The sequence below is a fragment of the Mauremys mutica genome, chromosome 1 (genome assembly GCF_020497125.1).
Source record: "Mauremys mutica isolate MM-2020 ecotype Southern chromosome 1, ASM2049712v1, whole genome shotgun sequence".
NCBI lineage: Eukaryota > Metazoa > Chordata > Testudines > Geoemydidae > Mauremys > Mauremys mutica.
The window spans coordinates 58,395,699-58,539,877 of NC_059072.1; the positions used below are offsets into that span (position 1 = coordinate 58,395,699).

Sequence of the window (144,179 nt, forward strand, 5' to 3'; positions counted from 1 at the left end):
CCCCCAGCCCTTCTGAACAACAGACTGTGACCCCCCAGCAGACCCATGTGCCCCATTCTGTGTGTCCTAACCTGACTCTGCAGGTAAGGTGCTGTGATGAATGCAGATGGCTGCTGGCTGTTCTGGTGTCACAGCAGCCTCTGGTGGGTGAAAGGCGGAACTGCAGCACTTCTTGGGCAGAATGTATTTTCTGCTGGGGAAAAATTATGTGCCAGTCGTGAATTCTGTGCCTGCACAGTGGTGCAGAATTCCCCCAGGAGTGTAAGGGCAAAAGGGAATTTAAATAATCTACTCTGACTTCCTGCATATCACAGTGTTGCCGGCACAGAGGGCCCGAGGGGGCAACAGCGGGGTTCGTTGCCCGGTGTGCTTCGCGCCAATGAACACACCAGGGTGGAGAAGCAGACAAAGTTTATTTGAGATCTCAAAGCGGGTGCAAGGAGGCTAATACGTCTCAAATCAAGCACACAGATACAAGCAGCTTTCCCTTCTTATACTCAAGGCGTTAGCTTCAGCTTAGATTCTCCCCCCTTTCTCCCCCCCGCTTACCTCCCTGCCCCCGTAGCGGCTACAGTAAGCAATCCTTGGCTGTAACATTCGCAGCTTGTTAGCAAACTCTCTCAGACTTGTTATCATGTCCTTCACAGAGGCATGTAGACTTTTCTTATCACTACTGCTTTCAGACTGCCTTGAGCTGTAAGCTGACTGTTACACATTCTGTTTTGCAGCACTTAGGTTGGTTAAAGTTCATCATGGGGGGGGGGGAGGGGGCCTTGGTTTACTTAGGCCTAGAGCAGGGGGGCTTCATCGACACTCATGGTCTTCCACCCGCCCTACCCGAGTTACCTAGAGTAGGCCTAGAGCAGGGGGGCTTTGTCGACACTCGTGGTCTTCCCCCCCCCCCCCGAGTTACCTAGGGTTATGCCTAGTGACACCAACAACAGGCTATTATATTTCACCCAGTTACCCCTGTACTGAGCTCAAAAACTTGTGTTTGGCTAATACATATCATCCAGAAAGGCATCCAGTCGTGATTTGAAGACATTGAGGGATGAAGAATCTACCACTTCCTTTGATAGTTTGTTTCAGTGGTTAATGACTTACTGTTAAAAATGTATACCTTATTTCTTATTTGAAATTGTCTGGCTTCAGCTTCCAGCCATTGATTCTTGTTATGCCATTTTTCTGCTATATTAAAGAGTCCTTTGTTTTGATTTATTCCTCTTTATTCCATGCAGAGCAGAGACCTTTCACCATTGTCTTCCATCTTTGACAGTCTCTTGGTGCAGTCTTAGCTTCTTCCCGTGCCATTCTGATGGTTTTCAATTCTGCTTCTATTGTGCATTTCCATGTTATACCTCATTGCCTCTTGCCCTAGGGGTTCCATTCCAATGCCTGTTTTATGTTGTTCAGGCCCTTCCTTCATGTATATCCTACCCCTCTGATACTCATCTCCATTTTTGTTCCATAATGTCCTGTTTCACCCTCCTCCAGAGTTATTTGTTGTTTGTTTTTCCTGGCTATCTGATATTGCGGAATTGTCTAAGGCAGCTGTTTATGAAAATGTGGAGTTTATTGACATCTTAATAAACCTCTAAGTTTCAGCACCATATAGTAAGATCAATTTTACAATTGTGTTAAATAGTTGAAGTTTCATCTGAAGGGCAAAATTTCTGTTTCTCCAGATTAGCTTTAGAGTTATGAAGGCATGCTTGGTTTTTGCTATTCTGACTTTAATGTCTTTGTCTGTTTCACCTGTCATACTTACAGTGCTGCCAAAATATGTGAAATATCAGACCACTTCTATGTCAGCCCCAGAAAGTGTTATTGGTGGTGTCCTCCAAGTAATTGGAGACATGAATGCTAAAGTAGGGAGCAACAACACTGGCAGGGAAGTAATTATGGGGAAATAAGGCACAGTGAAATGTTTGCTGATTGTTGTGGAACGAACTACCTGGTCATTGGAGGAACTATCTTCTCTCACCATACTATTCATAAGATAACGTGGAGGTCACCAGATCACAGAAGAGGGTACCAAATTGATCACACTACAATTCAGCACAAATGGAGAAGAACTTTAGATGTACATAGCAGGAATGAGGCATATGTGGGAACAGACCACATATTAGTGGTAGCTAAATTGAGAATAAGAATAAGAACAGAAAAGAAATCTGAACCACAGAGATGCCCATGTTATAACATCTGCAAGCTAAAACAGATGACAATGCAATAAAAGTCCAGAATTGCTTTAGCAAATAGATACTAGATGCTTGAAGATGATGGAACAGTAGAAGGCAAATAGAAACAGGAAAATGAAACTTGTGAAGTGGTGGGATTCAAGAAGAAACACTACAACAAACGATGATCTGAGAATACATGGCAGAAAGTAGAGATGCAAAATTAACTGAAACTAAATCAAGCAAGAACACAGATAAAGCAACTCCAGGGGGAATATACTATAAAGAACAAAGAAGCCAAAAGGAGTGCTAGGAATGCAATAAGATTTAATAGACGAAATGGCAATAGATGCACAAACTGCGGCAGCACAAAATGACATGAAGATACTGTACGACATTATTAGACAGTCAGGGGGAAAAACAATATCAACCAATCAGTTCAAGACAACGAGGGCAACTTAACAAGGAAGACTCTGAAACATAGATGGAGGCAGTATTTTAGTCAACTACTGAATGGTGAGCCAGTAGCCAATCCCCCAGACAGAGGAAAAAAATCTGGATGTGAAAATAGGTCCTATCGCCGGAGTAGAAGTAGAAAGGGCAGTCAATTGGTTAAAAAATGGAAAGGCACCAGGTTTAGATAACATCCCAATGGAGATTCTTAAGGCAGACTTGAAGAACACAGTAGACATTCTGATATCAAAATATATGGGACGAAGAAAAAATACCAAATGAGTAGAAAAAGGTCATAATGAAGCTGAGAAATAAAGGAGACCTCAGTCAGTGCAAAAACTGGATGGGCATTCAATTGCTGTCTATCCCAAGTAAGGTATTTACAGGTATTATTTTCTATAGAATAAAGAAAGCAGTAGATTCAAGGTTGCAACAAGAACAGGCAAGGTTCAGACAGGAGAAATCATGTACAGATCAAAGAGTAATATTACATATCAGCATAAAACTGTTGATTGAATGGCAGTCACTACTTTCCATGAATTTTATAGATTTTTCAAAAAGCCTTTGATACAGTGGGTACAACAGTTTTATGGAAGTTGCTACACCACTGTGGAATCTCTCAGAAATTTCTGAACATCATTCAGAGCTTCTATGAAAATGACATGCTAAGTAATGCGTAGCAGTGAACTGACTAAGACATTCGAGGCTACTATTGGCATCAGGATGTCATATGTCACCCATGATCTTTTTACTGGTAATGGATTGGGTGAAGAGAGAGACCACAGCACAACCAAGGATCATACAATGGCCTTTCACACAAGTTAGAAGACCTTAACTTTACAGATGACATCTACTTGCTATACCCATAGAGATGTGCAAGCCAAAACAAATGTTCTCAAAGCCTAGGCATAATTAGTATAGTTGAAAATCAACACAGAGAAAACTGGAACCATGAGATTTATTGCACAAAGCCCTTTACTACCCAGTATTTTCTCCTGATGAAGGCACTTGTATAGTGCAATCCAATCACCTCTCAATCTTCTATTTGATAAACTGAACAGCTTGAGCTCGTTAAGTCTCTCTCTCTCTCTCTCTCTCTCTCTGAAAGGCATATTCTCCAGACCTTGAATAATTTTGTGGCTCTTTTTTCACCCTCTCTAATTTTTCAACATTCTTTTAAAAATGTATGCAGTATTCGTCTCACCAATGAGTGAGTCACTGTTCTCCAGGATGTCACTGTTTTTTCAGAGCCACTGTTCTCCAGGATGCAGTCCCCTATTCTGTATTCCTGCATTCCTTCTTCCTAGATGTCTGACTTAGTAGTTGGCTGTATTAAAACACATATTGTTTGAGTGGGCCTGTAACAGGGGAGCCTGTGGCTAAGCCAAGCTTGATTACAAGATGATTCACCGCCTGAGAGGAATCAGGGATTCCAATAGAAAAGGCTGCAGGAAGTTTCAGGGAAGGGGGTTGTTGAGAGAGGAGCTGAGACTGCCAGAGGCAGGAAGCTCAGTGGCAGAAGGAGTAGCTATGGGGATTAAGTTTGGCTCCTGCAGAGCCCTACCTAGATAAAGCCTGTAAGTTAAAGAAGTGAAGATAAAATGAAAAACTCTGTATGTTTTTGATTTTGAGTTCTGTTTTTGTGACAAACTGTTGCCAGCCTGAGGAAAACTGGTGGAATTAAAGGATTGATCTTAGAAGAAGCCTGAGAGTTGTTGAAGAGGCCCAGATGAAGGGGAGAAAGAGGCAGGATGGCCACAGAGGAAACCTTAGTCACGAGGGAGCACACAGGAGGCAGTAAATGGCCATCAAGCTATAGGGCCCAACTTATCAAGCAATCCAGTTCACTCTGTATGACTGTCATGTCCTGCTCATTATTTACCACTCTGCCAATTTTTGTGATCCACAATTTTATCAGTAATGATTTTATATTTATTTCCAGATCACTAATTAAATTGTTGAGTAGTACTGGGCCTAGTACTGATCCCTGTGGAACCCCACTAGCAATACCTTCATTTGATGATGATTTCCATTAATTATATTTCTGTCCTTTAATTCTTTATCAATTGAATCCTAGATCAGCTTTACCAATATTTTGCAGGGAATTGATGTCAGGCTGACCTGCCTCTAGTTACCCGCTTGCCATTTTAGAACATTTGCACTCTTGCCGTCTTCTAGAATGTCCTCAGTATTCCAAGATTTATTGAAACTTAGCATCTTAAGAAAGATCAGGAATGGTGTGAGTCCGCTGCTCAATGGAGAAGGTGAGCTGGTAACAGAAGATGATAGGAAGGCAGAGCAGCTCAATGCCTACTTTGCTTCAGTCTTCACACAAAAAATAATGTGACAGGACAACTAACAAAGTTATCATAGACAATAAAAGGGACAGATTAGGATAAGTAAAGAACACATCAGAGGTCTTCTGACTAATTTGAATGAATTTAAGTCAGCGAGGTCTGATGCCATTCATCCCAGAGTGCTTCAGGAATTAGTTGAAGAAATCTTGGCGCCACTGGCAATAATAATTGCAAACTCATGGATGACAGGAGAGGTCCCAGAAGACTAGAGAAGGGTTAACGTAGTGCCCATCTTTAAAAAGGGGGTAAAGGAGGAGCCGGGGAACTTAGACCAGTCAGCCTGACCTCGATACCTGGGAAGCTACTAGAGCAATGTATAAAACATTCAATTTGCAAATACCTGGAGGCTGAAGGGGTGATCATTACCAAGCAGCATGGATTTACTAAGAACAAATCATGCCAAATCAGCTTGATTTCCTTCTTTGTCAAGGTAATTGGTTTGGTGAATAGTGGGAATGAGGTGGACATAATATACCTGGACTTCAGCAAGGTTTTTGACACAGTACCGCATGACATTCTGATAAGTAAGCTGGAGAAATGTGGGCTTAGTGGAACTATCATTAAGTGGATACATAATTGGTTAAAGAACCACAAACAAAGAGTAACTATTAATGGAATGATATCTGATTGGAAGGAGGTCTTAAGTGGGGTTCCACACGGATCTGTTCGGGGTCCTGTGTTATTGAACATCTTTATTAATGACCTGGATATAGGACTAAAGAGCATATTGATCAGATTTTCAGATGACACAAAGCTAGGGATAGAGGATAGAGCTAAAATTGCAAGGGATCTTCATAAATTGGAAAACTGGGCTATAGACAACAAAATGAAATGCAACAAAGACAAATATAAGGTGCCACATTTAGGGAAGAAAAGCCAAATGCACACATACAGAATGGGGAATAGATAACTGGCTTGGCAGCGGCACTGCTGAGAAGGATCTTGGAGTTGTGCTGGGTCACAGCCACAATATAAGTCAACAATGAGATGTTGTTGCAAATGCAATTTTGTGCTGCATTAACAAAGGCATAAAATGGACATCCTGGGAAGTGATAGTACCACTCTATTTGGCACTGGTTAGGCCTCAGCTGGAGTATTGTGTCCAATTTTGGTCACCACTGTATAGAAAGGATGTAGAGAAACTGGACAGGATTCAGAGGCAAGCGACAAAGATGATCAAAGGGATGGAATGCAAGTCACATGAGCAAAGGCTGAAGGGCCTAGGTATGTTTAGTTTAGAAAGGAGGAGATTAAGGGGGGAGGGGCATAACAGTGGTCTTCAAATACTTGAAAGGCTGCCATAAAAAAGTTGGAGAAAAATTGTTCTCGCTTGCCACACAGGCAGGAAAAGAGGCAATGGGTTCAAACTACAGCATAGCAGATTTAGATTAAATCAAAGGAAAACTTCCTAACTGTGAGTGAACAGTAGGACAACGGAACAAACTTTTTAGGGAAGTCATGAAGCTCCTTCACTGGGCATTTTGAAAAAGAGGCTGGATAGTCATCTTTCTTGGATGGTTTAGACACAACAAATCCTGCATCTTGACAGGGGGTTAGACTAGATGACCCTTGCTGTCCCTTCTAACTCTATGGTTCTGTGATTCTATGATCAGCGAGACAGATCTCCTCAGTCAGCTTTTTTAGGACTCTTTGGTGCAAGAAATCTGGGTCTGCTGATTTTAAAATGTTTATCCTAGTAGATGTTATTTAACAATCTCCTTGGTTATTAGAGGACTGGAAAGTACTTCATCATCTTCATATGCTATGAGTACATCATCCTACTTCCTTCCAAATAGAAACAGAAATATTTGTTGAACACTTCTGCCTTTTCTGCATCAGTATTAACATTTTTACCATTTCCTCTACTAACGGGCCTATACCATTGCTAAGATTTCTTTGGTTCCTAATATACTTAAACTCCTCATCCTTAATCCTACCAGACATGGATTTTTCCCTGATGACTTTAGCTTCCATTATCAATCTTCTGCGCTGCAGAACTTACAATTTCTAAAGTAAGAAACTTTCTTTGCTCCAAATAATTTACACCATAAGAAGCACCAAGCCAGGACAGACCACAGGATAGAACTTCAGGTGAGGGAGAGTATGTGGTCACTGGTGATGAGAACAAGCTGGGAAAAATTTCTGCATGAAGTGTGAGGGAGGAATTTGAAAGACAATGATGCCAGAAGACTTGAAAGAGAGAGGATTTTTCATATGGCTTTAATCACACTTGTTTTCTTTTCATTGACTTGAAACTCAATATTTGCCTTAGGTAAGTGGCAAATCACAGTGGGCCACTTATTTTTCTTATGTGTATAACTATTTATGGCCCAAATCCATGGGTACTCTACATGCCAGCAAGAGGCCCAAATAACTGTGAGTAGTTTGCAGTTGTGTATAGTACCAGTAGCAGAGATGTGGAGCTCTGTGCTGTGTGTGGAGGATTAGGGGTGATTTAAAGATGAAGAGAATGAATGTTTGCACTAGGTGAGTCTACTGTGGTTTGTTGTTGTTTTGGTTTTTTTTGACAAGCAGACTGGTGTCAAGGTAAAACCTTTATTACGAATAGAAATGCGTATAGAAATGAGGTAACAAAACTTTCTATTATTCTGTGTAGCTACACCTCCCACTGCCCTGTCCTGGGCTTCTTTTTTTTCTTGCTTCAAGCAGGAAGTGTCACAGGAAACCAAAGAATACATAAAGCATATATAGGAAATGTGGCATCTCTATGCTTCCTGGAGGACTTACTCTATAGCATATCTTTCCTGTTTAAGATCCCTTTACTGAATTAAAATGCTATTAAATTAAAATAACAGCAAACATTAACAAATAGAATAGAATAACTGAACTACCAGCTCTCCAGGTTGCTTTAACACAACTTTAAATGTGTCTCCATCAGTCTCTTAGGGCATTCCCAAACTGCTTTATTGCAAACCTCCCAGGAGACAAGTCCTTGTCTGTGACAAACGCTTCAGTCTCATGGTCAATGACAGGTTCAGTTTGTGAATTGTTTTTGCCTTGTAAGTCTGTTGCATCTCATGCATCTCATGCGGGCCGGGATAAAGCACAACAACCAATATGATTGCAAGCAGAATCATTTATTATTTACAATGCATCATATTATATAGGCTTCTCCATATTAGCAAACGTCAGACACACCAACATCACATTGCTGCTGATTGGTTCTTAGTCCGATACACACGCTTTTCACACGCATGGCCCTTTGCTTACTGATTTCCCATTTCCCATGCAATTCATCTGATTTATGGACTTGTTTATCACCTTGAAACCGATCCCAGCTAGGCCACCTGGCGTCTGCCTCCCTCTGGCAGTTCCCTACTTTCTCACAACAACTTTATCTCACCCCACTGTCCTTGATGTCCGCTGCCGTAACTTTCCACCAAGGCAGCATAGGGAAGATGCAATCCCACATAAGTCTGCTTTCATTTCACTTCTGTTGGCCAAGTTGTCACGTATCTAGAGCAGATGCTTTTGATTTCTTCATAAAAAGACTTCTTTTAAAAAGTGGAAGTCAAATCCTAGTGAGGCAAATAGAAAGGAGCATAAACACTGCCAAATAAAGTGCAAGAATGTATAAGAAAAGCCGAAGAGGAATTTGAAGAACGACTAGCCAAAAACTCCAAAGGTAATAACAAAATGTTTTTTAAGTACATCAGAAGCAGGAAGCCTGCTAAACAACCAGTGGAGCGCCTTGATGATCGAGTTACAAAAGGAGCGCTTAAAGATGATAAAGTCATTGCGGAGAAACTAAATGGATTCTTTGCTTCAGTCTTCATGGCTGAGGATGTTAGGGAAATTCCCAAACCTGAGCCGGCTTTTGTAGGTGACAAATCTGAGGAATTGTCACAGATTGAAGTGTCACTAGAGGAGGTTTTGGAATTAATTGATAAACTTAACATTAACAAGTCACCGGGACCAGATGGCATTCACCCAAGAGTTCTGAAAGAACTCAAATGTGAAGTTGAGGAACTATTAACTAAGGTTTGTAACCTGTCCTTTAAAGCGGCTTCTGTACCCAATGACTGGAAGTTAGCTAATGTAACGCCAATATTTAAAAAGGGCTCTAGAGGTGATCCCGGCAATTACAGACTGGTAAGTCTAATGTCAGTACCGGGCAAATTGGTCGAAACAATAGTTAAGAATAAAATTGTCAGACACATAGAAAAACATAAACTGTTGAGCAATAGTCAACATGGTTTCTGTAAAGGGAAATCGTGTCTTACTAATCTATTAGAGTTCTTTGAAGGAGTCAACAAACATGTGGACAAGGGGGATCCAGTGGATGTAGTGTACTTAGATTTCCAGAAAGCCTTTGACAAGGTCCCTCACCAAAGGCTCTTACATAAATTAAGTTGTCATGGGATAAAAGGGAAGGTCCTTTCATGGATTGAGAACTGGTGAAAAAACAGGGAACAAAGGGTCGGAATTAATGGTAAATTCTCAGAATGGAGAGGGGTAACTAGTGGTGTTCCCCAAGGGTCAGTCCTCAGACCAATCCTATTCAACTTATTCATAAATGATCTGGAGAAAGGGGTAAACAGTGAGGTGGCAAAGTTTGCAGATGATACTAAACTGCTCAAGATAGTTAAGAGCAAGGCAGACTGTGACGAACTTCAAAAAGATCTCACAAAACTAAGTGATTGGGCAACAAAATGACAAATGAAATTTAATGTGGATAAATGTAAAGTAATGCACATTGGAAAAAATAACCCCAACTATACATGCAATATGATGGGGGCTACAAGTCAGGAAAAAGATCTTGGAGTCATTGTGGATAGTTCTTTGAAGATGTCCACGCAGTGTGCAGAGGCAGTCAAAAAAGCAAACAGGATGTTAGGAATCATTAAAAAGGGAATAGAGAATAAGACTGAGAATATATTATTGCCCTTATATAAGTCGATGGTACGCCCACATCTTGAATACTATGTACAGATGTGGTCTCCTCATCTCAAAAAAGATACTGGCACTAGAAAAGGTTCAGAAAAGGGCAACTAAAATGATTAGGGGTTTGGAACGGGTCCCATATGAGGAGCGATTAAAGAGGCTAGAACTCTTCAGCTTGGAAAAGAGGAGACTAAGGGGGGATATGATAGAGGTATATAAAATCATGAGTGATGTGGAGAAAGTGGATAAGGAAAAGTTATTTACTTATTCCCACAATACAAGAACTAAAGGTCACCAAATGAAATGAATAGGCAGCAGGTTTAAAACAGATAAAAGGAAGTTCTTCTTCATGCAGTGCACAGTCAACTTGTGGAACTCCTTACCTGAGGAGGTTGTGAAGGCAAGGACTATAACAGCGTTTAAAAGAGAACTGGATAAATTCATGGTGGTTATGTCTATTAATGGCTATTAGCCAGGATGGGTAAGGAATGGTGTCCCTAGCCTCTGTTTGTCAGAGGATGGAGATGGATGGCAGGAGAGACATCACTTGATCATTGCCTGTTAGGTCCACTCCCTCTGGGGCACCTGGCATTGGCTGCTGTCGGTAGACAGGATGCTGGGCTAGATGGACCTTTGGTCTGACCCGGTACGGCCGTTCTTATGTTCTTATGTTCATAAGATTTTTGCCTTTGTCTGTGAACTAGTGTGTCCATTCAAGTGTCCATTAATCCCTCCACAAGGAAACCCCACTGAAATGGCTCAGATTGTTCCCACACCCCCAATTCCTTTTTCATCTCTTTAGTAACTTTTATAAAATGGTGAGGCCTAGATATTCCTGTGGTGGCCTCTGAAAGCAGGGTGCAAAATGCCCATCCAAGTGCTACCACCCGACAAGCAAAGTTAAGATGACCTATAATAGATTGCAGCTCATTAAATGTAACTTTCTTGGCCTTTGCACAGCCGCTAATCAAGCCCAGTAGCTCCCAAGGCTTATCCTGAGGGAGTTAAGATACACCCATTAGTGTGTCTAGCTGAATGCCCAGGTAGGTCAGCTTACAGGACACCTGGGCTGGGGCTGCTTCTGCTGCCTGTAGCTCCTGCTGCAGCTCTGGGCTGCTGCTCACCCCCCTCCCCCATGGCTCCTGCCAGGGCTGGGGCATCCATTTTTCAAATTGTCCAGGGCCCCTGGGCACAGACCCCATGCATTAATCCACCACTGGCCCTGACTAGCAGCTAGGAGCCACTGTTTGGGGCGCTCCCAGAAGCACTGCGGAGATCGGACCCTCCTCCACCTCTGGTAGCCTCCTCCAGCTGCAGGAAACTCCTGTAGGCAGCACAGAAGTGAGTATGGCAATCCTGAAACCCCCTACAACAGCTTTGAGACCCCCCCCCACCACAATCCCCTTTTTAGATTAGAATCCTCACGGTTACAACACCGTGAAATTTCAGATGTAAACATCTGAAATCATGATATTGGCCCATTTTAGGACCCTCTGGCTATAAAATCGACCAAAGTGAACCCCGTGAATTTGGTAGGGCCCTATACATGACTGAATGGTTCTGATATTCTATTAGCCTTTCCCCTTCACCCTGAACAGCTCTCATAAAAAACATTTTTTCCCCTAGGAACAACACAGTGTTCCTCAAACTTTCATTATTTCTGCAAAACTTTACTCTTTGTCCCCACCACCATCTGCACGGAATGCATTGTGGACATTGAGGGCTTCTGTGCCTGCCATTGTTAGGAGAAGAGCAATCTTTTGCTCATCCTCAAATTGATTTGCCCCAGCGTCGTTCATATACAGCTTGAATTGGAGAACTTACTCTACAGCACGCACTGCAGCACAGCTACAGGAAGTTGGGGAAGCAGGGATCTGTGTCTGCTATTCCTTGCTAGCACTGTGTTAAAAACCATTTGTCATGGTTGAGTCTGAAGATCTGGTGCTTCTGTTCCAACAGTTTGTATGGAGAAATATATTTTGGGCTATGTTCTTCCTCAGACAAACATGCATGGTCAAAAAGAAAGGCTAGCAGCAAATGACATTTTAAAACTCCAGCTCAAATTTAAAAGTTTTTGAACAGAAAATTACCATATGCTATCCACTCCAAATAGCTACTGTATTTAGGATATCCCAATAAGTATCCTGGATGACTCTATCATCGAACACACAACGCATGTAATATACATGCATATAGCCACACAACCTCTTCTAGGTGCTAACTTCTCTTTGCAGTGTAGAAACCGCACAGATCTATGAACAGATGCAAAAGTGGGGATTGTGAAGAAGTTATTTTATGAAGGTGGCACTATTTGCTGCCTTTTTGGTTTGTAATATATGTGGAGATATAAATCTCCCAAGAGAGGGCTGAATTTTTAAGGTTTTAGTGATGCCCCAATGTGCAAATCCGTCTGACCACCAGAGTTTGTAATGCATGCTGGAAATACTGTAGGTATGGAAGCAAACCTGGCTGATTTCTATCCACTAGAGTAATCTTTATTTAATATGAATAGCCCATTAACTTTTAAAAACTTGTATTCAAGCCTTGATTCTCTGAATTTAGATGATCCGTAAGCTTCATTCTATTAAAAAAGAAGCAATATCACCCAATGTTATTAATCACATGAGATCATCTGTCTAGTTGAGTAAGTTCAGCATTCCTGATTCCATCTGGATAATCAGAGTCTGACTTTTATTTCTGAGCACCGTGAGCACTTAAGAGAGATGGATAAATAAAGCATGTGCAAGAAGCAAAGTCAGCAGTCAGAGCAATTTCCCTGAGGTGGCTTAGTGGTGAAGGTAGACAACATCTCTAGCTGAGTGACACATACCCCCAGCCTGATATTAATGTATAATGACACAGTGATCCACTAGGCAAGGCAGTAATATTCTCTATGGGGAATGCAGAGGAAGGAAAGGGCAGTAGCAGCCAGAGTGCTGCAAACAAGAGTAGCAGGCAGAATTTTCCCAGAGCCTGATATAAAAGAATAGAGGCTTTTAATGTGGGAAGGGTATTTTAATTATTATTTATTATTGAATAACAGCTTGAGCTGGTAGTTCAAGGAAAAATTGTTTAGTTTCAGTCTCCATATGTTCCACAAGAGGACAAGTCACGGTAGGCGGCATGGTTATGCTACTGCATTGGATGTTCAGTCACACAATCCATTGGGTTAACTAAGCAGAAAAAGTAAATAAATGATCAACCTTGTATGTGCATCCCAAAGGCCAATAAAGTCATAAATATTTTTTGTATACTATTAGCGGCACAAAGATTCAGTTAAACATATGCCCAAGATTTTAAAAAATGATTAGTGATTTGGGGTGCCCAACGTGAGACACCTGAAAGAAGCCTCATTTTCAGAAAGTGTTAAGCTTCCCAAAATCAGGCCCCTTTAAGGAGTCTCAATTGGGCACCCAAAATCATTAGTCAAAATCACTAGTCTTTTTTGAACAGCATGGCCTGTGATTTTGATAAAATAATACTGTACACTTATATGGTGCCTTTCATCCAAATATCTCAAAGCACTTATCAACAGTTGCTAAGTGTTATCCTTATTTTACATATGGAGGAAACTGATAAATAGCGAAGTTAAATGACTTCCCCAAGGTCACCTAGCAGCACAGTGGAAGAATTAGGAATAGACCCCAAGTTTCCTGACCGCCAGGCTGCTGCTCTAACCACTAGAGAGTGCTGCTTCTAGCTTTGCTCCTTGCCTCATTTAAAAAAAAAACCAAACTAAATCATACCAACTTAAAAAAAATCAGCAGTCTTTTGGAAAAGTTAATTTATTATGCATCAGTATACATTTTTGTCATAAAAATCCTCCCAAGGCCTAAATATTACAAAATGAACAAGAAAATTCAACTTCAGCCATCCCCAAGAGGTGGTAAATAAATTAGTATATAATGCTATGCCTATCCCGCAATATGTGTGGCAGCTAACTCTGCATATAGTGAGAAATATGCTGTAGCTTTAATGGTTGACATTTTATAATTAATTTGAAAACTGTTTCTGAACACAGTTATGGCAGGTTCAAGTTAACCACTCATTTTTCATGTGAAACCAAATACTGTCATGCAGTGAAAAGGCGGCAGATTGCACTATTTCCCTATAGTTTTTCTGGTTGTATCTTTACTGCAGTTCTATTTCAGGAGAGTTAGATTAAATAATTATCAAATATCTGAATGCATTTCCAAGTCCTCAATAAGCAGTCCCTCCAAAACCAAAACACAATTATAATTCAATGCTGCAGTCCTTCTACATGCATAATTTTGACTGATGTCAATGGGAATTTTGTGTGTGTGAAAGGATTATAGCATCAGACATTGATGTTAAAGATGTTCTGTATCAGTGCAATGCACTCCCTTATTTGTATTAATCCCCTTAAAGATCCTACCCAAAATAATATTGCATTTTTTTCTTAATAATGAATACATACATAGAAATGTGCTCCAGGATACCAAGGTTACAGTACTTTTATATAAGAATAAAATAGTACACAAAAAGATATAACTCAATTGGGACCATTTCTCTGAGACACTAATAGCTCTGTGTGTGTGCGCACACACAGACACAGTCACAGTCAATTCTAGATCAAACTAAATAGGTTAGTCAGACAAACCATAACTTTGCATGGCTTTACTAATTAATACACGGCTGAATACACCATCGTTTTTAATTTTCAAATTTAAACAGTTGGCTGAATTGTATCCTAACTTGTGTAATCCCACTGAAATCAGTGAGCCTGATTCTCCACTCAGTCACATTTTGTGTCGATCTAATCTGATTCCACTGACTTGATTTGCACTGGTGAGAATGGAGAGAGCGTGTGGTCTAAATTAGATCAGAACTTACCGCAGACGTCATTAAGTAAACAGCCAGAGCCCCTAGGCTAGTGAGTGCTAACTAACCACCCATGTAATATGTAACTTCTCTTTGTTTTGCTCAACTGCCTAGAATGATAAACTTGCTCTTGAATTAATACCTTTTCCTTTGTATTGAATTATATAGCTTAATTGTATATGTTGACTTAATGCTAACGCATACATATGCAAGCTAAAATATATTAACAGTAGAAACTACCTAGTTTTGTAATCTAGGGCAAAAATACAGAATTGTATAGCATATATTGACAATTCTTAGGAGAAAAGGGGCCTGAATTCTTGCAATTTTTTTATGATACTGTAGTAAACATCAGAGTGTCTTGTTACACAGGTAACAGCTTGGGCTTTCACCGGTATCTGTCAAGCACTGATACATAAAAATGAACTTTTTACAGACCCAACAACCCAATCTGTTTTCTTCAAAATAGTATAAAGTTTGTGGCTATAAAAACAAAGAACTACACATATAAAAAAATCAGAAATAATGTACCATACATTAACATTCTGATAGGTAGAGAAAAAGAATATATACATAAATATATATATAGTAAATCACAGTTTCCTGCACTGAACACATCAAATAAAAATGTATCAAACAATACTGGGTGGTGTGCTTTCAGATGCCTTGTGGTCTCCTTAAATCTCTGAGTTATAATGGAAGACGAGTTTATCGACAGAATACAACTTGTTCAGTGACCCAAATTCACACCTGTTTACAAAAAAACCCAAACCCCATACCAGAACCACCTGCAGCTCCCAGCACAGATATATATATAATAACAGAACAATAGCTATGTAGAAGTCTTATTTAAATACAGACCCCGGCCCTGCAACTGGATCTATGCAGGTGGAACCCTGACTGACAGGGCAGTAACATCCGTGCAGGAGTCCGCTCACTCAGATCTGATTGTAGGACTAGGGCCCATGTTGGCATGTTTTCTTGCTTTATTTTGAATGAGGGTTTAACAGCTGTAACACTCCTGATGACTGACAGTACAGGTAACAACAAATTTAACATTCAGCTTTGTTGACTGGTTGGTCAAAGTTGTCATCTTCCTGACTTGAAAGATCAGTGATACTTAGATTTCAGACCACCTAGGTAGTTCCGGGCCTTTCTCTTACCTTCTGCCCTGCTTTTAAGCTATATCCATGTATTTCAGTTATAAAAAGGCACTAGCTGATTTTTTGGACACTGCTTTGTTTTCCAATACTCTAGGAACTGTAGTTATCAAAATAATGGGGGAAAAATCGATTTTTGAAGACTATATGCACAATTACCCTTATTGTGCTTTTGGGAAAAAATTCACAACACACATTTTAGTATAACCCGGCTAGAAATGTTCAGCACAGGTGTTTAAAGTATAAATAACTATCCCTTGAAAGAAGGATGATTTAGTATTCCATAGGGTTCTAGTGGCATTACTAGTCACAGTCTTTGGAATCTTGCAATTATTAGCTAGGAATAACTCCCATCTAGGTGTCAAGAGTCTTTTGGAGCCTGGTATCCAAGCATTTCCTGTCTGAGATGTACTTTCACGGCTGCACAGGTTAGTGATGTTTGGAACTTGAAGAGTGGTAAATCCAGTCCAATGCAATTAGAGTCATGCTTCCGAGCATAAAGATTATGCCAACTATGAGAAATATCAGAGCCTGCAATTGGGGAAAAAAAACCATATTAATATTGAAAATATGTTAAGTCACGGAATAATTCTACTGAAATCACATTCTATATCTGTCCCCTACTAGGGGCCTGAACCTATGAAGTTCTACTTGCATGAGCAATCTTTGATAGTTCCTCAGGGTACGTCTACACTACCTGACGGATTGGCAGGTAGTGATCGATCTATCGGGGATTGATTTATCGCATGTAGTGTACATGTGATAAATCGATCCCCGATTGCTCTCCCGTCGACTGCTGAACTCCAGCTCGGTGAGAGGCGGAAGCAAAGTTGACGGGGAGTGGTGGTCATCGATTCCGCACCGCGAGGCCGCGAAGTAAGTGATTCTAAGTCGATCTAAGATACGTTGACTTCAGCTATGCTATTCTCGTAGCTGAAGTTGCGTATCTTAGATTGATTCCGCCCCCTCCGCCCCCCCAGTGTAGACCAGGCCTCAGTGAACCTATCTGGGTGAAAGTTACTCCTGTGCAGTGGGCCAGCATGAAGCCAGTTCACAATTTAAGTGCCTCTGCACAGGGGTGAATGTCACCATATGTGAGCAAGGCTTTGCAGAATGGGCCCTAAACAACCACTTGCTAGTATTTACTTGCTTCATCAGTATGAACACTAATATGATTTATGTATCTTCTGGTTTTGTTTTACCTTTAAAAATGGCCACACATGGTCTGATAGCAAGAACAGCTTCTAGTATTAAGCCCTTATGCCTTGATTCAGGAAAGCACTTATGAATGTGCTTCAGTCCATCCCTGTTCAGGACAGCACTTACGTACGTGCTTAAATTTAATTATGTGGTTAAGTCCCAGTGACTTCAATGGGACTTACATTCTCAAATTCTGAATTGGGACCTTTAATGAGCATAATCTTAGGACATTCCAACTCCTCCCACAAAAATTAACATTGTATTCAATCTAAGTGCAGGATGATAAATTCTGAATGTTTCAGACACAAAGAGAAACACCAGTGAATAGACACAACTTTGCTCCAAAAATCTGCAAAAATATATCTTACATAGTAATGCAGTTATTGAAATGTTTATTCTTTTTATCTATTTAATATGTATAGATGAAACTTTTTCCATGTTAAATATTTCAAATAATTATATTTCGGTATATATTATCAAAATCTTTTCTGATTAATTTTCAATCTATACTTTCACAAAAGATACTTGTTTAAAGAAATTATAGATGTTAGTGTTCATAGAATGTTAGCGTTGGAAGGTACCTCAGGAGGTCATCTAGTCCAACCCCCTGCTCAAGGCAGGGCCAATCCTCAGATTTTTACCCCAGTTCCCCAAATGGTTCCCTCAAGGATTAAACTCACAACTGTGGGTTTAGCAGGCCAATGCTCAAGCCATTGAGCTATCCCTCCCCTGTCCATAGGAAAAGAAGACATTGATATCACTGGCTAGAGCCTAGCATGATATGGATACCTGCTGTGGATATATATGCCATGTCTTCTGTATGTTTACTAACCTACCTCAATCAGGATCTTAAATACCTCTATTAATCAGTGTTACAATATCCCTGTTAACTGTGACGTGTAATCTCCCTCCTAGTCCAATGCTCACTACTTCTGTGAGAGACAGTCACTTGTTCTAAAGTATGTGGCAGTTGTTTGTTATGTCTAGATGTTAACTAGGGACTGTTTGAAATGAGTAAATGCCTTTTACATGTGGTTTAAAACAAATGTTAATTCAGCCACATTGCCAATTAGCCCATCACAAAATGATTGTCCATTTAATGTTTCTCAAACAGGTGCCTGTACCAGTTTACAAAGGTAACTTCCACTATGCTATGAATAGATAGATGCAGTATTAACACAAGTAGCATTGGTACAGGGTCCCATGAACTGTTCTACCAGTCCTCCTTATGCCTACATTGATCATTTCTTCTAGCGTAAAAGGTCAGAGACAGACTCATGCATATACAGATAATCTAGTCAAGTTTGCGTGCTTAATTATTCGCCATTCTGGAGCAGATGCTGCCGTGATAAATCTTGTTCTGTTCTAATTTTATGATGCTCATCTAAAGCCAAACTAAAATAATTTCATTTATAATGGCTAGTTTTACCCCAGCCCAGCCAGGATTCCAGCAGCCAAAGGCTGCTTCTTCACTAACCATGTTGCAGGTATTTGCATTGCAATGTGGGTAACATTGTGGGCTACACATTGCCTTCAGCTTGTACATTAGACTCTCAAAAATATGAATAGAAGCACTATGCCCAGATTGGGAGCAATACGTGAGCCCTCTATTTTAAAAATAATACAGGGTATGCAAACACTGCCAAAAAAAAAAGTGTTCTTAACTCAGATTAAAATAGCAGTGATGACAAGACAACTTGGCTTTTACTTGGATTTGCAGCTCGAGGTAAAGCCAATAGAGAAGCCTGGAGTTGCTAACCTGAGTTAAAAGTTGCTATGTCTTCACTGCCATGTTAACTCAAGTTAAGACTACATCTTTTCTTTTTTCAGCAGTGTAGGCATACCCTAAGGGTGAAATCTCAGCCCTATTGAAGTCAATGGGAATTTTGCCCTTGACTTCAATAGGATTTCATCTTTTGTTAATATATTCTATACATTCTCCAGAGCTGTTTTCTCTTTATCCTGCACTGGTCAGCATCCCCAGTTGTGACTCCTCATGGACATCTGCTTAGCAATTTCCACAAAAAGATCTCTATTCTGGTGGCTGAGGCTAGCCACAAGAGCTTGCTGCACTGACCAATGCTTCTCTCCAGATGGCAAACAGCTCAGCACAGCTCCAAGTGGCTGTTTGGGACATATGGTAGGGCTTCTGAAGTAATATTGCAGCAATGCTGATGTACTACCATCCAGCATCAAATGGGCAAATTCTGACCCCAATCCAGTTTCTAAATGGGGGGGAGGACATCCAATTAACTTGACACCAGAGCAGGCGGGGGCACACAGGTAAACAGACAGCTCAGTAATAGTTGCCCACAAAGCAGTGTGAGATAGCAGCATTGCGTGCACATGAAGAATGGACTGAAGTAATTTGATTTGCATTGAACTCAGTTCACTTTGAAGGAGGACTCCACAGTTTGCAATAAATGCGGATTTAGTGTGTTATAATTAGGCGTGGCAGAATTCAATTTCTTTTTATATAATTTTGATGGATTATATCAGTTTATTTTTAAGCATTATTTGATTTTTGTCCATCTACATTTTCACAGTTGTGGGGAATTATGGGGGAATCAAAGAATGGCAGGGTGTCAGACAATAGTTACTTAATGATGGCAGATGTTGTGATTCAAAAAGTTAAAGCTTTATAACCATTAAAACACAAATCGTCAAAATATACAGAGCAAATATCTTTAAATCAAATGTGAATAAGTTCTTAGGTGACATTTTTCTGACTTTGTCTATCTGTAAATTTCAGTTATTATTGATGGAAATTTTTTGTATAGTGGTTTGCGTGTGTGTATGGTGAAACTGATGTTCATTGGCATTTACCAATTAAGAATCGAATCCAGGGGAGGCCAACCTGTGGCTCCAGAGCCACATGTGGCTCTTCAGAGGTTAATATGGGGCTCCTTGCATAGATGCTGACTCTGGGGCTGGAGCTAAAGACACTAACTGTCCAATGTGCCAGGGAGTGCTCACTGCTCAACCCCCTGCTCTGCCCCCACGCCACCGCTTCCCCCTTTCCCTGAGCCTGCGCACACGAAACAAATCACTGGAGCGCGCGGGAGGCATGGGGAGTGAGTGGGAGGGGCTGATTGGTGGGGCTGCTGGTGGGCCGGAGGCTCTGGTGGCTGGAGGGTGGGGAGCTGATGTGGGGGCTGCTGACGTATTACTGTGGCTCTTTGGCAATTTACATTGGTAAATTCTGGCTCCTTCTCAGGCTCAGGTTGGCCATCCCTGATCTAATCCTTTCAAGCCTACCTACAATTAAATGTCTCTTGTGTACACAAGCATTTTCTAACTGGATTAATTTTTCCTAATCTGGTTTAACCTCCCTGTGTAGACAAGCCTGGCGTTTCTCAAGAGCACTAATGTCCTGAATGCTAGTCAAGGACCGTAGGATTCCACTGCTCTTTTGAGGGACTTTAGAACCATCTACTGGTCAGCTCCATCCCTTGTGTAAGAGCCAGTATTGCAGCTCATAATATAGGGCAAAATCCCACAGACCTGGTACTGGTTATTAATTCTAATGAAGCCAATTTGGGCTCATAATTGCAACAATCAATGTGAAAAAGAGCTAATTGTAACAAAAAAAACCCAAAAAACCCCCTCCTCTTGTAATTCCCCCTACTTTACTCACCCCAATCTTCTGGGCAGACCTCCAGGGTTCTTTCTTGACAAGCCGTAGATAGAAGGCAGCAGGAAGAATGAAAATCAACATTGTGGCAGCTGATGCACCTGGAGCAGAAACCATAATTGAGTTCTGGTTAATATATACAGCATTTTACAGAAAAGAAAGTATACCTGGAGTGCTATCTACAGGCTCAGCTATAGTTCAGGTTGTGCAAGGGTTTTCATTATAACATCATGTTTTCGGTTAGTCATAACTTTTTTTACATGTTCACCTTTCAGACTGAAAAAAATATCCCCTTTTGGAGCAAAGGAAAGGGGATAGCAGTGTTATTATTTCTTTGAGAGGCATCATCTGCTTTTTTCCTATAACTATCTGACTTCAAAAATGAGCTGCATATCAGAGAGAGGCCAGTCACTTTGGACTGTCATATTTTCCCCCTTTGTTTTTTAGAACAACTAAAAGACACTCTCTTTATCCTAATAAATTATCAACAATATAGCAGTTTTGTGGTATTTCCCTAAGTCTACATATTTCTGCCTTTGAAAATTACAATAAGTCATTCTCGTTTAAAAAGATTACAATAAACTGTGGGCTTGTGCTATGAATTCCATCAGATAGTTCAATTCAGATTATTTCAGTGAGTAACAGTTCCCAAACTCTGGACAGGAAAGCTGTTCTTTTAATCACTGGCAAGGTTCTATCCACTGTGGTTTAACTTACTACACAATTATTCATATTTATTGTCATTGCATAGTAAGATTCATTCAGAGTAGAAAGTTTTCTAACCAATAATATAATAAAAAAGAGACATAAACTATATTGGCAATTCTGCTGAGTGACATAGACCTTCTTTACAGACCAGGAGTGGGTAAAAAAGAAACAATGAAAAGGAGACCAGTGCTATAAATGCAGGGGAAACTTCCTCCAGGAGTATTTGGATCTCCTGACTCCTCAACCAACACTTTCAAACTGACAGAAAACAAGTGTGTGTGTGTTGGGGGGTCAGGGAGAGAAATCTTTTTCCTAATTCTTTTTTTTTAATCCAAATTTGGAAATTCAATACATCTTGACCAGTTCTATAGATGGTGGAGTTTCTTAACTCTCAAAATTTGAAATGAAACTTGTTGACATTTTTTGTTCTCTGTGACTTACACAGTCTGCCAACTAAAGTCTGGTACCATTTAGCTTGGATGAGTCATTTTCAGGCTCTTTTTTTTCTTTTAACCCTTCCAGTGCAAAATCAGGATAAGTGCACTGAAGCTACTGCTTTGTAAATGAGAAAAAATTCACTTCCTATATATGAAAATGAGGCATTTTGTTTTGATACAGATTAACATAATAAACTGAAAATATTCATGAAACTTACCAATGAATCCAAAGATGTCTTTAATAGCAGGCACAAAAATTACAAGTGTGTTAGTAAATGCAAGAATTACTGCTGCGATCAGGAAATGCCTTATCCAACTGAATGGCCTTTTGGGAAACAACAATGCGACGACTGATGAGCGGATCTGTAACAGGAAAAATAAAAGCAGAAGATAGTGGATTTTGCAACTCATTGCTCTTTTATGATCTGTGCTAGTTTTCCAGTGGGAAAATTTAAACAAAAACATATATTTTAATTCATTTTCTTCCCTTAATGCAATCTCTTTTACCACAGGGATGTAGTTTGAGGCTTGGGTTCACAGTTTATTACAGAAGCTCAAATATTTACCGGGTAGAAGACAAGGAAATAGGGTGTAAAAATTAGGGAGAAAAAAAACTCTTCCACTAAAAGGTGCTGGTATCAGGAAAATACAAAGAAACCCATAACAAATACTAACTAGCAGAGGAAAAATGTATATATGTATGTATGAAATATAATCAGATGAGTTATTTTAGACCTGAACCTGATTCCACTGAATTCTGTGGGAGCTTTACCACTTACTTCAGTGGTAGCAAGATCAAGCTGTAATTTATTTCCATTTCAAAATATATAACAAAATAAAAATTAAACAGATATGAGGATTATAACAGTCAAAACTGTATTTATAAGACTATAGAGAACAGATTCTCTTTGCTCATTGTGACTTTATTTGAACACAGTTTCTTTGCTTTTGTACAAGCAGAGATAAGTAGGTAAAAGGTCAACAGCAAATCCATTTGGCAACAGCAGATAGTGTTACACTGCAATATTGCAAAGCGGTGAAGAGATCCTCAGGGTGGGAGTAGAACAGTATATGTTCATGTACTTTTAAAAAACATATGCTCCAAATCATTCCCATCTTTTAAAATAATAGCTGATTCTGAACTAGTTAGGTAATTCAATAGGAGTATGATTTTGTGTCAAACTTGGAGTCTTTACATTTTAAAAAAATATTGAGAGATCTGCATTTTAGAGTTTCAGGTCTAAGTGTTGTGAAGAGATAAGTGGGTTTAAAATAATAGATTTTGAATTTAATATTGAACAGTTTTAAAAATTCTAGGCCAGGCCCTCATGCTGATTTATACCACTAGTCTCTTTCTCTCTACTCCATTATGTGACGTTTCCAGTATGTTATATCTGGCATGTGGTTCCACTTCAAATTAAACCCGTATTTAACTTTCATTGATGATTAATGCCATACAAAGGTAAATTTAAAAACTCTGATATGTGAAGTATAATTTTTTGTAAAAGAATAAAAATACCAAATACTTCAAATAATTAAAGTTACAAATATTGTTACAATTAAAAATGTAGAGAAAAACTAATTGTTGGTGTAAATTTCATAATTCATTCTACACTGTCCATCTGAAGTAATACTTCAATAATGCTGAGCTGGCTAGGCTGATTGGCCATATAGAATCATTCAGAACACTGGCTTTAGAATATCTGACACTGCTTCTTTGGAGTTACCTTAATGGAGCACTTTATGACCGTGGAATCTAATTGCTAAAACTTTATTTGATAAAAATCTGGCAGATGTGGTTTTTTTTATGCAGTAATCAAAACGGTGTTGCCTTTTAGCCTATTTTCAACTGCAAAATGATCACCGTGGTTAACAGTTTAACTGTGAAAACAAAAGTGATATTTACACCACAGCTTCAAGACTCAATCCAAGCTAACTGAGCTGATCACTTTGTGTGTGTTTTATACTGGAGTTACACCGTAACCTCTCAAAGGTATTTCTAAGGGCATATATTATATTACCTGAGCAGTTATCATGGCTTTTAAATACACATCAGTATGTCTGTAAACAATACATATTCAGGACTTATGATTCAAAATGTAACCTTGCTGTAATGCAAAGGCCATCATGCAGCAGTATCCTGAGAAACCCAGAACTGCTGAGAGGATCAGTCAGCTGCACAGGAGCTGGTAGAGCATGTGATGCAGACCGTCGGAGCTCGATCAATAACAGCGTTGGATTTGGTTCTGTATGGCTGACTGCATTGGCGTCCCAGAAGCTAGTACATCCACTACTTCAAATATGAGCATAAAAAGTAGGGCTGTCGATTAATCACAGTTAACTCGAGCAATTAACTAAAAAAAAATTAATTGTGATTAATCACAGTTTTAATCGCACTGTTAAACAATAATAGAATACTAATTTAAGTATTATAAATATTTTTGGATTTTTTCTACATTTTCAAATATACTGCTTTCAAATACAACACAGAATACAAAGTGTACAGTGCTCACTTTATATTGTTATTTTTTATTACGAATATTTGTTCCAAGAAGGTGCTCAGGATCACTAACACGCCAGCCTAATTTTGCTAATCTTGTTAAATATGGTACACAGGAGACCACAGATATACTTTGGCTTTGATATGCTTCAGTTTTTAAATGTTCAGTACTCCGAGTTGCCCAAAAGTGCAGCTGTTTGTCTCAGGTGAAATATAAATGAGAAAACAGAAAATGTCACAAAATCCCAGGGCATAGTTCTCTTAAATGTTAAAGTATGATAAAATTAATGTAAACATAGATAATTACAGTCCATGTGTATAGGCTGCTCAGATTTAATCTTCAGAAGCTGTATTTACTTACAGGGAAAAGGACTATGGGCACAGTCAAGGTGACCGCTACAAGCACTGCCAGGCGAACCAGCAGAAGCGGGGTGTCGAAGGTGTACACTTTGGTGTATGTATGAAGTAATTCATCTTCAACTTCTCCTACAAAAGAAAATTAAAACAGGCTAAGCTCATACAGGCACAATCTACAGTTTCAAAACTAAGATTTTATAACTTAGCAAGATGAAAGAGGACGTGTCCCTGCAGTTGTGGTCAGACACATGCTACTGATTAGACACAAAAAATGCAGTTTTGCTCAACATCAGTCCCTCTGTGGTAGAAATATTTATATAATGAGTCTCATCCAAGGATCTCAAATTACTTTACAAAATGTGCTATATAAGCCTCAGATGGGGAAACTGAGGCACAGAGAGGCAAACTGTGTAGAACTCCTGGCTTTCAGTCTGGCACTCTAGCCACTGGACAAAACTGCTTCTCTAAAAGGTACAGTGGTCACTTGTGTTTTGAAAATATTCCACATGCAGTAATTATGTGCAGCACTAACTGTTCAGTGCCATATGCTTCCATGTCATAATGGAGGAACTAATAAAGTAAAAAGCAGTGCAAGTTTAAGCTGAGTGCAGCAGCAGCAGCAGTAACATATGGTCTACTATGTCTACAGACTAAGTTATACCAGGTAGTCCCTCCCTATGGCCTTTGGTACACTAGCATGTATTGCATGTGTTTTCAGAAAAGGTGAAGCTGCAACAGTGGTGTAGCAGTGGTGTAAAAGCTAGAGACAGAAGTGCTCCATTGCATTGTGAAAACCTGCTGAGCATTAAGAGCATCGCCAGCTTGGCTTCCTTTGGCCATGTGGAAAGTGTGACATCTACAGCATCTTGTTTACTGAATGCATGCAGTCATGACACACACAGCTGTTCATTCTCACCAGCAGGTACTGATAACCTCTAAAAGAAGAGAAACTTCTACAGAGAATATGGCTTTGACTCACTGACTCACCGTAGAAGGTAAGATAACCAAAGAGAGCAGCAAGCAGATACATGATCAGCATTCCAGCAATGGAGATGTTTGAAACATTCTGCATCCTCTTTCGTGACCGGCTGGGTAAGAAGGGAAGAATAACAGTGTAAATAGTTTATAAAGTTTATATTGTACGGACCTTCTAGTGAAGTAACAGTCCAAGCTGTATTCTGCTAACATTGTCACTAGTTAGTGAATTCACACCTAAATGAATGTTATAACAAACTCAAGTGAATTTCAAAGCTCAGTATCACACTGTACAGAATAGCTCAGAATGATTTGTATATATGAAGGTTTTATGTTCAACTGCTAACTTGATAGTGTTAAAATGTATTATAACTACGTATTTATATAACATCAACTTCAGGCTGAGGCTTTTTAAGTAAAAATGTAGGTGCTAAAATATAAAAGCATTGTTCCTAACTCTAGGCCCCAAGCCTACCATCAGCTTTGCATGAATGCACACTTGTGTCAATGCAGAGCTTCACTGAGGACCAGGGGCCGACTGAAGAATAGGTAAGGTCAATTCTTCTTTAAAATGCACATCAGTTAAATTTTTTTACAAGAAAGTCCTGAATTAGGATTGGCTGGAAATGGGCATTAAGCATCCATAAGTTTACTTCCTCAGAACTCAACAATGCTAAGATATGGAGTAATGTAAACTGGCTAGCATGGACATGTGTGATAAATTACTGCATCTGATTGGCTGTAGCATAAATTTGGAAGAAATAATTACTGACTAATGAGAATTCAATCAGACTGCATGAGAAGATCTTTGCTACATGATACAGTCCTTATTCCTGCAGCCAGATCCTGCAGGGCAGATCCTTGCACCCACCTAGAGTCAATGGGACGCCAGGAGACGTAAAGGTGAGCACTGACAGATACAGGTACAGGACTGGAGCCTCACTCATGAAGATGTTTTTGGTGTTCTGCAACACTTGAATTCATTACCATGATAGAAATGTTTCCAAATATTTCTGGTGATTGATATTTCATAAAATTTCACTTCATTTCAAGGAATACCAAGATTTATGGTCTCTTAAGGTAAATACTGACAAAGGTAAACCTCAGGTCAATAATCCCGATGTATGTTTTATCATCAATGTCTGCTTTTAATGATCTGATAATTGCTACTGGGTTAACTGTGGAAGTGTGTGACAATTGTTTTTAAAAGTAAAGTTAAGAGCCTTACTCTTTAAGTTCACTGTATATTGGTAGCACCTCAGGGTGGCATACGAATGCAAATGCCAGGATAGGTATTGTATAGGCAGTCTGAAAAACAAAGGTGTTTAATATTAGTATTCACTACTGAATCATCTGAATTTATCGTGTTTGGCAGCAGTTTAGTTGTGGAGTTAATGGCTATAGACAGATTCTGTGGAATCTCCCTTACCTGTGAGTTAAATACAAAATATTTGGGTTGGCACATGTCATCACTATGGGCTTCATATTCCACTCCACTTGTGTGTAGGGTGTCTTTTGCCTCCTCAAAACCCGTGGTGTGCCCAGGTGTATTGTCCATCATGAAATTCACTCTGGAATTAACAGACTCATTTGGTAACATCACTAAGTGCATCGGAACTGAGTTGTTGTAGGTCCAGTTTCCAACACTATTTTCCAGGACAGGGAGAGGGCAAGGTATTTGGGATTTCTTGTAGATTACCTAGAATAAGAATAGAAAATGTCAACACAAGTCTATAGCTTTGAAAAGGTGGCTTCTATTTACATCCTTGACTGAAAACATTAGTGGCTGAAAACTTAATGTTTTAAGGTGGCAAGTTGTGATTACTGCCCCTGCTTGGCTAGGAATTGAGCATATCCTATTAGTTTTGTTACTCTGCCTCCACCTTGCTTTTTGTCTCACCCCCCTGTTATGTTTTGCTTTTTAGATTGTAAGCTCTTTGGGATAGCGACTGTCATATACAGTGCCTAGCGCTATAGGGTTTTGACCAGGCTGGCCTCTAAACGCTAGTAATAATAACTAAGTACAGAGAAGACATCTAACATTTCTTAATTATTTACAGATTCTGTATTTCCTACTTTTGGTTATAGCTACTGATATATTTCATATAGTCACATACCACAGTGAGAAAGAAAACCATGCAGGTAAGTGAAAATCCACTCGTATAACCAAGGTAACCTTCAAAGAAAGAATAAAAAAAAAACATGCAGTTAAACCACACATAAATTCAGATGACTAATCAAGATAAGAAACAAAATAATATATTTTAAGTAAGGAAATAGTTTTACCTAAATTTTTTAGAAGGGAAAGTGGAAGAATAATTCCAACTGACACAAATATAACGAGGTAGTTACCATTCAGGTACCAGTCTCTAAAGAGGGAAAAAACAAATCAAACCAATATTAATCATTTCTGCCAAGGTTAACTAGAATATTTTCATTGAAGTCATAGGTTGTGCAAAACAGACATACCCAGAATTCTCTTCAAGATGCAGAAATGCTCGGATTACTTCAGGAAGTTCATATTTAATAATAAAGAGGTAGCTTGACATTGCTGAAAAAACAAACATATCAGCTAAGTAAAGTAGAATAATATAGTCCCAATGCAGGGTCATTACTATTAACATTCTTTAAAAAAATAAGAGAAACAACAAACTATATATTATTTTGAAAATGCAATATATACATTGATTTTAGTCAAACTTGCTTAACTCTATGAACATGTAGATGAAATGAACTACAGAGTCCAGTTTTCAGAATTGGGTGTCTAAGTTATGGTACCTAGACAGTTTTGTATTTTGGTGCTCAAATCACCATTTACGTACCATAATTGGCAGTGCGAATACACAGATGATAACTTGACAGTGCTCCCTATTAATAAGGTAAGAGCCATATTCTGAACTAAAAGTAGCTTTCAGCCTTAGAATGTGATATAGTTATTATTGAATTAACAGTGCACTCGAGTTGCTGTTATTCTGAAATATACATTCTTACCCTATCTCTTTGTTTGCTATGTAAATCCTGCTGCTCTGATGGCCTATTTTCCTTAGAACTCTCCATCTATTACTCATAATAAACTTGGCTGCCTCAACTTCTGACTCCCCTCTTCCCAAACTGTCTAGCTACTTAACCTTTGTTTTCCCTGTGTTACATTTCTCTCTCATCAGCTAAGTATTATTCCTTGTCTAGTTAAACTGTATTTGATATCTGGGCTTCAGAAAGGAAGGACAGAACCTGAGACATGCATGTTTGTAATGCACTCATAGATGGGTCTTTGAAGAGTCATAGTAGCCAATCAGAAGAGAAGGACTGATTGTGCAATTCTCTCTGTTTTGAATGGCTACTATTTTAGTATAATTATTATTAAATTGCTATACGATTGACAGATTCTTTTGCTCTGGATGGCTGATTGTGCTTGGCAGCCAGATTATAGAGGTTTCCAAACAGTGCAAAGTTTTAAAACACTGAGACCATACACATTTACATTTCATTTCCAGTGAGCTAAGGCCAATCCTGCAACTTTTACTCACATGGGAAATAACTTGGGACTGTTATACATGTAATGGGATGTCTCATGTGAGTAAAGTCTACTTGTGTGAATGATGGTTGCAGGATCAAGCTCTTAGGGAGTGGGAGCTAAGGGTGCTCAACATCTCACAGGATCAGGCCCAAAATAAAATGTGATGTCAAGAGATAACTGAGCTGGAAAATCAATTGCTGAGCACCTTTCTCCTATTTTTTTCTGTTACTGTGAAAACTAATGTGTCTGCCTTTTTTTGCTATGCACATCACTGGGAACCATATACTCCACTGTGCTCAATCCATGATGGCATCCACATCAGTCTGAGGACATGTGCTACCAAGGGAGACCAGTGTTTATTTTCATTATGGAGAAAAATATTAAGCTTTAAAATATTTGTTTATAAGAACATTTTGCCCTTACCACCAATATTCTGCATTATAATTGAAAGAAAAGCACCATATTTTCCAGGCCATCCAAATGCCTTTTCACCTAGTTTTTCATATATTAGGGAGCCTAGATGCAAAAAGAAAACATGGTGGGCTGTAAATATGCACATTGTTAAACACAGTTAAAGGAGAAATATGTGCATGCAACATGAACATGGAGTTAACCAACAGTGTCCTCATACCTCCTTCTTTTGAGGTCTTCAGTAAAAGGTGAACTGAATAGAGTGATAATATTGCTATACTGAACAGTAGGATTCTGTAAGGAATAACAGAAATTAGAATCTTGAAGCTGACAACAGAGATAATAAATTGACTTAATAGAACAGATATTGAGTTGCTCTCCATCAGTTTAACATGTACATTGTCCCCAAACCAGTTTGAGTACTGGAGTCATTGGCCATAAGGCAGAGGTAAGCTTAGGCTGTAATTTATTTATAAACCCTCTGGCGACTTGAACATGCATGTTACACCATCTTAGCTTGCCTCTAGAGACTTCCTTAGACTCACTGAGGCTCTGATTCTGCATTGTCCCGCTAAGGCAGATTCCTGCACCCACACAGAGCCCCTGTGAAGTTAACTGGGCTCCGCATAAGCGGACCTTCCAGCATCCAAGGCCTTAGACTCCCACCCATTTACTGACATGTAACTTAACCCTGTCTCCTTACCCAGCACCTCTGAACCATCTGAAAAACCGTAACAACTTCAATGGGAGCCGTTGGCTACCCCCTATGTTTGAAAATCAGAGCATTTGCTTGCTTATGAACCATGGAGCCTGAGCTTTGGAGCTCGTATTTGACACTATAGATATATAGAGAGATCTCATGTAATGATCAGGGATAGCAAAGACCACTGTATGACACTGGAAATCTTGCTTTCTGAAAGCATACAGCACTAGCTTCTAACCCTGGCTGACAGACTGTGAGATACTGATTCTTGAATTCATATCATTCTGACTACCCTCAAGCTTCCTCCACATACTATTTCAATTTTACATGATTTCAATGGCTGGTATTTTGAGAACTACTGATGCAAGAAACTAATGCTTTATGTAACTTTTTCAGGGCAAATATCTACCAGCAAATATCTCCAACAGCTGGTGATGGGATACTAGATGCGGAGGGCTCTGGGTTACTACAGAGAATTCTTTCCCAGGTGTCATTCTAGTGGGTCTTGCCCACATGCTCAGGGTTTAACCGATCGCCATATTTGGGATCTGGAAGGAATTTCCCCCTGGGTCTGATTGGAAGAGATCCTGGGGTTTTTCATCTTCTTCTGCAGCATGAGGCACTGGTCACTTGTAGGTTTAAACTAGTGTAAATGGTGGATTCTCTTGAAATGATCATTTGAGAACTTCAGTCACTCAGCCAAGATTATGGGTTTATTACAGGAGTGGGTGGGTGAGGTTCTGTAGCCTGTAATGTGCAGGAGGTCAGTCTATGAGTCACTATATTCTGGGCAGCATACTGTTCACCACCTTGCCTTCAGCCTGTGAAAAGCTCCTATAAACACTGCATGACTGAGTTGTATATATTTTGGGGGAGATATTCTGGGGTACTCTATGTAGCTACTCTTCTATTAACCAGAAGATTTGGGTGAAAAATCCACACGGGAGTTAATGCTGATTATTGCAGCATTAAGATACCAATCCATGGCCTTCTACCCCATGCAGAAAGGTACGTAAGGAATCGAAGGATAGCAAGGCTCCTGAATTAGCTATAGTACAAGAGAAAAGAGGGACTGGGGTCAGTGTAAAGGTGCTGGTCCACCATGCAGGTCCTTAGGATCCATGTGGGGTTGGGACCTGAGTTTCTTGTGGATTTTGCAGAGCTGTGGAATTTCAAGGCCACATCCCCTTTCTCCTCCATGCAGCTGCAAACCATTCCCCTATGTGGGGAGAATGCAGGGAGGGCACTACAGGGTTACACTTTCTGAACTTTAGGAACATTTCTCCCCTCCTGTGGAAAATCTCACTGAAAGGGAGCATTCGGGCCATCTCTGAACAATACATTAGTGACAGTAAATATAACCTGAATTAGGATTAGTACAGTAGTTTTCATTTGGCAAATTGAATTTTTCAATCCTTTTGAAAGCTAAAGTCACAATCTATAAGTACAGGATCATGTATAGCAAGTAGATGCCTGACACCGAAGTAATGATATCCTCCACAAACTAGTCTGCTTTTAAATGAGACTCTCCCGCACAAGAAGGGAGAATGTTCTCATCCCCAAAGTATGAAACTATGATAGGACAGAAAGTGAGCTGCTGGGTGGAGAAAGGGATTTATGTTTGTTTTTTATTAGATGGCACTATTTAAACATTATCCCAGTCTAAGGGTGACAATTTTTATTTCTGCCAAAGCTAACGTGACTGGCTCATAATAGTGTTTATGTTAAATTTAAGATTTGATAGCCATAGTTTTGAATGTGTGGAACCCTAACAGTTAGGATTTAGAAGATGTAGTAGAATTTTTTTAGCCAGGGCTAATATACAATGGAATAGAGATACTTCATAGCCAGGTTGGTTATTACTGAACACCCTAAGGAAGAAGAGTTTTTGAACTCTAAAGAGTTTTTTAAAAAGCCTTTCAAAGTTTCTTGGCTCTAGAGCACTCCCTTTTAAAACCAGTTTCCATTTCTGCTCTCACTAAGACATTTAACTACCTGATTTGTAGGTGCTGTCAGGTAGTTAGCTGTCAAAGTAGTAGCATCTGCCCTCATAATTAATTTCAGGCAAAAACTCTGCATCCAAAAATAGGAGATGCCATTCTCTCTTGGGAGCTAAGTATACAGTTTCAGAGCCTGCTGCAGTTTTTGTTACACAACTTTCAAAAGTCAATAGGAATCTCACAGAGAAAACTCTGCAAGCTGATCTGAAGGTTTACTTTTTTCCAGTAATGTAAAGCAATCACCCACACTGCATTCTACGCTTCCTACTAAACAAAGGAGGATTAACATTAAGGCCCACATAAACAACCAGATTATAAAACTAAAGCCACTTGCTAAAGTTGGACAACTTTTAAATGTTGTCTCTCAACCTGATAGGGGTAGCCGGGGATGTCTGCACATAGATGTCTGTTGGTGTCTATCAAAGCATATGCTGTGTACATACCGTATGTCAGCGACATGCCATTTCTGTCTTCAGTGGTTCAGACAGACTTTAGAGAGAGTGGCTGACATTAAATATTGGTAAATCTGTAACCATATTTGCATTAAGCCCCCACTTTCTGTTTCAGGGCTAGAGTTATATGGGCACAAAGTATTCTTCCTCCGTCTCTACAAAGTTATAATTATAAACATATAAATAAATGTATACTTTACTGCTTGTGTGGAATTGCCTGTACTGAAATAGTGGGAATGCTGTTGTTATTTTAGGAGAAAGAAGTATACTGTCCTTCCAATTTGGTTTTTGACTAGACAGTATAAATTCCCAGCAATGAATCTAATACAAAACACAGCTGACATTAGGATGGTTTATCATCATTAGACAGAGTCTTGCAATACTGTTAAACAATTTTCATTACTGGAGACCTTAAAAATCTCTTTATCTATAAAATGTTATTCTTCACTTAAGCATTTTTCTCTAATCACAGAAACACTGATGCTAGCTCACTAATTATATTCTCCCCACTTTTCTGAGCCACTTTTTGAATACTTACACAAAAAGTATAATTCCTGTGTTGGCCATGGCATATGACAGCCCTAAGATGCCACTCCCCATGATGGCATTGCTCAGGTTAAATGCTGACATTCCAAAGGAAGTAGTTCCTGGATTCTATTGAAAACAACAAAAAACATGGTAGTTAAGTTGTGGCTTAATGAGTGCAGTGTAAAACTGTGCTTTTTCAAGTTGCTGGCTTTCCCTTTCTCTGTTCTGTTGAGTACTATGGATGTTGTCTTACCACACTGCCCTGATCCTACCAACATTTTTTACCACAGAACTAGTACTTACCATTTATTACTTGTATTACCAGAGTGCCTAGGATCCCTAGCTACCTCAGAGGGCTTACAAGAATAGTACTATTATGAGAATTCCCGTCACTTCAAGTACTGTCACATTAGTATGTGTTTGCAGCATCAACACAATAGCTTTTTTTTGTTCAAATGGGGTATAGAGTTACCACATACTAAAAACCGATCAAAATAAAACTGCCAGCAATGACTACAGTTACCCCGTGTCACTAAGAACCATAAATGTCATCTTTTTTGGTCATAACAGGCCTGAATAAAGAAAAACACCAACATATAAAAATGGAAAAAACTAGCTCTTTGGGCTGTATTCTCATTTACACCAGTGGAGTAACTTCACTGTGCAGTGAATGACTTGGTATTGTTATTAAATATTTATACTATAGTAGGGTTCAGGTTGTTTTATAGACCACAAACCCACATGAAGGAACCCACATGAAGGAAGAATCCTGCCCCCAGAAGTTTACGATACAAGGTCCTGATCCTGTAAAAACTTGGGCTTAGATTCACAAAAGTATTTAGGAGGCTAAACCCCAGATTTAGGCACCTAAGTCTGGGTTTAGCCACCTAAAATCCAGTTTTAGGCTCCACTGTGATTCACAAAGCTCCCACTGAACTCCCTTGGCACCCATGTTGCTCCAGTAAAAGTTCCTGAGTCATCTGTCTTTGGGCATTTGCACTGCAGCCTCCCTCTAGCTGTCCTGTGCCTGTCTCCCAGAATGATTCACAAAGCAGGGAAAGATAAGCATTGCCTGGATAAGTCATGTTCAGGGATTGATCTGGGATCAGGCCTCTCAAGTGAGTTCACACAAACAGCTGGGACCTCTCTCTCTAGCTTTTAGACCAGTAATTAGGGTATTCACCTAGGACAGGGATCGGCAACCTTTGGCATGCGGCCCGTCAGAGAAAGTCCCTAGTGGGCCAGGCCAGTTTGTTTACCTGCCGCATCCGCAGGTTTGGCTGATTGCAGCTCCCACTGGCTGTGATTTGCCGTACCAGGCCAATGGGGGCTGTGGGAAGCAGTGCAGACCAAGAGATGTGCTGGCCGCCCTTTCCGCTGCAATCAGCCGAACCTGCAGACGCGACAGGTAAACAAACTGGCCCGGCCTGCCAGGGGCTTTCCCTGACGGGCCGTGTGCCAAAGGTTGCCGATCCCTGTCCTAGGATGTGGGAGACTCCAGGGGGAAAAGGGATTTGTCACCTCTTGGGTGAGTGTTCTAACCACTGGGCTATAGGATATCCTGATGTAGGGCTCCCTCAGTCTCTCCTGTTGAAGCTGTTCCACTCTGAATAAATGATTAGAGTCAGTGGAGCAGGGGACTGGATCCAGGGTCTACACACATTGTGGGGTGAGTGCTCTGACCACCAGGCTAAAGAGTCATTCTCACTCGCTCGCTCTCTCTACTCTACCTCCACCTCAATGACTCTTTAATTTTTTATCCACATTGGAATAGGTTCAACGGGAGAGACTGAGGGTGTCCCACATCAGAATATCTCATAGCCCAATGAAGGTGATCCCTCCTCCGCGCTCCAGCTTCTTACGAAAACAGGACAGGCGCCTGACTCCAAAGAGGGTTCCCCAGCTCTGAATCACTAGCAGAGAAGGGCCTCCCTGCAGTCTGGATTTAGGCACCTATCTCTGTGAGAGAGGCTGGACTTAGTGCACACCTTTCTGATCAGCATATCCCATTGGCTAGCTTAGATGGCTCCCTGTCTACCATGCTGGATTTTGTGAATCACAGTCTAAGAGCCTAACTCAGTCTTTCTGGATTGCAGTGTGTTCCTGTGATTTTTTAGATGCCTAAAATATAAGTGCTGTGTTCAGCGTCACAATGCCTAACTCCTTTTGTGCATCCAGGCCTTAGACACATTCTTAACTTTGCACATGGGAGAAGTCCTTTAGAGTTCAGTGGGACTATTTGTGTGTAAAGCTAAGCAGGTAAACACTTGCATGATTGGGGCCTAAGACTGGTGTAAATAAGATCACATCTGGCCCCACTGTTTTAAGCTGATCACATTAAAGTCTGGCTGTAAACTGAAATGTGACTAAAATTGGCACTGCTGGGTGCATGTTTATTTGCTTCATCTACAGATTACAAGATTTTTTTCTAACTACCTGAAAGCTTGAACCTTGGATTTAAAATTCAAGCTCCTCTACCATTAGCAGTAATAGCTATTCTGTGGGCCAAACAGTACCCTCAGAGTAACACCTGTGTAAGTCAATGTAAAGCTAATAGTTGTAACTGGAACAATGGGCTGGCACTGAGTTACTGAGGGCAGCATTTAATCAAAGGAACCTTTACTATTGGGGCTGGCAGGGAAGAAAGACCCCAGCTTAATTATCAGATGCTAGAGTGAGTTTGCAGGGCTGACAGTTGGAAAGAAAATGCCTATTTACATGTAAACAGAGCATATTGTATCTAACAATCATTGAGACACAAGCCATGTTGAACCTTGTGATGCCATGTTTATAGTCAGAGTAGAGCCATGACTTCATACTTTAAATGATCCAGGCAGCCAAATTGTAACCACTCTACTAAGGCAGGAATAAACAGAATATGCTGGTTAGATTCTTTGGTGAGTTTTGCAGTAACATTGTTTAGTAGATTGTCCCTACTTTCCAATATTCCTGTTTCTAATACTTAAAAACTAATAATAAACTTACATATTCTTCCTGATAGTCTGCCAATTTCTTTTTGCCCAGAAATCCATTTGGAAGGAACTTCTGACTTTCTGCATCATCGTTAGCAAATTGACTGAACACAAAGAAATAGCAAAATCAGAAAACAATAAAGTTTACTACACACAAGAGACTAATGGTCCAATTCAATGCTCACTGGAACCAATGGAAAGACTCCAACTGCATCAGTCAGGCCCTATATTCAAAACTCCTTACTCAATTTTATTCAGTGTTTCCTCTAGCAAAACTCCCACAGATGTCAATGGGAGTTTTACTGAAGGAAGCACTGCATTAAAACTGAATGAGACACTCAGGATTGGGCCTACAAACTTTGTTTAGTTTTAAAGAAGTCTAAACCACACATGGCAGATTCATAGCTTTCAATACATCTTCCAACTTCTGTCAACAGTGCTGCCTTCCTTAGCAGCATTTTCCTTCCCAATATCACACATCCTGTTCATTTTATTTACATTCTTGCAGGCTACCCCTTATCCTTTATCTCAGAAGCCCTGTATACCAAGTATCCAACTCTCCATTTCTAATCTCTGCTCAAAACACATTTCTGTGAACCTTATCACTGTTAACTCCGCCCCGGAAGAATTACTATTATTTACTCATATAAAATAAAACCACTTCCCACCAACAAAAAGGCCTATTGCACCACAATGTGATAATTCCAACTACTGGTCACTCAGTGCTTTATGTACCATATCTGAACTCTTATGTATTATTTGTCTTTAGACCTTGATCCTGTACTCAGATCTGCTAGCATGGAACCCCTAAAACATTCTGGAGGTGCAGGGATCAACACTAGCAGATTTAATTGCAAGACCAGGGCCTTAAAATGGAAGATATTGATATGAATCTAAATGGAACTACAGGATCCAAGCACACCTGGGGAATATTTGAGTTGACTTTCCAGGTAAACCTTATCTTTACAGAGGATCAGTGTGAAATCCTAATTCTCCCCTGATTGCCAAAGTTTGGATCCAGACCTGAACTTTGGCTCCTGGCTGTGTTTAGGGGCACTGAAGAAATATCATATTATTTTAAGAGTTAAATTGAATTCTGGAGCCATGTGTGTCATCTAAGAGCAATGGCCAGGATTTTCAAATGTGGGTTCCCAAAGTTATGCTCCTAACTCCATATTTAGGCACTTAATGATGCGGCCTGGTTTTCAGTGTTGCTCGGAACCCTCCTGTTCCTATTGATTTTTACTGAAGTTTTGCCTCAGTAAAGCCGGACTTAAAATTGTGATGTTTCTTAACAGTCAATATTAACTTTAGCTCAGAGAATCATTGGATTTCTATTTGATTTCTTGGTCTTAACGGAGACATTCTCCAGAAATTTTTCTATTAATGAGTAAAGTACAAGAAGAAATAAACTGCTTCTCTGTATAAAACTTTCACATTGGAATTGCATGTTTAAAAGGCCATTGCTTAGTCTTGAAATTAGTTTGAAGACTACGGGTTTTAAAACTAAGAGACCTCTGATCATGTAAATTGCAAACAAACAATTCTGAGTGAAAGAACCCTGCAAATGCCTTTATAAATATACAGGTATTATGAGAACTGAATGTTTATGCTATTGGACAGCTTGTGTTCAGAGTCATGAACTGGAGAGTCAGTGATGGCAAATCTCAGCACAGATTTTACCAATGCACCTCATTATTGACCTGGAATATCTCAGCTATTCTACCCACGATGATAATCATGTCAAAGAGTGCAGTGATTTTGTGATTTGGGGAATAGCCGCTAAACAATCAGACTAGTTTTAATTTGTGATCTAATCTGAATTTAATTTCAGGATGCCGTAAGTGAAAGTCTGGTGCATCTGTTAGTCTTTGATTACCTCTTTTTGGTCTGAACATAAAGCCCTCTTTATTTAAGTACATACCTGCTAATAGTAGCCTTTTCTGGATCTATTATATCAGTGTAGCTGTCTTCAATGCTTTCTCCGCTATTGCTCTCCTCATCAAGTTTGATGTTGACATTTTGCAGTTCCATGCGATCCATTTGAGTGGTCAGCGCTTTCTAGCTTCTACAGTGTAAACAATACTGTACCTTCTGCTTACAGGTTCTCTCCACCATGTGTTAACTTTCAGAACACTCTGTTCTGCAAACAGATCACAAAATAACTCATTAGAATTTTCCTCAAATTAGATAAATGAGTGTGATTCACTCTGTTTGTGTTTGTTCTTTGTAATAACATTAAGAGAGGCAACTGCTGCAGATTGGGAAAATTCTGGATAAAAAGAAGCACAATACTCTTTTTTTATACAACATCTTTCCACTCGGAATTTCTCAAAATGTAAGAAGTCAGACCTGCACAATAGATTTCCAACCTCTTCTAGAATAATAATAAATCACAGGTATATATAGTCTCTCTATAAATAACTATCACTGTAAACAGATTTAACGTAAAATCTGGCAACAATTAATTTGTTAAATTCTTTCTCTTTAATTGATACCCTGGATAACCATTAATATGCACCCTTAACCTGAGATTAAATACATCAGGGTTGGGTTGTTGATAAGGAAATGCTATATATAAACTTTACTGACCATTGTATGAAGATTATTTTTCTGAAGGAAACACTTGGCGTCTTGAAACATATATTGCTAGATAAGTATGGCTACATGTTAAAAATAATCAAGCTGCTGCTGGCTGCACTATGCACTTCACCCTATCATATCTCAGTTTAATACTTGTCCATCAAAACTTTTAGATAGTTTATATAATTTAAAACTCTCTATCAAACAAAATTATTACTTATTTACACAGTTTAATATGCCTTTACTCTCACAAGAGGGGGTCTGGATAAATAATAATAAACTGGATAAATAATCATCTTTTTATATGGCCCAATATAAACCATATACTTTATAATATATATAGTATGATGATTTGTCTTTGGCATTAACATAAGTTGATCCTTACAATCTTAGTTTACAGATACACTTTTACATCTGTTTACTCATTCCCATGTTTGATAATAAACCACTAATATTATGCAGTTGTACAGCATTTTTTTCCTTCCGAAAGTACTTTACCAAAATGACTTAATAATAGTACCCCCATTTCACAGATGGAGAAACAAAGGCATAGAGAGATGAAGTGACTTGCCGCAAGTCATATAGCTGGTTACTGAACTATGGACCCCTGACTCTTTATCTTTGTGCCTCCCAGTATAACACATTAAAAGAATCCACCATATATTTCCTGAGTTATGTACCAGAAAATAAAATACTGTATTCTTAATGCTATAAATGCCTAGAAACATTGCAGGATAAAAATTAGTATTAAAAAACCCAGTGCAAGCAAAATTCTGTTTTTGCTTTACTCTAGCCCTATGCCTTCAATTACTTATTTAAAATTCTCCAGTTTTTGCATTCATGAATGTTAGTTCCTCACTTAATTACCAAACTTTCACTAGTCTATATAGCCACTAATATGCCATTCCTAATATCTGCAGTCTCAAACTTATTTTTAGCAGCGCAACATTAAAGTGTGTGTGTAAAATATAAATGTAAACTTTAAACACCAACACTGGAGGCTAAAACTGACCTTGTGTCAAAAACTACAATAAATTTTCTTACTCTAGTAACATTTATTTTTATCTAATAATTGAACTGTAAAAGAATATCAAGGTGTTTTTGCCAGTTTCCTACCAGAGATAGCTGCTCTGTTTATTCCTTTCTGCTGCCACTCCAGGACTTAGACTGAGACTGATTACTGAATCTGGCATTAGGTCAGAGATAGCTAGGCAGGCTTACATTCCAAGGGTCTGATTTTGCCCAATGAGGACATTAATAACTCCAGCTGAAGTAATGAAAAGAACTGGGTCCTTGCTGAGACAATGGTAAACTCATTCATAGCATTATCTCTAAAACCAAACGTTTTTGTGTTCCAAGAAACAGATTCATATAGTATCCAGATGCTTATTTTAAAACTATATCTAAGAAAATCAGACAAATCAGGCAATCGAACACACAGCCTGCCAGTGATGAAGAAAATCTCTGTTGTGAACACTAATAAATGCTCGCTTTAGAAATATTCTTCCAATTGTATCAGCACTGCTATACTGACATTTTTAGTGTTGAGGAACAAAGAGAACAGTGTAGCAGAAACATTACCATGGATTAATTTACAGAGAGATTAGGCTAAGAGAGAAATTCTGTACTGCACAGTCTGTACTATATTTGGAAAGGAAAGAAGAATATGACAGAAAAATATGTATTAGGGTGTAGGTATTATTTTAAAGGCTGATCCTTCAAACACTTACTTAAGTGACTCATTTTACTTCTTGTCTTAAGGACTATAAAATTACTCATGTGTGGAACTGTTTTCAAGATCAGGTGCTTGGTACTGAATCATCAGTAATTTTAGGTCCCAATCCTGTAAACACTTACTAATGAGTGTAGTGCTTATTACCACAAGTAGTTCCCTTGATCTCCATCAGTGTTTGGAGGATTGGGACCTTCATTTGTTGAAATCCTTCTCTCCAGGTCACCAGTCTTGCAAACTCTTGCAGACACATGAGCAACTTTGGTTATGTGAGCAGGGCCATCCCTAGCTATTCTGGGCCCCTATGCACGCCCCCCTGCAGGGGGAGGGGTGTAGGGCCCCAGGCCTCTTCAGGGAGGAGCGGGGGGAGGGGCGGGCTCCAGGCCTCCTGGGGCGGGGGGGAAGAGGGAAGAGACTGACTTGGAGGGCAGGGAGGACCCACCCCCAGCACTCACCAGTGGTGTGGCTGAGGCCGGGTCGCTGCACTCCCGCTGCTGGTGAGTGCAGTGCCCCGGCCCTGCTGCAGAGCTCAGGGGAGCGGAGGTGGGGCTGGGCAGGGGCTGGAAATTTCCTGGTGCCCTATGCAGCTGTGTACTTTGTGTATGGGTAAGGACGGCCCTGCATGTGAGTAGTTCCAGACTCCATGGGAATATGCACATGCCCAAAGCTACTCTCGTGCTTAAGGGCTTGCAGGATCAGGTCATAACTGAAGACTAGCACATTGCTGCACCTCAATTCCACGATCATTTATTTGGAAAAATTTTAATCGGTCACTCTGTCAGGATAGTGTTCCTTACTCTGAACACTTCTCAGACCTAATGAAATCTTAAATTGTAGTTTGCAGTACTGTTGTAGCTGTGTTGGTCCCAGGATAGGAGAGAGACATGGCGGGTGAGGTAATATCTTTTATTGGAGCAGTTTCTGTTGATGGAAGAGACAAGCTTTAGAGCTTTACAGAGCTGAAGAAGAGATTTGTGTAGCTCGACAACTTGTCTCTTTCCCCAAAAGAAGTTGGTCTAATAAAAAATATTACTTCACTCACCTTTTCTCTCTGAAATTGTATACATTTTTATTTAATTAAAAAGACTACTAATTAATATGCATATATATTTTGTTCAGATATTGCTACCATGTATTGTGCAGATTACAGACTTTTTACAATCCAATCCTTAGGTCCCAGTCCTGCAAATATGTATATGTAACTTTACGCATATGAGAAATTTTGTTGAAATCACTGGGACTACTCATGTAAGTAAACTTGGACACTTGCATAAGTATTTGCAGAATCTGTGTCTATATTATTTATTCACATAATTGGAAGCTCGTTTTTTTTCCAGAAATTTATAAATATTTCCAAGGCATATTTTATGCAAGGCAGTGAATGCATTGAAATGTTAGTTAATCTTACCCAAATCTGTGTGGAATCAGTTATTTATTGTGCAAACTTCTGAAATATGATCACCTCAGACAAGTAACTACAGGCAAACCTATTTTTAACTTGTATCTAGGGTGGAAAAAAATCCTGCGTGTTCAAAATCTCTGATGTACTTCATCTTCAAAAGAATCTATTCACATAAAATACACTGTTCACATAAAATTCCAATCTTCCAATAGCTGGCCTATATATCAAAGATGTAATACAGATTTCACATGCTCGGTTGCCAGCCACCACTGGGTATTGCTATTGCTACCCTAAGAAGTACAAGCTACAATGTTTGGAAACAGTCTCTTTTCCCCACAAAGCAATTCTAAAGGCACAAACATAAAAAAAGGGAAGAACTGCAAATGCTATGCTAAATGGCAATATTATACACCAGCTCCTTTTTCTATTTTAGACCACTACTATTTTTTCCCTTAGGTATACATGTCAGAAAAGTCTAATAGCTTAACTGTGTTCCTTAAATTCAGCTATAACATGCCTAGGCTTTCGCTGCTTCTTGTGGAACAAGAAGGCAGGCTGAAACAAAAGGATGACTTTTTCTTTTAAGATATTACATTAAAATGAAAATATTGGATGCACAAAGCATTACCCCTCTAAAACAATATTTCTCTCAAAACCTAGGGCTATGTTCATCTGCTTTGCTTTAGAATAGAACATAATTTTGTAAAAGGGAGTCAGAAAATGTGTTCAAATAACTGTTTTTTATAGGTAATGAAATAATGAAGAAAAACATGAACTTGTTTTTCCATTTTATTTCATAGCAATTTTGATTTACTTTCTGCGCTGCATCTAGGATTCTGAATAAGTTGAGGTTTATCAATTAGGTTTATCTGTGACCCTGCCTTATTTGCCTAACAGTTGCATTTTCAAGCATTTTGCAAAGGCTGGTATTTTTATGTCCTATCACTGTTTATGGATCTGTAGATTTTCCTGACTCTTAGTCTCAATGACAATGCTTTTAAAGGATTAATGTTGTTTTTAAAGCAATTTGAAGACAAAAAGTGCCATAATTGCTACCTTAAAGTAAACACACAATTAAAACAATTTATTTTCATATTCATTTACTTACTTGGATGTTAGCCAGGTAAACCAAGAGTCTTGATAAATATTCTCAGTAGTTAACCAGAGGCCCTAAAAGAACACAAGCATATCATTCCTAATTATCTGGTCAACTTTAGAAACCTCCTGCTATTTCATTTCTTTCTTAGATTTTGATTTTCTGTCCAAAAAAAGGGGACTGAATTTCATGCCTGATGTAAAAACCAATACACCTGCTAATGCCAATTACAACTACGGTATAGCAAATCTTAACTGCCAGTTCTTCACACTTCATTTAAATTTACAAATGAATTACATTTGCACAAAGTTATTTCTCAAATTCTTCAGTTTAAAATGTGTTAAGTGGAAGAAATATACAATAAAATGAAGAGACATTGTAAAGTTACATTTTTAAGTTTACCTCCAAATCAAACACGTAATCTTGCTTGCTTGCTTGCTTTCTAAGCAAGTAATATCTTAACTTGCACCTGTAATAGAAAGTTGGCTCATATGAGACCTTGTGCAGCTGGACAATCATTTAAAGACAAATGGGAGTGTATCGGATGAACCAATCAGCAACAACGATACCCCAACACCTCCCTTTGTCAAACTTGCGTCAGCTCTTTTAAAAAAAAAAGGTAAATCAATTTACTGGTGCAAACATCAGTCATCAGAGGTATTTGCTCTCTGAGCTTGGCGTTCTAACAAAATGCATATCTACAGAAAGTTTTACCTAGACTTGTGTCATAGCCAGGATGATGTAGATTAGTTGCTATCTTAGTTTGCTAATCTGGATGTTCAAGGAAGAGATACAATATTTGTAAACTAATTTTTCCATCAGCATCAAAGTTACAGTAACACAATTTAGTTATGAAAGTGAGTGACAGTATGGTTTAGGACCTATAGCCAGGGCTTCTGTGTTCTCATTCCCAGTCTACCACTGAATTAGGTCCAGATCATTAACTGAGTTCTACCTCGGCAGGATTGGGGCCATGGGGTGTGGTCTTTGACATATTGTTTGGCCTGTGTTTGTGGTAGTTTTCACATCTGGAAAATGGTGACTATTTACTGTAATTATTTACCTCATAGGGCTGTTGCAAGGATTCATTCTAATATATGTAGTGCACTATATATGGGAAGTGTTAAATATTTATTTATTTATTTATTTATTTATTTGAAACACGTACTTGGGGAGAAGCTACATTTCAATGTATCAGTTACATAGTTTAGGATTTGTGCTCCTTTATCTAACTGAATAATAATTATAATAATTCTTAATTAACTATATGGGCATAGTGATTAAAACACTGATTGCATGTTAGAGAAGATGCAAGTTAGGATGGTTTTTCGTTATTTTAATTTTATGCAAAGGAGTACACTCAGTTCAAATTGGCTTTGTAAATACACACACACTCACACTCACACACACAATTTTTTAATGGAGGAGAGCTAATTCATACAAATAAACATTATTGAAAACCTGTCCAAAAGAGCTTGTGTCATAAAAAAATTTAAATAGGCCCCAGTCAACTTAAAAATCACAATTCTTCCCCAAAATGTTGTAACTACTATTTTTGTAAGTAAACCCTAATATTACTGTAACTGAAAGAGATTAGAGGAAAAAAGTATTGATTTTCAGTTTGTTTACTTTGTAAACTGGGTGTAGTCAGTTTCATCATTTCCCCCTATTGTTTGTATGGTGTTTTGTGCAGCAACAGGGGAGAAAAAACATGCTTTAAACAAATGAAAATGTGATCACAAACCACACAAACTGGCAGGGGAATTCAGCGATAAATGTAGTATCAACTCAGGCACAGCTGTAAAAATTACTTTTAATTATTTTTTGACCTAACTGAAAATATATATATATATCAAGATTAGCTTTCATTTATTTTTTAAATACCAAGAACATGAGTTCTACCATTTAGTAATCTGCCATGACCTTCTATTTACAGCCAAGTTAGGCGGACTCAAAAGAGTGACTTTCTTTTCTTTCTCCCACAATCATAGTGATGCTAGCCTGCCCTTATTAATGGGTGCATTGCCATTGGATGGAGCCCCTAGAACAGCATCTGGTCACTTAACTCCAGGACCAACTCCCGGACCTACTCCTGAAAAGATGAGACAAGGTGGGTGAGGTAATACCCTTTATTGGACCAACTTCTTTTGGTAGGAGAGACAAGCTTTTGAGCTTACACAGAGCTCTTCTTCAGGTTTGTCTCTCTGGAATAAACAAACACTGCATACAACCCTGAAAAGATGTCCTTTCAGGGAAAGCTAGTCTGGTGGTCCTGGCATCAACAGTCCAAATATCCATCATAGATCTTATCTGTTCAGAGGTTTGAAGTGGGCCCTCAAACATGGAAAGGCTAGAAGATGGAGGCATCAGCTCAATTGTCTTCTGTATTTGCAAGGTTTTGTATGCAGAAAAGCTCTGTTTCTCTGGCTGAGAACCGAGTTAGTACTAGTGGTGGTAGCCAGTGCCAGTTGGTAAGCCTTAATACTTGACAGCATGTACAGTCTTCAATTGGGTGAAGGATCAGGTGGGTCATCTCAGCCAATGTTAGCAGTACTTGAAGTGAGGAATGGCTTGCAAGTGCAAGCAAAATGCCTCCCACATTCACAACTACCAGGACTTTCAGTTTATGTAGGCCAAACCTCATTAAAGGACCTCACAATAAAACCTAACAGCCATTTTTAATACGATAAAAATTTGTGCCATCATTTGAATGAACCATTGGCCAATCAAAACTTACTTTGATGACAGATGATGCTATATAATATTGATGGGATAAACCACATTGTAGTTTGAGTTTGTGGTGATCCTAATGATGTAGGAGATGTTTTCACCAAAATACAGAACAGTTTGTCCTTGTTTCCAGAACTTTGTATTTTGTTAAATGTTTAACTATTATTTCATTAGCAATTTCACAGGACAATCCACTTTCACCTATAATTTCTTTTTCTTTTTAAATTCAATTACAATATGCCCATTTGGGGCCAATGTTGCACTTCTGACTCACATGAGTAGTCCCATTGCTAAACAGCACTGCTTGTATGTGCAAGGCAAGCAACATTTGACCCAGAATAAAAATCAGTCATTAGTTACTTTAAGTAAGGTACCATTTTGATAAAGACTTAGGTTCCAAGTCTGTGGTTCTTTGCACTAGCAGTATTTCTACTGAAGTCACAGAAGGTTTCACTGGACCACAGAATTGGGCCACCGCTTTCTAACAATTGTCATCACACAAATGACCAAAATAAAACTTTAAAGAAAAAGTAAATTTTAATTTTGTATAATAATTGGTCCTGTTCATTAGTGCACTATAAGCCTGTCTGAATATTAGTACAGATGTAATAAAAGGATCTCTCACATACACACACCACCCCAAGCCACATTTAAAAAGGACTAGAATACATTTTCTCTAGAGATTGGTTCAGTCCTAGATAAATCCCATTCTATACTTTATGTCAAGAAATATACAAAGGGTGGGCCAAATCATGCATTCCTTATTGAGGAATTCAATAGTCCATTGATTTCAGTGGGAGTTTTGCCTGAGAAAGAATCACTGGACACAACAGGTCTTCTGATCTTGATCTATATAGTTATATACATAATGACCCACACAGTGAGAAGGAAATATACTTTTTTAAATGAACCCTGTTAATATTTACAATTTTGCTGAACAAAATCAAGAATACTTGCAGGGCCGGCTCTAGACCCCAGCGCGCCAAGCAGGCGCGTGGGGCGGCCCTTTCCCTGGGGGGCGGCATTTGGCTCCGGCTGAGCTCCCGCAGGCATGCCTGCGGCAGGTCAACCGGAGCCCGGGAGGAGCGGACCTGCCGCAGGCATGACTGCGGCGGGTCCCCTCTTCTCGCGGCTCCGGTTGAGCTCCCGCAGGCATGCCTGCGGCAGGTCCGCTGGTCCCGGGCTCCGGTTGACCTGCCGCAGGCATGCCTGCGGGAGCTCAACCGGAGCCGCGGGAAGAGGGGACCCGCCGCGGGACCGGGTAAGGGGCGGCGCTGCGCACGGCTGCTTGGGGCAGCCTATTTTCTAGAGCCGCCCCTGAATACTTGACAAGGTTCATTAGCTTTTTTGTAGCAGAATGACTCTCAAATATTCTGAGGGAAGCAGCAACATTGCATTTCTCACATCGAAAAAGTGAGAGACTTTGGTGGAACTCAAAGTCTACTGTAGAATATTAGTCTTTTCATCTCCACGTTTACACCAGTACCTTTATAACAGGTCTCACAAAGCAAATGTTAAAAGAAGAAATATCCAGGAATATTCCAAAGTTCATTGAGGAATGTCTACAACAGATAATATAAAACTTGGATGATTCACCTTTACTTAAGAAAGCTGGTTCTTCATATTCAGCACTAATTTCTGAATTGTGCTATTATAGTTATATTTCATATATATTAATGTATTTGCCAATAGACCTTTGGCAGTTAGCTTTCCGTTTTAAGTGGAGATATAGATGGCCTACAATATTTGTTTATGATATTACAGTGTCAATTCATTGTAATGAGCCATGATGTCACCAATTATAAGGATTTATTGTTGCTAGATTTTTCAAGCAGAAGTTAAAAGCAGATAGTGGGGACATATGTTAATAAATGCGAAATATTTAAAAGAATATTCAGAAAATAAATTGTGACTGAATGCAAAACATGTTCTTGTTTGAATGCTTCCAGTAATGGACATAAACATACTCTCTAGGCTTTACCCCAGGGCTTCTTGTTGTTCCATCCCCTAAAATAATAAAGACTACTTCAGTGAAGCCAATTTTTCAGATAACTTGTTACAAAAATATATTCTTTTCCCAACACGCTCAAGAACATCCTACATTGTTAGGATGATTATTATTGGCCCTGATCCTGCACTGAGAACTGCACAGATGCAGGGGGTCCACCCAGGGGATTCTCATTGCAAGCTTCTGGCTATTATATGTATTCTATAAGTGCCCATGATTTTTTAGGTGCTTTACAAAAAAAGCAAGCAAGCAGTGCCTGTTCTACAAAAAAAAAAACAGACATAGCTGTAAGGTATGGGAACAATCAACAAGTAGCATAGCTGGGTGGTAATTGGTCATAGCCCAGCATTTCTGTAATTATTTTATTTACAAAGGAATGTAAATAAAATAATTCCAGAAATACTGGGATATGATGTGTAGGGAACCTCAAATTACCCTATAGCCATGACATGATCATTACTTGCAGATATTACAGGACTTTTACATCTATCTACTTTGAATTGATGCTCTTGCTCCCCATTCACCAAACTTCACACTACACCATGTATTTGTTCCAGAGAGCTCCCTTTTGTTGTAACGAGAGAACAAACACCTAAATTTTTCCCTTAACCCCTTTCCCAAACTCATGCAATAGTTATGGCTGAAAGCTAACTTGAAGTAATGATTTCAGCAGTTGAAGGGAAAGGACTATTAGATAAATGAATTTGTTTGTAATGACATTTTGGGCTAAATGGTGGCTTTTAATCAGTGTCCTTGGTAGTGAGTCGTGTACAGGCCCAGTAACTCTGCAGGAGCAATTTGGGGCATTGTGTCTCATGCAAGTGTCACGCTGACAGAGCCTGGTCATCAGCGGGCGGGATCAAACCTGGGACCTCTGGAGCTTAGTGCATGAGCCTCTACCACATGAGCTAAAAGTCAATTGGTTGTTAGCCAAGGCTGTAGAGCAGACTCATTAATTGCTTTCTCTCTCTCTAAATCAGGGATGGGCAAACTATGGCCCGGAGGCCACATCTGGTCTTTCAGATGTTTTAATCCAGCCCTTGAGCTGCTGCTGGGGAGTGGGGTCCAGGGCTTGCCCTGCTCTGTGCATGCGGAGGCTCTGCGTGGCTCCTGGAAGCAGCGGCATGTCCCTCCTTTGGCTCCTATGTGTAGGGGCAGTCAGGGGGTTCTGCATGCTGCCCCCGTCCCAAGCACCGCCCCCACAGCTCCCATTGGCCAGGAACCTCATTTCTGGCTCCACCCCAGAGCTCTCACCCCCTCCCACACCCCAGCTCCCAGTTTTGTGAGCATGTATGGTCTGACATACAATTTCCATATCCAGATGTGGCCCTCAGGCCAAAAAGTTTGCCCATCCCTGATCTAAATAGTCTCAGTGCCACTAGAGGGGACAGAACACCACATCCAGGAGGTGTGTGGGTTACACAAGCCCTGTGTCTTTGAGAGCAGAAGGGAAATTGCTGTTATGCCTGTTGAAAGGGTGCAGCTTGCATTCCTATCCAGGTGGGGCAAAGTCTGCTGGCTGGTAGAGAAGTGACAAGGGGTACATCTACACTACGGGATTATTCCGATTTTACATAAACCAGTTTTGTAAAACAGATTGTATAAAGTCGAGTGCACGTGGCCACACTAAGCACATTAATTCGGCGGTGTGCGTCCATGTACCAAGGCTAGTGTCAATTTCCGGAGCGTTGCACTGTGGGTAGCTATCCCGTAGCTATCCCATAGTTCATGCAGTCTCCCCTGCCCATTGGAATTCTGGGTTGAGATCCCAATGCAAAAACAGTGTCGCGGGTGATTCTGGGTAAATGTCGTCACTCAATCTTTCCTCCAGGAAAGCAACTGCAGACAATCATTTTGCACCCTTTTCCCCTGGATTGCCCTGGCAGACGCCATAGCATGGCAATCATGGAGCCCGTTTTCCTTTTGTCATTGTCACCGTATGTGTACTGGATGCTGCTGACAGACGCGGTACTGCACTGCTACGCAGCAGCATTCATTTGCCTTTGCAAGATAGCAGAGATGGTTACCAGTCATATTGTGCCGTCTACCATGCCATTGTAAATTGGCAATGAGATGACGGTTATCAGTCATTCTGTACCGTCTGCTGCTATCATGGGTGCTCCTGGCTGGCCTCGCTGAGGTCGGCCGGGGGCGCATAGGCAAAAATGGGAATGACCCCCTAGGACATTCCCTTCCTATGTTTTGTCTAAAAATAGAGTCAGTCCTGCCTAGAATATGGGGCAAGTGTACTAGAGAACCAGAGAACACAGTTGCTCCGTGTCAGAGCCCCAGAAATCCCGCAGAAATGATGAGGTGCATGCCAGTCTAGGGGGTGCCCCTGCAACAACCCCACCCGTTGCTTCCCTCCTCCCCCAACCCTCCTGGGCTACCATGGCAGTGCCCCCCCATTTGTGTGATGAAGTAATAAAGAATGCAGGAATAAGAAACACTGACTTTTTAATGAGATAAAATGAGGGGGAGGAAGCCTCCAGCTGCCATGATAGTCCAGGCAGGACATTAAAGGGTAGGGGGGGAGAGGAGAACAGCCTTCCACTGCTATGATAGTCCAGGCAGTACAGAATCTTTTCTTTATACATGATGGCGGGGGGGAGGCTGATGGAGCTCAGCCCCCAGTTGCTATGATGAGGACGGTTACCAGCCGTTCTGTACCATCTGCTGGGAATGACCAGGAGTCATTCCTATTTTTACCCAGGTGCCCCTGGCCGACCTCACCGAGGCCAGCCAGGCGCACTCACGGGCTGATGACGAGAACGGATACCAGTCCTTCTGTACTGTACCATCTGCCACCGGGGAGGAGAGGGGAGAGGATGCTGCTGTTTAGCTCTCCAGCACCCCGTCTACCAGCAGCATGCAGTAGACATAGGGTGACATTGAAAAAAGGCGAGAAACGATTTTTCCCCTTTTCTTTCGGGGGTGGGGGGAAGGGTGTAAATTGACGACATACACCCTGAAACACCCGGGAAAATGTTTTTGACCCTTCAGGCACTTGGAGCCCAGCCAAGAATGCAAATGCTTTTCGGAGACTGCGGGGACTGTGGGATAGCTGGAGTCCTCAGTACCCCCTCCCTCCATGAGCGCTGTTTGATTCTTTGGCTTTCCGTTACGCTTGTCACGCAGCACTGTGCTGAGTCCCTGCTGTGGCCTCTGGAGATTTTTTCAAATGCTTTGGCATTTTGTCTTCTGTAATGGAGCTGTGATAGAACAGATTTGCCTCCCCTTACAGCGATCACATCCAGTATCTCCCGTATGGTCCATGCTGGAGCTCTTTTTGGATTTGGGACTGCATCGCCACCTGTGTTGATCAGAGCTCCACGCTGGGCAAACAGGAAATGAAATTCAAAAGTTTGCGGGGCTTTTCCTGTCTACCTGGCCAGTGCATCCGAGTTCAGATTGCTGTCCAGAGCAATCACAATGGTGCACTGTGGGATACCGCCCGGAGGCCAATACCATCGATTTGCGGCCACACTAACCCTAATCCGATATGGTAATACCGATTTCAGCGCTACTCCTCTCGTCAGGGAGGAGTACAGAAACCGGTTTAAAGAGCCCTTTATATCGATATAAAGGGCCTCGTTGTGTGGATGGGTGCAGCGTTAAATCGGTTTAACGCTGCTAAAATCGGTTTAAACGCGTAGTGTAGACCAGGCCAAGACCATAGCTGAATATTTTCTCTTCCGTCATAGACTCACCAGACTTTAATGTCATAAGGGACCATTTTAATCATCTAGTCTGACCTCCTGCACATTGCAGGCCACAGAACCTCACCCACCCAATTTATAAGGGCTAATTTTGCGGCAGACTATTACACTGAGCAGTGCTTGTGACTCTCTGAATGCAAGGACTGCAGTTATGCCTGCATGTCATCCTCTATCCCATGTATGTTCAGGCTATCCACAAACTGGCCTTTTCTGTTTCAGTTTTTTAATCCTACTGTGAATCAGATAATTTTGTGCAATTTACTAAAACAGATAACTATTAGTCTGACCATTCTTCTTGAAGACACTGATCTACCTTTTCTATTTAGGAGAATAATGACACTTTCAAATAAACCAGGTAAGATGAGACGAGATCTAAATCAATCAGTGGTAAGAATGGTCATACTGGAGCAGACCAATGGTCCATCTAACCCAGTATCTTGTCTTCTGAGAGCAGCCAATGCCAGATGCTTCAAAGGGAATGAACAGAACAGGGCAATTATTGAGTGATCCATCCCCTGTCGTCTAGTCCCAGCATCTGGCAGTCAGAGGCTTAGGGACACCCAGAGTCTGGGATTGCATCCCTGACCATCTTGGCCAATAGCCATTGATGAATATCCTCCATGAATTTATCTAATTCTTTCTTGAACCCAGTTATAATGTTGGCCTTCACAGCATCCTCTGGCAACCAGTTCCATAGGCTGACTGTGCCTTGTGTGAAGAAGTACTTCCTTTTGTTTTAAACCTGCTGACTATTAATTTTGAGTGCCCCCTATTTCTTGTGTTGTATTAATGGGTAAATAATGCTTCCTAATTTGCTTTCTCCACACCATTCATTAATTGATAGACTTCTATCATATCCCCCACTCCTCCCTCTGTCTCGTTTCTAAACTGAATGGCCCCAGGCTTTTTAATCTCTCCTCATATGGAAGCTGTTTCATACTCTTAATTATTTTCATTGCCCTTCTCTGTGCCTTTTCCAATTTTAATATATCTTTTTTGAGCCAGGATGACCAGAACTTCAGGCAGCATTCAAGGTGTTGGCGTATCATGGTTTTATATATTGGAATTATGATATTTACTATCTTATTATTTATCCTTTTTCTAATGATTCCTAACATATTGTTAATTTTTTTTTATTACTGCTGCACAGTGAGTGGATGTTTTCCGAGAACTATAAACTAGGCAACAGCGAATGTAGACCCATTCATTTTGTATATATAGTTGGGATTATGTCTTCCAATGTGCATTACTCTGCATTTATCAACATTGAATTTTATCTGATATTTTGTTGCCCAGTCACCCAGTTTTGTGAGATCCCTTTGTAACTCTTTGCAGTCTGCTTTGAACTTACCATCTTGAGCAATTTTGTATCATCTGCAAATTTTGCTACCTCACTGTTTACCCCTTTTTTCAGATCATTTATGAATAAGTTGAACAGAACTGGTTCCAGTACAGACCCTTGAGGGAGACCACCATTTACCTCTCCATTCTGAAAACTGACCATTTATTCCTACCCTTCGTCTCCCCCCCCCACATCTTTTAACCAGTTACTGATCCATGAGAGGATCTTCTCCCATGACTCCTTGCTTTGCTCAAGAGGTAAGGCACCTTGTGAAAGGCTTTCTGAAAGTCCAAGTACACTGTATCTACTGGATCACCCTTGTCCATGTTTGCTGAACCCCTCAAAAAATTTAAATAGATTTGTGAGTCATGATTTCCGTTTACAAAAACTGTGTTGAATCTTCCCCAACAAATCATATTCATCTGTGTATCTGATAATTCTGTTATATACTATAGTTTAAATCAATTTGCCTGGTATTGAAGTTAGGCTTACCAGCCTGTAATTGCCAGGATCACCTTTGGAGCCTTTTTTAAAAATTGGAGTTACATTACCAGATGACTGGAGAATAGCTACAGAGGCTGATTTAAGTGACAGGTTACATATCACAGTCAGTAGTTCTGCAATTTCTTATCTCAGTTCCTTCAGAACTCTTGGATGAATTCAATCTGGTCCTGGTGATATATTACTGTTTAATTTATCAATTTGTTCCAAAACCTCCTCTATCAACAACTTATTGTGGGACAGTTCCTCAGATTTGTCACCTAAAAAGAATGACTCAGTTGTGGGAATCTCCTCTGAAATGAAGACGGATGCAAAGAATTCATTAGCTTCTCCGCAACAGCCTTGCCTTCTCTGAGTTCTTTTTTAGTATCTCAATCATCCAGTGGCCTCACTGACGGTTTCACCGTCTTCCTGTCTCTGATGTACTTAGATCTTTTTTTTTTGCTGTTAGTTTTTGTGTCTTTTTCTAGTTACTCTTCAAATCTTTTTTTGGCCTGACTAATTATACTTTTACACTTGATTTGCCAGTTTATGTTCCTTTCTATTTTCTTCAGTAGAATTTGACTTCCAATTTTTAAAGGATGCCTCTAACCACCTCTTTTTATGCTGTTTAGCCATAGTGGCATTTTTTTGGATCCTCTTACTATTTTTTTTAATTTGGGGTATACATTTAATTTGAGCCTCCATTATGGTTTTTTTAAAAGTTTCCATGAGGCTTGCAGGCATTTCATTCTTGTGACTGTTCCTTTTAATTTCCATTTAACTAGCTTCTTCATTTTCATCTAGTTCCCCTTTTTGAAGTTAAATGCTACAGTCGAGGGCTTTTCCCCCCCAAAAGGATGATATATTTAATTACATATGGTCACTACTACTAAGTGATTCAGCTATATTCACTTCTTGGACCAGATCCTGTGCTCCACTTAGAACTTAATTGGGAATTGCCGCTCCCCTTGTGGGTTCCAGCAGTAGCTGCTTCAGGAAGAAATCATTAATGGTGTCTAGAAATTTTATCTCTGCATTGTGTCCTGAGATGACATGCACCCAGTCAATATAGGGATAGCAGACTGGATACATAGACAATGATAGTGCTTCAGCTCTGTATCAGGCACATGGCCTGGGACAGGGCCGGCTCCAGACCCCAGTGTGCCAAGCGTGCGCTTGGGGCAGCATTTTGCCGGCAGGGCGGCAGGCGGCTCCGGCGGACCTTCCGCAGTCATGCCTGCGGGAGGTCCACCGGAGCCACGGGACCAGCAGACCTCCCGCAGGCATGACTGCGGAGGGTTCGGTGGTCCCGCGGCTCGGGTGGACCTCCCGCAGGCATGCCTGCGGGTGCTCCACCGGAGCTGCGGGACCAGCGCACCCTCCGCAGGCACGTCTGCAAGAGATCCCCCGGAGCCACGGGACCGGCGACCGGCAGCGCGCCCCCTGCGGCATGCCGCCATGCTTGGGGCGGCCAAATTCCTAGAGCCGCCCCTGGCCTGGGAGACTTGTGGATTGTGGCAACTTACAAGGTTTCCTTGTTTACTTAAATTAATAATTAGAGAGATGAAAGTTAAAGTGGGGCTTGATTCTCATTTACAGCACAACTCCTTTAGGCCTGGTCTACACTAGGAGTTTATGTCGAATTTAGCAGTGTTAATTCGACTTAACCATGCACCCGTCCACACCAGGAAGCTAATTAGTTCGACCTAGAGGGCTCTTTAGTTCGAATTCTGTACTCCTCCCCGACGAGGGGAGTAGCGCTAAATTTGACATGGCTATGTCGAATTAGGCTATGTGTGGACGGAAATCGACCTTAGTAGCTCCGGGAGCTATCCCACAGTGCACCACTCTGTTGACGCTCTGGACAGCAGTCCGAGTTTGGATGTTCTGACCAGCCACACAGGAAATGCCCAGGGAAAATTTGACACGCTCCAGCGCCTTGTGGATGTTCTGCAGGACCGCAGGCAGGAGGACAGAGCCCCCCTGCACTGTATCTGCAACCGCCCTCCCCCGCCACAAAGTCCCAAACCCCCCTCACCCAAAGTAACAAGAAGGAGGGGCGACAGGGGCCGTGAAAACTGTCACTGCACCCCTGCAGAGTGCACAAATACAAGAAGGCTCTCATTCCCTAAATGTTGAGAAGTCCTTCCCTTCCTGGCTCACCGAAGCCCCAATCCCAGTTTCATCCCCTAACTATGTAGTTGATTATTAAAAGTAGTTTGCTGTTAATTACTATTTCCGTCAAGTTTTTCTACAGAAGACTGTCTGTGAAGGGGTGGGCGGGGGGGGAAGGGGGTTGTTAATTGCATAGGACAGTCACCTTTACCAGGGTACAGACACGGGGGCAGGATCAACAGCAGGTCACACACACAGTGCAGTCAATAGGCACCCTGGTCGGTCTGGGCGGTGTTTTCCATGTTCTGTGTGGGTGGGGGGTATGTGACTTTGTGGCATGGGAGGGTGGTTACAGAACTTATGCAGCGGTCCTTATCCCGGACCACAGAGCCACGCAGCAGGGGAATCTGTAACCGTCCTCCCCCGCCACAAGGTCACGTAGCCCCCGCACACAGAGTCCCGAAAAGGAGGGATGGCAGGCTCCATTGAAACAACCAGTCCAGCACTGCAGACCGCTCTAGGAGCAGGAGCCTATCATTCCTCGAGTGTAGAAGCGGTGTTAACATCACTGCACACCCTACCCAACACAGTCTGCGTCCCACTTTCAACCCTTTAACGCGAATTCATTAATAAAGAAAATGTTGTTAATTAACAATGTTCCATTAACTTTATTTTTAAACGTGTGTTGGAAGGGGGGAAACGTGGTGAACGGGGTATGTAACCGCAGAAGAAAGTCAACAGTAACTGAAGCAGGGGCAGGTTCAGCTTCTCTGTAAAGAAACTGAACAGTCACAGGTTACCCTGCTCCCTGAGGAACCTAGCTTTCAAAGCCTCCCGGATGCACAGCGCTTCCCGCTGGGCTCTTCTAATTGCACGGCTGTCTGGCTGAGCGTAATCAGCAGCCAGGCGATTTGCCTCAACCTCCCATCCCACCATAAAGGTCTCCCCCTTGCTTTCACAGAGATTGTGGAGCACACAGCAAGCTGCAATAACAATGGGGATATTGGTTTTGCTGAGATCCGAGTGAGTCAGTAAGCTCCTCCATCTCCCCTTGAGACGTCCGAAAGCACGTTGAATGATGACAGTTACCCAAGACCACCCTCGACACATTTTTTCCCCAGCATGCATTGTGGGGAAATCCCAGAATTCAAATGGGCAGCGGGGACTGCGGGAACTGTGGGATAGCTTCCCACAGTGCACCGCTTCCAATGTCGACGCTTGCCCCGTTAGTGTGGACTCACAAAGTCGAATTAGTAAGGTCGATTCCACAAATTCGAATTAAGTTAAATCGAACTAATCTGGTAGTGTAGACATACCCTTACACTGTTTTGGCAGTTCAAAGGGGCCTTAGTGCAAGAGATTCAGGCTCTTGATCTGGACTATCCTTACTCTGGGAAGGATAGTCCAGTGGTTAGGGCACTAACAGAGGTTTAGGAGATCTAGGTTCAATTCCCTGCTTAGCTACAGACTTCCAGTGTGACCTTGGACAAGTCACTTAGCCTCTCTGTGCTTTGGTTCCCCATCTGTAAAATGGGGATAATCCTTCCTCACAGGGATGTTGTGAGGATAAATACATTAAAAATCGTGAGGTGCTCCATACTATGGGGATGGGGGCCATATAAATACTGAAGATAGATTGGTTATTAATTAACAGAATTAAAGCTAAAATTTAAAGTCTTGTCAAAATACAATGGGGAAAAAACCTACCCCAGAAAATGTAGTCTAATGTGAAAATATTCTATTATGTGTCTTGTTTAAACTTTTAAAATTTCAGCTCTGGAAAGAGTATTTTTTCCTGTCAGTTCCATGTGTTTGTATTTTCCAACATCTCCTAACCCCCATGGTTAGTTGCTTTATGTAATGCTTCATCAGCTTTTACAGCAATAACAGAGAACCATATGGCTTATAACAAAATATTATTCATATTATTGTTATTGCTCATTATTATTATTGTCATAGGAGACTATGCCTGGATGTGCATTTTTCCCTTTAAAAAGAGTAATCTGGCTCAGCTCTTTAGACTCTAAATCATATTTAGTATACTAACGAGTTTTTTGTATTCCTTTTCTTAATCTGTGAAAACATGTTTTGCTCTGATCAAACTGAACGTACTGTGAGGTTTGCCATTCCTGATCAAACTATTGATCCACCAACTTCAGTCACCTACCTCAACATTGGCCAATGTCTGATGTTTCAGAAGAAAGCAATCTTGCTCTTAAGATCTAGTAGTTCCCCTAATTCTGGGAGGCTCGACATGGGGGCAAGTTCATTCCTGACTCCTAGACCTAAAACATCAAATTGTATTCCACTGTGTTTCTCCGTTCCTTCTATACTACAGGGCCTTAAAACTCTTTGAGGCAGGGACTCTCATGTACTGTATGTTTGTACAGTAACTATCACAATGGTGCCCCAGACAGGTTTTCCTGTAGGAGATACTGCAATATACATATTAAATAAATAAATAACAACAAAGTAATAAAAATCCTATTTTAATACATTACAAATACACTGCATTTACACAGAACCTTTGAGCAAAAGGTCTCAAAACACTTCATTAAACCTGTACTCTATTTCTGTTTCCCACTAAACCCGTGGTTCTCAACCTATTTATCATTGTGGGCCACATATGTCTTATGTGGGCCGCATCCAATACTACCTCTATGGCCCTGAGGATGTCACATGGGCCGCAGCTCTGGGCTGATTGGGCCGCAAGCACTAAACTAACAACCTGAATGTAGAACTTCTGCCGTTTTTTCTTAATGCAAGAAATTTCATAGAAATAAGCACCCTGTGGAAACCCAGTCTCAAATGATCAGTTTTTAAAACTGTTGCATCCCATTTTATCTCAAAAACTTTAGTAAAAGGATGCTAAACCATCTATAAAATTATGCAGTATTTGGTAAAGTATGGGATTTTACTAGATGCATGCCCACAGATTACTCCAGTACAAAATGACTACAAAAAGTTTGTCTGGCTTTGTAGTAAAATGATTAACTATTGATGTTGTCACACATACAAAAGGTGTCATAGATCATAGATTCCAAGGCCAAGAGGGATCATTGTGAGACTGACCTCCTAAAGTAATAATTGGAGATATACCAATCTCCTAGAACTGGAAGGGACCTTGAAAGGTCATTGAGTCCAGCCCCCTGCCTTCACTAGCAGGACCAATTTTTGCCCCAGATCCCTAAGTGCCCCCCTCAAGGATTGAACTCACAAACCTGGGTTTAGCAGGCCAATGCTTAAACCACTGAGCTATCCCTCCCTCCTGTACAACACAAGCTACTGAACTTTCCCAAAATAATTCCTAGACAGGGGCGAAAGTAAAATCCAGCTCTTACCAGTATGGGTCCCACTCACGCCCCCACCCCGGAAGGGGCGGGGCCTCAGATGGAAGGGGCGGGGCCAGTCCAAACACAAGCAACCCACCTCTCCTACATACTACATGGATCCCTCCCATTGCATGACTTAGATATAGAATATAAAGCTACTATTACTACTACAAGTACTGTCTGTAACAAAACTACTATTGGAATAAGCCTGAAAAACTGAAAACTCACTGTCACATTTTTCTCCTTGTCCTCCCTCCTCCTCCTCCTCCAGCCAGGCTTCCCGTCGCGGCTAGACTTCACGTTCCCCAGACCCCCGAACTCAGCAGGGGCTGCAGTGGCTCCCCTTTAGCTTGTAGCAGGGAGCAGGGGGACTGGCTGTGGGAGAAGCCTCCCCAGGTAGCCTGCTGCCTGCACAAGAACAGTTTAAACTTAGCTGTTCACTCCAGGGACCACAGGATTGGGGGCTATTTCTGGCATCCTTGTTAATTTCACTCAGGGTTGTTGGGGAGAAATATACAAGATACTTAGAGAAAGTTTTGTCAATTTCAGACTCAGCACTCTGCAGGACACCAACAGCATCAAAACAAAAAGAGATGTGAGCCCCTATGTCCTAAGGACATTTCAGGTGTTTAATTCAATATATAAAGAGGGTGGAATGAAAACTACTATTTCTTTCAAAGGAGGCACAATAATTTCCCTGAATATCCAGTTTTCCCCTCCAATCCCTTTGTGGTTTTGTCTATCGGGCTATTTGCTTTCCCTGTGAATCTCTAGTTGTTTTACCAAAATTGCTTTGCCCAAAATAAACCCCGATCAGCAGAACACATCTTCCCACCATGTTCTCCATGTCGTTTTTTTCAAATAGTAACATTTCAAAGAGGATCTGCAAGCAGTTTGGACATCACATCCATGATCCTGTGCTGGGGAGGGAATGGGATAGATTTGAACTTGGAAACGGTTCCTGATTTTGATTGTATTTTTTGTGTATTATATTACTGAACATCGCCTCATCCAGGGGGCAGAAAAGAACTGCCTTGGCTTTGGTCACCCCCTCAACAACCGTGAGTGAAATTAACAAGGATGCCAGAAATAGCCCTGAATCCCGCATTCAGACCCGCAGTGACAGCTGCGTTTAAACTGTTCTTATGCAGGCAGCAAGCTACCTGGGGAGGCTTCTCCCTCAGCCAGTCCCCCTGCTCCCTGCTCCAAGCTAGAGGGGAGCCGCTGCAGCCCCTGCTGAGTGTTGGGGTTGGAGGAAGCACTGAGCCTACCCTTGTCGGCAGCCTGGCTGGAGGAGGAGGGAGGAGAGAAACAGATGTGACAGTGAGTTTTCCCCTTCCACTGACTTTAATTAGCTATGGATTTAAGGCTATTGTATTCTGCTCCTGCCTTGGTCTCACCATCCTCCCCGACCCCCAACAACCCTGAGTGAAATTAACAAGGATGCCAGGAATAGCCCCGAATCCTGCTGTTCAGACCTTGGAGTGAACAGCTAAGTTTAAACTGTTCTTATGCAGGCAGCAGGCTACCCAGGGAGGCTTCTCCCTCAGCCAGTCCCCCTGCTCCCTGCTACAAGCTAGAGGGGAGCCGCTGCAGCCCCTGCTGAGTGTGGGGGTCGGGGGAACTGGGAGCCTAGCCCTGTCAGCAGCCTGGCTGGAGGAGGAGAGGGAGAGAAACAACAAACAAATGTGACAGTGAGTTTTCCTTTTCCAAACTTTTATTAGCTTTGAGTTTGAACTTTTTGCTATGCAGCCAAAAGAGGTGAAAGTAAGCCAGTACTGAATGTTCCACTTACTTGCCGTACACTACTGCACCTTTTTTTACCAGTCCTGCGTACCAGGCTGTACCAGCTTACTTTCACCGCTGTTCCTAGAGTATATCTTTTAGAAAAAAACATCTAATCTTGATTTAAAAATTGACAATGATGGAGAATTTACCTTCTAAATTGTTGCAGTGGTTAATTACTCTCAATTTATGCCTTATTTCCAGCCTAGATTTGTCTAGCTTCAACTTCAACTTGCAGAAGTGACTTATTGCACATGTGATTAATATACTAACTCAAATGGTTTAAATTTTTAAAACTTTACTGTATTTGCATTGGATATTGGATTCTCTGCCCCATCTGAGCTCTGCTTGGATACAGTGGAGTGTCAGCCAGAAGCAGCTCCAACTTACACCACTGACAAAAGTTTCCCTCAGTGACCTTACCCCAGGAGGATAGAAATGTCCAGCACAGCAGCTGGCTCTACTACCTTCTCCAGCTTTGCACTAGTGGGGAACTTCCCAGCACTGGGGGAACTCTCTGCTATTTATGAGCAGTTTGAGTCCGCTTTCCACCAGCTGAGCAATACAGCATAACATGGATTTAGTGACTGGAGGATCTAGCTCATTACATCTGGATTAGATAAATAGGATCAAACCAATTTTCAAATGCCTTTGTGTCTGAGATAGAGAAAATGCTAATGTAATTGTTTAAACCGATCTATGTATTGCTAAAGTGCACCTAATTCATAACATATTTTATCTTATACATGATTATATTCAAAATTATGGGGCAGTAATTCCTAATGAAACATGATCCAGCCAAACTGGTCTTTTAAATCAAAGTTGTCTCAACCTGTTTTAACATTAAAATCACTTGTCTCATAAAAGTTTTAAAGTTTCAGGAAATTATATTAAGAATAATGATCAGTATAACAGCATTATATAAAGCAATGACATCAATTCACTTAATAAAATTCTTCAACTTAACTGCAGTATTTTGGCACAGTGACTGAGATGATTGCTTTTCTAATTATTTAAAGACAGGTTCATTTAAGCAATTACATTCTTTGTCCACAACAAGCAAATTTTTAATTAGAGAGCCCCTACTGCTATCAAAAGGACTTCATTATTTGTTTTTCATTCTCTCTCTAATCCTAAAACAACAAAGTCCGTGCTCACCAAAACTCTTGAGAAAGAGTTGATTTTGGAATTTTGTTAATGCTGTGACTTCCTGGAGATGTGCAAATCTGTTCTTATCCAAAAAGTAACATCATTAGCCATTAGGGAATAATCTAAATTAGACCTGTAATGTTTTAGCTTTTCCATCTATATTATTTTTCTCTTCAATGGCCTCTCTAGTCTCTTGCAATCTAGGACTAATATTGGTAGTGCACATGAACTGGTGGGCCTTTTAAAAAATGTAACAAGCTGTCAGATAGGCAGGGATGAGGGAGCACATATTTATTCGGAAGTTGGGGCTATCACCACAAAAAGTATTTTCTTTTGCTTTATCAAATGTTTCTGTTCAGTTCTTGTTCTTTGTCATAGTTTTAAAAATTACAGTTTTGTTTGCATGTCAGGCCGTAGTTCTTTTAGTAACAAAAACCAAGGTGGTTATTGCCACTGATATTTATGACAGTGTCTTTGGCTGGTGGCTTTCATCTACTGGGTGTTGGGAAGGCAATCTACATGGGGATTTTGATGTGGCATGGATGCTCAGTCTAGTAAGTGGAATTTCCAGTCAGACCACATATTTTCTCTTCCACTGATCCCACTAACAATGCTAAAGGCAAGGCCAGGCAAAGTGATCCTTTATCGCAAAATGCTCCAGAGGAGCCTAAAGAATTTAGGATTGCCCAACTATCAGGCTTCTTTCAAGGTGAGAGATGTTGTCAGTCAAAGTCTAATCATACCTCACAATTTGACTGCTAGATGCTGGAACTGCATGACAGGGGACGGATCACTTGATAATTTCCCTGTTCTGCTCATTCCCTTTGAAGCATCTGGCATTGGCCACTCTTGAAAGACAGGATACTGGGATAGATGGACCATTGGTCTGATCCAGTATGGCCGTTCTTATGTTCCTATGTTCTTAACATAGACCGGTCACTTAAAAACTGGGACAAACAAAGACACTGAGATGTGGAGCACTCTACTGCAAATCATGAAGTGTACTGTATGCTAATGACGTTTCAGTCTGAAAGGCCTTTCTGGACAAAAAGGTTAGAAAAATATTCACAAACACAGAAAAGAAATACAGCTCCTAATGGTCTAAATTTTTAATCTGTCTGAAATGGATTATTTAAAATAATAAATTTCATACTGGTAGAAACGGCACCTAATAAGAAAACCTGTTAGTATCTTTTTGTCAGTATTAATAAAATACAAGTTCATGACTTTTAATATGCAGTTAGTGTATATTTTTATCAAATCCCATTAGTAATCATAGTTCCTGAGTCAACTGGCTGTGTCGACATTCTAGAGAACACAGCAAGTATATCACACCAAACATTAGGGCCTCAATCCTGCAAACACTCTTGCATCTGAGTGACTTCACATAGGTGAGTAGTAGTTCTAGTGAGTGTTTAACTGAATATACCTCAGTATTTTTGTTTAATAACTGTCATTTCATCTGACTGTGCAAAATGTCCTCATTAATTTAAAATGCCTATTTTCTTACCGCCAGCTATAATTTATTCAATATAATAAAAATGTTGTTACTTCTTCAATTTGACTGTATTAAAATACAATTTAAATATAAAATAGGAATTCAACAATTTCAGCAGGAAATGAACTCTCACTTTTTTGCACCACATGCTTTTACGTTAGGTTTTCATTATAATATTGTGTAATTTTGTAAAAATGTTGATTAGCAATTTCGCAAATCTGAAAAACACAATTCTCAGGTTATGACCATGACCCTTGAAAAAATGTGAGAGAACAACCTCATTACGAGATATACCTTGCAAGAGATATTTGTTTAACTTGAACTCTGCAAGTGCAGTTGCCCAGTGCAACTGTACATATTTGCTCCAGAATCCTTTCTGAAAGGCACTATTTAAACATGTTGATGCACTGCATTGAGATTTTTTTTGTACCCATTCCAGCAGGCTTGACAAAACAAGAAGACTCAGAAGATAAATCTGTTTTTTATATCAAGAAGCACTACAAGGTAAGTGAACTACCTTTTACATAATATGTCCCCATTTAAATAAAACATGGCAGGCGTGTAAGCTCTTGTGGAGGTGCATGGTATGGTTGTATTGCTCAGTCAGATTTCTATTTTCAATTGTATTAATGTATTTGGACTCTAGTTGTCAGTCTTTGGTTTAATGGCAATGAGTTTGTTACTGTAAATTCACTGATGTGTTAGGAGGGAAGGAGAAATTGGTGTGTAAGGCAAATTTTGTGGTCCCCTCAATCCAACCCATGCCCAGAACCCAGGATGTAGTTCTTGTGTCTGATCCCCTGTGGCTTGGGTTTAGGTGAGACTGCAAACAGGTGTCTACAATGACATGGAATTTTATGATGTAGGCACTTGGACTAGCCATCAAATCATTTCACATAAGCTACTCAACAGCCACCAGGTGGTAATAGTGACTTCAGTCATTACTGTTCTGGGCTAGGTTCAATAAAGTGACCTAGAGGTGAAAGTTTCTGTCTCCTGAACCAGTCACACTTTACATGTCCCTTCTGAGCTCTGTTTTAGCCATTCTCCAGCCACTGTCAGGATGGGACACCTTTCAATCTGCCATTTAGCTGGAGAAGTTAATCCTAAACAACCCAAAGCACTCCTCATCTCTTTAGGTTAAATTCACGCCTTCTGCAGCAATTCCAGCTCTGAAAGCTGGAAACAATGAAAGTCAATGTTAATACTAATAGAACATAGCACCTATGATGTCCTTTCACAGGAGCTGTAGCATTAGTCTTCCTTTTCTTAACTCTCTTTGTTTGCTAGATAAAGACCTAACTACAAGCTAATATCCAGATCCTACAAGCCCTTAGTCATTTATGCATATAAGTAGCTCCACTGACTTCAGGGAGGCTGCATATGGAAAGAGGGTGAGGCCCTAGTTCAGTGCAACTAAATGCATCAACAAAAAACCACTCTGCACACCTGAAATGGTGTTTTCAAATATAAACTAAAAACAGAAGATGATCCAGCACTACAGAGAAAAGGCATTTCTGTGTCACTCTACTGAAAATCATTATCTCCTTTGCTTTGTATCTCGGTGCCTGCATCAATGTACTTAGGTAGTAAACTGCATAGTAAAACCATGAGCCAATCTTGAATTTCTTATTCAGGCTACACTGCTATTTTGCCTGAAGATCACATGATTGGGCCCTAATATTTACTCTTTCACTCTTAAATCACAAGAAATGTATGGTCCTGTAGTGGGTAGCAGTTTTGCTCCTTGCTATTGTTACATTAGTCAGATATCACACATGAATTTGTTTTAAAAGTGGTATGAAATATTATTTTAGACCAGGGAAGCTATATAGTGGGCTTGTGAAATAAAGATTCATTTCCTGACTGTGAAAAATCACAATGTAGACATTCAGGGTTGGACTGGAGCCTGAGCTCTGGGACCCTGCAAGGGTGGAGGTCCCAGAGCTTGAGCTAGAGCCTAAATGTCTATGCAGCAACTTTTAGTCCCATGATCTAGAGTCACCTGACCTGGGCCAGTCCTGGCTGTGTTGAGGGTCTTTTATCCCTGTAGAGATATACCCTTACTTTCAGTGGAATTTTCTATCTCTTGTTAGCTTATCACATGACTCCTCTCCTTCTCTGCAATTCACTTTACATTCATTTCTGAAATATGCAACTTTTATTTTGCCCTTTAAAAAATTATAAGAAGAAAAAGAAAGAGCAGAAAGCATGAAGTATGGTAAGACTGAAAGTGTTCTGTAACTTAGCACCAGTTCAAGGTTCAGGACTTGCTATTTATTACCGCTGGTAGAAAAAAATCTCTTTCCTTTTTTCCCCATCAATATTTTGAAAACCTTGGATCATCTCTACTCTTTGTTAAGAGAGTAACGAGAAACAAGACTATTAGTGATAGTTTTAAGAAAGAGCATCATCCTAGGAACCATCAAGACTAAAAGCAAATTTTGGACACTACTGATTGCAAAGCTTTTCAGTGGAATATGAACTATACCTTTCCAATCCTTATATATAAAATATGTATAACGATACTTACTTCCTGCTTTACAGGGGTGTTGTGAGTATTAGCTAATGCCTGTAAAGGATTTTGATCATGAAAAGTGCTATATAAGAGCTTTCGTTATCATTAGACAACTTACTTTAAAATATCCATGCCGATTACTCTCTTGCTTTCCAAACTTCACCCCCTTTCTCTCTGATGTGATTTTAGCATCTGATACCTCATAAGCAGCTAAAGTTAGAGTCTAATGTTTTACTCTACTTGAAAGCTGGCCTTCCAGACATTAAGGATCAAATGATGCCCCTTCCACACTGAACAGTAACTTACTCAAGGGGTTATCCATTCAATAGCAAATTTACTCCAAGTGATTCCATTGGTTTCAATATGAGTAGGGTTATTATAAGTTGGTCCTAAAAGAATAAATCATTGGTTTCTGGATATAATTGTTCTCAATAGCAACTAAAATCATGTCAAAACTGAGGTGGAAAAAATCCAAAATAATAAACAGAATGACATAATTTTTAATATCAGAGGGGTAGCCGTGTTAGTCTGGTTCTGTAGAAGCAGCAAAGAATCCTGTGGCACCTTATAGACTAACAGACGTTTTGCAGCATGAGCTTTCATGGGTGAATACCCACTTCTTCGGATGCAAGCATCCGAAGAAGTGGGTATTCACCCATGAAAGCTCATGCTGCAGAACGTCTGTTAGTCTATAAGGTGCCACAGGATTCTTTGATAATTTTTAATGTTTGATATCTCACAACTTGTCAGAGTAAAAACACTTCCATAAACAAATGCTCCTAAGAATGATAAATTTTCCCAAGAATTGGAGCACAGATCAGAAAGAAAAATATTTGATTCCACAGAGAAAGGCATAGTTCCATAAGGCATGGAAGTTGCTTGTGTAACCAGAAAAATTGAGTAAATGCTACACACAATAGCCTCATGTCTTGAACATCTGCACGTGAAACACAAACCAGTCAGCAAATCACTGTGGCCCAGCAAGATTGAAAGAGAATCTTCTTCTTCCAGCTAATGGAAGCTAGCAGGAGTGGCTGTGGAATAGCTTTCAAGATCTACATTCTACAGCTCTGTTGATGTAACAGAGGAGCAGGTATTTCTAGAACCAATTTATAAAGTATCTATAAAAAATAGAAAAAAAACCGACAACTCTTCCAAAGTAACAACTATATTTATGAAATGCCAAGCCTTTCACAAAATGAAGAGCAAGTAAATTTGTAGTTAAGACACAGTCTTAAACTCAGTCCATTGTTCCTCAAAAATGTAATATATGCCCATGACATCAGACATTGCAAAACACAGGTACTGCTAGGCAAATTATGGGTTGACTTTCAGCTATAAAGATGACCTGTAATGCATATTTTAAAAAAGTAGTTAACTGTAAAGATATATGTGCTGAACGCTCCAAATAGCAAAGGTAGGTGAGGCCTTCAGCAGATAAGTTATTTTAAAATGACAATTTTTTGTTTTAGGTGCCATGAAGTTTGGCTGACACATGGAACTAGCCTAGAGAGGATCAGGTAAATGGTTACTTTTCCCAGTATACAACACCACTTTGCAAAGTTTGATTATTTTAATTGCTGCATAGAAACATATATTCTTTAAAATGGCAAAATCACCCCATCAGCTAAAAAGAACATTGCTTACTTCACTTCCCTCCTCTGCCCATGTATAGGTGAGCTCTTTGATCCGGTAGGGGCATAAATTGTTGTATTGTAGAATAGTGCATGCTGCGAAAAATCGCATTTAAAGCTATAACTCTGGGAATGTTAAAACACATACAAACCCCAACAGACTGGGTAAGTTTTGTTTGTCTATTAAATGAATGTCCCTCTGACCTTTGCTGTAAAAATTCAGCACACAGGAATGAGAGAACCTAGATAATTGTGCTGAATGATTGTTCTTCCTTCCTGCAGGTTCTCACATGTGCAGTCTCACAAGGTTGCATTCTTGCTAAACCCCTGTTGAATGTACTTGTACCAATTCAGTGGTATGCCTGCTGTCTTGTGCCTAACAAAGTAGAGAAATGTATCAATGTAAAGTAGCTAAAACTACAGCTAGATAATATGAAAACAATGTTTGTTGGCGGGAAGAGCATTAAACAAAGAGGGTGAAGGCTGCACCTGTTTGAGGTGTGTGTCCACTCTTTGGCAATGTGGTCTGCAGCCAATGAGTCATACGCAGTTGTTCATACAGCCAGACTCCCTGACAGAGGCCGTGACTTGTTTTTATATGTTCTGTAGGCCTGCCAGAGAGATCCATGCCTTTGTCACTTCAAAGGGAATGCACTCTAGTTGGGGCTGCCCTTAAGGAAAACAGTGAGGCTTCAGCTGTTGCAATACGCAACCCCTTGCCTCCGAAAGCAGAGGTGATGGGCTTGCTGTGAGTACACTGCCCTGATGTTTCATGCTCTGCGCTTTTGTCTGCCTGTTTCTGAGTACTTATTACCTTTAAAGACTTCAATGTTCTTATCTGAGGGATTATCTATGCCCTGTCACAGCGAGCAAGACTTGCTGGGTTGCCCTTGCTGATGCTACTTGGGATTTCCCTCTCTAGAACTGCCAAAATAGTCAGTTGAAGACCCTTGCGTAATGGAAATCAAGTCTGTCTGACAGTTGGTCAGACCCCATCCCCTCATATGGCAACCTTTAGAGCAGAGTGCATAGCATGTTTATTTACACACATCTTTGATTTACCATTCCGGAATGTCTGAAGGTTATGGGCAAAATCCTGGTCTGACTAAAGTCGACTGAAGTAAATTGCAAAACTCCAATTGATTTCAATTCCAGGATTTCATGCTATTAATTTAGACCAGTTTTCTTGAATGGAGACTTAAATGGAGGCCACAGAGCTGCATAATTATTATATATGTGTGAGAGAAAGAGAGAGACATATTGTCCTGTTGTTTTAGAATGACATTGTTGAATGTTACTGACTATACAAATAACCCTAAAATTGACTCCTGATGAAAATATAAATATAGAGACTGTTAGGGGAAAAAAAGGCTAATTACCTATACCTTCACTGTGATGTCATTTTTGAAGAGTGTACTGTCTGCTAGGTAAAAATCATTCTTTGTTGATGGATCAGTGGCACAACAAAACATAGAATCCATTCTTTTCTATATTTTATACCTATTTATTGATTTAGGAAGTATATTCTATTATTTCTATATGGCTGCAGTTCTTGGTCCCTGAATGCTGAATTCTCAGAAACTGCACTGCATTTGAAAACAGTATGAAAGAACCCCAATGACCATAAAGCATGGAGCTGCAGTGCATATTCTACTCCTGAGGGCATTCTTTGCCAAAAAATTGTGTGCACAATATTTTAAAATTCTGCACGTTTTGTCAATAAATAAATATAGAGGCTTCAGCATGGCAGTGGGGAGCACAGGCTACTGACTGCATGGAGATGGGAGATCATCCTGCAGTCTCCCCACCCCCACCCCCACAACATGGACTCAGTGGTGAGGCTTCATCTGACCCAGACACAGCACAAGGCCTGGGCCTGCCCCAGAAACACTCTGGGGCCCTGCCCCTCTGTGCCAGGTGCACCAGGACTGGGGCAGGCAGGTTCAACTAGGCAGGATCCAAGTGTGGAGGGGCACAGGATGGGGGGATCCAGATGTGGGGTGAGAGGATTCTGTGTGGGACAATCTGGGAGCAGGCAGCTCAGTGGGGGATCTAGGTGTAAGGGGATGTGAATGCACAGAGTCGCAGGTGAAAGTGGTTGGGGGGGTCAGTGAAGGGGTCTGGGTGTTGAGGAGTGGGGCTTGGTGGGGTGGGGGTCTGGGTGCAGCTAACTGGGGTCAGTGGCATGGGAGTTTGGATGTGGGGGCTTAGCATGGTGCAGCGGGTGGGTCTCAGCAGAGTGGGGGTTTGAATGCAAGGAGCTCAGTGCGGGGTTCTCTGGGTGCAGGGGTGGGGGTCCGGAGGCCTGAGTGCACGGGGCTCCAAATGCACAGGTTGAGGTTCGATGGGGTGGGGTTTGGGTACGGAGGGCTAGGAGGGTTCTGGGTGTATGGGGTGAGGTTTGGCGGGGGTGTTTGGGTATAGGAGGTCCAAATGCATGGGGGTTGGGCAGTTGGGGGAGCAGCTCCCTGTACAGTGACCCTTCCCTCTGCAGCTGAGGAGAAATGGGGGCAGGAAGCAGGGGAGGATGCTGAGCTTCCTGCAACTGGGAGAGGTTTCGGTCTGACACAGCCCCAGACAAGTCCTGTCCTCTTTTGCATTCAGCCTAGCCGGGACTAGCAGCTGATCCTGGCTCAGGGTAGGAGCCACTGGCTGGAGTGTCTCCAGCCCTGCATTGATTTACCTCTCCGTTGGCTGCTCCGGGTGCCTGAAACAATGTACCTGTGCAGCTAGGGAGTGGTGTGTGACAGCTCTTGCAGCTTCCCTTTGCTTCTCTGTCAAAAGGTCATTTTTCTGCAGGGAAGCAAAAAAATATGCAGCGGAACACGAATTCTGTGCACGCACGGTGGCGCACAATTCCCCTAGGAGTAATATTTTATTTAATACAGTGTCATCATTCTCTCTGTCATCTTTCTGCAGCCCAATAATATTTAACCTTGTAGCATGGGACATCCATTACATCAAATGGCATTCCAGAAACTGATCAAATAATGGAGGAGTGATGTCCTGATATTATAACAGCTCAAAACAAACATTGCAATGCCAGGACATCACAATAATTTTTCTGGAGGCTCCCAACAATTCTATTTTTCACAATGGGCCTTGATTTATACCTTAAGCAAACCTAACTTCTATATGTGGCATATGGCATAAGACAGGGACGAATCTGATGCCTTATTTCCTCTCTCCTTCTGGCTGTGGCACTGAATAGCCAGAAAAATAGCTTTTACCCCTTCTTTGCCAGTTGATGATGTGCAGACAGGTTGGAGGTTTTTATTTATATCTCCCTCCCCTTTTCTCCTGGCTGCTGGGAAGGATGTGTTTGCTCAAACTCACATGTTCAGGCAGGAGAAAAACTCTGGTCCTGAGAACTCCATTCACTCTACCTGATTGATTGGAACTATTCCTGCTCCTAACTTATGGACTCCACAAGTGCCACATGTTAGCTTATATGCAAGTCCCAGTATTACACATACAAGAATAAGGTGTAATTAGGTCTTACAAAAAGAGCTGGTGGGAAATAGCAGGTGAGAGGTTTTCCATGTAAAATGTTGATTTTTAATTAAAAAACAAACAAACCCCAAACTTGAAAGATGAAGATTTTAAGTTGAAAATCAATTGTTAGGGCTTTTCAGTGGGTTTTTGTTGTTGTCGTTGTTGTTGCAGTTTCTGGCTCAAAATTTCTGATTGTCCAATGGGGAATTTTTTTTGAGGAAAAGACATTTCCCACAATAATTTTCAGTTAGTTGAAAACCTGATTTTGTCAATAATAATAATAATAATAATAATAATAAAAAAGGTAGATGGAAAAATTTCAATCAGCTCTACTTACAAACTAATGTGTGAACACTGATAGAGACACACTAAACACAATGTGAGATCTCACCAAGTGCAAAGGGTAGGTCCTCTCAGAGTTATTTACCTTTTTCCAGAGCTAAAGATTAGAAAAATAAATAGATTTATAAAAGATTTACTCTTATCAATGCCCTGCTGTATTATATGTTATCCTGGAATACAGATCAAATAATTGTTCTAAAACAATGGACTGTCATGTCTGTAAGTTAAATTCTGATGCCATTTAGTTAACGGAGTAATTATGTAGTTAAAGGCCTGATTCTCATTTACACAAATGTCCCTTTAGCTTTTCTGGCCGTAAATGGAGTATAATGTAATTTACACCCATTTGAGGGGCTTCTTATGCTGTGTAAAGGGTCCTTTGTGTAAATGAAAACTGAGCCTCAAATAATAAACGTTTTCCTAAATACAAAACATTATAATCAACATCTTGTGTTAATAGCCTACACATTTCAATAAAGTAAACAAAAAAAAACAACAACAAAAAAAGCCATTTTGGAGTGAGAGGATTTAAAAAGTAGGATTGACACAATAAACTTCTAATCTTTTTTAACAAACAAAATATCTCTCACTAATATTTCTTCACTTTATGTGTACACATACATCCATATTATACATATAAAACACATGCATTCAAAAAAAGTAAGAAAGCTGTTGGTTTGGTTTTGAAAAGCCTTCTTTTTTCTCCATTAGTTTAGACCTTTTAGGCCAAGTTTCATCATGAAAACAAGTATTTATGAGAAAAATGCTGACATTGCCTTACTACTAGCAGCACTAACAGAGATTGTTACAATGTCTATTTACTCTGGTACAGTATTAAATAAGATATGTGAACTTACCATAGCAACCCCTGCATCACATAGCAGATATGCTGCTTCTAAGATACAGTGGAACCTTTCTGAAGAAATACATTCAGACAAACATCTATCAAGTTCAAATTGTGTTTTTAAAATATATTGTTAACAGTACAACACAACACAACTTGTTGCTATTTAATTTATCTGTTTGTTCTTGCGCCTTTACCTTTGATTGACGGTGCTTCATTTTTATTGTCAGGAAAAAAGTAAACTACCCAATATCCTCTGAGGTAAAAACTTCTGCAAATAAATTATTTAGCATCTTAGAAATGTCATATCCTTAATGGCTCCCTTTGCTCCCTGACAGTCCAGAAGACCCACTATTTCTCTTGCAATCTTCTGCCTTCTCAATATCCTGAGATTCTGCAAAGACTTACATCTGTGAGAAGTCCCATTGACTTCCATGAGGGAAAATGACCTCAGTGGAACTACTCTTAGGAGTAAAGTTAAGCACATGTTATGTTTTTCCAGAACTGGTGCTATCAGAATGTATGGTTTACTTTAAGTCTTTGACTATGTCTATACTACAGACCTTAGAGCAGCATAGCTGTATTGCTTCAGCTGTGCCACTGTAAGGTCTCCCGTGTAGTCGCTCTTTGCTGGTGGGAGAGAGGCTCTCCTGCCGACATAGTACTGTCCACACCAGCACTTTTGTCGGTGAAATTTATGTCAGTCACGGTTGTGTTTTTTCATACCCCTGACCAACAAAAGTTTTGCCAACAAAAGTGCTAGTGTAGACAAAGCCTTTGACTACTTGCTGTTCATTTTCCCTCTTACTGCTACTAATTTTCATCATGCATTTTACCTGCAATACTGTATGCTCCTTTTAATTGTCTTGATTAGGCTGGCTTTCCATTTTTGCATAAATGAAAAATCTCTTGTACCTTGCCCTTTAATCAGGCAGTTGTTTTCTTCCTTTTTGTTTAGAAGTATGCATACTTTATCTCAATCTGCTAGGCTTAAGTAGCTTCCCAGGTGAATCTAATTTCCTCACTTTCATCTATGAGGTCCAAACCTTATCGTACCATAGGCACAATCTTGTATCTCAAAAAATCCCAAATCCTTGGCACAGACATGAAGTCATTCATGCTGCTGCTTTCCAGTTATGCCTAATAATTATTCTTGATCATATTCCTGGTTTGGCAAAACTGGTACCCAAGCCTCATCCAACCAAACTACATCCTTGCTGCCAAGCCATCAACATATCTTCAGCCCAAATAACTCCATGGAGGAATTTTCTATAGGATTGAGAAGTAAGCCCTGTTTGTTTTGGTCCAACCATGGCAGTGGGGTCCAAATATGACAGTCCAATCATAGTCTGATCTTTCTTGGTAACTGGGTAGCCCTACATGCTCCCATTTTGCTAAATAAGGCTGCCAAAGGAAATGCTGACAATGAATATTGGTACATACCTTCCACTTTGAACCTTCTTGCACTGATTACCTGAGCAATTATTTGAATTGCTATTGGCAACTGCATTTTTTTTAATCTCTGCTGTATTTAAAGAAGGGTGAAAGATTATACTGGTCAGTCTTCTTGAAAATACCAGTTCTACATTTAGCTGTGTAAAGGATATGCTACTCACTGGGGTTCACTGGAGTAGGCCTGCCAGTTTACTTTCGATAGAAATATAGAGCAATACGGGTGATATCATGGTGGGCATTTGATATAGACCACCAGACCAGGATGATGAGGTAGAAGAGGCTTTATTTGGACAACTAACAGAAGTTTCCAGATCACAGGCCCCGGTTCTCCTGGGGGACTTCAATCACTCTGACATCTGCTGGGAGAGCAATACAGAGGTGTACAGACAATCCATGAAGTTTTTGGAGAGTGCTGGGGACAACTTCCTGGTGCAAGTGCTGAAGGAACCAACTAGGGGCCGTGCTCCTCTTGACCTGCTGCTCACAAACAGGAAAGAATTGGCAGGGAAGTAGAAGTGGGTGGCAACCTGGGCAGCAGAGACCATGAGATGGTCGAATTTGGGATCCTGACAAAATGAAGAAAGCAGAGCAGCAGAACACGGACCCTGGACTTCAGAAAAGCAGACTTTGACTCCCTCAGGAAACTGATGGGCAGGATCCCGTGGGAGGCTAGTATGAGGGGGAAAGGAGTCCAGAAGAGCTGGCTGTATTTTAAAGAAGCCTTATTGAGGGGGCAGGAACAAACCATCCCAATGTGTAGAAAGAATAGCAAATATGGCAGGCGACCAGCTTGGCTCAACAGAGAAATCTTCAGTGAGCTTAAACACTAAAGGAAGCTTACAAGAAGTAGAAACTTGGACAGATGACAAGGGAAGAGTATAAAAATATTGCTCGAGCATGCAGAGATGTAATCAGGAAGGCCAAAGCACAATTGGAGTTACAGCTAGCAAGGGATGTGAAAGGTGACAAGGGCTTCTACAGGTATGTTAGCAACAAGAAGGTCAGGGAAAATCTGGGACCCTTACTGAATGGGGGAGGCAACCTAGTGACAGATGATGTGGAAAAAGCTGAAGTACTCAATGCTTTTTTTGCCTCAGTCTTCACAGACAAGGTCAGCTCCCAGACTGCTGCACTCTGCAGCACGGTATGGGGAGGAGGTGACCAGCTCTCTGTGGAGAAAGAAGTAGTTCGGGACTATTTAGAAAAGCTGGACGAGCACAAGTCCATGGGTCTGGATCTAATACATCCAAGGGTGCTGAGGGAGTTGGCTGATGTGACTGGAGAGCCATTGGCCTTATCTCTGAAAACTCATGGCGATTAGGGGAGGTCCCAGACGATTGGAAAAAGGCAAATATAGTGCCCATCTTTAAAAAAGGGAAGAACGAGAATCCGGGAAACTACTGACCGGTCAGCCTCACCTCAGTCCTTGGAAAAATCATGGAGCAGGTCCTCAAAAGGAATCAATTTTGAAGCACCAAGAGCAAGTCATGCGTGACCAACCTGATTGCCTTCTATGATGAGATATCTGGCTCTGTGGATATGGGGAAAGCGGTGGATGTGATAAATCTTGACTTTAGTAAAGCTTTTGATATGGTCTTCCACCGTATTCTTGCCAGCAAATTAAAAAAGTATTGGATTAACTGGATTGGATGAATAGACTATAAGGTGGATAGAAAGCTGGCTAGATTGTCAGACTCAATGGGTAGTGATCAATGGCTTGATGTCTAGCTGGCAGCCGGGATCAATCAGAGTGCCCCAAGGATCGGTCCTGGGGCCGGTTTTGTTCAACATCTTCATTAATGATCTGGATGATGGGCTGGATTGCACACTCTGCAAGTTTACAGATGACACTAAGATGGGGGAAAGGTAGATATGCTGGAGGGTAGAGATAGGGTCCAGAGTGACCTAGACCAATTGGAGGATTGGGCCAAAAGAAATCTGATGAGGTTCAACAAGGACAAGTGCAGAATTCTGCACTTAGGACAGAAGAATCCCATGCACTGCTACAGGTTGGGGACCAACTGGCTAAGGGGCAGTTCTGCAGAAAAGGACCTGGGGATTACAGTGGATGAGAAACTGGAATTGAGTTAACAGTGTGCCCTTGTTGCCAAGAAGGCTAACGGCATATTGGGCTGCATTAGTAGGAGCATTGCCATCAGAACAAGTGATTATTCCCTTCTATTCGGCACTGGAGGCCACATATGGAATATTGCGTCCAGTTTTGGGCCCCCACTACAGAAAGGATGTGGACAAATTGGAGAGAGTCCAGCAAAGGGCAATGAAAATTATTAGGGGGCTGGGGCACATGACTTCTGAAGAGAGGCTGAGAGAACTGGGCTTATTTAGTCTGCTGAAGAGAAGAGTGAGGTGGGATTTGATAGCAACCTTCAACTACCTGAAGGTGGGTTTCAAAGAGGATGGAGCTAGGCTGTTCTTAGTGGTGGCAGATGACAAAACAAGGAGCAATGGTCTGACGTTGCAGTGGGGGAGGTCTAGGTTGGATATTAGGAAAAACTATTTCACTAGAAAGGTGGTGAAGCAATGGAATGGGTTACCTAGGGAGGTGGTGGAATCTTCATACTTAGAGGTTTTTATGGCCCGTCTTGACATAGTCCTGGCTGGGATGATTTAGCTGGGGTTGGTCCTGCTTTGAGCAGGAGGTTGGACTAGATGACCTCCTGAGGTCTCTTCCAACCCTAATATTCTGTGTTTTCTAAATATGAACAAATATCCTTTGCAGAATTACCACAAACCAACTGAATCTTAGTATCCCCATTATGTGTCAGCCACAGAATCACATCCCTGCTAGAGCTCTAAAATATCATCTAGCACAATCATCACTATTAATTATTAGTTAAGCTCCAGCAGTAAGTTCAGTGGCCCACATGGAACATCAGCGATATTACTTGGTAATAGTTTTGCACTTCAGTAGGGTCTTTCATGCAAGACTCTTACAATGCTTTTACAGACATGAATTAATTAAGCCGCTCAATATACCTACCATGTGAAGCTGGTAGTTTTATATATTATTTTACAGATGGGTACACTAAATGCTCCTCAAGGACACTGAGGAGTTAGGTGAACTGGCCATTGTCAAAGACAGAGACAATGATGGAGACCAATTAAATAGATCCTCTACCCTCAAAATAAACCCTGACATCTAATTTAAGGAGGAGATGTGATAACTACAACAAAGGTCGTACCTCTGCCTATTCAGTTACCAATAGCAGACCAATAACGAGATCCACTTATATAACTAGAGTGACACATTCCCTGTAATAAGTCAGTGGTGTGAGATGGTACCCATTAAATCTTGAGCAAGCCCAGAAGAGCTGTTGTACACAAAAATGTTAAAGTAATCTAGAACAATAAGCATGGGCAACCCCAGTGTCATAGGTGGATGGGAACTCTGATGAGGCAGAGTTTACACTATAAGTATTCTCATCTTAAACCTATCCCCAAACTCCCCAAACAGGATAGAATATGTTACATGAAGAATGTAAACCCCTAAAATTTAGAAACAAAATAAAGTTAAAAATAGATACATAATAGAGTGAACTAATGACATGTTCTTCAGTACAACAAGTACAGAAACAAAAAGTTTCACCTGGTAAAAAATATTCAGGCATCTTCAATATTTGAAATTTCTCTTAAATGTTCATTTCTAGCAAATATCCAACAGATTTACATCGCTGAAGTGTTTCAGGTTGACCCACTTAATTTTAATATTCCAAATTATGTGCTATAATTACTACATGAAATAAATATCTTTCTCAGGCGTGAATAGAGAAAAATCCTGTGATATATTACAAAAACAGTCACATAAGCAAAAATATAAATTTAAAACTATGGGCATATTTCTGTTCTCTCCTGAGAAGAAACATAAAAATCAGGCAGCTTTGCATCAAACCTAGAGAAATGCCTAGAAACACCATAAAACTGCATACAAATAAATAAATATGACAAACCGTATACTTGCAGGTAAAACAAGTGTTCAGAGAACTGTGTAATAATAATAATCATAATAATTAACAAACTGATCCCTATTAACCTGCAATTTCTAGTATTCCTCAAAGGCTGTGAATATACTTAGATGAAACAGGATCTTCCTCATTAGGTTTGATAGGTAGACTTGGTTGAAACAGACTCAGTCAAAATAAATTACTGCTTAGGAACTCTGCCTTTGTCAGTGCTGAGGGAAGTAAAATAACAGTCACCATAATAAAGAATGTTCTCAGTTGCCTCTATCCTTAGAAACCCGATTATTATTGAGATATACATGTTAACTGAGACCGTTTAAGCTCAAAATGACACTGCTGTCAAACGGCTGAAATATTAGTTTGTACACAGGTCTTTGTACCTACATCTTCTCTTCCATTGTCACAGAAAGGAGTTTCTCCACCACTGCACAAAGCTAAATTCTGCTTGTCTCCATATAAATTAATAAACAGAGCTAAATCCAAGGTGGAACAGATAGTTTAGCATAAATAGTTTGCACAACTGTAAGGCAGGGATTCTCAACCTTTTTCTTTGACCCCTCTCTCCCCCGCTATAAAAATTCCACGGCCCACTTGTGCCACAAGAACTGTTTTTCAGGAGATTAAAAGCCAGGACTGGCATTAGGAAGTATCAAGCAGAGCAATTTCCCAGAGACCCACGCCACAGAGGCCCCCGTGAAGCTAAATTGCGCTGGCTTCAGTTTCAGCTCTGGGCAGAGGGGCTTGGGATTCGGCTTTCTGTCCTGGGCCCCAGTGAGTCTTAACACTGGCCCTACTCTCCGGTTTATTTTGGTGGACCCCCTGAAACCTGCCTGCACGCCCCCCCCGAAGGGCCTTGGACTCCTGGTTGAGAACCGCTGTTGTAAGGGACCATTCAAGGTAGAGTGGCCCATTAACACCCCTGCAAGTCATAAGCCAAAAAAGGAGGATAGTGGGTCCCAGTGTTGTAATAAGCCATAAATCCCGTATCTCGAGTATTTTACTGGCAGGGTGAAACACAGAAGTCTAGGGATGGGGCTGAAGGTCTCTGCCACTGGAAACTGCAAGGGCACCAGACTGTCTAGTACAATTACTCAGCCTGAGACGTGGGCAGAGCACCAGATCGACCCCCCTCTCTGGCTGAAACGCCAGGGACTGTGTAAGGGCCACAAGTGCTTAGAGCCCAAAGGCCCCTCTCCTCGTGGTATGGCCTGGCGCATCCCTTCCACGCTGACCCCCCTGCCGGGGCTGTGCCCGGCGCTGCAAAGCGGCTCGCTCCCCCTCACAGCTCGTATGGCCAACAGCGGCTCTCGCCTCCCCCTCCCCCTTGTCTCTGCCTCGCTCCCCGCAGCCCCCGGTCGCCCCGCCCCCGCCCCCGCCCCGGACCGGCAGGCTGCGCCCAGGGCAGACAATGGAAAGCTCCCCGCGCGCTCCCCTCCCAGCCGGGCCAGCGGAGCTGCCGCCCCGCCCCGCCCCGCCCCCCGAGCTGCCGCAGAGGGGGCGGCGCGGCGCGCAGGCGCGGCGAGCCCCGGCGCGCAGGGTGGGCGCCCCGGCTCCCGTTACCGCCCCTGCCCAGCGGCCGCGGGCCCCCGCTGGGCCGGTGACAGGTGGCGCTGGCTGCCAGTGAGCCCAGCGGCCAGGAGACCCGGCGGCTGCTGCTGCTTGCATGGAGCTCGCCACCGCAGCCCGTGGGCGGGGCAGCAGGGCACAGAGACCCCCGGGGGTACGTGGAGCAGCCGCCCCCGCCTGGCGCCCCCTATCTACAGACAGTAGCTCCCCCCGCATGCACCGCCCCGCGGCAGGGCTGCGCCGCTCGCTGCACTGCGTTGCGGCTGCGAGGGGAGCGCGGCGCCTCCAGGGCACACGTCGCGGGACCGGCGAGGCGGCTGGTGCCACGCGCCAGCAAAGCAGGGCAGGATCCTGGGAGGCCAGATCCGGGCCCCTGGCTTCAGCCGGGGAGCTGCTCAGCGTGAACACACCTGGTCACAAGCGTCACCAAGAGCTGGGACAGGCGGGGTCCCTCCCTCCCAGGCACTGGCACAGCAGCTGCTCTGGCGGTAGGGGGACGTGTCTGTTTTCAACGCTGAACGTGGCAGGGGTTTTCTCTTCTATTCCAGGCTGCATACACATGAAAACTTCTACATCCCTTCCTTCCTACCTAGCAACTCGCATTCCCCGCCGCCCGCAGCACAGTCTCCTTCCTCCTCTGCCCCTCTCTCTCGGACACTCTGAATTACTGCCCCTCCCTAAATTCACTAACCCCTTGTAACACACTCTAGCACAGTCCCGGCACAGGGCCACTCTCCCCCCACCGCAATCCGATCCTGTGCAGTCTTCTCCCAGTGGAAGCCTGCCACTCTTTTTGTGGGGTGCAACCCGCACCCTATTCCCGTAATGCACTGTGCAACCCCCACCCCCGTCTCCCCATCGCACTTCGCAAACCGCACACTTAATACATTCTGCCACCCTTCCCATCAAGTCCTCTCCGCCAGCCCCCAGCAGCAGCACGACGCCCTCCGTGCACTCTGCAGCCCTTCCCCACAGACCCCTGAATAACTTCCCTCCCACACTAGTAGAGTAGAGTGCTTTCGATCTGTACACAACGACAAAGAAACACAATGAAACCACGAGCAAGACACAACTTGCTAGGTTTCGTTTGCAATTCCGGGCTCACTGTTCCAGTGCAAACTCCCACACATACAATAAAAGCCGTCCCCAGTCATCCTCGGTAGTTTGTGCCGTGCTGCATGCCCACAGTTAATACGGTCATTACACTTCAATCCACTCAAAGCGGGCTCATTTGAAATGGTGAAAGCCAACATGTTAAAAACAGCCGCTCTGCCAAGCATAAACGTAGGCTGTACTCACACAAGGATGTGCGGGTGTGTTACACCCTGAAGTAAGAGATACCTGTAGATCCATATGTATAAATAGCGACATCCGTATTTAACAAGCTTTCTCGGTCTTTAGAAATCGCGTAGAATTGTATTCAAAGAGCTAGAATTACCCACCTTGTTTTTGGCAAATTCTTTTAGGATGAAGCACATGTGAAAATGGCACGACCCTACGAGGAGTGTTAGAAAGTGTGGATTGAGACCCTCTCTTTTCTTTTCTTTTCTTTCCTGCTTTCTAAAGAGTGGAAATTTCCATCATGTGATAGGGGGCAGCATCCCCAGCCTCTCATTTCACCCGGACCCCTCCCTTTCAGAAAAAACCACCAATGGTAGTGAGCTAGCAACCTGAGATGTAAACAAAAAGCATCCTCCCAGGTGGACGTGTTCAGCTGTTCTGCGTGTGAAAGAGACAAGAGGGAGCATGGCTATGAAGAAAAGTAGCACAATTATTTTCTAAACAGAATAGAATTGACTCTATTCCAAGTAATTTTATTCTGTTATAATTTAATATACAGTTTTTAGGGAGTTGTGTTAATGTATGCTTTTTGCGTAATGTGCTGTGATGTCTGTACATATTCAGGGCTTACAAAAGAAAGGACCTAATGATGTCGAGTAGGGTATATTTAACCTCATTTTCAATTCTTCATCATAATTGTTTGTCCAGTAGAAGTGGGAACAGAAATGTATAAGATTCAAAGCCTGAGTTGCAATCTCTATATATCCAGTGGCTATATTATTTATCATTATAGACGTTTAAAAGAATCCTTTAAAACTGATCCCATGTACAAATTTTTGACCAACCCTCTGTTGAGTCATAATGCCATTAAACTTACCTGTTTTTTTAAGGAAAACTACTAGTTGCCAAATAACCCAGCGAGAGATGTGTCTGCTTGAATTTGGTCCCCTTTGTTTTTTGATATTCCAATGACAGCACAGTTTGGCATATAGCATATTTTAGCTGTGGGCAGAGTAACAAATTGTTTAATATAGGACCACAACTCACTGATCTACATATTCTCCCTCGGAGTGTGGTAATCTTATTAATAAGAAGTATATTAAGTATTTACATATTATTAATATAACATAACTACCATTTTGCTATTTCAGATGTGCTCACCATGCCCTTAGACAGTTTGCCGCTGTCATTCTTTGAGCCGGTGCCTCTGTTTTTATTTTCCCTTGCATGCTAGTTGGATTGTGTAAATTAAATATGTTGATACAGTGCTCGGCCCCAATATGAGGACATCAGGAACTTACCCACTCTTGAAGACGATGCTTTTGTAGGAAGGGCCCCCTGAGATTATTGAAACTGAAATAATTTTTATAAATCTAACTGACTTTTCAAGGTTTATATTGTTATGTTAAACTTTTCATTCTGTTTAAACAATGGAACTGATTAGTTGCTAGTAAGTTTCATCAGGGCCCACCCTAAACCAAATGGTGCCCCAAGTGAAGAGCTTCTTCGGTGCCTGCCCCCCTCCAGCACTTTCCTTACATGTCCATTCCTTATCTTCAGGAAAATCTGCTTCAGGGCATCCTTTATTTTCTACGGGAGGAGAGAGGGACAGGCAGTATGAGGGAGAGCAAAAGTCTATGTTCTGCAGTCTTAGAAAGTCATCAAACATTATGTGTTAAGCATGGCGAAAGAAATAACAATTTTTTTATATTGTTGAGTAGATAGGGGTTACATAGATATCTCTGGCATCTCATTAAATATGACCTTTATTAGTCCTAAAACACAAGTATACTTTCACAATTACACAATAAAACAATAACACAAGGTTAACAATATCACAGCTGGGCTCCCACTTCGTTCTTATATCTCACTGACTGACTGGTGATGCCTCGCCCCTTATATATCCACGAGGACATGGTTGACAACATTCTAGAAGGGTCAAGGAAAGTCTGGAAGGTTCCATGAGATTCTACAAAGGTCCAGAACATTCTAGGAGATTAGTGAAAAATAAATCCACATATGGAATACCTGAAAAATTTTACTTCAAACATTCTATTTTCCCTTTTGTCGCTAACAACAAAAACAGCACCCTGGCCCTGGCGCCCTCCAAGCCCAGCACCCCAGGCTGTCGCTTGGGTCACCTGCCCCTAAATCCGGCCCTGAGTTTCACTTTGGTTGTTATACATGAACAGCAGAGCTGGCTCTTGTGCTTGAATTCGGACAACACAGGGGGATAGTTAAATCCAATCTCCATGACATAGGGTACGTCTACACTACGGGATTATTCCGATTTTACATAAACCGGTTTAGCAAAACAGATTGCATAAAATCGACTGCACGCAGCCACACTAAACACATTAAATCGGTGGTGTGCGTCCACGGTCCGAGGCTAGTGTCGATTTCTGGAGCGTTGCACTGTGGGTAGCTATCCAGTAGCTATCTCATAGTTCCCGCAGCCTCCCCCGCCCCTTGGAATTTCCGGGTTGAGATCCCAGTGCCTGATGGGGCAAAAATCATTGTCGCGGTTGGTTCTGGGTACAGCCTCACCCCTCCCTCCCTGAAAGCAGCAGACAACCGTTTCGCGCCTTTTTTGCTTGGTGAACTGTGCAGACGCCATAACACAGCAAGCATGGACCCTGCTCAGCTCAATACCGCAATCGTGGATGTTTTAAACACCTCGCGCACTCTCGTGCAGTATATGGTGAACCAGGACCTTCAAACCGAGGCGAGGAGGAGGCGGATACGGCAGCGCGGCGATGACAGTGATGAGGACGTAGACACAGAATTCTCTCAAACCGCGGGCCCGTGCGCTTTGGAGATCCTGATGGTAATGGGGCAGATTCTATCCATTGAACGCCGATTTTGGGCCCGGGAAACAAGCACTGACTGGTGGGACCGCATTGTGTTGCAGGTGTGGGATGATTCCCAGTGACTGTGAAACTTTCGCATGTGTAAGGGCACTTTCATGGAACTTTGTGACTTGCTTGCCCCTGCCCTGAAACGCCATAATACCAAGATGAGAGCAGCCCTCACAGTAGAGAAGCGAGTGGCGATAGCCCTGTGGAAGCTTGCAACGCCAGACAGCTACCGGTCAGTCGGGAATCAATTTGGAGTTGGAAAATCTACTCTGGGGGCTGCTGTGATGCAAGTAGCCAAAGCAATCACTAAGCTGCGGCTACGAAAGGTTGTGACTCTGGGAAACGTGCAGGCCATAGTGGATGGCTTTGCTGCACTGGGATTCCCTAACTGTGGGGGAGCGATAGATGGAACCCATATCCCTATCTTGGCACCGGAGCACCAGGGCACCCAGTACGTAAACCGGAAGGGGTACTTTTCAATGGTGCTGCAAGCACTGGTGGATCACAAGGGACGTTTCACCAACATCCACGTGGGATGGCCAGGGAGGGTTCATGACGCTCGCGTATTCAGAAGCACTACTCTGTTTAAACGGCTGCAGCAAGGGAATTACTTCCCAGACCAGAAATTAACAGTTGGGGATGTTGAAATGCCTGTCGTTATCCTGGGGGACCCAGCCTACTCCTTGATGCCATGGCTCATGAAGCCATACACAGGCAGCCTGGACAGTGGTCAGGATCTGTTCAATTACAGGCTGAGCAAGTGCAGAATGGTGGTGGAATGTGCATTTGGCCGTTTAAAGGCGCGCTGGCGCACATTACTGACTCACTCAGACCTCAGCCAAACCAATGTCCCCTATGTTATTGCTGCTTGCTGTATTCTCCACAATCTCTGTGAGAGTAAGGATGAGACTTTTATGGCGGGGTGGGAGGCTGAGGCAAATCACCTGGCTGCTGATTACGCGCAGCCAGACACCAGAGAGATTAGAAGAGCACACCTGGAAGCGGTGCGCATCAGAGAAGCTTTGAAAACAAGCTTCATCAATGGCCAGGGTACAGTGTGACTGCTGTGTTTGTTGATGAACACCCACCCCCCTTGATTGACTCATTCCCTGTAAGCAACTCACCCTCCCCCTTCGAGTACAGCTTACTTATGCAAATAAAGGCACTATATTTTAAAAATCATGATTTATTTATTAATTCATTATAAAAAGAGGGAGAGAAGTAAGGGTGTGGTTTGGGAGGAGGATAGGAAGGATGGAGAAGGGCAGTAAAAAAATTTCACAGTAATGACAGCCTTCTGGTTGGGCTGTCCATGGGGGTGGAGTGGGCGGGTGCACGGAGCCTCCCCCCACGCGTTCTTACACGTCTGGGTGAGGAGGATGTGGAACATGGTGAGGGTTGAGGGTGGTTATACAGGGGCTGCAGCAGCACTCTGTGATCCTGCTGCCATTCCTGAAGCTCCACCAGACGCCGGAGCATGTCAGTTTGATCACGCAGCAGCCCCAGAGTTGCATCCCGCCACCCGATTTTCCTGCCGGTCTTCCTGCCGCCACCTCTCATCTCGGGTGTCTCTCCTGTCCTCACGTTCACTGGCATCTTTCCTGTAATTTGATACCACGTTCTTCCACTCATTCAGATGAGCTCTTTCCTTGCGTGTAACTTCCATAATATCCGAGAACATTTCATCTCACGTCTTCTTTTTCCTCTGCCTTATCTGGGCTAGCCTTTGGGATGGAGTAGGGAGGCTTGAAAAATTTGCAGCTGCATGAGGGAGAGAAGTATTTAAAAAGATACATTTTACAGAACAATGGTTATACTCTTTCACAGTGAACAGCACTATTCACCTTACATAGCACATGTGATTTCCCTACAAGGTCGCATTTTTCATCTTAATACTGAGTGCCTGCAGCTCTGGGGTTACAGATCTCACAGATACAGGTCCGGGCATCAGAATTCAGCTTGCATGCGGCCATGGTAAGCCACTGTCTTTCGGCTTCTGCAGTGATTTACCCCTCCCCCCAACGCATGGCTAATACCATGCTAGCTCCCTGCTAATCAACACCCTCCCTCCCCTCCCCCCCACTGCGTGGCTGGTAGCTTGGGGAAGATCCCTGCTGACCAAACGTGAAAAAGATCATCGGCATTTCACTCCTCCCCTCCCACCGCGTGGCTACGTGCAGGAAAGGGTTTTCTTTTAAGCTGCTGCTGTCCACAAACCCAGTAGGAAAATGGCCATCCCCCTTACTTAAATTCCTGATTTTCAACCAGGTTACCGTGAACGATATCACTTTGCTGAGGATAACACAGTGAGATAAAGAACGGATGCTTCTTGAATGCCAGCAATCACCGGGACCATAAGCAGCTATGCTTTGCCATGCAATGATACCTGATTACTTGCTACATGCATGGCGTGGTAAAGTGTCCTACCATGGTGGACGGAACAAGGCTGCCTTGCCCAGAAACCTTCTGCAAAGGCTTCTGGAGTACCTCCAGGAGCGCTTCATCGAGATGTCCCTGGAGGATTTCTGCTCAATCCCCAGACATGTTAACAAACTTTTCTAATTAACTATACTGTCAGCCAATGCATCCCAAGTCCTCAGGGCAAATCAATCATTAAAAAACGCTTGCTTAAAAAACAATCTTTGATATTTGCAAAGGTACACTCACCAGAGGTCCCTTCCATGGCTTCATTGTCTGGGGTAGTGGGTTGGGAGGGTAATTCCGTCAGGGTGAGAAAAAGCTCCTGGCTGTTGGGGCTCACGGAGTGCTGTGTGCTCTCTGCAAGGTCGTCCTCCTCACCTTCTTCATCGTCATCTTCCCCGTCCACATAATCCTCAGCCATGGCAGAGATTACAACCCCCACCTCGGAATCCACGGACAGGGGTGGGGTACTTGTGGCGCAGCCCCCTAAAATAGCATGCAGCTCAGTGTAGAAGCGGCATGTATTTGGCCCTGCCCCGGACCTTCCGTTTGCTTCTTTGGTTTTCTGGTAGGCTTGTCTGAGCTCCTTGACTTTCACTCTGCACTGCAGTGAGTCCCTGGTGTGGCCTTTATCCGTCATAGACCTTGCAATTCTTTCAAATACTTTTTCATTTCGTCTTTTTTAACACAGTTCTGTTAGCACTGAATCCTCTCCCCAGATAGCGATCAGATCCAGTACCTCCTGTGCAGTCCATGCTGGGGCTCTTTTTCGATTCTCAGGAGACTGCATTGTTACCTGTGCAGATGAGCTGTGCGTGGTCACCTGTGCTGCTGAGCTCTCCACGCTGGGGAAGCAGGAAATGAATTTCAAAACTTCGTGGGGCTTTTCCTGTTTATCTGGCCAGTGCATCAGAGTTCAGAATGCTGTCCAGAGCGGTCACAGTGGTGCACTGTGGGATACCGCCCGGAGGCCAATACCTTCGATTTGCGGCCACACTAACCCTATTCTGATATGTTAATCCCGATATTAGCGCTACTCCTCTCGTCGGGGAGGAGTACAGAAACCGATTTAAAGAGCCATTAAAATTGATATAAGGGGCCTCTTAGTGTGGACGGGTGTGGCGTTAAATCGGTTTAACGCTCCTAAAACCGGTTTAAACGCATAGTGTAGACCAGCCCATAGCTTGCCCCCTTTTTTTTTTGCTATAAACTCAACTAAGTATTTCGTTCAACACTAAGTGTTTTTAAAAGTAGCCCCCCACATCCTACCTCAAAAAATTAAACCTAAATAATGAGCCATTAAGATCCATTATGACAACTTAGTATGTATTGCTGTAGATATTAATTGAATAGTTCCAGTCCTTGAAAAGTCACATCCCTTTGCCTTAATATCCTCTCTCCTCACAACAATATATTTCCTCTCTGCTTTTCCTCCACCTGCATTACCCTGATGGAAACAATCTGTTCCACAGATCATTTAATCTAACATGATTCATTCTTTTATAGTTTTATGCATGTTTTTTCTCAAAAATTCAATTCCAATTTACTTTCTGAAAAAGAATTCACCACCTTAGGATTCAGCTTTTTCAAGGGAAATTCTTCAGGTAACTATAACATGTTATCTGAATACTTTGTTATGGTGTACCTCTAGGTAGGTTAAAATTAAATTTCAGGCACTATGTAGTTCAAAGCAGTATCAGCTTTTTCACCATTACTATGATAGCTACCAGCCATTTTGGATTTTTGGTATATATGACAGATTTTTTTTTAATTTTAATTCATACACCCACAAAAGTAATCACTGTTACTGTATTTTTTATATTTCTTTTGATTGCAAAATATTAAGAAAGTGAGCTCTGTTTCCTACAGTAGGTATTTCTAAGATTCCTAAGCATGGATGATGCATATATTATATGAGCTTCAAAGTGAGGTATATTATTTTTATTATTCTTGTTGAGGTAGCTAATGGACAACCAGATTGGGACCACCATGATACTAGGTGTTGCACAAACACAGAAAATGGCAGTCCCTGCACCAACCAGCTATTTGAGATAGCTAGTCATTTTCCAAATGGTAATCCAATGTAAAGTTAGTTAATTAAAATTTAGTCGTTTCAGGTACTGGAAGCATTTTAAGTAATTTGTTTTAATTTATTCTTACCATTTTCCTCACCACTAAATTAACCTTTATATATATATATAAATATATATATATTCAGTACAATAATTACAATATATTTTTAAGTAAAGTAATAACATCGCACAGTTCAGTTACATCCATAACTCTTATTGAAATGAAATGTTTTCTTGGCTGAACCAAACAATAAAACTTTTATAACTCAAAATAAATTACATAAAACATTGCTTCGCATCCAGAAAGTGACTATAAAATGGCATTGCAGGGTTCCATAGTTATTTTCTTTCAGTGACTTACTTACGAACCTTTTCTCAGTTTACAAATAAAAACAGTTTTCCTGACTGCTAGCCCTGAAAACTCACCCTGGGATCTGAAAGTCAAGCTGTTTTCTTTGTGGCTCATGCCAAAACAGACTCCAGCTGACTGAGTTGTTCTGCAGTACTGACAAGAATGAAAAGCAATAACAAATATTTTTGTCAGTAAAATGAATAGATGTAACACTGAATACACAAAATGAACAAATTCTCTGCGAATAGTAGGATAAGAAGTTTATAGTCAGTTTGTAGAGAAAAGCTGTGCTTTAAAGCAAGTTCCCATGCTGTTATGTTACAGGGGAACTTCTCAAATCAAGACACTGAGACTCATCAGTGAGATACATAACTATGCACTTTACTGACCCTTTTTGCATTGTATGAGTATTGACATAGCACTAACTAAACTCACATCCTTCTGTCCCAGCATGCTATGAGTTTAGTGTAAAACCTGAGATGGATTCCTTGGAAGGCAGCCTCTCTATTGTTTTTTCCAAAGTCCTGGTCAGGAATACGAAGATCTGTCATTGGAACAGCCATACTGAGTCAGACCAATGGTCCATCTAGCCCAGTATTCTGTTCTGACAGTGGCCAATGTGAGGTTCTTCAGAGAGAATGAACAGAACCATCCATCCCCTGTCGCCCATTCCCAACTTCTGGCAAACAGAGGTCAGGGACACTTCAGAGCATGGTTTTCCATCCCTGCCCATCCTGGCTAATAGCCTTGGTGGACCTATCCTCCGTGAAATTATCCAGCTCTTTTTTGAACCCTCTTATAGTCTTGGCCTTCACAATATTCTCTGGCAGAGTTCCACAGGTTGACTATGCGTCATGTAACAGAAGTACTTCTTTTTGTTTGTTTTTAAACATGCTGCCTATTAATTTCATTTGGTGATCCCTAGTTCCTGTGTTATAAGAAAGAGTAAATAACAGTTCCTTATTTACCTTCTCCACACCAGTCATGATTTTATAGGCCTCTATCATATCCTCCCTTAGGTCTGATCTACACTACGGGGAGGAGGTCGAACTAAGGTACGCGACTTCAGCTACGCGAATAGCGTAGCTGAAGTCGAACTACCTTAGTTCGACTGACTTACCCGTCCAGACGCGACGGGGTCGAACTCCGCGGCTCCAAGGTCGACTCCGCCACCACCGTTCGCGGTGGTGGAGTTCTGGAGTCGACCGGAGCGCGTGGGGAGTTCGAACTATCGCGTCTTGATTAGACACGATAGTTCGAACGCCGAGAAGTCGAACTCACCGCGTCGACCCGCGCGGTAAGTATGGACCTACCCTTAGTTGTCTCTTTTCCAAGCTGAAAAGTCACAGTCTTATTAATCTCTCCTCATATGGAGCAGTTCCATACCCCTAATCATTTTTGTTGCCCTTTTCTATACCTTTTCCAATTCCAATATATCTTTTTTGAGATGGGGTGACCACATCCACACAGTATTCAAATTGTGGGCATACCATGGATTTATATAGAGGCAATATGATATTTTCTGCATTTTTATCTATCCTTTTCATCTATCCTTTTCCTAATGATTCCCAACATTTTTTTGACTGCTGCTGCCCATTGAGTGGCTGTTTTCAGAGAACTATCCACACTAACTCCAAGATCTTTCTTGAGTGGTAACAGCTGATTTAGACCCCATCATTTTATATGTATAGTAGGGATTATGTATTCCAGTGTGCATGACTTTGCATTTATCAACACTGAATTTCATCTGCCATTTTGTTGCCCAGTTACCCAGTTTTGTGATATCCCTTTGTAATTCTTTGCAGTCTGCTATGGACATAACTAGCTTGAGCAATTTTGTATAATCAGCACATTTTGCCACCTCACAGTTTACCCCTTTTTCCAGATCATTTAGGAATATGTTGAACAGTACTAGTCCCAGTACATACCCTTGGGGGAGCACGGCCGGCTCCAGGCACCAGCTAAGGAAGCAGGTGCTTGGGGCAGCCAATATAAAGGGGCGGCACTCTGCCCGCTATTGAGGCGGCACGTCTGGGTCTTCTGCGGGAATTCGGCAGCGGGACCCTCAGTCCCTCTCTTCCTCTTTGAGCTGCCGCTGAAGTGCCTCCAAAAAGGAAGGGAGGGAGTGAAGGACCCGCAGCCGAACTGCTGCTGAAGAGTGGAGTGGTGCGATTGAGCTGCCGCCGCCGATCAGCTTTTTTTTTCTCCTGCCACTTGGGACAAGAGAAAACCTGGAGCCGGCTCTGTGGGGGAGAGCACTATTTACCTCTACATTTTGAAAACTGACCATTTATTACTACCCTTTGTTTTCTATCTTTTAACCAGGTACTGATCCCTGAGAGGACCTTCCCTCTTATCGCAGGACAGATTACTTTGCTTAAGATTCTTTGGCGAGGGACCTTGTCAAAGGCTTTCTGAAAATCAAAGTACACTATGTCCACTCTTGTCCTCATGCTTTTTGACTCCCTCAAAGAATTCTAGTAAATTGGTGAGGCATGATTTCCCTTTACAAAAACCATGCCCAGTACTTTATGCATAATATTTAGAATTGCATATTCCCTCCCATACTTTCCGCCTTCTAATTACACTTGTGTGTGCCAATCACCATGAGTTTTCAAAGATAATGGCCAATGACTCTGCAATCACATCTGCCAACTCCTTTAGCACCCTTGGATGCAGCGCATCTGGCCCCACGGACTTGTGCTCGTCCAACTTTTCTAAAAAGTCCCGAACCACTTCTTTCTCCACAGAGGGCTGGTCACCTCCTCCCCATGCTGTGCTGCCCAATGCAGTAGTCTGGGAACTGACCTTGTTTGTGAAGACAGAGGCAAAAAAAGTATTGAATACATTAGCTATTTCCACATTCTCTGTCACTAGGGCCTGGTCTACACTGGGGGTGGAGGGAACGATCTAAGATACGCAACTTCAGCTATGAGAATAGCGTAGCTGAAGTCGATGTATCTTAGATTGACATAGATTGACTTACTTCGCATCCTCGCGGTGCGGGATCGATGGCCACCACTCCCCCGTCAACTCTGCTTCCGCCTCTCGCCCCAGGTGGAGTTCCGCAGTTGACGGGGAGCGTGTTCGGGGATCGATGTATCGCATCTAGATGAGATCTACATTGATCCCCGATAGATCGATATAGACATACCCTAGGTTGCCTCCCTCATTCAGTAAGGGGCCTACACTTTCCTTGATCTTCTTCTTGTTGCTAACATACCTGAAGAAGCCCTTCTTGTTACTCCTAACATCTCTTGCTAGCTGCAACTCCAAGTGTGATTTGGCCTTCCTGATTTGACTCCTGCATGCCTGAGCAATATTTTTATACTCCTCCCTGGTCATTTGTCCAATCTTCCACTTCTTGTAAGCTTCTTTTTTGTGTTTAAGATCAGCCAGGATTTCACTGTTAAGCCAAGCTGGTTGCCTGCCATATTTACTATTCTTTCTACACATCGGGATGGTTTGTTCCTGCAACCTCAATAAGAGTTCTTTAAAATACAGCCAGCTCTCCTGGACTCCTTTCCCCCTCATGTTATTCTTCCAGGGAATCCTGCCCATCAGTTTCCTAAGGGAGTCAAAGTATGTTTTTCTGAAGTCCAGGGTCCGTATTCTGCTGCTCTCCTTTCTTTCTTGTGTCAGGATCCTGAACTTGACCATCTCATGGTCACTGCCTCCCAGGTTCCCATCCACTTTTGCTTCTCCTACTAATTCTTCCCGGTTTGTGAGCAGCAGGTCAAGAAGAGCTCTGCCCCTATTTGGTTCCTCCAGCACTTGCACCAGGAAATTGTCCCCTACACTTTCCAAAAAACTTCCTGGATTGTCTGTGCACTGCTCAGCATTGCTCTCCCAGCAGATATCAGGGTGATTGAGCCTGCCCCACCCTCACTCAGCAATGATGGCTCTTTCCTCAGGAGTGGGCCCAGCTCCCACTCTGAGCATTGTGCTCTGGCATGTGGGGTCACAGTGCCATTCAGGTTTGGCTCCATGGCCCCTCAATGAGACAGAATATCTTCAATATCTTGCAACTTTGTTATTTGAGGAATGGTGAATAACTTTCTTCAATGTGATATATCTACCCTTAAAGAAAATAACTAAATCCTGGGGTTTTTTACGTTTCCTAATATTATACACTCCACTGTAAGAGAGAGAGAGATTGAATCAAGGACTGTGTTCCCTGCCATTTACAATCCCCTGTTGCCTCCTCTCCTGTCTGTAATTTGATACCATTACAGTGACCACTCCAGGAAAGGCAGTGTTAAAAATCTTGTTCAGTATTGTCAACCTCTTTGATTGTGATGTTGCTGCTGGAAGTAAGCAGAGAGACAAGTCAATGTGATCTCGGTGGAACAGTAGCAAAATACTAGCTGACAAGTGGAAATGCTTGTACTCCCCTGAGAGGATCTTTGGACTGTATGCACCGAGGTGCTTTTGTGTTGGACACCATATAGTGGCAGTGTTTGTTATGGAGGGTTGAGGTACTAATCCCAAGTTTCTAGTAGCATCCCTACAGGGGTAGACTTAAGCTTGGTTTAAGTTAAAGTAGGCATACATCTTTTTCTGTCTCCTCCACATGTGGGTTACATTTGCTTAGATTCCATTAGGCACTGGTGGAGAAAGTTAAAGACATTTAAGTAAATATAATGGAGTTTAAGTTAACATTTTGGGGCCTGACTTACCATCTTGCACATCACTCTGAATTTGGCCCAAATGTGTGCATACATTAGATATTTTGACCTACACATACATACTTTGTAAAGACAAGTAAGATAATTTCAATAAATAAATAAATAAATAAATAAATAAGCTCTGAGTGAACCAGCAGGATTTATGCATAATGTATTTTAAAGGGAAAAAGTCACTCTTATTTTAAGATATTTTAGCGTTGATGGTGTTGTGGGGCCCTTTAATGGCATCTAATTTTTCTTTTTCTTAAAGTATTTTCACTGAATAATTATTTCTTAAAAACTGAAGTTGAGACTTCATTTTAATAATCACCGCAATGTGAATTTACACTTGCCTCTGCCTAGGGGGTAAACAGTTTCACTTAGATAATGTCTGCACACTGTAAAATGTATCCATGGCATAGTACTACTCTCTAGTGCAAAAAACAACCATCCAAAAACAAAGTTAATTTATTATTAGTGGCTGAAACTAAATGCACAAAAGTGAAGAAATTCGGAGTTAAGGCCTCAGCTTTTTTTCTGTAACTCAACATGCTCTGTTTATGTATTGCAGCATCTGCTGTCGGTTATGTAAGATCTGTTGCAAGAACTTGCGGTATGTGGTGAGTAAAGGACAGAGTTCATGTTTAACTCTGAATTTTCTGGGTTTTAAGGATTCAAATTTAGACATTTCCCACCTCTACTCATTGTAATATAATTTAATTTGATTTTTTAAATTATTATTATCACCATCATCAGTGGCAATAATAACACTGTAGTAGTGTCTACAGATTCCAGTCCCATTGTACAACCATAAGTAAAAGATGTTCCCTGTACAAAAGAGTCTACCATATAAGTAGGGTTAAAAAGAAGGTTAGCAATCAATGGATAAAATCCTGTTCACCATAGTCAGATGAGTAGTCAACTGAACTACTCATAAGAGTAAAGTGAGCATGGTTTTGTCCAATAATACTCATTAGTAGCTTATTTAGTAGTAAATAACAAGTTAAACCATTATGTGATGAATTCCTCCTTTAATAACAATAGCAAGAAGAGAACACAGGGACTCAGTGTCTACCTATGAACCAGGATTTGTTTAACCTGAAGCAACTTGCAGAAGGTTAACACAGAATTTTTTTTATCAGTAATATCTGGCAGCATTTAGTATCAGAGAACAGATAGGCTAACACTGCTGAATTACCGTAATTGATTAGGTCAACATTTTTAAAGTCTGTACTGACAAGTTGCACTTACAAAAACACTGAATTCTTCACTTGAGTCAAGTGTTTTGTAAACAACCTGGACATTCACCCTTTGAACTATGTAGACATTTTGCTGAGGAAAATCTAGTATATGATCATTTAATTAAAGAAGGTATCCAAATGCATACATAAAGGGGAAGACTTACAGGTGCATGAGCAGCCTTCATTCTAGCATTTCCTAACTTTTCAGTGCTTGACTTTGCTATCTTAACATTTTATAAAACACCATCACACTTTACACACACTTTACACACTTTATCTATGCATTGTGGCAGGGTGGATAGTATACTCTCCATTGTTCCTCGCTGTTTTATGTACATATTTAGGGTTGGTAGAATTCAAATCAAAATTTATTTTTTCTAATGTTGACATGTAATGGTAGAAAAAGTATGATAATATCTTCTAATGCATTAGAAGTAGTATATGATCACATAAGTAAAGGCTATCTGAATGCATATGAACAAGGGATCAGAGCAAAAGTTACACACACAACATTAACTTTGACATTTCCTCACTTCTGACTTTTTATTTGTTTTTGCAGCTATAATACACCCTTAACTTACTGCATGGAATTTCCTATGTTTTGTTTTAAAAATATTTGGGGGAAAATCAGTAGAAGAATCTTGAGACTTTAGGAACTTGCTGCTGTACTAATTTTCAGGAATAATGGATTGGTTCCACTCTCTTCATGCTAAAAACAGCCACATTGTTTTTGCTTAAACTTTGCACAGTATTTCACCTTTAGTCAAAGCATGGAAATTTTCAGCCTGAATGAGGAAAATTTCATAACATTACCAGCTGTGAGGTAATATACCAATATGAATGTTGAAACAATAGGTCTTTTACATATTAGGTTCCTGTTGTTCCATGATTTATGATCCATCACTGTTGTATGTGCAAATCAAAAACTTCTTATATTTTTTTCCCTGAGAGTCTATGAGCCTCATTTCCTCCCTTCTCTCTCTCTCTCATTCTCTCCCCTGCCTTTGATTCCCTCTGTTTCTTGGCGAGTGAGTTAAGGGAGAGGGAATGAATGAGTAAAGAAGTAGATTAAATGAAGGAGGGTACAGAATGAAAAAGGAATAGCGTGAAGGTGAGAGAGACTGAACTTACATATTTTAAACTTGACCTCAAGCAGACATTCATTCTACACACAGGACATATACAGAGGGAACATTTATTATATGCATGTTTATTAGCTATAAAATATAAATATATGATGACTATTAAAGTATAAACCAGGAGGATACAATCTATCATATAATTTATATAAACTAATATTTATAGTCTGATTAATTTAAATTCTTATGTCAGTGTTTACTTAAATACTAGGAGTAGAATAATGAATATTTAATGGTGGGTGAGTAATTCTATGTCAGAATAATTCAAGGCTTAGACACAGTGGTTCTGTTTATCTAACAATGAAGTTGATTTTGACATCCATTCAGCTTTTTTAACACAAAGTTCTAATGCAAAGCATTTGAAGCACCCCATTGTTATTAAAGATGTTAAAAACAACCCATATATGATGGGGACATTCCCCCCTCAAAATGTCCAGACTTTATTTTTATATTCAGAGTTCACTTTTGGTCTGTGAACTAAAAGAACCAAATGATGAGCCAGACAAAACCAATGGACATGCAACAACCCTAATAGTCTTCTGAGAATGAAAGGGTGAGACACCGAGTGACTCTTTCTTCAGGAATGTTTTCTTAATATTCAGAAATGCCATTTCTGAAAGGAATATACAATTTATAACATCACAGGAAATTGAATTATTGTTCTATTTTAAATGCAGGAGTCCCGGAGAGTAGAATGAAGTAGAAAATGTATGTTTATTCATTAATTTATTTCAGTTTCAGTATATAAAACATAAAAGATTGCCTATCTCAGACCTAGGCAATCTGGGAAGTAATTAAAAATGTATTTCTAAGACACATATATAGTAGTAGCAAAACAACAACTTTCTCTGCACAAAAAAAGTCAGACCACAAAACTGGAAATCCCTCACCTCAGCTCCTACAAAACTCCAATTCCCTCCCCCTCAAATAGAATAATAGAAATGTAGGGCTGAAAGGGACCTTGAGAGGTTATCTAGTCCAGCTCCTGCACTGAGGCAGGACCAACTATTCCTAGGCCATCTCTAGTAGGTTTTTGTCTAACCTGTTCTTAAAACCCTCCAGTGATTCCACAACCTCCCTAGGTAACCTGTTCCAGTGCTTAACTACAGTTAGAAAGTTTTTCCTAATCTCTAACCTAACTCTCCCTTGCTGAAGACTAAGCCAGTTACTTATTTCTTGTCCTTCCTTTAATGGACATGGAAAACAATTGCTCACCATCCTTTTCATAACAGCCCTTAACATATTTGAAGGTTCCCCCCTCACTTCTTTTCTCAAGACTAAACATGTCCAGTTTTTTTAACCTTTTCTCAAATATCATGTTTTCTAAATCTTTTATCATTTTTATTGTTCTGGACTCTAATTTGTTCACATCTTTCTTAAAGAGTGGTGCCCAATACTTCAGCTGAGGTCTTACCAGTGCCAAGTACAGCAGAACAATTACCTCCCATTTCTTACATATTACACTCATGTTAATAAATCTCAGAATTATGTTAAGCTTTTTTGCAATGCATCACATTGTTGACTCATATCCAGTTTGTGATTCACTGAAATGTCCTTGTCTGCAGTACTACTGCCTAGCTATTTATTTCCCATTTTGTATTAGTGCACTTGATTTTTGACTTCCTAAGTGTAGTACTTTGCACTTGTCTTTATTGAATTTCATCTCACTGAGTCGAGACCAATTCTCCAGTTTATCAAGTACCAGACCCAGGACAGACCTTGCAGTACCCGACTAGATATGTTCTCCCAGTTTGACAATACATTATTGATAACTACTCTTTGAGTATGGTTTTTCAACCAGTTGGGTACCCACCTGTAGCGGGGTGGTCACCCCGCTCCAGTTAGAAAGGGGTTAAAAGCAGCCAAGGGAGGCGGGTTGGGTAATCAGCCACAGGTGTGGTTGCACCCAATTAGGGCACAGCTGGCCCTGATAAAAGGGCAGGCTGAGAGAGTGGGAGGAGAGACTCTTGTTTCCAGGGGTGGCTCTAGCCATTTCGCTGCCCCAAGCACGGCGGCACGGCGCGGGGTGCGCTCTGTTGGTCGCCGGTCCCGCGGACGTGCCTGCAGAGGGTCCGCTGGTCCCATGGCTCCGGTGGACCCTCCGCAGGCACGTCTGCGGGAGGTCCACCGGAGCTGCCTGCCGCCCTCCCGGCAACCGGCAGAGCGCCCCCCACGGCTTGCCGCCCCAAGTATGCGCTTGGCGTGCTGGGGTCTGGAGCCGCCCCTGCTTGCTTCAGCTGGGGAGCAGAGAGGACCAGACTGCCTGGGAGAGCAAGCAGGGTACCTGAGGCAGAGCAGGGCTGGGGAAAGGCAGTCAGAGCTGAGGCGCTCTGCCTGGTGAGCCCCCAGGCTGAGGCTTTACTGAAGGCCAGGGGAGATAGTAGGGCTGCAGGGAGGCAGCTGGGGCTAGAAAGGCAGCAGGTCCAACCCCCTTGCCAGTGGTGAGTGGCCATTATAGACTACAGTTTGCCACTGAGGGGCTAGATGATGATGACTGGCAGTAGCCACTGAGGCAAAGTGGGTATAGGGATTTGGGGGTCCTCTGGGAGGGGAGACCCAGAGTGTGGGGGCACTGTTGTGGTAAGGGGCACTGGGGTCTGGGAGGGACGCAGGGCCTGAAATGCTAGAAGTGGTGGAGATTTACAGAAAGCAGGTTCCGGTAGGAAGACACCGGCCAGCAGCAGGTGCTCTGAGGCTGGAATCGAGCTAATTCCCGGATGACCAGCAGGAGGTGCCACACTGGTGAGTTGGCGCTTTGCTACACCACCTTATAGTAATTTCATCTAGATCACATTTTCCTAATTTGCTTATGAGAATGTAATGTGGTAATGTGTCAAAAGCCTTACTAAACTCATGATGTATCACGTCTACTGCTTTACTGCTATTCAGTAGGCCAGTAACCCTGTCAAAGAAGCAAATTAGGTTGATTGGGCATGATTTGTACTTGACAAATCCATGCTGGCTATAATTTATAACCCTATTATTCTCTAGGTACATATTATTAAACTGATTGTTTAATAATTTGTCCCAGTATCTTTTCCAGGTATCAAGTTAGCCTGACTGGTCTATAATACCCTGGGTTCCCTTTTTCCCTTTTTAAAAGATAGGTACTATATTTGCTCTTCTCCAGTCCACGGGGACCTCACCCATCCTCCATGAGTTCTCAAAGATAATCACTAATGGTTCCAAGATTTCTTAAACTAGTTCTTTAAATACCCTAGGATGAATTTCATCCAGCCCTGCCAAATGACTATATTAATCCTATCTAAATATTCTTTAACCTGTTCTTTACCTATTTTGGCTTGTGTTCCTTCCCCCTTGTTGTTGATATTAATCGTGTTAAGTATCTGGCCACAATTAACCTTTTTAGTGAAGACTGAAGCAAAATAGGCATAAAACACCTCAGCCTTCTTGATGCTGTGCATTTTTTTGCTCGCCTTCCCTGCTAAGTAGAGGACCTACACTTTCCTTCATCTTTTCCTTGTTCCTGATGTATTTATAGAACCTCTTCATATTGCTTTTCATGTCCCTTGCTAGGTGGAATTTATTTTGGGCTAGATTCACAAAGGGACTTAGGTGCCTAACTGCCACTTTAGGCACCTGAGTCCGAGATATAGGTACCACGGGTATTCACAAAACTCCCACTCAGCTGCTGCTGTTGACTTGGGCTTGCAGGGCTTGAGCTATGGAACTGTTTAACTGCAGTGCTGATGTTTGGCTTGGGCTCGAGCCTGGGCTGTGGGAGCCTCCGCCCCTGAAAGTCTACATCACAGTTAAAAAGCTACATTGCCTAAGCCCCATGAGCCTGAGTCAGCTGACACAGGCTAACCAGGGGTATTTAATTGCAGTAGAGACATACCCATAGATGCAAGTTATCTGGGCCTGCTGATTTTAAAAATGTCTAACTTTAGTCACACTGTTTAACATCCTCCTGAGATACTAGAGGAATGAAAAGAGTGTTATCAGATGATATGACTGTCATCTGTTCCCCCCCCCAAATACAGAACACTATTGGGTTCCATAAAAAAGAACAATGAATGTGCCCCCCAGCTCCCACCTATATGGTTTTATTACTCTGTGGATCCATGCTCCTGGCGTGTACATTCCCCCTTCCATCCCATTTTCATGCAGAACTAGAGATGTGTCTCAGAGATCGTCATAAAACACAGGGGATGTAGGTTGAGTGCACAGTAGCATCTTGGTTGTTCGATGTGTGGCTTCTTGGCTGTTTTGCCTCTGTGAAGCAGACTTACATGTTTTCAAGCTGCCTTTGGCTCTTCCATTGGCAGGTAAGACAACTCAACATTTGGTCTAATGTCATCACACAGGAAAGTCAAGTGAGAAACTTGAACTTAAGCTTAGAAGCATATTTGAAATAACACATATAATATAGCCAGTTTAATGACTGATAATGATAAAGTTGAGGGGGAAATGGCAAAAGTAGGAAATTCAAAAGTTAAAGCTGGCACTTCACTCTTAATCTGCCTTGCTACAAAAATCTTATATAATATTTAAAAACATTTATACAATTGTAGGGCCAAATTCTGACTTCAGATACACCAAGAAACAGTGAGTAATTCCATTGGCTTTGCCCTAGTGTGTGTTGATAACAAGTGTTAACACACAATACAGCCTCTTATCTATGGGACAGGTAAAGAAAGGAAATGTGGTGTACACCTCTCATCCACAGGGGGTGGGGGTGACCAACCAACCCAACCTTCCCTGCCTGGTGCTCTCTGCCCTCCATGCCTGGCTGGGCCCCGGGACGGATCCATCTCTCCTGGTACTTGGCGCCATGTGTTCCTGGGGGAATGCAGGGTCACATGCCCCCCCCCTTCATATTTCTGCCAGGGTTCAGACCAGAATGTGGCCAGCAGCAGCCTTTCGGCACTGTGCAGGAGCCACTGGACCCCACCCACTCACTGCTGGTGGGCGGGCGGTTGGCGAGCAGGGATCCATCCAGCAGCAGGACCCACCAGTACTGATGGTGGGGAGACAGAAAATATGGGACAATTTGCCCAGTTTTAAGAAAAAGTTGGGACACCTGCAGGAGGGCTTAAATATGGAACTGTCCCTTTAGTCACTTTAGTCTAATGGAACCTTCAGTATTTTAGATGGGAAAAATCCATTGCAGCATAGAGTCTGAGGGGAAAAATCAAGTACACGACTTATATGAACAGATCAGAGCCTAGGCCCTAACTCAAGAAAACAACCCTATTTTGGAAAACATGTGCTTAAATATTTCCCTGAGGAGGGCTGGACTTAAGCATGTGTTTTATTGCTTTCCTCAATCAGGGGCCTGTGCTGTATAAATACAAAATAAAAAAATGCATTACAAATATATCATATGTTTAGACCTGCAAAGAAATTCCAAGCTGATGCTTCATTAAAGGTGTTGGAAGGAAATTCCATGCTGACATTGTATCAAGATGTTGTATGAGGAAAAAAAGTTACTTAAAATGCAATCTAACTAGTACATATTTATTCAAGACAGTCTTATTTATTGCTAGAACTAGGAGAGCTTTGTTGTAAACAATGTATTTGGCAAATTGAAGTGTTTTTTTGGTTTATGAATTCTCTGAAAATTATTCACTGCTTTTACAGATTTATTTGTTTAGAAATTGTCTATTAGTTTTTATGAACATATTTGACCAATGAATGTTTGCAAATTCTTTGTAATGACTACAGCTGGTTGAAAAGTTTTGAAATATTTCATTGAAATTTCAAATGTCATAATACAAGGACAAAATCTGTGTGAAAATGTTCACAAAAATTATGTTTTGTATTTCAATCAGTTTTGTTAGCTGGTATTCAACTGATTATTTGATAATAAGAAATCTGCTATGCATTACTGATCATCTAATTTGTGTTATTTTTTCTGTTTCCCAATTAGATGACCTAATGTTTATAAACTTCTAACAAGAATTATTTTTTTCATTATAAATCTGATTTTATTTCTTGATATTGGTTATGGATCCAAAATTTGTTGAACATTTCTATAAACAAAACTTTAGTCATATTTTTTTGCAAATAGGAAACAAAGCTAAGCTAAAATGATTATTGTTACTACAAATAATATCAGTCCAGTATAAATCCAGTTGCTAGTTCACTGAACTTTTCAGATACACATTTTTATACTATTCCATTAGCCTTCTTTGTTGCACTTTCCCTAGGATGACATGAAACGTTATACTAGAGCAGCATGATAAAGCTACAGTATGTTGGTTTCTAGTATTGTGAAATTGAGGGAGTACATTTCTAGATATTCATGGATAATTTTAGCGCACAGTGATTGTTACTTCATTCCTTAGTTGAGGGATGTGGGAGGTTTGTCCCTGTCACAGGCTGGCTCCTGACATTTTAAAGCAAGCTAGGCCCGGCCTTAAGAACATAAGAACATAAGAATGGTCATATGGTGTCAGATCAAAGGTCCATCAAGGTCCATCTAGCCCAGTTTCCTGTCTTCCAATGCCAGGTGCCCCAGGGGGAATGAACAGAACAGGTAATCATTAAGTGATCCATTCCCTGTCACTCATTTTCCTCACTAGGATTTAACTTCAACTTTTTAAGGATGCCTTTTTGCCTCTCACTGCTTCTTTTACTTTGTTTAGCAATGGTGGCACTTAACTGTGACCTGACAGCTATCCCCCAGCTGACTGTGGTGGAGACTTACTTATAGTGACTGACCCAACTGCTGGGAAACTGAGAAATGACTATCTACTCATATTAGGGAGGAGACCCTGGAAAGAAGAATAAGAGGAGCTTCCTCTCTAGGAAGAGCCTGGGGAAGTCAGGCTTGAAGGCCCACAGGGAGCAGAGATAGTGTCTGCAAAGAGCAAGGAAATCCTGTAGGGAAGCTGCCAGAATCCTGGGATGGGGAGGGCTGGGAGGAAGCCACACGAGAGAAGCTCTATAGGGACCAGGAAGCAGTGAACTTCAGGAGCCTGAGGGGGCAGAAGAATGATTAGTTTGGGTATTTATTTGGGTTTACAGTGGGACTTTTAGTTACCCTGGAAAGGCACTGTAATTAAGAGGTGAGCTGGCCAGAGGGCCAGGCCATAGGAGACCCAGAGGCCAAAATGTGGGGCTAAGGCAGTGGTCAAAAGAGAGTGCAAGGAAAAAAATTGCCTGTAATGCTGTGACTTGACGCAAGCAGGGACTTTGATGGTAAGAGAAACTGATAAGTCCTACACAGCAGACCTCTAAAGGATCTACTAGAGGTAGGAGTAGCATTCACACTACCAAGGGGTCCACAGTGCAAAGAATGAACCTGATCAACCTTCATAAATTAGGCCTTTCTCCTGCAAGTGCCGAGCACTCTAGCCCAGTTCAGCAAACCATTTAATCATGTGCTTAACTTCAGTAGGATTACTGAATTATTTACTCACTTACTTTGCTTTAAGTACTAGTACTTTGCTCTTACTTACTAGTAAATATGCTGAAGTATTTTACTAGATTGGGTTTGAGCACTCAAAGCTTTGCAGGTTTGAGCCTTCTCCTCAGTGTGGATTCAGTCCATAGTAGTTTATGCTTTGCCTTGTAGATTTGGAGGGAAGAGGAACATGGTGAAGAATATCCTTGCGGTGGGTGTCTCTATTATGAAGCATGCATTTCTTGAAAGGAGATTGTTCTACTGTCTCTGCTTACACTGCTATCATGGCTTGTTAAAATCTGTGGTATATGGAAGAGTAGCCTGATCCTCTATCACAATTTTTACAATCTCCTTTCAAGAAATGCATGCTTCATAATAGAGACACCCACCGCAAGGATATTCTTCACCATGTTCCTCTTCCCTCCAAATCTACAAGGCAAAGCATAAACTACTATGGGCTGAGGGGAAGGCTCAAACCTGCAAAGCTTTAAGTGCTCAAACCCAATCTAGTAAAATACTTCAGCATATGCTTAAAGCAAAGTAAGTGAGTAAATAATTCAGTAATCCTACTGAAGTTAAGCACATGATTAAATGGTTTGCTGAACTGGGCTAGAGTGCTCGGCACTTGCAGGAGAAAGGCCTAATTTCTGAAGGTTGATCAGGTTCATTCTTTGCACTGTGGACCCCTTGGTAGTGTGACTGCTACTCCTACCTCTAGTAGATCCTTTAGAGGTCTGCTGTGTAGGACTTATCAGTTTCTCTTACCATCAAAGTCCCTGCTTGCATCAAGTCACAGCATTACAGGCAATTTTTTTCCTTGCACTCTCTTTTGACCACTGCCTTAGCCCCACATTTTGGCCTCTGGGTCTCCTATGGCCTGGCCCTCTGGCCAGCTCACCTCTTAATTACAGTGCCTTTCCAGGGTAACTAAAAGTCCCACTGTAAACCCAAATAAATACCCAAACTAATCATTCTTCTGCCCCCTCAGGCTCCTGAAGTTCACTGCTTCCTGGTCCCTATAGAGCTTCTCTCGTGTGGCTTCCTCCCAGCCCTCCCCATCCCAGGATTCTGGCAGCTTCCCTACAGGATTTCCTTGCTCTTTGCAGACACTATCTCTGCTCCCTGTGGGCCTTCACGGATGATGTGCATTCTGCACCTTCTGCATCTGACCACTTCTCCCACCATACTCCAAATGAAACTCTGTTAGCTGCTAAACAAGCACATATTCCCTTTTTATGTCACAGACATTACTGACATTCAAATGTTATCAGGATTAATATATGGCCTTTGTGAAAAAGTTATGTGCATGCCATGCAAAGGAACCAATGCTGCCTGACTAAACTAAGTTGGCATAGACAAGTGTGATTTGTCGAAGAAGACAGACGTTCTGCACTAATGAATGAGTGAGCAATGCAGTGTGGGTAGAAGCAAACTGCCAAGCAGCAGGATCACTCCCAAGAATACATCAAAGCTGTTCCTATTATATGGCATGACTCAGTTCTTTCTAAGTATTGGTGGGTCAATCTTCTCACTTTTCACTGTTTTTTAAATGTATACAAACAAAAATTATATGGCATTAGAAGTGTCAGTATGTTAAACTCATTAGCCATGCAAAGCAGGACTCAAAATATTCTTTAGCTTTTGCTTAGACCCTAGCCACATGTATCTTACCAGATATGCCAAGTATCCTGTCTTTATCTGTCTGTGCTAGTATTACGTGAGTCTCATTTCTTTTTATGCTGACTTTCCTCCAAAAATCACTAGAGCAATTTATAAATTACAGGCCATAGTAAATTATTGGAGAATAAGGCTCAATGTGAAGTATCTATATGCCAGTGGAGTCAGAGGGTCTTCCAAGTCTTCCAAGGATGTGACAGAATTACATAGGTGGGGAGGGGAGGAGAGAGATATTTGTTGTAAAGGTGCAAGTAAGCAACTTTTTCATAACTAAAGTGAGGGGGAGGAGGGCATGTTCCACATCATCACACATTGCACAATTCAGCAACAGGATGTGACAGTTATAGGTTGAGCCATATTCTGCCCATGTGAGTAAATGAATAACCACTGTCAGCCTGTCTTATTCAGTGGCTTAATACAGCTGTTAGTCTCAAAAATCAATTCTCTTTTACAAATATGGGAAAATACTCTCCTACCTGTTTTTTGTCTCTCACATTTAATGTCACTCCAATCAAAATCATGTTTCCCAATGTTTAAAATTGAGAGCCCAGATCAAGTAAGACAGTCAGTTACAATGCACTTAACTATCAAGACCCAATATGGTGTATTTATTGATAGAATATCATACATCAAGTATATTTGTTAAATATTGAGGAATGGAACAGCAAACAAAAAATGGAGATAGTTAAGCAGTGCACACATCATGGACTAGTTTATTGCATTTATAAACAGCTTTGATAATCATCTGTTGAAAATAAGTGTAATAATTGGGTGTAATTGTATATTCAAAGCTAAAGTTCCCAAGTGGTGGATGGGGGAAGGAGAGCCCAGATACTGTGATTTTTGGGCCAGATTTTTAAAGGCGTATAGGCCTGACATCAATGAAGGTTAGGCTTCTTGTCACTTTTGAAAATCCCACTAAGTGCTTATCTGCCTTTCTGGGTGCCTAGGTACCTTTACCAATATATAACTAAAGACATAGAGCTGGCAAACTGAAAATATTAGAAAAGAGGCTTCATTTTAATACCTCATGTCCAATGCATTTCAGTTTTTTATTGTTTAAAATGCGATGTGTATGACAGTGGTCCAACTGGGGGTTATAAGTGGGAATGCTACAGCCACATTCCTCACTGATGCCATTTAGGAAAAATGATGAGCCGGGGGGAACCATCCCTTTTCCCGTCTATTACAAGCACTGATGAATGCCATGGTTTAGGAATCAGTGAGATTCTGACATATTTTTAATGGCCTCTGAGATCCTTTGTTAAAGGACCATCAGTGGCTTGAAATTGCACTTCTTGGAGGATATGGTATTGTGTATGTTTCCTAGCATTAAAGCAGCCATTTTTTTCCTGGGCAAAGAGTAGGTTGGTCAGAATCCTGGTTTGCAAGGTTGTTCTGGTCTGGAGGAATAGTCCTGGTACTCCAACTGGTTTTACTTAAATCAGCCTCAGTAAATCTGAGGACTGCCCACCTGTTTTCTCCATTAGCTTTGCTGTGTGTGCCTCCTTCAGCTGCCTCCTCAGTTTCTCCCCATTCCTTTGCCGGCTAATCAGCTGGTGAGCAGAAGCCACTTCTGCTTCCAGTGACAGCAGAGTGGCACAAAGACAGCATCTGTTGAAGGAATTCAATGCAACAGCAGAGGGCAGCTCCTGACCCACTGGGAGAAAGATCTTTAGACCTGTGTGTCGGCTTTGGCAGGGAGAGAGGAGACATGGAGAGTGTGTCCAGGAGCCATGGAGTGGGCTAAGAGGAAACAGGAAATATGGGGGTGGGGAGATTGAGAGGAAGAGGGTTCCTGCAGGGATGCTGGGCAGTGAAGAAGGTAAGAGACCTTGGGGTGAGGATTAGATCTGGGCAAAGAAAAAAGCAAATAGTTGAAAATGCAGAAGTAGGACAGAGGATACAACCAGAAGGATTAGAGCAAGAAATGTGTAGGAGGGAGGGAAATATTTAGGAGGAGGGATAGCTCAGTGGTTTGAGCATTAGCCTGCTAAACCCAGGGCTGTGAATTCAACCCTTGAGGGGGCCACTTAGGGATCTGGGGCAAAAATCAGTACTTGGTCCTGCTAGTGAAGGCAGGGGGCTGGACTCAATGACCTTTCAAGGTCCCTTCCAGTTCTAGGAGATAGATATATCTCCAATTATTATGTACAAAGTTGCCTATGCATCCTTCATTCATCTCCCTTGTGCATATGCATTATGACAGTCTTTACATGATCACATACTATTTTTCCAAAGGCCCCCTGCCTCATTCAGTGTGGATGAATCAGGTACACTGGAAGAGGCTGTTGTCAGTCTGTAGGACCCTTGCCTCATTTGTTGCAGAAGTTGGGAAGTGTTAAGAACAAGGCAGGGGATTGCAGGAAGAGGCAGGATGCTCTCATGGTTAAGGCAGTTGAATGCTGTCTTTAAGAATTCGATTCTGTCTCTGTCTCTGCCCACACAGTTCCTGTTTGATGCTGGGCCAATCACTTAAACCAGACATTTCACTAATTGTGTGTGCCTAATTTTTCTGAGTGCTTGACTTGAGACCCTGAGGTCTGATTTGCAGAAGTGCTGAGCACTCAGTTGCAACTGAAGACAATGGGAGCTGTGCTTTGAACATATAACATGCTGTATAATGCTAAGAACTTTGAAAAATCAGACCTTAGACATCTCAGATTGGACACCCCAGATCTGTTGATTCTTTTGATCTTACTCTCTCTAGGCCTCCTTTCCCCATCTGTAAAATGGAGATAATAGGCCCCTTACCTCAAAGGGGTGTTATGAAAAGCTCATTAATGTTTGTGAACAGCTCAGATACTATAGTGATGGGTAGGAAAGCCCAGGGGGAAATAATTTGGTCTTCAGAGTAGGGTTTGAATAGTGTGCAGTAAATAAGGCCTGGGACCACACATTGAACAATCAGAAGAAAATAAAATGATGCAAAGTGGATGGATGTCACACCCATTTCAGAATTTCATGATGTCATGTCTTTGTAGCGTGAGAGTGAAAAAGGCAATTTTATTGTCCTAAAGCATGCTCAGTGATGTAGTGTTGTGTATATACTGGATTCATGAATATTTTATCTGCTTTAAGATGAGGATGCCTATTGAGAGTTAGGTATGTGTTAGCCAAGGATGCAGAGGGTATCCTGTGACTTTTGGAATCAATCATAAAAATATGAAGTACAAAGGATTTAATGAATTTTCCAACATATCATCTGGCACATATTTAATAAAATGTCAGTAGCAGAGCTGAGAGAACCATCCCACTTCTAGTTTAAACAGCACCTCATTAACTCTTGGGTCTTGTTTGTAGAGCAGGTTGAAAAATTTCAACCAGGACCACTCATTTGCACACAAATGGCAAGCCGTGCATTCACAGCACATTTTTTGAAGGTTCCCTTTAGTTAGTCTTATATAGCATATCTCCTTATATAGATGTTATGCAGGGACATAGATTTATGGTAGTTCTAATAAAACAGTAAACTGCAATCTAAAGAAAGCTTGCATTTAGGAAATGAATGGGTTTCTTTTGTTCTGTTCACCCAGAATCTCAAAACCCTGCAACTAATGATACGTTTGCAAATGGTGAATGACTTTTGTGAAGTTACTAACCTTTACCTAGACAGAAACACGTCTTTTTAAATAGAGAATTTTGATTAAAATGTGACAGATACATGTCAAGGAAATAGTTCCTTTGTGACTGCAAATTTAATGACTCTTGATTTTGACAAACTGGCTGGTTATTTCCAAAACTCAAACGTTCACATTTTAAGTAGGGGTATTGACAAGGTTGTGCTGACACAACATTAGCTTTGTCATATGTCAAACCCTAAGATTTTCCTGTTCTTTATCAACCTGGTTTTGAGCCTAGGTATGGCATGGGGCTTGAGCTAGTCTTTGGTGATGATGTCCCTCCAGGAATAGACAGAAGTCAAGTGTTCGTGTTGATTCTCTTAGATCTACTGGGCAATGTTTGATAACCTTGATTATTGTTTTGTTAACTCTCCTGTGGACCCTGGAGGGCGTAGGCAGCATTGCATAAGAGGCTTCCTGAGGGAAGGTCTGAGTGGACAAATCTCTTTTGTGGAGTTCCACGGGGTTCTAGTCTTTGTCTTCCATTCAAAAAGAATGTGAGACCACTGGAGGAGATGAAATGATCTAGGCTGCAATGATATCAGCATGCAAATGACAAACAGCAAAGCTCTGTCTCCTTTTCTGTTAAACCCAGATGGTTCTTTTGCTTTCCAGTGTCTGGTTGAGACAAGATCTTGCCTGAGAATGAGTGAGCAGAAGTCCAGTCCACACAAGAGAAAGAGGAAGCCTATAGAGGATACTTGATAGAAGATACGGTAAGGATAGTATCTTCTAAGTGGTTTCCATCTGCTTTGTCATCCTCAATTACTTCTAGATTCCTGGATATCATTAGTGTCTCAAAGTTATTTTTTCATTTGTTAGTGGTTTGCAGCAATTTCTCTCTGGTGCAGACCTCACCATGGTTCTGCATACCTTGGTAAACTCTGGACAACTGTTCTATATTCTATATACCGGGTACTCCTGAAATCACTTGGAAAAAAACATTGCTGGAGAATATGGCTTCCCTCTGAACTGGTATTATTAGCCAAAGGGGGCATAATACACCAACTGTTCAAAGACTACATTAGCTCACTCTGGATTTCTGAGGGCAATGCAATGTGTCAACACTGATTATAGAGTCTAAATTGCTTGAGTCTTGCTCTCACCCTACATATAATTGCCAACATGGCAGTAGAGGACAGCTGAGCTGCTTTTGCTATCAGTTTCTAGATCTGAAGTCTGGAGGCAGGATATTTGTAATGGAGGGCTCTTGTCTATAAAATCTGATTTCCCCTCTGATCTACCAGAGCTTGCTGATCTTCAGAACATAGTGTTAAGGCCCATTGCATCTCTCAGGCTTTGGCCTGAGTGTGGTTGAGTTTTGGAAAGTATGTGTTGCAATCGGTGGAGAAATAAGTTTCTGGTGTTTATACTTGAAAGAGAGCAAGCCACCACTTAGGATGAGAGAGAACCCAAGTGGAGACCTAGTCATATGTTAATACAGAAGGGTGTCCTAATTTAAAAATCGTTCACTGGAATATTATATGAAATAAAGAGGGAGAAGTTAACCACAGGTGTACAACCTGTGGAACTGTTTTTCTCCTGCCCTTTATATTACAAGAAGTAAAGATCTGGGCATTCTTAATTCAGAGGAGTATTTTTTAAGACTGTTCTGAGTTACCTCTGGATCCAGGAGAAGCTAGCAATACTTGATGGGGAACACCATCTTCAATCTAATGAGTGGACTTTGGAGTGCCACTTGTTTGTAGCCTCACACAGCATCACCTGGTAGCAAGACTGAAGCTTCCGATTTTTTTGGTTATACTTGAAAGATGCAGAAGGTGCAGAATGCATATCATCCTTGAATGGGTATAAAATTTCACCTGAGAGAGCTCATGGCAGAAAACAGCCAAGAATTAGACATGCAGCTATAGGAATTGAGATGGATATATGAAAGTAATGCAGGTGAGGAGCGAAGAAGTGGTACAGACAACTCAAGATTTGCAGACACCTGCTGAACAAAAGGACCTGCAGGGTGGACAGCCATAAGTGGAGAGTGATCCATGAAAGAACATGACCATGAGGACAAAGCCCCGGAAAAGAGGAGCAAGTGGCAGTGAAGATGAGTTGACTAACAGTTTGCTACACTGGGCACGATGAAGAGAAACAGGCAAAAGATGGGATGGCAGCAAATAAAAGAAGGGATACAGTCCTGGCAGAAGTGAGGAAGAGATGATGTTGGTAAGCAGGGACCAGAGCCCAAATTAAAATGAGGATGATGTACAGAGGCTGTGAGAGAGAACACCAGGAAGAGACAGGTCTCTGACTGGGAGTTCCATACTCAGAAGAATCAACAGGCCTGTCACCAGACAAGATACAGAGAACTGAGATCCAGAGAACAGAAGAGTGTGCTCTCTGCCAGGAGCAAGGATATGAGATGTGAACAAGAGGCTGAAAAGGATCCTGATGGAAGAGGGGGAAAATCTACTTATTGTGCTGCATGTTGGGACAAATAACATTGCTAGATTCCCACTGGAATGATCAAGAATGACTGTACTAATGACACTTGATAAAAAAATAATGCATTAATTAAATTTGTGACTGAACTTCTTGGGAGAGAATTGTATGTCCCCTGCTCTGTTTTACCCGCATTCTGCCATATATTTCATGTTATAGCATGATGACCCAGCACATGTTCGTTTTAAGAACACTGTCACTGCAGATTTCACAAAAAACACAAAGAAGGTATCAATGTGAGATTTCTAAAGATAGCTACAGTACTCACCCCAAAGTTTAAGAATCTGAAGTGCCTTCCAAAATCTGAGAGGGATGAGATGTGGAGCATGCTTTCAGAAGTCTTAAAAGAGCAACACTCCGATGCGGAAACTACAGAAACTGAACCACCAAAAAAGAAAATCAACCTTCTGCAGGTGGCATCTGACTCAGATAATGAAAATGAACATGCATCAGTCCACACTGCTCTGGATTGTTATCAAACATAACCAGTCATCAGCATGGACGCATGTCCTCTGGAATGGTGGTTGAAGCATGAAGGGCTGTATGAATCTTTAGCGCATCTGCATAAATATCTTGCGACACTGGCTACAACAGTGCCATGAAAATGCCTGTTCTCACTTTCAGGTAATATTGTAAACAAGAAGCTGGCAGCATTATCTCCTGCAAATGAAAAGAAACTTGGTTGTCTGAGCAATTGGCTGAACAAGAAGTAGGACTGAGTGGACTTGAAGGCTCTAAATTTTAGATTTTGGCAGGGTTTTGGTTTTTTACATAATTCTACATTTGTAAGTTCAATGTTCATGATAAAAATTGCACTACAGTACTTGTATTAGGTGAATTGAAAAATACTATTTCTTTTGTTTTTTACAGTGCAAATACTTGTAATAAAAATAAATATAAAGTGAGTACGGTACACTTTGTACTCTATAATTGAAATTAATATATTAGAAAATGTAGAAAACATCCAAAAATATTTAAATAAATGGTATTCTATTATTGTTTAACAGTGCAACTAATCACGTGATTAATCATGATTAATTTTTTTAATCTCTTGACATCCCTAATATATATACACATATACATTTGCAGGAATTACCTATAATTATTAAGAGGCTAAATTTTTTACTGAATTTTCAGCTCAGTTGAGATGAATCTTATGAGCTAAGATCATCTTGTAAGTTATTAATCTGCCATGGAAAAGCATACAACTTGTATTTGTATTGACACCTACCAATATATTAAGTTTATTATTGGGAGCTGTATCTAAAGGAGTTAGGTGCAAATCTCACTGGGAATTGTGTGCTTTGAAAATCTCATTCAAAGTCCCTGTCCAAAGAACTTTGGATTCTGATAAAAATTGATCCTGTATTTTCTGTGCACCAAAGGTTGCACTTGCTTGTCAGGAAACGTTTAAGATTGGGACCTAAATGAGACTGAAAACATGAGACGTGTCAGTAGAGCATGACTGGGGTTACTGAGGGAAAGTAGGGAAGCGGGAAGAGAGACTCAATGAAAAAGGAAAAATTTTATTTACAAAGCGAGTCAAGACTGAAGCTTCCGATTTTTTTGGTTAGTTTGTTCTAAATCTTGTTTGACATCTTTGTTTTGTCACAGGTGGCTGGCGTTGGTAGGCTGTTCCATTCTCCTGGCCAGAGAAACTTAAGGTGGTGACTTTTTTTTCAAGTTAAAAAATAAAACAACTGAAATCCTGTCCCCCTCCCCCAAAGCACATACAGAAAGGAATTTGGTTTGGGTAGCAGGGACAGTGAAATAATGGTGGAAAATAGCTTGCGGAGGTGGAGTGGGGTTGATTGGGTGGAACCAAAAGGAGTCTGAGACAAAGCCCTAAACAGCTGCTCACAGGGCTAAGCAAGTTCCTTCAGGTTACGGCATAGTTCTCAGTTCAGGATGGAGCTGTCTAACTCTGCTATGTCTATGAAAGGGGTAATAAACAACTCTGAATGGATGTTACACTGACTTTTGTAATCAGAACTAGTCAACATTTTGCAAGGTTTAAAAAACAGCCAACCAAATACTTTTGGAACATAATAGACCACGGCTATATTTCTGTCCTTCCTCTCTTCACCGGTTATTAGAGTGTATGGTGACTCATAATTCCCAAGTAGCAGCTGTAGTAAGACAATGCCATTCAACAGGTTGTTGTTTTTACATTTTGTGCAGCTCTCAGACTTTGATGGGTGCTTTAATAAACCGAAAACCAAATAAACGAGGAAAGATAGAGCAGCTGTCCTTTAGGCATGGTGCCTCAATACCACTTAGCTGTTTAATATGACAAATAGTGTTATCAAAAAGAATCTCCTCTCAGTTGCTCCACTCTGGAGCAGTCCTATCAGGGGTAATTTGCTGAAGACATGAGCTGTGGCATGATTCAAAGAATCTTGCCAGTCACCACAGAGAGCGACTTTGGGTGCACATGTGTATCATGTTCAGGGGGTATGCGTGTTTCCTGTTTCTGTAAGTAGCATTAACTATGCTGGAAGTCCTGAGGGATATACCAGTCCCATCCACTATGCACAGCACTGATGTATAATATGCTTTCCCATAGAACTGGTGGATAATTTATTAGTTGCTTGTTTCTGACCACCTCCCCATGACACTGATGAAGTCCTCCAGGCTTGGGAGGCAGCAGGTTGGCTTATGCCAGATATAGTTTTCTGAGAAGAATCTTTGCTTAGAGCAGTGATGACCATGACTGGGACTGAGAGTGTTGCCATCTCCAGGTCCCCACTCGGCTTATCACATAGATGTGTGATGGCTTCTGAGTTACTGCTTGATTACCTATGCCTCTTTTCAAGGCAGGTCTTTCTTGGCTCTTAGATCCTGGTTGGAGGGTTGGATGCCATCTCTGTCTCTGAGCCAAAGTCAACCTTGTTTTCCTTCTCCTTTCCTTCACTTGCCACATCATGCCCCTCTCCTAATGTGGTAGAATGTTGTGCTGCAGCCAGTGGCTGGTGAAGCCCATAGTCTATACGTGCCATTCCTCAGAACCTCCAGATTCTGATCCTCATCATCTTGGCTCCCTGCACTTCCCCTGCTGCTCTCTGGCTCTGCCCCATCTCTCAAGCCCTGTATGTACTGGTTGCTCACTATGGCTCTCACCAGCTGTTTGATTGTCTGTTTCAGCCCACTAACTCTCATCCAAGTCTCAGTTTCTTAAATATGTTTCCATTTGGGGAAAGCATAGGGAGTTTGTTTTTTAGTGAAAAGAAACAAGAGAAAGGTTCCTCAAGTTGCACAGATCCCACAGAGATGGTTATGGTATAAGAATCTTGATAGGTAAGTCCACTAAAATGGGAGTAGCATTTAAAAGCTGTGCTGGATAGTGTTTTTAGTTCAGTCTAGAAGTGTTCATTCAAAACAGATACTTTTAATCATAGTTTAAATGTTGATGGTTTAGAAATATTGAAATGTGATATTAAACTTCTTGTGAACCTTCCAAGTTCTGGGTTAGTGCTGACATCTGCTGTTTACTATTGCTACATACATCAGACAATGCAGGGAATAGCTGCTTCTTGCTTTTCTTTCACTTTTCCAGCCTATGAAAATAGCATGATTTAGTGTCTTACAAGGCAAAATTAGTTGAGAAATATCTTTCACTAGATAGAGTAGGTCTTAAGATGGTCAGTAAAGATGTCCAAGAAACACTACTCCTTTTGCCTATCAAACATTAAGACACTAAATGAAAAGAAGAAAGCATCTCTGAGAAATTCAGCAAAAACAGATATTTACATTTTTTAAAAAGTTTGTTTTAATGTTTTTAAATTCATCTAGTGCTTGCGAAAGGGGCAATGGAGCGAGGGGGCGTGGTCTCCTGCCCTGACGGACATAGAGAGAGCCATGACCGCCCCGGGTGGGCAGAACCAGGATACCCGCAGCCAGCCCGCCAGAAGCAGAGGGGTGGGACAGGAACTGGAACTATAAAAGGCTGGCCTTCAAGCTCAGTTGGGGCAGAGCAGCTAGAGGAGCAGGATGTCTCTCCCCTGCTGCTGAAGCCGGGACTTGACGGCGGCTGCTCCATGCCAAAGACCCGGAAGGACTGCTGGAACTGCCAGACACCAGGGACACTGAGGAGCTGTTGGTGCTGCCACTTGCCGTTGATCTGAGTGAGACCAACGACAGCCCTGAACCCAGGTACCCCCAGATTGGGAGTGAAGGAAGGAACCCAGGAAAACCGAATAGGGTTTGGCTGTGTGACTGATTGCAAGCTGGCCAGTGTGTTGCGGTCGGATTTCTCCACTGACCCAGTGGTGGACTACTCTGCCACTGTTAGGGCCCTGGGCTGGGACGCAGTAAAGTGGGAGGGCCTGCGTCCCACTACCCCCTGCCATCCACCATCGGGGTGGCAGCCTCACCACTTTGTGGTCAGGAGGCCTGCATCAGTCTGGCCCCCTCTAAACTATGGCACCAGATGGTTTGCTGACTCTCTCACCAGAGAGCTAATCTCCCCTAGACTGCACTGTTGCTCTGCCTGACAGCAGGGAAGAGCCCCATACCGGAACTGATTGCTGTCCCGCCCTGATTGAGGGCCCAGGCGAATAGACTCTCTACTGCTCTACCTAACTGACTATAGGTCAGAGACTCTACTGGATTACTGCCCCATCCTGATTGCCCCTGAACCGAAGCACTCCGGAAGTGTTGTAGTGAGGGGGCTTGGGTTCCCGCCCTGACAGATAGGGAGAGAGCTGTGACTGCCTTACAGGCAACAATGACAGGTCTAGAAAATGGAGGTATCTGTGTACAGAGCACATCTTTTTGCAGCAGAGACCAATGTTTTGTTCTGTGTTTGTACAGCAGCTAGCATAATAGGGTCTTGGTCCATGACTGGGGGCTTCTAGGTGCTATCATGATACAAATAAATAATATCTTATGAGCAGCAGATACCCAAGTTTCCTTACACACATTATTTATATGAATATGGTACCAAGGAACCCCAGTCAGGGACTAGAACCCCATTATACTATGGTCTGTATACACATACAACAGAGATGGCTCCAGCCCCAAGGCGCTTACAAATTAAGTATAAGACAAGAGACAACAGACAGGCAAGGGAGTACATGGAAACAGTGAGACAATGTTAGCCAGCATGATAGGCAGTGGTCTCTGCACACTAGCTCCAATGTGCCTCGACTCTGGTCTCAGAGGCACCACCGAGAGTTGAGGGGATAATTCAATCTTCAGGGTCATTCAGCTCTTGGCCTCTGCTGAGATTACAGGTAAGAGTTTTAGTCAGTGACAAATGCGGTGCTGGCTGTGGGTTTTTTTGGTGTAGACACTGCCCACTAGGAAGTGGACTGAGACCATTATCTTATTTCACATAGGTTACTCAACTGTCATGTGGTAATAATGCCTGGTCATGTGGCCTGGACTCATACTAGCAACCGAGAGGTGAAAGGCTCGTTGTCACTTTGGCAGTGCATTGAATTTTCCAGTTCTTGCCTGCCTCCACTCTAACCTCACCCCCAACATTTGTTTAGAAAAATATTTTGGCTGAGAGATGCAAAAAATTTTCTTGAAAGGATTTAGCTATAATTAGAGGAGTCATTAAACTGTGTAGCAGGAGAGGTGTAAAGGAATTCCCAACATTTTTCTATTGGGATGGAAGCTGGGATCACTTTAGGTTTCCAGTCCCAAAGCCAAATGAAAATAATTCTTATGTAAACTTAATGGCTAGGTTTATTGGTGAAATTGTGACGTATTATTGCTTACAGGGCCTGAGCATTAATCAGATAGAGCTTTTCATTTTTGCATTCTGCTGGGACCTGCTGCCAGTATTACCAAATGCAAGTATTCAAAATTGCTTTCGTGAACACAACACCTCATGAATCAGGCCACAAAAAATCACGATGTCTTTAAAATTTTGTGTTGGATTCCTTTTAGTTGCCTTCTGGTGTTGTAGTCCGGAGTTCCCATTTTCAAGCTTATCTCCATAGCCATGAGGGCTAAAAATTTACTTTTATTTAAACGGAAGCTTGATATTCACACCTAACCATGACTTCAGGAGCCGAGGCTTTAAGAAAAGCACCAAATACCATAACACTCTCAATTAAATCTTGAGAGTTGGCAACAGTCTCCTGTCCCATGGAAGTCAATGGTAAAATTTCGGCATGGGGATCTGTACTGGCAGACGGGGCGGCTCTACAAATTTGGCCGCCCCAAGCAGTCATGCCCGGGAGGCGCCCCCGAGCTGCGGGAGCAGCGGACCTCCCGCGGGCATGACTGCGGAGGGTCCGCTGGTCGCGCGGCTCGGCTGGACCTCCCGCAGCTGCGGACGGTTCGCTGGTCCGGTTGCTCCGGTTGAGCTGCCGCAGGCATGCCTGCGGGAGGTCCAGCCGAGCCGCGGGACCAGCGAACCGTCCGCAGTCATGCCTGCGGGAGGTCCACTGGAGCCGCCGGCCGAGCGTCCCCTCCGCAGTCATGCCTGCGGCAGGTCCGCTGCTCCTGGGGCTCCGGTGGACCTCCTGCAGGCATGACTGCGGCAGGTCCGCCGGCCCAGCCTGCCGCCCCCCCGGGAAAGGGCCGCCCCAGGCGGGTGCTTGCCCCGCTGGGCTCTGGAGCCGGCCCTGCTGGCAGATTTGATTGCAGGAGCAGGGCATATCATTATAGCAAGGTTTAAATCACCGATTCAGGGTAAAAAATCACTAATCTTAGAAAAAGCTGTTGACTTTTTAAAAAATACTTTGCATTACAATAGTGGTATTTGCATTGCAATTCCGAATACAGTGTGACTGTTAATGATAATATGAAACAAAGCCCATAATTAGTATAATGCTTAGTATATTTAACTCTTTACCATTTTAATTACTTTCACAAATGCAGTCAATATCCACCCAAAAACAACTTTGCTATTCTCATGTTATTCAATTATTAATAGTGCATTATATGAAAAAATTTAAAGCTCACTACAGATGACAGATATTTGAAAGAAGAACTATGCAAATAAATTAGCAAAGCCTAACAGTATTTTGTTTTTTGAGAATAACAAGGCTGGATCTTGGAATTATGGTTTCAATGTGTGTTACTAATCTATATTCAGTGATAGAGCTATGAACTGCCCCTGTGAGTGATCATGAATAGTCATTGGCCCAGGGAAAGAATTAAAATGTCTCTATGGTTAGGTCTCACCTAGAATATGGGAGACCCAAGTTCAAATCCTTGCTCTAAAGGTTATTTAATTATACAAAGAACAGCTTCAGCAGGAGAGACTGAGAGTGACTTGTATTAGAATATCCCAAATCTCTGTGGTTAGAGCACTCTCCTGAAATGTGGGTGACCCAAGTTCAAATCCCTTTTCCACATCCCAGGACTGGGGAGTGAATCTTGGTTTTCCACATCCTAGGTGAGTACCCCTCGCCACTGGGTTAAAAGTTACAAAGAAGCTGCCATCACCTGCTGCTCTTGTTTTGTGAATGTAGCCCATTCCAAATGCCCAAAACCATGTTTTGGATCAAACATGTTTTATTTGACCTGAAATAGATATTTTAGATTTGCTGCAACTTTTTGCAGTTTTTGCATTTGGAACTAAACGAATGGGACAAGCACTTTCCTGAGTCAGGGCCATAATGCTTTTTAATGTCATCTTATCCTGCTTTGTGTGTGCACCACTGCATGAGCAGAGATAGTTTGGGGATTTGCCAGTGTACACTCTACTGATCTAGCCATGTGCATTCTTGAATCCTTAGCTTGTGCCAGGGCCGCCCAGAGGGGGGGGCAAAGGGGACAATTTGGGGCCCCCAAGAGAGCAGCGGAGGCTCCCGCTTCCGCCCCTCTCCTGGAGCCTTTGCGCATCAAGCGCCGAGTCTCCGCCGAGGCCCCTGAGCCCCGCCCCGCTCAGAGCCGCGTGGGCAGGGGGCGGGGCTGGGAGCTCCGGGCTGAGCCCCGCCCCCTCACCACGCGGCTCTGAGTGGGACGGAGCTCAGGCCCCGCCGGCCGCACGCTGGGGCTGTTCCGGCGAGGCGCTGAGACTCTGGGCGAGGAGGGAGCCGGGGGTAAGAGGCTGGGGCCGGGGCCGGGGCCGGGGCGGGGGGGAAGCGGGACCCACCGCCGAAGCGCAGCCTGGTCTTCAGCGGCGGGGGGCCCTTCCGTTCCAGGACCCGCCGCCGAAGTGCCCCGAAGACCCGCGGCGGGGGCCCCCCCCCCGCCGAATTACCGCTGAAGACCGGGCTGCGCTTTGGCGGCGGGTCCCGCTTCGGCGGTAATTCGGCGGCGGGGGGCTCCCGCCGCGGGTCTTCGGGGCACTTCGGTGGCGGGTCCCGGAACGGAAGGGCCCCCCGCCGCCGAAGACCCCGGGCCCCCGGAATCCTCTGGGCGGCCCTGGCTTGTGCATATGTATGTGTGCACACGCATGTGAAAACACGATACAAAATAGGCATGTAGTCCTGGAGTGAAAATCAGGACTTGAATTTTGGGATTGTGCCATCCCAGCAGTCTTGGTTTGCTCTGCTCTTGTGAGAAGACAGGTTCCAGAATCCAAATCTCTGAATGGAGCAGAACATGAGAACTGTGGATACTATAATGTGACTGTTGCACCTGAGAAGGCCCTGCAAAATCTTCATTAAAAGATAGTTACTGCTGGGAGGGTCTTGAAATTTACTTCAGCTAATACCCCGTCAAATATTTTTAAATCTATGTATCTTGCACTTTTTAAAATAAAAAGATTCGGCACACCCATATTAGAAATGAAACTGAAGCTTTCACATACCGAGTGTAGGAGGACAGGGAATCACGGAAGATTTTGTTACGGCCTAGCTTAGACAGCTCCGCTTTCTCAGCGCCCGGTTATTGTAGGGCACGGCATGCTAGTTTCAGCCTGCCATAACCGGTTGGGACCGCTACATGGAAAGCCCCTAGGCTGTTGGCCAAGGGGGCGGCCCCGGGAGGTGGAAAGTCCCTATTGCATTATGCATGAGCTGATTTGTTGTTGTTTATATAAATATGAGCATGATTTGTGCTTGCTTTTGGACTCCGTACCAGGCCGAGCTCCGGGGCGCTGGGTTCCCCTCCTCCGTGACAGCAACGCTTGGGGTCCCTGTTGCGGGTGTGTCACTTTACTTTCATTAAAGCCAATAACTCTCAGTGTGTGTGGGCCTCGTTCTTGCAGAGCACCTTGGGAGGGCCTACGGCCTCCGTAGAACCTAACACCGAGGAAATATCACACAGAAGAGGTGCCATGATAAGACGTAAAGGTGCTCCAGCATGTGAAAGGCAAGAACCCAGTAACTCATCACAATACTGATCTGGGTGGGGCTATCTGGGGAAGCCAGTGCAAAAGATGGGTTGGCTCTCCTAGGTGAATATGTGTATCCTGTATCATCTGGCTGAAGTTGGAAAGGTAGTTTGAGTGGATTTCTTCTGAGTTTGTGCTTTTAGAACTAAAGTCAGCCCTGAAGAATGGGACGTGAAAGACCTGTAGTTGAGTTTGTTTTGCTTCCTGTGGGTAGGGAACCTGCATATTGGCTTCCATGTGGCCTCTTGAGTAGAAAGGTCCTGGGTCAGTTAAGGCTTTCAGAGTCAGAATCAATGCCTTAGTGCCTGCAGACCAAAAAGCCGCTAAGGCAGATCCTGGAGCACTTTTAATCACTTCCATGCTTCTTAATGGGTGGTAGGATTCTTTGGTTTCTTAACTGTAACATTAATGGATAAAGCCCGTAATGTTACTATCCATCTTGACTGTAGAATGGTATCTCCCAGGAGCCACTTAGAGAACAAACTGTGAATTGGTCACAGTTCCTCTCTTCTCCCTATGCTCTGAGCAGGGAGTGAATTACTTCACTCCTTTTCAGGGAGAAGCTTACTTCCTGGTGTGCACTGAGCCAGCCACCCTAGTTGGCAAAGAGGGGGAGGCAGAAGTAAGATTCATCCCATTCTCTGCTCACTTCAGACCCACTTGCTTGTAGAGGAGAGCATTGGGTGAGCAGTCCCTGCTCTCCTCACGCACCGCTAGAGTCCCAGTCTGAGCAGGTTTCTCACTCTCTGGGCCATTGAGTAAGTGCTCTGACCATGAGGACATTTGTTTTTTCTGGTATTTCTCTTATTTTTTACCAATTTTGACATCAAGTTAACAAAGATTTGTGTCTGAGAATTATAATAGCTCTACATTTACCCATCTGCCTTCCCTGCAAAGGTAGGGGGAGAGATTTACATCCTGTTATGCTTTCCACTTAAATAATAAAGGTTCTAGAGGCAGCTCCCTGACCATGCCCAAGCAGAGGTGGAATACATCCCTTGCTAGCAGTGGTTGAATAGAAAGTATAGTTTAGTGATAGAGCACTGGACTAGGACTCAGGAGATTAGAGACTAATCCAGGCTCTACCATTGACCTGCTCTGTGATCTTGGTCAAGTCACTTTGCCTCTGTTTCTCTCCTACTTTTGGTCTTTTTTTCTATTTGGATTGTAAGATCTTTAGGCCAAGACTGTCTCTTGCTGTGTGTTTGTACCCTGCCTAACACAGTGCGTTCCAGACCTCATTTGGTGCTACTGTAACAAATGATGGTAGAGGATAGCTTCCATAGAAATGTTATATGGGTGTTATCTCCAGTGATGCTGTGGAATCAGGGATGCAGGAATGGGCTTTCATTCTATTCCATTGTAATAAGACACCTGAGAACACGAATTGCAGGTCACTTTTTGTTTCATGTTTGCTCTGCTTTAGTGCTTGGTAGTGGGTTTTAGAACCTATTCTGAATAAATCAAACAAAAGGCAAAGGACCTGAGAGCTACATACTGTGTTTTCTGCCTCTGGTTTATGGCCTGTATGATAGCTCAGTGGCTTGAGCATGGGCTGTTAAACCCACGGTTATGAGTTCAATTCTTGAGGGGGCCATTTAGGGAGCTAGGGCAAAAATCTGTCTGGGTATTGGCCCTGCTTTGAGCAAGGGGTTGGACTAGATGACCTCCTGAGGTACCTTCTAACCCTGGTATTCTAGGAACTGCATAGGGTAGATAATGATTTACAGACATGCAATATACAAAAAACCTATTATGCAAGTTGCCTAGCGTCATAGCATTTTAAAAAGGGACTCTAAGAATATTGTATCAATATAAGAGACAGAATATGCTTAAGGATGGTACTGTGGTTTGGTAGTAATCATTTGGCGATAGTTTGTATTGGACATAATATTCATGATGGCTGTTTTGTGCTTTCATGCTATGCTATATTTATGGAATTTTCCATTGTGCTTTAAATATGCAGGTCACATATGCAGTTAGATTTCCAGCAGTGGTAGTATAGGTAAAAGCGCTGCAAATGTGTGCCATAATTGTGCTCTCTCTAAATAGAGCACAAACTCATGCATTTTCACAGCAGTCATCTCAGATGTGTTATACATTCTGTTTTATACATGCCAATCCATTAGCACAAATAAAACATAGTGGGTTGTTTTTCAAAATGAAGTGTTGCTATGAGGAATAAACAGTGATATACTTTGTTTTAATTACAAGAAAAATGTTGACTAGCTAATGCACTCCCTTCTTTTAATCTAAGATAAAGAACTTGTGGAAGATCAATGCTCATTTCAAAGGAGGTCTGAAGCACCAGCAATTGGAGCTATCCATAAAAAGTTGTAAAAACATACAATGGATTGCTAAACACTGTAAGAATTTTAAAATTTCAACAGATAACATCTGTAGTAGAAATAGTGTATCATAGACAGGAACCTATTTCAAGCCCAGGATGGTGATCAAGCCCAGGATGGTTTACAAAATATTATTAGTAATGCTGATCTATCAACATTTAAAAAGACAATTCAAAATCAAAGGGAATAAGAAAATACTAGGTTTATTTTAAAACTCCTTAAAGTAAAAGGTATATTAAAGTATCCCATTAAATAATTAAGCCATTAAGTCTTTAAGCAAAAAATGTATGTTAAGATCACAACTAGCACTTGTATAAATTCAGACAAAAGCTGAAAAATATTTGTCAGTTAACAACTAGTTTAGCTTATTATAAAGAGTGAGCAAGAAGAAATGTTCATCTATAGTATTAGAAATTTTGAGATATACAAATTAAACTGTATGAGATCAGGTACTCATGAAAAGTAAGTCAGTACAATCAATCATGTGAGTTACCATACTTGTGACATTTTAATAACATTTTGTATACTTACCTACTTACAAACAAGCTCTGTCTTGCACAGCAGATATACTAATTGCTATTAAGATTTATTATTATAATTGCAAAATCTGTCAAACAAAAGGTTAGTAATCAATCTGCTCACTAAGGTGGCCAATTTGTGAGGGGGAAAATGTATTAAATTCAGATTTCAAATTTAGGGGACAGGTGGTAAAAATACAACGGCCTTGCTCCTTCCCTGTGCTATTGGCACAAAGCAGCCAGAAAGCTATCTTAATTTCTCCTTTCAAGATTCCCATTGTATATGATTAATTTTTGAACAGTGTTACAACTGAATTCCATCCCACTTGAAAAAATGCCCCTCCTCCTGGGCCCCTTGGAGTGGGTGTAGCCTGGAAACAAGGCCATAAGTGGAACATATCCACAATCTCTAGTTGCTGGATCAGCTTCTTGGAGCCATGTAAATCCAAATGTAACTTAGGGCAGCCTCAGGGCTTCTTTCATAGTGCCAGAGCACTGGCCCAGCATGTGAACAGGCCAGGATAGGGATTTTTGCAAAGGTGCTATAGATACTTCTCCTTCCTCACGAAGGCTCAGAGAAGGATGTTGCTTGGGCTCATTTTGCCACTTTGGCACATACATCCAATGAAGCCTGTATTTACATGGGGTTCTTTCCCTCCACGCATGTATTTGGTTGCTATGACTTAGCCCAGAGAAAGCATGCCAGAAAATAATGATATATATCAGGGTGGACATAGATTTCTTATTAGAAAACATCCCCAGAGACTGGTGGTTTGTGTATCTTTCTGTTTTTGACATCGACGCCATTGAAGTGACTGGAGGATTAGGAGATTTCTGTTGTGGGATACCTACTTAAAGCATTATTTTAATTTAAAGAAAAGGAGAGGCCAGAGAAACTGCACAGCAAAGGCGTTAGTGCACTTAATGCCCTAGCTTGAAGATAACAAGATCCATAAGGCAAGTATAGCAACTTAGTCTGATCTCAGGACAAAGAATTGATAGTAAGAGACAGGGGAAAACTACAAAAATGCATTTTAATATAACCAGTTATTGTTATGTCTGGATCTGAGTAAGAAACTTTGAGAAACAGAGATGAGCCATTACCAGGATATCTTTGTGGTTAAAGTTGTTTGATATCCTGCCCAACTTCTGAAGGGAAACAATTTTTGGGGTGGGGGTGGGAAACTGCTGCACAGGACATGAAGCTTTCACACAGACACACCCATGTTATGATGCACAATACCCTCCAGATATCTCCAAGAAGCCTACAAAACAAATAACTTTTATACCCATTTAATTGACCCAAGTTGTCAGAAGAACAATTACAGGAAATTAACATCAGTCAAAAAAGACATATTAGAAGGTGTCCATACAATAAAAGCATTCCCCAGGCCCAGATGGCTTTCCCACAGAGTTCTTTACAAAGCCCTTGGCTCAAAGAGCCATATTTATATCTGAGTTAAGTCTACTGTAATCAGTGGATGAATATGGGCTATAAATTTGCTGCTTTTTTCAGGCATGTTTATTGCATCTTTAAAAAAATTCTATTTAAGACTCACAGGTATAGAAAAATACATAAATTTTGTAAAGATAAGATCATTTAACATAAGCAAGGCACTGTTTCAATTAAAAACTTCAATAAATAATACCAATGTGGCTCTATCATTTAAAGGAAGGCAGGTCTCTGGATTACTGCTCCAGTTACATTATATCATTTTGCAACACTGACAGGAGTGGAACAGAGGGAGAAATGCAGAAAAATTCTGTTTCTGGACAAAATTGCAAATATATATAAATTCACCAAGACCAGGATTGGTTTATGAATGATAGGTATATAGCCTGCAATGTTTGAAAAATCATTCAACCTGACCATCCACTAAAATGCTTAACATTAGGATGAGAAGGCACTTGATTGAATCAAGCAAAACTTTTTAAGATCTTTAAAATGTGGTCATGGAGTGGGAATTACTGTTAATTCAGGGCACCAGTGCAGCTCTTAGACCCTCTCTCATAGTTCAAAGAGGCAAAACCAGCCATTTCAAGGGAAGCCTGGGGAATAGAAAGGGCATCTCCATCTGGCCCCTTTGCCATGTTACCCTGGGCACAAATCATTAAGATCAACCCTAAAATAAAAGGAATTAAAGTTGATCTGTCTAAATATTCTCTGTGTGTGCAGGCCACCTGATTAGTCATCTGACAGACCCTGAAATAGCCTATTCTGAAGTAATAAACTTTGGAACTGCATGGCTCAATTTTAGACTTCAAAGTAAATCCAGTACTCTCTCCCTCAGCCCCTCATCCAAAATCTTGATCTCCAAAGAAACTAGATTAAAGGATATCACCTTTCAAAATTACAGATACTGGCTTCAGATACCTAGGAATCCAACTTGCTTTACAAATTTGACCAACTTTATATGAATTAACTTTCATAGTTTTACTAAAACAAATCTCACTGGATTGGAAAGATTAGTCTAATCTTACTATCAACTGGTTTAGCAGGATTAATGTTATAAACATGGTCACGCTGCCAAGATCTTTACCTTAATTTTATTTTCTGCTAATTTTCTGTACTCCTTTACAAAACTTATCCAGATAGTTAATGAATTAATTTAGTGAAGCAAAAGACCAAAGGAAAGAGGTTTACTATGCTGAACTCCAAAGAGGTGGGTGGTCTTATGTACCTGAGATGTTAAGCATGACTGCTGAGTAGGATTTATTGGATCCCTGCATTAATGCTGTAATAAATCCCATATCCACACAATGAAAATCTCAGATCCACAGGAAAAAAAGCAACTACATGACACAGATCTATATAAAATAGAGATTCTTTATCCCAACATGCCCTTTTGACTGGAGTTGCCGTGGCTACATATGATGATTAATCCATGTGCTCACGAATTGAGCAGAGATGTGAAAATGACTGGTATTTATCTAGTTTCTAGGAACCCCTTTTTACACCTAGAGTTTTGCTATCAAACATGGTAATCTGAAGAGATGTTTTCAGATCACAAAAAAGATTATTTTTATTATTGTGTGAACACAAAATCCTCAGTTCTATTTATCTGAAATAACTGTTATAAATAAATACCTAGCGTATGGACAAATATTTACAGATAACTTGTTGTGGCGTTATACATCAGTGTACCATAGTATATAAGGAAACACTATTGATAAAACTGGTATGCAGACTTTACACCAGCCATTCTCAGTCAGGGGGCAGTGAGCAGTTTCAAGGGGTCTGCTATGCAGCATCAGCATTAGACTCACTGCGGCCAAGGGCAGACAGCCGAAGCCATGCCGTTCGGGGCTGAAGCCAAAGCCGGAGCAATTTAGCTTCACAGGGCCCTGTGGGGTGTAGGGCAGTTGACCTACTTGCTACTTCCTAATACTGGCCCTGGCTTTGATATGCAGAAAACCAGTTGTTGTGGCACAGGTGAGCGGTGGTGTTTTTATAGCATGTTGGGGGAGGCCCTCAGAAAGAAAGGTTGAGAACCCCTGCTTTACACTATTAACAACAAAAAGTTGTTGATACTGTTTCCCCAGGCTGCTGGAGATGTATCTGTGTTCATCTGGTGGACTTGGCCTTACATTAAAAAAAATTGAAAAAAAATCCATATCTATTAAAAGACTTGTCTTTGGTTTTTAGCAATCTGTTCTCTTGCTTGCTATGACAGACTACCAATATCCTGGACAAACTTTATGGACTTATGATAAATTTGACTGAATTAAGTTAAATCTTTGGGTTTAGTAACTTTGGGGACCGTTGCATTAAAAAAGTAATTGTGTATGTGTTATTGTGGAATTGTATTTACCTTTTCCAGTAGGGAGTGGGGATACTAATGTAATTCCTCTGTCATCTGCCCTTTGACACCACACCCTGGAGAGGTGCGCATATACTAGTTCAAACTGGATTCTCCAGGGACCAACAGACAAAGAAAGGCTTTTTGGATAAATAGCTTGGTTTTAAATTGGCTCATAGGCAACTTCCTGATCCAGCAAATGGACAGGACTCCTGGTTCATGGAGGACCCCAATCCTTAGGGAAGGATTGGGCCTGCTGAGGCCCCATAGGACTGGATGCTTGTTCTAAGCTGAAGCTGTGACTAACATGTGACCATAAGGTAACCCTTTGGGTGGGAGGGTTGATGGACTGCTCCTGTTGAATCCATGTTAGGGTTGGGGTGATTGCTGGTAAGCTTACTAATATGTGTATAAGTGCTTCTGTTTTTAATGTTTCCTCTGTACAGATTTTTGCCTTAAGAATAAAATAGGGTGGCATACAAAGAGCTGTGTGGTATCTATAACCATGGGCAGTCACTATGTTAACCATCTCTTAAGAGAAAGTAAGCAGGTGTGATTGGGCAGCCTGTCTGTATTGGGCTTAAGGCAGGAAACTGCATCCTGGAAATACCCATGTCAGAAGGGAGTGAGACATGGGTCTCCACCCAAGAACAGCAATGGCTGGGGAGCTGGAAGCTTGAGAGTGGGTGCCCTGGCTGGACCACTGAAGGAAAACACAGGTTCAATTGCATAAGTACCTAGATTAACATGTTTCAGAATCGTGGGATGCATTTTAAGTCCATCTAAAAAAAATCATTTTGTTTTACAGAGTTAATAGGTTGAGATCACATCCTGGTAACAGATTGCTAAACTGGTATTTCAATTATTTTCTTTGCTATGGGGTGTTTACAAAGAGAGTACTCTAGACTTTAGTAATAATATAAAACCAATAGCTGTTATATTACATGACCAGTCTTTAGAGACTCTCCTTTCATTCTACTTAATGCATTGAAGTAGCACTTTTTTTTTTAATGGACATTTACTGTGTGTGCTTTGCTTTTCCTATAAAATATGTTCGTTTTTGCCATTTAACTTTTTTCTTTCCTGTTAATCACACAAAATGTTTTTCATTATCGATTAGAATCTTAGATGGTTCACAGACTGTAACACTCCATGTAACTAAGCTTGGGGAAAGAAATTATAACCCAAATGGTCTCAATATTTAATCCAAATACTTGAAATTATAATAAACAATGGTTGCAAAAATAGAATATAGCAGGGCTGAACAAACTGGAAGTTCTGCCTCCTGTCTGGATTATCACTAAAACTGGGAAACGTCTATAGATTTTACTTGCATCTGTGTTGATGCTAAAAATTGACTATTCTCTTCCAGCAGATCTTGTAGGTCCCTTGATATGGATGCAGTGGTGGTGTAGCCGTGTTGGTCCCAGAATATTAGGCTTTGTCTACACTGTCAATTTGCAGACAAAACTTTTGTCTTTCACAGGTGCTTAAAAAAGCCCTCCCCCTCCCCCCCCCGAAAGACAAAAGTTTTGCTGCGGCAAGTGGTAGTGTGAATGCAGCTTTGTTGGTAGGAGCGCTCTCCTGCCAACAAACTGAATGCCGCTCGTGGGGGTGGAAGTATTTTGTTGGCAAAAGTGCCAACGAAGAGCATTTACAAATGCCGACTTTTAGCGACAAGACTGTGTCAACACAGCCCTGTCACTAAAAGCTGCATGGTGTAGACAAGCCCTTAGAGAGACAATATGGGTGAGGTAATATCTTTTACTGGACCAATTTCGTTGGAGAGAGAAACAAGCTTTCAAGCCACACATCTTCTTCAGGTCTGGGAAAGGTATTAAGAGTGCTACAGCTAAATACAAGATCTAACAAAGTTTAGCATAAGTAATTAACCCGTACTCTAAGGGACCATTCAAGGTGAAGTAGCCCATTAGCACCCTTGTAAGTCATAAGAAAAGATTAAGGTTAGTGGGTTAAACAGGTTGTTGTAATAAGCCATAAATCTAGGCTGACTACACTACAGCTTATGTTGGAATAACATATGTTGCTCAGAAGTGTGAATAAATCACCCCCCCGAGCAACATATAATACACCAACATAAGTGCTGGTGTGGACAGCACAGTGTTGGTGGGAGAGATTCTCCCACTGACACAGCTACCACCTCTCGTGGAGGTGGTTTTATTATGCCTATGGGAGAGCTCTCTCTCATCAGCATAGGCCATCTTCACCAGATGTTCTGAAGTGGAGCAGCTGCACTGATGCAGCTGTGCCATTGCAGCACTGTATGTGTAGACAAGCCCCTAGTGTTTTTATTGAGACCATGATTTTTAGTGTCTAGCAAAGTTATGAATTTAAGCTCCCAGGCTTGCCTTTTGAAAGTGTTGTGCAGGCTTCCTTTGAGGATGAGGAATGAGAGGTCAGATATAGAGTGATCGCTTTGTGAAAAGAGTTCACCCACAGGTGATATGTTGTTTTCATCTTATCATTTTCCTGTGTGAGTTCATTCAAGAGTGTAGTGATTGTCTGGTTTCACCCACAAAGTTGTTATTGGGGCATTTAGTGCACTTGGTATGGAGCTATTCTGCTTGAGGTCTTTAGAATCAGTCCAAACAGATACAGTATCACTGAACGGGAAATCGTTAACAAATACAACCTTAAAATGTGCTAAACACAGCAATTTCTAACGCACGAGCACAAAAGTTGCCAATTATAGCCATTTGTAATCGTACTACTTCTGATTTCTTTTTCTTCAAACTTGACTGGGTACTTTAAGTTTGAGGTGTACAAAAGCTTGCTTCTGGTCCTATTGGAATCAATGGGAGCATGACCAAAACTCAAGTTTCTGTTTCAGGCCTTGTCACGTTATCTGAGCACAATTATTCTAATTGGAAAATAAGCACTGTGTGTGTCCATTCTACACATACTCAAGAATAACTCAACCGATTTTGTTTCTAAAAAATATAAAATCCTCTTTAGGCTGAACCAAGCAAGAAAGAATTCAACCCCAAATAAATTTTTAGAAGATTATGATTATTCCAATATCCCTGAAAAAGGGATTGGAATAAAAGTTGGAATTCAATTTTAATGATAGCTATTGGCACCCCGCTTATTACAATACAATTAGAGGGGTGCCAGTAGCTATCGTTAAAGTTGAATTCCAACTTTTATTCCAATCCCTTTTTCAGGGGGATTGGAATAAATAATCATAATCTTCTAACAGAAAATAGAGAAATGTAACTAAAATTAAGGCAATGTAAAATTGCTAGTTTATTCTAAGGAGAAGCTTAGCTTTTGTTTTACAGTGAAAAATGAAGTCCTGTACTACCAACATTGCAAGTCATTGCTTCTAATGGAAAGCCTTAACCGCACACCATAAACTTTCCATTTTCAAATAGAGATCTGGTCAGCATATCATGTGGGTTATACTTGTTAACATAGTGAAATACACACTTCTAGCTATTTTAAATGCTGAATTTGCTGTAATGACCTTCATCTGCATGACCTTCAAAGTGATTTTAGAAGGATGTCTGTAGGGCCAAAGTGGGTTAGTATCACAGACAAATTTTGTCATTGTTGCAGATTTTATCTTTTCTTCTTTCTACTGCCTAAGTCTATGAAAGGGATTTAAGTGGTATTACTCAAGATCACTGCCTTTGAGAAAATTACATTTGGGACCTTACTGTACGCTACAAAAAACTTAGTCATTTAGCTTTAAAAATTTTGCTTGGATTCTTGGAAATGTATGTATCTTTGTATAACATGCAAAGGGTTTAGTAGAAAAGAGCATGTATTGTATTTTGATTTCTCTAAGGCTGTAGTAAACTCTTACATGGAAAATACGATTGCTTTGAAGAAGTCTTAAAGAGGTGTCTCTTTGCTACAAGCTTCTGAAGTAGGCTTTGGGGGTCTGCAGCCAACTATTTCACCAACACGTTAATAAGATTTGGGAAAGGCCAAGGTGGCACTTACACTTTGATTTTAAATATGCTCCCTTAAAGAAATAGAATCCCTTTCCCCGTTGACTTTTGTGAAAAAATAGTGGATACTTAGAGAAAAGCTATTCAATGGTTGAATATCTACAAAGAAAACAGATTCCTATTAATGCTAGATTTATAATGAACTTTAAATTGCTTTACCAGGGTTATATTGCTGCTTAAATTATATAATATGAAAAAATCGAACTTGTATAGTATACATAGCCAAACTTTCAATCTGGTAATAACTTCGTTGTCAGGCATTGTTATCAGAGAGCAACAATGGACATCACAGCCAATTGTTTTAACTCAGGAGCTAAAACATTTGTGCCCATAGCACTGCTGTTAGCCAAATGTAGAATAGCTCTCCAAAGTCACTGACTGAATCCTTGATCCTCAGTGAGATGAAGGTAGCAGCAAAGGAGGAAATTATGTATCATATGGAGAAAAACATCAGCTATATAAGATGGGGATTCAATTGAATGAATAGATAATGTCAGTCAATACACCCACCTTGGTGTATGTATCCACTGCTGGTCAGTGCGGTCATTATACTAAACTATATATTACAACAAAAACACTGGCTTTAATCATAGGATACCATATACACTGCTTAGCTACATTTAAATGAGGCTCTATTCTGAAAAGTGACTATAAATTTAGCATTGTGCACTTGCATAGTTATTGACTCTCAATGAATCCTGAATCTAATGTGCTCAGTTTATTTGGTTTTCACAACCACCAACCCTGTAAACTTATCCAGGGCTCTCAGAATCAAGCGGGGTTCATTCCATCTCATGCATCATCCTTATTGATGCTTCACTGATTGGAACTGAGGGCAACATTATCAACCTTGGTGCCTAAAAGTTAAATCTATATTTAGGTATCTAAATAAAAGTGACCTGGTTTTTGAGAGGTACTGAACACCTGAAGTTATTTTTTTTTAAAGTGTGACAACAAAACAAAACATCATTCCACTCTGAAACTACTGTACAATGTCACGTTCATACTCATTTTCAGTATTATTGGAGCTGTGTTGGTCCCAGAATCTGAGAGAGATAAAGTAAGTGAAGGAATATCTTTTACTGGACCAACTTCTGTTGATGGAAGGTACAAGCTTTTGAGCTACACTGACTGAGCTCTTCTTAAACTCTGGGGAAGGAAGCAGAGTGTCTGAGTTAAATACAAATTATGACTGAGCAGAAGGGGTAACATGTTGGAGTCAGTCACTCAACAGATCTGCTCCTTGGGGTTCAGAGTTCATCTGCTTATTTAGGGACAAAAATAAGTTTTTAGTATTAGTCCTGAACAGTCAACAAAGCGAAGAGTGTTGGATTTTATTTGATCTCATGTATCATCAGCTGATATTTTTATTAAGGCCAAAATGTTCAAAGTTGGGTACCTAAAGTTAAATACCCAAATCCACCTCTCTGAGTAAGAAAGTGGCATTTTTACATAGTAAATATTTTTCCATATTTGTTTTGTTGTGAATCATTATGGATCTGATCCAAATCTCAGTGATGTCAATGGGCTTTGGATCAGGCCCATTTCATTTGCTTTTTTTCCTACAATTTACCTCTGTGTATACAAATGTATGTATCTTTGTATAACATGCAAGGCATGTCTGGTGGGTTGGACCCTTTGGGAAGTCACCTGGTGTGCTGAGATGCCACTGAGTCTACCTGTTTTGCCAGCCTGGGCCCCCTTTAACCTGTCTTGCTGAGCCAGGCTATTAAAACCTCCTCTCTCTCTCGCCCGCACGCCCGCAGATCAGCTCTGGGAAGACTCAGCTTAAGGGACTTGCTCCAGCACTCAGATGTCCACCTCCCTTGGAGTACAGACTCAAAGATATATTATATTTGCCTCTTCCCTCAATGTGGAAGAGGGTATGCACAATTTCTTGGCCCCCCCCCTCAGTTAGAAATCACCTAAACTGGGTTGTATTATAAACCAGATATAAATTTATTAACTATAACAGGTGTAATTTAAGTAGTTAAGGAGGTAGCAGACAGAACAAGGCAGATTACTAAGAAAACAAAACAGAGCACACAAACTAAGCTTAATACACTAAAGAAACTACCGTAGTGTTCTGCAAGTTCTCACCCTAAATGTGGTTCTAATAACCTTCTTTGAAACAATTCCACTGCCCTCCATGAGCTCTTCTTCCCTGACTTAACTGAGAGAAGAGTACTTGCTTCGGGAGGCGAGTGTCAGGCGTACGTATACAGTGGCCAGCCCAGTGGAGTTGGTATTTCATGACCTGTGCGTCTATATTGCTGATGTTGGTTGCAGAAAGGAAGCTGATGTTAGTGCATCAGTCGTCCCAGCTGATCCTGAGAATCCTCCTGAGGCAGCGCTGTTGGAATCACTCCAGCCGTTTGAGATGTTGTCTGTAGGTTACCCAGATCTCACACCCATAGAGAAGGAGGGGATGACAACTGCCTTGTAAACTAAGATCTTGGTTCTAGTTTGTAGATCCCTATCATTGAAGACTTGTTTGAGTAGTCTTCCAAAGGATGTGCTGGCACACCGCCTCCTGTATTCAATTTCTGTGTCAATGCTGATTGTTTAGGGGATGGCTGCCATGGTACAGAAAATGGTCCATATTTTCCAGGGGTTCTCCGCTGATGGTGACTTGTGAAGTATGAAGAGTAGTTTGTGCAGGTGAGGGCTGATAGAGTACCTTGGTTATCCCAATGTTCAGAGAGAGACAGGCTGTGATAGGCATCTGCAAAAAGATTTAGGGTGCTTTGCAGGTCGGAATCTGTGTGCAAGAATGATAGTCATCTGCATACTGAAGGTCAATGATGCCAATTCTCGTGATCTTAGATTTTGTTTGGAGATGTTGAAAATTGAGGAGTTGGCCATCCATACGATACCCAATCCCGATTCCGTCAGGAAGGCAGATGAGAATGAGAATCAGAATCACTGAAAGGTAAATGGAGAAGAGGTTGGAGCAATGACACAGCCCTGCTTGACACCAGTGTGAATGGTGAATGGTTCAGTCTCTGAGCTGTTGCACAAAATGGTGGCAGTCATCCCATCATGGAGTAGTGTGATGATGGAAATGACTTGGCTCTTTGACTTGGCTGAACTTGTTTTGTGGATCGTAAATACTTTGAGAGAGAGAAAATCTTAGACTCCATAGGGTGGACAGGTCCTTTGTTTGACCCTTTGAGGATTTCTATTTTTCTCTATATAGGGAAAGGCATAATTGTACAAGCTCACATTTTGCAGAGATCTCCTCTATCCAAAATGCCTGTGTCCTTCCCACTATGATTTTACGAAAGTTGCAAGTTATCATCCTAAAATGTGAGATATGACTTCTAGCAAAACCCATTTGTGCTTAAAAACAAACTTTTCTGCTATTAATTGGGTTTCTAATAATTTCTAGGTTACGTAGTACATATAGATTTTTTCCCCCCGTCTCTTATGTAACTGCCTGCTACAGCATGATTAGTACTTTCTTCTTAAAAGCCTCCTAAATGCATGTCGGCTCAGGACCCTGCAGTGCAGTGGGCAAGAAGCAGACTTTGCTTATCTTTTAATTTCCTTTGGAGAGGCTGTCACTCCCTTGGCAGTCTGCTTTTGAAGGCCTCAGGTCCCTGAACAAACCTGAGCAGTGAGATAAAGAGAAAATGGTTCTGCTACCAGCTTCACACAGTGGAGATTTTATTGGTTTACCCAGTGGGAGGTTTCTCTTTGCCTCCCTTTGTAACATTTTGGCCTGCAGACCATGTTGAAGAGTCTTAGTTTGAATGGCAGCTATGGTGCATTGTGGGACACACATGCAGCAAGATGGAATCTGCTAATTTCTTTACTCCACTCTAGCGTGTGGCCACCAGTTGACAGGCACAGCATGGGCTATTTAGGTTTAGTAGGTCGACAGATGATCAATTTTATATCCAATCGATAATGAGTTTTGAAGACCATAAAAACTCCACTCTGGACAGAAAAAAAAAGTTTGATTGTTTAACAAACTGCTTTTCTGAAGCAACACAGTCTCCCCTTGAGCGACCTTGGTTTCAAAGGGAGCTGCCAATTGCCAGTGTGACAGCTACTCTAATCTAAACTGAAAACCCCTGATGGTGTTAGGCACATTTGGGTCCTAAACTCATCTATGTTTCACTCTCATTTAAAATACTTTACCAAAAAAAAATAATCAAAAAATCAAAATATAGGTTGGAAAGATCTTTGTTCCTATGGGCCCATGCCTACTCACCCACCCATGATTGGGTTCTGGCACTCCAATATTAATTGTGTTATGTGGCTGAAGAAAAGGTAGGGCAGAAGACAAGTTTTGCTCCGTTATGCATTCACAAATCTTATTGACTTAAATGGGAGATGCACTCGTGTAACTGAGAGCTAATTTGATTCTAAAGTTTAAAAAAGTACAATAAATTTGTGCTTTTTTCATTTAAAAAACAACTTACTATTAAAAACATTTTCAAATTTCTTTATTTACTGAGGCCTCAGGGTTGCTCTAGTTTATATTGGTTGCTTATGACCCAAAGGGGCCAGTCTGGCAGGTGGGGATTAGCAGGAGGTATGGATGCCCTGGCCACCCCACCTTTTCTTTTTCGCCATACCCTATGCACAAGTAACTGCCATTGGGGGTGGCAAAGGAGTCACTATGGAAGCTTTACACTTCCTAAGGATTCCCCCCATGCAGGATGAATCCTTAAATGGTTAGTTCAACTGGTTTTAAAGAGCTTCTTTGCTTTGCACTACCAGAATGTGTATTCTGTTTTGGATCTGATGACGGAGAATATCTCATGAGAAGGGCTAATCTCGTAATATTTACTTCATTTGAGGCAAAAATCTCAAGAGAATAGTTTGTGAGTGTTTGGCACCATCAAATTCAAACCCTGACATTGGCTCTCTAAATGACCAGGGGCGGCTCCAGGCACCAGCATGCCAAGCGCGTGCTTGGGGCGGCAAGCCACTGGGGGCGCTCTGACGGTCACCGCGAGGGTGGCAGGCAGGCTGCCTTTGGTGGCTTGCCTGCAGAGGGTCCGCTGGTCCCGGGGCTTCGGCAGACCTCCCGCAGAGGTCCCTCCGCAGGCAAGCCGCCGAAGGCAGCCTGCCTGCCGTGCTTGGGGCGGCAAAATGCCTAGAGCCGCCCCTGTAAATGACAGTTTAAAATCCATTATTCTAGCAATGATTTTTTAAAAAAAACACCAATATAGTGTAGGCCCTCCGCCTCATAAAACAAACACACATGTCATGGCTGTGAATCACATGGTGTGGGAAACTTTGGCCTTTGGAATCCACACAAAGTGCTGCCTTTTTAAGGGCCCAGTCCTGGAAGGAAGGCATTCAGCACTTCACAGGATCAGGCCCTAAATTAGTTAATGGAAGAACCAGTTAAAAAAACCCACTAAGGTGGGATAATGAATGTATTTCAGACCATTAATGAACAACTCCGGATGTAAGTTAATGTGGGGCCTTAAAGAGCCTGACAGTGCTTGTGTATAGGCACTCAGGCCCAGAGCCTCAAAGATATCTAGGAGCCTAACTCCCACTGCTTTCAATGGCAACTAAATCCATATGAAGATTTGTGCCTCAGATACGGTGGTAATATTGCTCTGCTGCAATGCCAGCAGCAATGAGCACTAGTTATACTGTCATGCTGCATGATGCATTTTTAGACATATTTTCGTAAAGCTGCATGATCTGTATAATCAGCTAATGCTGCTGCATAATTTAGTGCCGCTCTGGCACCTGTCTTAACCACAAAATTTAAATCTAAAGTGTCTCATAGTTCAAGCAGCCTTGAGCGAATCGTGAGATGATACAATCAGTATTTTTTTACTCCCAAATGGATAAATATTTATGGAATAATGTCACAAAATATGTCTACTGAAAATTAGGAACTGACCAGAGGGATCCCATTCTATAATGGCTCTCTTTCCAATATTTGGTGCTTGCAGTGCAGGATGATACAAGAATATGGAATCCTTTATTTTTCAGTCTGTTGGTTCTGAAAAGTACTACTGAGATTCTTGTCAATCCTACCAGGGACTGGTAGAAGAAAGCAGATATTACATGTCAATTTTTTTAAAGCCTACAGTAAACTCTTCCACATGACAGAGCTTAGATAATGTGAATGCTTGGAGAGAGCCCTGGGGAGCTCACTTCTCTAGTTTGTGAGATAACAGGCCAAGTTAATTCTATTGAGTCAGCAACTGACTGTTTCATTGTGGGGGAGGCAACAATACAATTGTTCAGACCTGTGTACATCAGTCAAATTAATAAATACGGTCCCTGATAATACTAACACAGCTGCTACTCTGAAACCTGATAATACTGAAGCTCACCAAAAGTCACTGAAAACATAATGAAGTTACCATTTAGGGAAAAAAATTCACTAGTCTATGGCACACAAGCTGATGGCCACCAACTCAGAGAAATTTGTAATTAGCCTAGTGATTTGCTCTAGGAATATTAAGGGACAACATTTAAACAATATTTTTTCATTAATTTAAGCCTATGCCTGACTCATATTGTGTCACATTCCATTCTTCCATTTTATATTTGTATATCTAGTGATTATGACGCAATAGTAATTTCTGTCCCATCATATATGACATGCTAGAATTCACCAGGCCTGTAGAGACTGTCTCTGGGCTGGCAGGCAAATGGTTAACCATTTTTCTGTGACAAGGGCCATAGCTGTGCACCTTAGCTGCACAAACCCTCAGGAAGGGGCAGATAGAGCTATGGACAAGGGCAGACCCTTCTTCTGTTCTATATAAGAGCTTGGATGCTGAAAGATGGAGTTAGGTTCATGGATTCAGGGAAATCTAAAGCCAGCCTTGAGTCTTTTTTGTTTAATTTCTTTTGATAATGGGTCTGAAAGAGCCCTTTGACTCCCCCCAACGACCACCAGGGACTGAAGCTGGGAAGTAGGCCGGAGGTCCTGACTTGTTTGTTTTAATCTTGGGCTCAAGTAAGCCATGCTCTGCTGGTTTCTTAAAGGGGTAAAACTCTTTTTAGGACACATCTTTGGTGATTAACTGGCAATAAAACCAAATCTTTTTGTCCTATGGGTCTCTGACCCATTGTGCTTGCTGCTGTCTACTCCTCCCATACAGGTCCCATGTGTCAATACCAAATTCACACCTGATGTAATTATTATCTGGAATTACCAGGGCCCAGTATGCAGTATTCAAGGTATCATATAAATTGATATAACAGCAACTGCAATTAATGTTTCCTTTTAATCTGTTGTTTTCACACACTAACCATCATCACCTTGAGAGAAATGGGCATGTAGGTAGCTCATGAAAGTGAAAAAGTGAATCTACTGGCTGACTGAAGCCACGCATAAGTGATAAGCTCTGTGCAAATTCTGCCCCTTGCTCAAGTTACTCTTCTCAATCCTAGCTTGAGTGAAAATGGTCACACTGCAAAATAACAGTTGAGATGCTGTGTCCACATAGGCACTGAACTCATTTGTGTGTGATGCTAAAACTTCTGGGGACACAACTCAGAGTTCTTTGGAAAGTAGTAAGCTGAGCCATTCTATGGATTCTTTCCCAGCAATTGTGAGATAACTTGTCTGTCCTTTCTGAGCGCATAATGGGAGTTGTGAGAAGGCATTGAAGAACTAGTGGCACTAGACTCCAGCCATACTACGGGATAGGTGTATTAGCAGCTGATGAGCTCAATTCACTTGAGTATTAGACTATACTGCCTCTCAGGCTGGCCAATTCAAGTTTAAAGCACCGAATGCATTTGAGTTGTGGGTTTTTGTTTGTGGATAGGACTCAAGATAGGGGTAGCACTTGAATTATAGCTCAAGTAAACTTTGAGAGTCAGAGAGAAGGTGTCACTGCATAAATTAAGCAGGGATTGGAGTGTCAAAGAGTGATGATTAAAAGATCAAAGTTAACTGCTGAATAAGGTTTATTTAAAAAAAAATTAGTGAGGGGAAATGAGAAAATGTAAGAGGGTTATAATAATAAAGGGAAACTAGATATGGCATTACTAACAGCTCTCTTGTGCTGTTTTTGTTTAATATTGGTGTTTTATATACCATTTCATAGGACTGACTAGCTCTTTTACTTAAAGACATACAAACTGTGCTACTGGCATAGACACATTAGTCCTGTGTCTTTTCTCACAGAGTGGCTGAAATAAAGTAGGATGCTTCAGAGAAAAGGTAAAATCTTAATTCCGCCTGACAATGCAACTAATTCTACCTAAAAACTACGGCTTTCCTAGCACAGCTAAGTCTGTGATTAGAAATCACAGTTCCTTGGACTGTCAAAGGCACAGACATAAAATGTATTGAACTAAAACAAAAATTAGTAGAAAAGTTTTGACTTTTTTTTTATCATACTGTGTCAAACAGTGATACCCCTGAGAGCCTGATTCTGCTTTATGGCTGCAATTAACCCACTGTGTGCAGGGTGAGCAGAATGTGGCAATAGTATCAGACATGCACTTCCCCCCCCAAAAAAATGTAAATGAGCAGATATGCAGAAAAATCCTTGGGCAGAAATCTTCCCTTCAGGCACCTGGACATACCATATGTGAACCCTACATAAGAGCATTGAATCCTTGGCTCACTGCAAGCAAGATCAACCTGGAGCCAAGCAGCTTTAAAAACTGCTCAGCAGCTGCAGCCAATCGGGAGTTTGTGGAGACAGCCAGGCTGCAAAGGAAGCAAACCCAGACTGTGTGATCGCCTCCTCCTGATATTTAAAATCAGTGTGGATGGGAGATATAGTGATGACACAGGGTGTCCCATGCAGGCCACACATCCGCCACTGCAGGGATGCTATGCAGATCCGAAGCTGAACAGAAAAGTGAGATTGATTACACAGATTGAAGTAGAACCTGGCAGCAGGGCCATTAGGGTGCAGCTTAAACAGATGCAGTTGGTCAAGTTTGTCAGTCTTGATTTGTCTAAAAATGACCAGCTGGTAAGGACTGTTTCCACAGGAATGGACCATCCTCCTCCCTCCAACCCAACCTCACCTAGCTCTATTAGCTGTGAGGGACAAAGCCATGGCTCCACCTACTCTCCATTCCTCCCCTGCTTACTTTCCACTAAGTTGCTCCTACCTGGCTATCACGCCCTGCACTCACCCCACCTCAAGGGCTGAAATTCTGGGCAGCCTCACAATGGTAGGAAGGCTCCTTTCTTCCTCATTATCCCTCCCTCCACCCTCTTGGCACACATACATTTATAAAATGCAGCCAGATCAAGGCTACCCCCAGTATAAAGCTTGCTGTGGCTCTCAGCTGGCCCATCTTAGCTTTCTGTTTTAAAGGTTGTCTGCGCTGCAATAAAAAACCCACATCACTGAGTCTCAGAGTCCAGGTCAATTGACTTGCATTCAAGGGGCTCGGGCTGTGGGGCTTAAAATTCAGTGTAGATGTTTGGGCTTGGGCTGGAGTCTGGGCTTTGAGACCCCACCCCATGACAGGGTCTCAGAGCTCGGCAGCCCAAGCCTGAATAACTACACTGCAGTTTTCAGCCTGGCAGCCTGAGCCCTGCAAGCCCGAGTCAGCTGATTTGGGCCAGCTGCAGCTGTGCAGTGAGTCTTTTGTTGCAGTGGAGATGTACCCTAAGTGACGTGTGACTCCTCTTTGTCTTTGCAATAATTTCTTAGCGCCAAAGGCAACAAAAGCACAGTACACTTTCATATCATCATCTTTAATCATTAACTGTTATCTCCTAAACTAATACTTCTGACATTTGTCAGTCTATTTATATAGCAGACTGTCCCTGAATTTTAAAGAGTCATTTAAGTCAAACAATTTGGGAAGGGTTGCAAAAGACATCCAAAACTGCCTTATTCTTAAATAAAGTAAAAGTGCTGGCACAATACTGTTTCATCTAGCAAGATTTAAAAAATAATATGTTAACAGGCCATGATATCTATTTAAAATGTAGAACTTCAAGTGCAAACATAAATTTGTATTCAAATCTTATTCCTTAATTGTATGATTAGCTAGGTGCATCAAAGTGATGAGTGCTCCATCTGAAAGCAGTTAAATGATCAACTGAAAGCTTAAATTGTGTTATATTAGAATAAAGTATCAAAATGGCAAAAGACTAGATGGAGGATTATCTACATCTGTAACTCTTACTAAATGCATTGTTGTGCCTTTTAAAATTTTTATTTATATGTTAGATCTGATAAACCCAGTGCAGTTCTTGTCAAGAGGATTACAATACTACTCCCATGTTTAAAAGCTAATACTTCTCCTTCAGCCTCAGGCCATTTATACCAATATAACTAAGGTCTGATGATTTCTTGATCAGAAGTTCTTGAACTGTGGAATGTGAGTTGGTTTAAAGTACAGCACTAGAATGAGAATACATAACTACCCTCATCCAAATTACAAAAGGTGGGTGTGACAGGATCCCTAGGGTACAACTTGGAACTGTGGGACTGCTGTGCCCCCTTAATTCTCCAGCCTGGGCTGTCTCACACAATGCTATGCCAGTGACAAGCAGCAAAACCCCTCCAGGCACTGTGATCTCTCAGCCATCAGCATGTGGAGTCCCACATCCAGCTAAATTGCATGAATGCTCCCTGAGCCACTCCATCTTACAGAGAGAGGCACCAGCCAATCACACCAGCCCCCAGAAATATACTTCCTTGAACAGTGCACGCTCATTAATTAGTTTGCAACTCCAACAAAAGGCAGTGGACATGCAACAGCCCTTGTTTACCTGAGCTGAGATAACCCAAACCATACCGTTTTAGGTAACATATAAAACAGATTTATTAACTACAGAAAGATAGATTTTAAGTGATTATAACTAGCAGGCGTAGAGATCAAAGTTGGTTATACAAGTAATAAGAATAATACACAGTTTAAATTTTACAGACTAAGCAAGGTTAGACTCAAGCAATCTCTCACCCTAATAGATGTTACAAGCAGCTCACAGTTCTCAGTACATAGGCTGGATCCTTCCCAGCCTGGGACCAATCTCCCCAGTTCAAAGTCTTTGTCTTCCTGATGATTTTCCAGGTGTTGAAATGGGAGAGGCAAGAGAGGCAAATTATGATGTCACTGTCCCTCTTTTATACTTTCTTCCAGCTGCTAGAAAGATCCTTGCTGTGATGAGGGGGTCAGGCAGTCCCCTTGCATATGTGCCCTCTCTAAGGAGCCTCTGGGAGAGTGGATTCTTCTTGATAGGCCATCAATGCCTGTCTGGCCAGGGATGGTTGCTCCTTTGTCCCTACTGAAACGCCAGCTGTGGGTGTCTCCCAACCTCACAATATATTTCAGTAACACATACAGCAATACTTCATAACTTCACATACAATGATAGTACACACAATCCAACAGGATATTAATGTTCAATAGCTCAAGACTTTTAAAATGATACCTCACAAAACATGCATTGTACAAAACATATCATAATCATATCACAGTGGTGAATAAGGGGGGTCCAGGGTACTACTCTGAGGTACAGCGTGTCACAGTGGGGCTCCAAGCACCTTTGAGTTTTAGATATGGAACACTAAATCTTAGCAGCCAGGAATCACAGCTCTGGAGCAAGGTAAAATTCTCATAATAAAAAGGGATTTCCCTCTCCTCCCTCCCTGCCCTCCAATGAAATTTCCACCAACCAAATTGCAGCATTTTGAGTAAAAGGTCAAGTAAAATTTGTGGGGAGTCTGAGAAGATGAAGTTGCTTTGTGGGTGGGACTGAAGTGGACATGGGGCAGGGTTTACTTTGGTGTTTGGGCCAGCGTTGGCAACCCTGCTCCATGTGCATCACTTTGGGTTTGAGGCCACGAACCCGGAAAAGATGGACGTGTTGTTCAGCAGCTCATATAATGCCACTCCATCCTCCCACTCCCGATTACAAGCAGTTTGTGTGGCATCCTGCCTTGTTCTAGGTTCTCCCGAAAGCAGCCCAGGTGGGCTTCCAAATATAGTGCTAACCGTCTGATCACTGGTCCGCAGATCTGCAGTGTTGTCTCTGTAAAACACCTCCCTGTGTCAACAATTGAGTGACAAGAAATAGAGTGTCTGTGTTTCTTTAAGCAAGAGGGTCATAGGGTGCCTAACCATCTGGAGTAGGTAAATACTATCCCTATTTTACAGATGGGCGGTTGAGGTCACTGTGCAATAGGAGGTAATGAATGCTGCAGTGTGCAAGTATGTGTAAATATATCCTACCATTTGAACATCCCCAATGCTAGATTAGACCCTACAAATGGAGTGGAGTTGTTTTTAATTATTATTTTGCTTTATGCCTGTATTACAGGAACACTTAGCCTAAGCTTTCAGTACCTTTAACATATCTTTATAGCCGCATGAACACCTACAGAAAATAACAAACCAACACCTTATCCTTACTACAGATATTACAAAACAATGGCTTTCAGTGTTTATGTACTAGACAGCCTCCTGAGCAATAATGTTAGTTTAAAAGGTACTTTTAATCTGCAAAGTGTCTTGCAGCATTAAGCCTCACAGCCCCACCCCTTGTGAAAGAAGTAATGTAGCTTTCTCTTGAAAATGCAGGACATGAAAAAGGGAGTTAAGTGATTTGTCCAAGGCCATGGAGAGAATCCGCGTCAGTCAGAATTAGAATACAAGCGTTCCTTGCTTCTAGACCTGAGCTGAGAGCACTCTTCTGTTCTTCTGTCTATGTATAGACAAGCATAAAAGTACTGATTGCCTGAGATGGTAGAGAAGGGAGTAAGCAAACATGTTCAGCAGTGGAGTCCTAACTGCATGTGATTTATTTTTATTAGTATCATTTGGATTATGTTAGTACCTAGAAGTCTCAACCATGACTGGGGCCCATTGTGATAGGCAATGTACAGTTGCATAGTGCGACACTGCCTGCCTCAAAGAATTTACAATTTAAAGGGAAATATCAATGGTACAAAGAGGAAATAGGTACCTATCTCCACCTACAATATCACTCCAAACGGGATGTACAAAGAATGGGAGAAAGGAAATGGCATTATCTTTAGGAGACTGAGGTCCAGAGAAATTTAGGGTATGTCCACACTGCAATCAGAGGTGGGATTGCAAGGCAACTCATGTAGAGATACCTGCACTTGCTTTAATCTACCAGCACAACTAAAAATAGCAGTAAAGCCACAGTGTATAAGCCCACTCAGAATCCTTGGTACATACTCACATTGTTAGCCAAGACCGTCTTGCCATGCCTTCACTGCTATTTTTAAACATGATAGATTAAAGCTAGCATGGGTATGCCAACCTGAGCTGTAATACACCTCCATCTGCAGAGTGGACATATCCTCAGTGGCTTGTCCAAGGTTGCCCACTGAGCTTGTGGCACAGCCACATCAGTTATGATAGTATTATAGAACTGTGAAACGAGCAGATGCCATGCTTGCCAAGCATGTGTTGGATGCACCTTGCATTTTTCCATCTGTACAATAACTTCATTTCACACACATACTATCATTCTGTTCCCTTGCCTCAATTTCTGTGTAGTGACAACTAGTGTGCAGATATATTGCTACTGTTTTGCCAGTGTACCCGTCTCTGGGACACAGGTTGTATTAGTGCACGTGTAATCCCCTTTTCTTTTTTTTGTATTTTCTGGTGTTCAACCAAAAACCTTATTGCTGTAATTACAGCTGCTGTTTCAACTTGCTCTGAGTTGATATGGAAGGTGGTAGTATAGAGGCTTGGTGGCAGTGTAGAGCAGTAGTGGGCAACCTACGGCCCATCAGGGTAAGGTGATTGTTGGCCGCGAGACATTTTGCGGATGTTGACCGTCCGCAGGCATGGCCCCCTGCAGCTCCCAGTGGAATGGGAGCTGTGGGAAGTGGCAGCCAGCATGCCCCTGCGGGCTCTGGGATGGGGCCAAGATGGGTTTGGAGTGCAGGAAAGGGCTCCGGGCTGGAGGTGAAGGGTTTGGAGTGTGGGAGGGTGCTCCAGTCAGGGGGTGGGGTTTGAGCTGGGGGTGTTGGCTATGGGGTGGGGCTGGGAATGAGGGATTTGGGGTGCACAAGGGGGCTTTGGGCTGGAGCTGAAGGGTTCGGAGTGCAGGAGGGAGCTCAGGGCTGGGGAAG

General features: G+C 41.7%; 1 protein-coding gene and 1 long non-coding RNA gene across 3 annotated transcripts; one reads left to right on the forward strand and one right to left on the reverse strand.

The window, feature by feature from the left end:
• Positions 1-12,903: 12,903 nt before the first annotated feature.
• On the reverse strand, positions 12,904-43,607 carry SLC38A4 (solute carrier family 38 member 4). Its single transcript, XM_045032581.1, has 17 exons — positions 43,504-43,607; positions 43,114-43,175; positions 38,213-38,431; positions 36,302-36,392; positions 33,327-33,442; positions 29,854-29,927; positions 29,646-29,738; positions 28,175-28,256; positions 27,992-28,074; positions 27,823-27,881; positions 27,135-27,404; positions 26,934-27,013; positions 25,718-25,818; positions 24,735-24,859; positions 22,092-22,236; positions 20,732-20,829; positions 12,904-16,425 (listed from the first exon to the last, which is right to left on the reverse strand). Exons 3-17 carry the CDS (start codon positions 38,329-38,331, stop codon positions 16,324-16,326), a joined length of 1,638 nt encoding a protein of 545 aa, XP_044888516.1. The 5' UTR covers positions 38,332-38,431; positions 43,114-43,175; positions 43,504-43,607; the 3' UTR covers positions 12,904-16,323.
• On the forward strand, positions 34,817-116,396 carry LOC123378596. Of its 2 annotated transcripts, none has more exons than XR_006582664.1 (8): positions 34,817-37,238; positions 45,093-45,211; positions 63,702-63,766; positions 67,253-67,300; positions 93,319-93,367; positions 108,415-108,515; positions 111,871-111,920; positions 114,049-116,396. It is a non-coding gene; the product is annotated as an uncharacterized LOC123378596 (long non-coding RNA). The 2 variants fall into 2 exon arrangements; XR_006582666.1 differs by having other exon boundaries at positions 63,705-63,766.
• Positions 116,397-144,179: the final 27,783 nt, after the last annotated feature.

What these genes read in the sequence shown, in the direction of transcription:
- SLC38A4 (XM_045032581.1), bottom strand. Translation starts at nt 38,331, where the DNA reads ATGGATCGCATGGAACTGCAAAATGTCAACATCAAACTTGATGAGGAG. An exon ending in ATTTTGTATTTAACTCACAG is followed by an intron (nt 27,014 to 27,134) that starts GTAAGGGAGATT and finishes TTTGTTTTTCAG; the next exon opens with ACTGCCTATACAATACCTAT. An exon ending in TGGTTATCTTACCTTCTACG is followed by an intron (nt 24,860 to 25,717) that starts GTGAGTCAGTGA and finishes TTTCTTTTGTAG; the next exon opens with GAGAAGTTGAAGATGAATTA.